The sequence below is a fragment of the Coregonus clupeaformis genome, unplaced genomic scaffold (assembly GCF_020615455.1).
Source record: "Coregonus clupeaformis isolate EN_2021a unplaced genomic scaffold, ASM2061545v1 scaf0758, whole genome shotgun sequence".
Classification (NCBI taxonomy): Eukaryota; Metazoa; Chordata; class Actinopteri; order Salmoniformes; family Salmonidae; genus Coregonus; species Coregonus clupeaformis.
In genome coordinates this window covers 101,170-245,348 of record NW_025534213.1, presented here as the reverse complement: position 1 = coordinate 245,348, position 144,179 = coordinate 101,170, and the positions used below count along the sequence as shown (strand labels likewise).

At 43.9% G+C, this 144,179-nt stretch overlaps 3 protein-coding genes, 1 long non-coding RNA gene and 1 pseudogene across 4 annotated transcripts; 3 read left to right on the top strand and 2 right to left on the bottom strand.

Annotated features, from left to right (window-relative positions):
- Positions 1-3,044: 3,044 nt before the first annotated feature.
- On the bottom strand, positions 3,045-10,736 carry LOC121557534. The gene is made up of 3 exons (XR_006659078.1): positions 10,603-10,736; positions 9,889-10,082; positions 3,045-3,067 (listed from the first exon to the last, which is right to left on the bottom strand). It is a non-coding gene; the product is annotated as an uncharacterized LOC121557534 (long non-coding RNA).
- Positions 10,737-23,871: 13,135 nt separating this feature from the next.
- On the bottom strand, positions 23,872-95,074 carry LOC123485604 (gamma-crystallin N-A-like). The gene is made up of 4 exons (XM_045216629.1): positions 95,020-95,074; positions 84,807-84,885; positions 30,004-30,168; positions 23,872-24,030 (listed from the first exon to the last, which is right to left on the bottom strand). Exons 1-4 carry the CDS (start codon positions 95,072-95,074, stop codon positions 23,895-23,897), a joined length of 435 nt encoding a protein of 144 aa, XP_045072564.1. The 3' UTR covers positions 23,872-23,894.
- A 23,468-nt stretch (positions 95,075-118,542) lies between these two features.
- Positions 118,543-121,045, top strand: LOC121561856 (annotated as a pseudogene).
- A 4,764-nt stretch (positions 121,046-125,809) lies between these two features.
- Positions 125,810-129,661, top strand: LOC123485603. The gene is made up of 5 exons (XM_045216628.1): positions 125,810-125,971; positions 126,057-127,456; positions 127,706-127,815; positions 128,317-128,488; positions 128,759-129,661. The coding sequence occupies exons 1-5, from the start codon at positions 125,810-125,812 to the stop codon at positions 128,901-128,903; spliced, it is 1,989 nt and encodes a 662-aa protein (XP_045072563.1). The 3' UTR covers positions 128,904-129,661.
- Positions 129,662-131,824: 2,163 nt separating this feature from the next.
- LOC121561854 (forkhead box protein D1-like) lies at positions 131,825-132,909 on the top strand. The gene has a single exon (XM_041874293.2). It carries the CDS (start codon positions 131,905-131,907, stop codon positions 132,907-132,909), a length of 1,005 nt encoding a protein of 334 aa, XP_041730227.2. The 5' UTR covers positions 131,825-131,904.
- The last annotated feature ends 11,270 nt before the right edge of the window (positions 132,910-144,179 follow it).

The window sequence follows — 144,179 nt, the reverse complement described above, 5'->3', positions numbered from 1 at the left end:
AAAGAGGAAGCCAGTCAGACTCATTTGGGGCACCGTTCTGTTTAGCTCAATAACCACCCTGCCCTCTGGAAACACACACACACACACACACACACACACACACACCCACACACACACAGGGTACAGAGAAGATTCATACCTCAGCTTGAGTACCAGTACTACAACTTTGGCACAGAAAAACATAACATTTGGCACGAAAAAAACACATTTGGCACAAACAAACTTTGAAAAAACATTTGCTCTCTAAAAATTTGGCACAAAACACTTTTAAAGACACATTTGTACAAAGGACAGAGGGGAGGTTACATAGCACTCCTGTCTCATCATCATCATCTCCTTCCCTCTTCCTTGTTCTCTCCATTTGCCTTCGCCCGCCTCACTAACAGTGGTGAGCAAACAAACTCTACCAGCTACTTACTCTTAAACCACTTATCCTCCCAGGGGCAGTCGAATTCCCACCCTCACCCTGAACTGCTCTTTATTTATGATCCACTTACTGTTAAGTCTGATTAAGGGGGTTGGGGAGGGTTATCATCGGAATGCCTCACGTTGTTCAAGTTATTTTCTCACAAATGCACCCTATTCTTATATATACTATTCGCCCAGGGCCCATAATGGTCGAGAAGTAGTGCACTACATAGAAATGGGTGTAATTTGAGCGCAGCCTATCTTAATGGCTCTTTGTGGCGTTGTCCTGCTAGATGATCTTTGCTCTTGGCTCCGAGACCTGGCGTTCATCAGAGGCAGAGAGCTGGTGCTAGAACCATGATGGTACTGCTCCAGCTCAGAGACAAGATCGGTACTGGAAGGCTTTTGTTTGTGTTCCATCTACGACACTCTGGCGCCACACTGGCTATTCCTTCCTTGCTACTACAGTGACTATAATTCACCTGTACTGTATGCTGAGATTGTCAATATATAATGCAACACTAAATCATTTACCGTATAGTTGTTAAGGACAATTACGACTATCATATATTAAATGATCGCAATATTACCACACACTCACATAATAATAAGTTGCAGATTTCTCACACAGTAACACCCGGTATCTGTCACGTAAGTTCCCATCACCTGTCACGCATTATCCATCACCAAGTTACCTCTCCCTTCTGCTCTTGGTTATTGCAGAATTGACCCACTATGCTGTTTACTTTCTGCATCTTCTCCTATCGCTAAGTCCCTTTTAATCTTCTAACGTTTGTTTTGTCCACTTTTATTCATGCTCTTTTTCACATTTTGGGCATCATTCTTAACAAACATCAATTTCTCATCAAGCCTCCATTTTGGATTTCCTCCATATTTTTGTCTCAGTGTCAGGTAATTTATCCTTTCCATCCGTTTAGGACAAGAAATCGTTCCTGCCACCTGTGGTTGCGCCTCTCCGGAAGCCCGGGCTGGGAGTGGAGTTCAACTATTCAATTAACCATCTCCTGCGGTCAAATCCTGTCACGGTTGGGGTAGGGCCTGGGAGAAGACCAAATCATAGATAGAAAATAAGGAGACACGCACCAAAATATTCCTCTCCAAAAAGGTCCTTAGAAAGGAGGAATTGTACTTGGCTCCTGGGAACTTGACTACATTAGATGTTCCTCAACTTCTTCGAGGAAGACGTCAAATGGTGCATGATCTAATCCAGTAAGGATTCCTAGGGAAGACTGTTTGTGGCCCTTGTTTACAATTAACCTTTTTCATTCCCAACAGTAGTGCTTTGACATCTACTTCCTTGCAGAACGCATAACCCCGTCTCTGAAGTCAGAGTCCGACGGTTCCCCACCTGATCACGATCTTATCATGCGTCACCACCTATGAACTTAACTCTGTTCTCACCTGGTCCATCACAGCAGCATGGTTACTATCACGGATCTGGTCATATTCCACTGTCCTAAGTCTGTACACACAGGTCCACAAGCATGCGCAGGTAGCCTAAGCCGGGATTAGAGCTCAGCAAAATCAAAAAGGTTGCTGGTTCGAATCCCCGCTGACTAGGTGAAACTCTGCTGATGTGCCCTTGAGCAACACCTTAAGGCTAATTGCTCCTGTAAGTTGCTCTGGATAAGACGTCTGTCTAAATAACACAAATGTTTTAAAAATGTCAAGTGTGTTTTTATGTCTGTGCGTGTGTATTATTGTTGGCGTTCATTGTCCTCAGGAGCCTTATGATCCTTAAAGCTGTTCTCCATTGGTCTTGAATCCCCATGTCGTTCCCTTGTGTCTGTCTGTCTTTTGGTGCCTGTCACCTCCTCCATCTTAGGATCTCTACATGCAGAGCTTAATATTGAGTTGAAAACAGTGTCGCCCCTGGAGGATGGTCCAGGTTGTATTTGTTCGAGTCCCAGCCCATGCCCAGGTTCTGGTTGTCTAACCATAGAGCAGTAGCCCCTGGGGAAGAAACGACACCAGGAGTTGGGGTCCAATTCCATTTAAATTCCAGTCAAGTCAGAAAGCAACCAAATTCCATTCCCTTTTCCTCAGTGAATTAAGATAATTGAATTAATTTTCTGATTTTCTTTATCCCAACCCTACTAACACATTTATTTATTATTTTTAAGAGTATTTTAAGTATTATTGACAGATATTTTAAATTGGGGGAGGAAGAGGGATAAAAGTAACTGCACGGGGCTTGGAGGGTGAGGAAGGGCGGAAAGTCGAACTTACCCATCTTCAGTGTCCTCCTCTGATGACCGTGGTTGGCGGAGAAAGAGAGAGAGACGAGGGCGTGGAGCGCCGGACGGTCAGATACCCTGTAATCTCCTCCAACTGACCAAGAGTTAGCCTCCAGCTCTGCTGCTATGTTATCTACGCACGCACACAATCAAATCCCTTATTAACTCAGAAGGAACTTTGGTTACAAGCAGGGGTGACATAATGACACACACACACACACACACACACACACCATAGTAAACACTCCCAATACCTAACTTCCTCCTCTGAGGTTGATTTCTCATCTGCCGTTGAGCACGGTGCATCCTTTCAGAGCCTGTGCTGCTGTCACAGAGTCCACCATCTTCTAGCCCATACACACCTTAGGACACAGCCAGCAGCACATGGAGTACAGATTAACCTGCAGGAGGAGATGGAGAGTGCAAACTGATCTATCTGATGATACACACAGATCAGATAATATAGGGATGGGGGAGTATCTTCTAGGTAGTTAACGTTCGCTAGCGCTAAATCGCTGTACCAAAACTCAATTTCTCCATGGCTCTCTTTTTTGTTCCTCTGCAGCAGACATACAGTGAGCAATTTGTTCGAACATCGAATCGCTTAATACATATAGAACCGTAATACATATCATATCGGCACAGTATCGTGATAACTGTGGTCCTCTGTGCTCAATTGGTAGAGCATGGCCCTTGTAACGCCAGGGTAGTGGGTTCGATCCCCGGGACCACCCATATGTAAAAATGTATGCACACATGACTGTAAGTCGCTTTGGATAAAAGCGTCCTAAATGGCATATTATATTATTATTATTATAACCTCGTACTGGGAGGTCCCTGGCAAATTCCCAGCCCTAGGGTCATACGGTACAAACCCACACAAGTCAGATAATACACACTCTTGGGGTAGACACACTAACACAGACAGTCAGAGAGTTCACACAGTCACTGAGTTCGACTCACAGGAGGTGGGGAACCATAATCAGACTCTCACTCGAGTACACGCACGCACACACCGAGCAGTGTTTGCCCGGACAGCTACTCTATAACCTTTTACTCACCTCACAATGAATTGAAGGAAGTAGGCATACATCCTTTCATAAGAGCTAAGATGCCCTCATTTACCCCTCAACCTTCCCAGAGAGAGGGAGAGAAGATGAGAGAGAACTATTCTGTAACCTAACAATGGAGTTAAGTACAATCTTTCATAAGCGAGAAGTATGAAATGTGTGACACCCTGATCTAGCCCTTCAAACACAGAGCCAAACCAAACAAATGACGATGTGTCAAGGTAGTTTTTATGGTGACTGGTTTGAGAGGTGAGAGAATGACCTGGTGTAGTGAGTACACAACCGCACCCACACTCACTATGTTATCCCAGAGTGTGTGCTCTCTCTTCTCTCTCTCTCTCTCTCTCTCTCTCTCTGAAATGGATAAACAAAAAAGTGTCTATATACAGTATGTGCAAATAGTTAAAGTACAAAACAGAAAATAAATAAACGTGGCTTGTATTTACAATACTGTTTGTTCTTCACTGGTTGTCCCCTTTTCTTGTGGCAACAGGTCAAAATCTTGCTGTCTTCTCTTGAGAGCCAGGTCTCAACCTTTCTCAATAGCAATGCTCACTGAGTCTGTACATAGTCAAAGCTTTCCTTAATGTTGGGTCATCCAGTGGTCAGGTAACTCTCTGTTTATGGCCAAATAGCATTCCAGTCTTTTTTTGTTAATTCTTTCCAATGTGTCAAGTAATTATATTGTTTTCTCATGATTTGGTTGGGTCTAATTGTGTTGCTGTCCTGGGGCTCTGTGGGGGTCTGTTTGTGTTTGTGAACAGAGCTCCAGGACCAGCTTGCTTAGGGACTCTTCTCCAGGTTCATCTCGCTGTAGGTGATGGCTTTGTTATGGAAGGTTTGGGAATCGCTTCCTTTTAGGTGCTTGAAGAATTTAACAGCTCTTTTTCTGGATTTTGATCATTAGCGGGTATCGCCTAACTGATGGCGCTGGACGGAGATGGCGGCCTCGCGACTAGCTCTTAGGAAACTTTAGTATTTTGTTTTTTTATGTATTATTTTTTACTTTATTAGCTCAGGAAATTTTGTCAAATGATACAAACCCCCCAAAATCAATTTTAATTCCAGGTTGTAAGGGCAACAAAATAGGAAAAATGCCAAGGGGGGTGAATACTTTCGCAAGCCACTGTATATACTGTATTCTATACTATTCTACGGTATCTTAGTCCATGCAGCTCTAATGTCGCTCGTCCATATACAGTGAGGGAAAAAAAGTATTTGATCCCCTGCTGATTTTGTACGTTTGCCCACTGACAAAGACATGATCAGTCTATCATTTTAATGGTAGGTTTATTTGAAAGTAAGAGACAGAACAACAACAAAAAAATTATAAATTGATTTGCATTTTAATGAGGGAAATAAGTATTTGACCCCTCTGTAAACATGACTTAGTACTTGGTGGCAAAACCCTTGATGGCAATCACAGAGGTCAGACGTTTCTTGCAGTTGGCCACCAGGTTTGCACACTTCTCAGGAGGGATTTTGTACCACTCCTTTTTGCAGATCTTCTCCAAGTCATTAAGGTTTCGAGGCTGACGTTTGGCAACTCGAACCTTCAGCTCCCCTCCACAGACTTTCTATGGGATTAAGGTCTGGATACTGGCTAGGCCACTCCAGGACCTTAATGTGCTTCTTCTTGAGACACTGCTTTGTTGCCTTGGTCGTGTGTGTTTGGGTCATTGTCGTGCTGGAATACCCATCCACGACCCATTTTCAATGCCCTGGCTGAGGGAAGGAGGTTCATACCCAAGATTTGACGGTACATGGCCCGTTCATCGTCCCTTTGATGCGGTGAAGTTGTCCTGTCCCCTTAGCAGAAAAACACCCCAAAGCATAATGTTTCCACCTCCATGTTTGACGGTGGGGATGGTGTTCTTGGGGATCATAGGCAGCATTCCTCCTCCTCCAAACACGGAAGCGAGTTGAGTTGATGCCAAAGAGTTCCATTTTGGTCTCATCTGACCACAACACTTTCACCCAGTTCTCCTCTGAATCATTCAGATGTTCATTGGCAAACTTCAGACGCATGTATAAGTGCTTTCTTGAGCAGGGGGACCTTCTGCGGGCGCTGCAGGATTTCAGTCCTTCACCGCGTAGTGTGTTACCAATTGTTTTCTTGGTGAGTATGGTCCCAGCTGCCTTGAGATCATTGACAAGATCCTCCCGTGTAGTTCTGGGCTGATTCCTCACCGTTCTCATGATCATTGCAACTCCACAAGGTGAGATCTTGCATGGAGCCCCAGGCCGAGGGAGATTTACAGTTATTTTGTGTTTCTTTCCATTTGCGAATAATCGCACCAACTGTTGTCACCTTCTACCAAGCTGCTTGGCGAAGGTCTTGTAGCCATTCCAGCCTTGTGTAGGTCAACAATCTTGTCCCTGACATCCTTGGAGAGCTCTTTGGTCTTGGCCATGGTGGAGAGTTTGGAATCTGATTGATTGATTGCTTCTGTGGACAGGTGTCTTTTATACAGTACAGCTGAGATTAGGAGAACTCCCTTTAAGAGTGTGCTCCTAATCTCAGCTCGTTACCTGTATAAAAGACACCTGGGAGCCAGAAATCTTTCTGATTGATCAAATACTTATTTCCCTCATTAAAATGGGAAATCAATTTATAACATTTTTGACATGCGTTTTTCTGGATTTTTTTGTTGTTATTCTGTCTCTCACTGTTCAAATAAACCTACCATTAAAATTATAGACTGATAATTTCTTTGTCAGTGGGCAAACGTACAAAATCATCAGCAAACAGTAGACATTTGACTTCAGATTCTAGTAGGGTGAGGCTGGGTGCTGCAGACTGTTGTAGTGCCCTTGCCAATTCATTGATATATATGTTGAAGAGGGTGGGGCTTAAGCTGCATCCCTGTCTCACCCCACAGCCCTGTGGACAAATGTGTGTTTTTTTTGCCAATTTTAACCGCACACTTGTTGTTTGTGTACATGGATTTTATGATGTATGTTTTCCCCCAATACCATTTTCCATCAATTTGTATAGCAGACCCTCATGCCAAATTGAGTCAATGCTTTTTGAAGTCAACAAAGCATGAGAAGACTTTGCCTTTGTTTTGGTTTGTTAGTTTGTCAATTAGGGGTGTGCAGGGTAAATACGGTAATTTGGTAAAAGCCAATTTGACATTTGCTCAGTACATTGTTTTCACTGAGGAAATGTACAAAGCTGCTGTTAATGATAATGCAGAGGATTTTCCAAAGGTTGCTGTTGACGATATCCCACGGTAGTTATTGGGGTAAGAATTTTTTGGGTTATCAGTCCTTGGTTCCAAATATTAGGGAAGATGCCAGAGCTGAGGATGATGTTAAAGAGTGTAAGTATAGCCAATTGGAATTTGTGGTCTGTATATTTGATCATTTCATGTGCGATACCATCAACACCACAGGTCTTTTTTCGGTTGGAGGGTTTGTATTTTTGTCCTGTAGTTCATTCAATGTAATTGGAGAATCCAGTGGGTTCTGGTAGTCTTTAATAGCTGATTCTAAGATTTGTAATTGATAATTTATATGTTTTTGCTCTTTGTTATAGAGCCAAAAAGATTGGAGAAGTGGTTTATCCACACATCTCCATTTTGGATAGGCAACTCTTCATGTTGTTGTTTGTTTATTGTTCCAATCTTCCCGGAAGTGTTAGATTCTATGGATTATTCAATTACTGTAGTGTATTTCTGTATTGTTTTAGTGATTCACCATAGTGAAGGCTTAGACTCCAGGTTCTGGGTCTCTATGTTTTTGGTTGGATATGTTTCTCAATTTCATTCTTAGGTTTTTGCATCAAACCATTTGTCATTGTTGTTAATTTTCTTTGGTTGTCTGCTTGACATTTTTTAGATTTGATAGGGAAACTGAAAGGTAAAATATATTGTTTAGGCTTTCTACTGCCAAGTTTACACTGACTATTATAGTGAAAGTCTCCTCCCTCCCTCCCTCCCTCCCTCCCTCCCTCTCTCCCTCCCTCCTCCCTCCCTCCCTCCCTCCCTCCCTCCCTCCCTCCCCTCCCTCTCTCCCTCCCTCCCTCCCCTCCCTCCCTCTCTCCTCTCTCTCTCCCTCCCTCTCCCCCCTCTCCCCCCTCCTCCCCCTCCTCTCTCTCCCTCTCTCCCTCCCCATTTAGCAGAAGCTCTTATCCAGAGCCACTTACAGTTTAGTGAGTGCATACATTTGTTCATACTGGCTCCCCGTGGGAAACGAACCCACAACCTTGGCGTTGCAAGCGCCATGCTCTACCAACTGAGCTGTAGGCCCTCCTCATAGCAAAAGGGTCTGAATACTTATTTAATGGATTAGCCCACTGAGACAGGCGCAAATCAACCAGGTGTCTTGTGTGCCATAAAAAACATACATATTTGTTACTGCTCGATTAAAAATATATTGTTCGACCAACAGCATATCGACCAAACAATCGTCCAGTCGATTAAATGGGGGTCAGCCCTAGTTTCTGCAGCTATAGTAGCATATTTTCATGGCAACTCGTGTCCATGTGTGATTTGCTCAAACTAGTACGTGAGGAGTGGCGGTATGTGGTGTCGGATAGAAACACTGTTGTAGCACAGCGAATGACCCCAGTAACTACTGAGGTTTGACAAGAATGGCTGTATCTCAACGGCACTCTATTCCCTATATAGTGCACTATAGTCCCTATGGGCCCTGGTAAAAAGTAGTACACTAAATAAGGAAAAGGGTGCCAGTTGGGACACATTCAATAATGATAGGCAGGTGTGATGACTTACAACAGAACTTATTATGTATAGCGGGGAGAGAGGGAGAATGAGAGAGAGCGAGAGGGAAAAAGAGCGGGATAGGGGAGAGAGAGAGAGAGGAAAAGATGTGAGAGGAGAGAGAGAGGAGAAATAGAGAGCAGAAGGAGAGATTTGAGGAGAGGACAATGGGTGGCGGGTAGGGTGTTGAAATGCAAGCCATAACCTGTGCGGCCATCAGACTCCAGCCAGCAACCCTGGCCCACCCTCCAGCCTGCCGCTACCCAACCACACAACCAGCTCCTACCCAGTCTTCACCCAGCAAGCCACGCTGTAACAAAAGGCACCAAGGCACGAAGAGGCCAGACCCATCTCTGTCCAACTAATGATTAGTGTGTCTGGAGTCTAACACACACACACACGAGGAGTAGATGAAGGCCAGTGTGACACACACACCCAGCTCCTTCTCTCTAGTGGCGAGCCAGGATTAGAACGCACACAAGCACACACACACACACCCTTAAACATTGTTATTGGCAAATCAATGAGCACTGTAGCCTAGCCCTGAATGACAGACTGTCTCAGCTGGCGAAGTTCAGACTGGCTCAGCTACTCAGCTATGGAGTGGTGACAACAATCGCAAACAGAAATGAAATGCTATGAGGAATTTAGTCTGTAGGCCAACACAAAACACTGCCCACACACTACTGCCCTGTTTTCCCTGCCTGCCTGATTTGCTAGCTTCTCTGACCTGAACTAGCTGAACTGTCTGCATAGAGAACACACTGTGCCAACCAACGCCTCCACACTCACGCTGTAGTCACACGCACGCACACACAGTCGGAGTACAACGCGGGGGCCTTGCAGTACTGCATTGTCATGCTGTACTGCACAGCAGACAGTAGCAGGACGGGATGCAAAGAGCTTTTGCAGCGTTGTGTTCTAACTGGCACAACACCCTCTGAAACCACACTGAGACGACTGTATATGTACCTATTGAGATGACTGCAGATATGTGCATATTGAGATGACTGCAGATGTACAAGTTCCTTTCCCATACCCCATCTTGTGCAAATGCAAACGTTATGGTGTTCACTTTAGTATTAACACAGTAATAAGACTAAGGTAGTGGAGACTTTAAGTGGTGTATAGAGTAGACTTACCCTTCATTGTTGAGTTGACAAAATAATTAATACAGCATTGTACGTGTACAATGTGTATAGTATTTTGACATATATATAGTGGAGTTGACTATAGATACAGTAAACAGGTAGACTTACAAACGTAGTACTTAGGCTTACGTGCTGGAGTTGACGGTGGTGTATAGTACTGTATTATAGACTTACGTGCTGGAGTTGATGGTGGTGTATAGTACTGTATTATAGACTTACGCAGTGGAGTTGACCATGGTGTAAAGAGTTGAATATACAGTAAGTCGAAACTTACGTGGTGGAGTTGACAGTAGTATATCCGGAGGGGCACTCAGGTATACAGGCTCCATTGTGGATGACATACTCATGGCAGTCGCTGCTCTTGCTCTGCTTACACTTGTTGTGGAGGTCCTGGCAGAAGGAGAAGGGGACGCAGCGCCAGCCCCTATAGGTGTAGTATCCCTGGGGACAGCGGTCCACACAGGCCTCCTGGTATAAGGGAATAGGGATTAGGTGGATGAATTGTTTAGTTGATGGAGAACATCCATATCAATTCAAATATTTGGTAATATAACAATTTTAAGTGATATTTTCCATTGCTGGACAGACATATGAGTTTAAATAAACACAATTCTGTTTTGATTCAGCTTTCCCCCCCAGCAATAGTTTGCCGCACACATCTTACTATAAATCTATTTTATATTTAAAAAATACTAACTTCGTTTCATCGATTAATCATCTCTAGCACCCATCAAGAAATTGAATTCTTGAAGAATAAAAACTTGTTAAAATGTATTTCTCTTTGCGTTTTTTATTTATTTAACTAGGCAAGTCAGTTAAGAACAAATTCTTATTTACAATGACGGCCTACACCGCCAAACCCGGACGACGCTGGGCCAATTATGCACCGCCCTATAGTTGTATATAGAAGCATCCACATCAACCAAAAAAAACAACAACAACTATCAACTTATCAATTGTGAGAAACGTCTGTTGAACCTCTCAGTACCTGGTACTGGAGGTTCTTGCAGGCTACACAGCTGCTGCTGTTCTGGGGCTCAGAGCAGCCTCCCAGACATGACTCATGGCAACACTGGTTGTCCTTGGTACAGGCCCGGTGCTTACAGCTGGGGGGACACACTGTGGGAGCGCAGAAGGAGAGAGGGGGGGAATGGTTAGAGACAGGATTTACATAGAGAGAAAGAGTTCAGGTAATATCTTGTGGCCTGACCTGTGGCCTGACCTGTGGCCTGACCTGTGGCCTGACCTAAGCCCCTTGTTAGGCTGTTGGCCAATCTTAATCTGGCTCTATATGACTATATGGGATGAGCTAATCTGGTGGACAGGCCAGTCAGCAAGGTGTTTACCTCTCTCTGACACACACACTGCCAATGCCAACTGGCTCTGCACCTCAGCGATGGCACTGAACTTTACTGTGTGTGTACATGTGTGTGAGCACTCGACCACAGTGCATTCTTGCCAGCTTGGCACTAGATGAAGCGTGTGCGTGCGTGTTTGTGTGTGTGTAGCCTAGGTCACATTGTTAGAAAGAGGCCAAGGAATCAGTAGCATTCAGTGTCTTCACAGCAAACCTGTGTCAAACACACACACTGAGTGTACAAAGCATTAGGAACACCTTCCTAATATTGAGTTGAACCCCACTTTTGCCCTCAGAACAGCCTCAATTCGTCGGGGCATGGACTCTACAAGGTGTCGAAAGCGTTCCTCAGGGATGCTGGCCCATGTTGACTCCAATGCTTCCCATAGTTGTGTCAAGTTGGCTTGATGTCCTTTGGGTGGTGGACCATTCTTGATACACACGGGAAACTGTTGAGCGTGAAAAACCAGTGACACACTATAACCGGTGCGCCTGGCACCTACTACCATACTCCGTTCAAAGGCACTTAAATATTTTGTCTTGCCCATTCACCCTCTGAATGGCACACATACACAATCCATGTCTCAGTTGTCTCCTCCCATTCATCTACACTGATTTGAAGTGGATTTAACAGGTGACATCAATAAGGGATCATAGTTTTCACCTGGTCAGTCTGTCATGGAAAGAGCATGTTTTATACACTCATATATATCAAATACTGAGTGAGAAAGTTAGAAGCACAAATATCATCCCTCCCCCCCAAATTTTGTTTTTGTAACTTTCTCATTCATTATTATTCAGGATTCATTCAGGATTATCTGTAATCATGGTAGCATCCACATGAATGTAGAAGTGTTTAGAAACATATTGTATTCTTGTTTACAGTAAAAGTGACTCCAAAATGACACAATACATTATTTACCATTAATTTCTATTGGGCACAAAATAATCTGAAACGCAACCAAAACAAACAGCGAATGCATCTAACAAATTTGTAGAGTCACAAGCTTGATGTAGTCATTGCGTGCTATGAATATGGGACTAAATGCTTAACTTTTGACTTTTAGTAATACATACTAGTGAATTTGTCCCAATACTTTTGGTCTCCTAAAATGGGGGACTATGTGAAAAAAGTGCTGTAATTTCTAAACGGTTCACCCGATATGAATGAAAATACCCTCAAACTAAAGCTGACAGTCTGCACTTTAACCTCATACTCATTGTATCATTTGAAGTCCAAAGTGCTGGAGTACAAAGCCAAAACAACAACACATTTCACTGTCCCAATACTTTTGAAGCTCACTGTATCGCCCATCCCTAGGTGGAAACGTTTTGAAACCAAGTGAAACGTGGAGGCCTGTTTGGGTGTGTGTGCATTAACAACTGACTGAACAAGCAAACTGCGCGCACACACACTTACACACCTAAAGATATAGTTATATATGAAAATGCAGAGCAAAACCATTATGAGAGAAAGAAGTGACTGACGACATACTCCTGAGTGGCGCAGTGGTCTAAGGTGCCGCATCGCAGTGCTAACTGTGCCACTAGAGATCCTGGTTCGAATCCAGGCTCTGTCGCAGCCGGCCGCGACCGGGAGACTCATGGGCGGCGCACAATTGGCCCAGCGTCGTCCAGAGTAGGGGAGGGAATGGCCGGCAGGGATGTAGCTCAGTTGATGAGCATGGCGTTTGCAACGCCAGGGTTGTGGGTTCGATTCCCACGGGGGCCAGTATAAAAATATATATATATATATTCACTAACTGTAAGTCGCTCTGGATAAGAGCCTCTGCTAAATGAGAGTATCTTGTCAATGATCTCAAGGCAGCTGGGACCATAGTCACCAAAAAAATAAAAAATTGGTAACACACTAGGCCGTGAAGGACTGAAATCCTGCAGCGCCCGCAAGGTCCCCCTGCTCAAGAAAGCACATATACAGGCCCGTCTGAAGTTTGTCAATGAACATCTGAATGATTCAGAGGAGAACTGGGTGAAAGTGTTGTGGTCAGATGAGACCAAAATCGAGATCTTTGGCATCAACTCAACTCGCCGTGTTTGGAGGAGGAGGAATGCTGCCTATGACCCCAAGAACACCATCCCAACCGTCAAACATGGAGGTAGAAACATTATGCTTTGGGGGTCTTTTTCTGCTAAGGGGACAGGACATCTTCACTGCATCAAAGGGACGATGGACGGGGCCATGTACCGTCAAATCTTGGGTGAGGACCTCCTTCCCTCAGCCAGGGCATTGAAAATGGGTCGTGGATGGGTATTCCAGCATGACAATGACCCAAAACACACGGCCAAAGCAACAAAGTAGTGGTTCAAGAAGAAGTACATTAAGGTCCTGGAGTGGCCTAGCCAGTCTCCAGACCTTAATCCCATAGAAAATCTGTGGAGGGAGCTAAAGGTTCGAGTTGCCAAAACGTCCGCCTCGAAACCTTAATGACTTGGAGAAGATCTGCAAAGAGGAGTGGGACAAAATCCCTCCTGAGATGTGTGTGCAAACCTGGTGGCCAACTACAAGAAACGTCTGACCTCTGTGATTGCCAACAAGGGTTTTGCCACCAAGTACTAAATCATGTTTTGCAGAGGGGTCAAATACTTATTTCCCTCATTAAAATGCAAATCAATTTATAAAATTTTTGACATGCTTTTTCTGGATTTTTTGGTTGTTATTCTGTCTCTCACTGTTCAAATAAAACTACTATTAAAATTATAGACTGATCATTTCTTTGTCAGTGGGCAAACGTACAAAATTAGCAGGGGATCAAATACTTTTTCCCCCTCACTGTACATACATACGTGCACGCACACACAGTGAACTAGCCTTCACTGGGGGCCAGTGGTGTGTACACATCAATCAAATCAATCAAATGTATTTATGAAGCCCTTTTTACATCAGCAGATATCACAAAGTGCTATACAGAAACCCAGCCTAAAACCCCAAACAGCAAGCAATGCAGATGTAGAAGCACGGTGGCTAGGAAAAATGCCCACATCCACCCTTACACCACCATGCTACTCTGCTGTTATCTAGAAGCTAGAAAAAACAATGTATAATTCACACAAATACATCGTCAATCTATGGAAAACATGATGTTGGAAGATCACATCCAATTTGACAACAATATATTTAATGATTTAGGCTACAGCAAATAAAATAGCAAGACACATATCCCAGTGAAGGGAAATGTAACTTGACAAAGGGAAATGTAACTTGACAACACGTGCCCCGACAATAACAAAATAAAGGGGGATGGAACTACCAGTCATGCCAAATGATAAACATGATGATATTTGATCATAATAGGCTGCTACAGTTATCCAAAAAGAAAATAGTTTAATTCCCATGTCTTTCTTCGAGATGTTTGTTGATCCCGTGTCTTTCTTAGAAATGTTTGTTGAATAATGTTGCAACTGTTGCCATTTCATCAACGTCTACAATGGACGCGTCTACAATTTCTTACCTGCACACAAAGTTCCCAGGATTAGTGAACAAGTCAGCCAGGAAAAAGCCATGATGTTCTCTTTTCAGTATCAGGCAGGGAATAATTTCTCCTTCTTTTTCCGTCATTTAACCCGGAGATCGTCCCGACATCAGTCCACCATCACAATGACCACAGGCCGCCCTGGTCCATCCAACCAAAGCGTGTAGTTCGGCGCAACGCCGTAGCGTAGCAGGACGAGCTTAGAGACAAAAGCCGAAGCTCTAGTTACCCGTGTACTTTAATAAGTGCACCATTTCCGATCGAAATCTAATCTAGCAAATCGATAATCAAGATTTCCGCTCTTTCTAGAGTTTTAAAGAAAGGGATAGCTAGCAGGCTACGGGTGCACCGAGGGTCGAAGTTTACATGTTATTGATCTGTGTCCAAAATGGCTCCTGATGCGGGAATGGGTTGCGATCATAGAGAATGATAGAGGCCTCTAGTGGCCAAAAGGCTATTTTTAGCAAACAATAGCACAGATACAAATATGAGTCGTCTATCTATCTCTATGGTTGTGATCTGGGAACAGATGTATAAACACAAAGAGGGATGATGTCATTCAGCAAATGGGAGTAGGGGATGACGCTCTCAGACGGGGGAGAATGACTCACCCCTCACATTGAGGATTTAGGGGAAGACGCTCTCAGACGGGGGAGAATGACTCACCCCTCACATTGAGGATTTAGGGGATGACGCTCTCAGACGGGGGAGAATGACTCACCCCTCACATTGAGGATTTCAAGCAGTGGGGGCTGCTGAGAGGAGGATGGCTCATAATAATGTCTGGAACGGAATAAATGGAATGGCATCAAACACCTGGAAACCATGGAAACCAGGCATTCCACTAATCCCACTCCAGCCATTACCAGGAGCCCGTTCTCCCCAATGAAGGTGCCACCAACCTACTGTGATTTCAAGTTCATGGCCGACAGCAACATTGCAGGCAATATTTTTTATTTTTTATTTTTTTAATCACACAGTAGCTAGGTTTCCATCCAATTTGCTACGGATTTTCATGTGAATATTCTAAAATGTGCATGAAACAATATGCTCATTTTCCCACCGGAGATGTTGCGGTCAAATTAATTTATTGCGGATACAAAGACTGTGCGTGATGACATTATAAACATAAAAATAACTTTTGCGGTTAAATTTCCATTTCCAACTCTACGGATTATTTTATTTTTTTTGTCACAAAAACTGTTGCGTTATATACCAAGCTTGTCTTAGCATGCGCGCTCTAGCCGACAGCTGGCAGATACTGCGTGTGTAGCCTCGTGTCTGCTACACAAGCAGGACCAGGTAACACTGACATCATCCGTTAGGGAGCGTAATGAGGTGCCCAGTAATGGTTGCAATTGAGATCAGCTGTGTGGGTGAATTTAGCACATATCGATGGTTTAACTAGACATCAACTGGCGATAACTTAGTGCCATCGATGGTTGCAATAGGCCCCTTGTTATTGGATTATATCCAATGCATTCTGTAGGCTATCCGTTAGCCTATCCATTATCACACAATGAAAAGGTATGAAACCCTATACAGTGTCTTGCGAAAGTATTCACCCCCCTTAGCATTTTTCCTATTTTGTTGCCTTACATCCTGGAATTAAAATATATATTTTTGGGGGGTTTGTATCATTTGATTTACACAACATGCCTACCACTTTGAAGATGCAAAATATTTTTTCTTGTGAAACAAAGTCAATACTTTGTAAAGCCACCTTTTGCAGCAATTACAGCTGCAAGTCTCTTGGGGTATGTCTCTATAAGCTTGGCACATCTAGCCACTGGGATTTGAGGCCATTCTTTAAGGCAAAACTGCTCCAGCTCCTTCAAGTTGGATGGGTTCCGCTGGTGTGCAGCAATCTTTAAGTCATACCACAGATTCTCAATTGGATTTATGTCTGGGCTTTGACTAGGCCATTCCAAGACATTTAAATGTTTCCCGTTAAACCACTCAAGTGTTGCTTTAGCAGTATGCTTAAGGTCATTGTCCTGCTGGAAGGTGAACCTCCGTCCCAGTCTCAAATCTCTGGAAGACTGACACAGGTTTCCCTCAAGAATTTCCCTGTATTTAGCGCCATCCATCATTCCTTCAACTCTGACCAGTTTCCCAGTCCCTGCCGATGGCAAACATCTGTTTATACATCTGATGCTGCCACCACCATGCTTCACCGTTGGGATGGTGTTCTCAGGGTGATGAGAGGTGTTGGGTTTGCACCAGACATAGCGTTTTCCTTGATGGCCAAAAGCTCAATTTTAGTCTCATATGACCAGAGTACCTTCTTCCATATGTTTGGGGACTCTCCCACATGCCTTTTGGCGAACACCAAACGTGTTTCCTTATTTTTTTCTTTAAGCAATGGCTTTTTTTCTGGCCACTCTTCCGTAAAGCCCAGCTCTGTGGGGTGTACGGCTTAAAGTGGTCCCATGGACAGATACTCCAATCTCCGCTATGGAGCTTTGCAGCTCCTTCAGGGTTATCTTTGGTCTCTTTGTTGCCGCTCTGATTAATGCCCTCCTTGCCTGGTCCGTGAGTTTTGGTGGGCGGCCCTCTCTTGGTAGGTTTGTTGTGGTGCCATATTCTTTCCATTTTTAAATAATAATGGATTTAATGGTGCTCTGTATGATGTTCAAAGTTTGGGATATGATTTTATAACCCAACCCTGGTCTGTACTTCTCCACAACTTTGTCCCTGACTTGTTTGGAGAGCTCCTTGGTCTTCATGGTGCCACTTGCTTGGTGGTGCCCCTTACTTAATGGTGTTGCAGACTCTGGGTCCTTTCAGAACAGGTGTATATATACTGAGATCATGTGACAGATCATGTGACACTTAGATTGCACACAGGTGGACTTTATTTAACTAATTATGTGACTTCTAAAGGTACTTGGTTGCACCAGATCTTATTTAGGGGCTTCATATCAAAGGGGGTGAATGCATATGTTATTTTTTTCATTTCACTTCACCAATTTGGACTATTTTGTGTATGTCCATTACATGAAATCCAAATAAAAATCAATTTCAATTAGAGGTTGTAATCCAACAAAATAGGAATAACGCCAAGGGGGATGAATACTTTTGCAAGGCTCTGTAGTAGGCTATTGATTGTGTTTCCCTAGCTGAGTTAATGAGGCTTGTCACTAAATCGCTCAGCACTGGGCTCATGAGGCTCAGAGCCAGAGCGCACTGCTTAGACAATTGGACTACAGCAGTTCACAATGCCCTAGCAAGCACTAAGAATAATGATGATACAGTGGGGAAAAAAAGTATTTAGTCAGCCACCAATTGTGCAAGTTCTCCCACTTAAAAAGATGAGAGAGGCCTGTAATTTTCATCGTAGGTACACGTCAACTATGACAGACAAAATGAGAGAAAAAAAATCAAGAAAATCACATTGTAGGATTTTTAATGAATTTATTTGCAAATTATGGTGGAAAATAAGTATTTGGTCAATAACAAAAGTTTCTCAATACTTTGTTATATACCCTTTGTTGGCAATGACACAGGTCAAACGTTTTCTGTAAGTCTTCACAAGGTTTTCACACACTGTTGCTGGTATTTTGGCCCATTCCTCCATGCAGATCTCCTCTAGAGCAGTGATGTTTTGGGGCTGTCGCTGGGCAACACGGACTTTCAACCCCTTTTCTATGGGGTTGAGATCCGGAGACTGGCTAGGCCACTCCAGGACCTTGAAATGCTTCTTACGAAGCCACACCTTCGTTGCCCGGGCGGTGTGTTTGGGATCATTGTCATGCTGAAAGACCCAGCCACGTTTCATCTTCAATGCCCTTGCTGATGGAAGGAGGTTTTCACTCAAAATCTCACAATACATGGCCCCATTCTTTCTTTCCTTTACATGGATCAGTCGTCCTGGTCCCTTTGCAGAAAAACAGCCCCAAAGCATGATGTTTCCACCCCCATGCTTCACAGTAGGTATGGTGTTCTTTGGATGCAACTCAGCATTCTTTGTCCTCCAAACACGACGAGTTGAGTTTTTACCAAAAAGTTCTATTTTGGTTTCATCTGACCATATGACATTCTCCTAATCCTCTTCTGGATCATCCAAATGCACTCTAGCAAACTTCAGACGGGCCTGGACATGTACTGGCTTAAGCAGGGGGACACATCTGGCACTGCAGGATTTGAGTCCCTGGCGGCGTAGTGTGTTACTGATGGTAGGCTTTGTTACTTTGGTCCCAGCTCTCTGCAGGTCATTCACTATGTGGTTCTGGGATTTTTGCTCACCGTTCTTGTGATCATTTTGACCCCACGGGGTGAGATCTTGCGTGGAGCCCCAGATCGAGGGAGATTATCAGTGGTCTTGTATGTCTTCCATTTCCTAATAATTGCTCCCACAGTTGATTTCTTCAAACCAAGCTGCTTACCTATTGCAGATTCAGTCTTCCCAGCCTGGTGCAGGTCTACAATTTTGTTTCTGGTGTCCTTTGACAGCTCTTTGGTCTTGGCCATAGTGGAGTTTGGAGTCTGACTGTTTGAGGTTGTGGACAGGTGTCTTTTATACTGATAACAAGTTCAAACAGGTGCCATTAATACAGGTAACGAGTGGAGGACAGAGGAGCCTCTTAAAGAAGAAGTTACAGGTCTGTGAGAGCCAGAAATCTTGCTTGTTTGTAGGTGACCAAATACTTATTTTCCACCATAATTTGCTAATAAATTCATTAAAAATCCTACAATGTGATTTTCTGGAATTTATTTCCTCAATTTGTCTGTCATAGTTGACGTGTACCTATGATGAAAATTACAGGCCTCTCTCATCTTTTTAAGTGGGAGAACTTGCACAATTGGTGGCTGACTAAATACTTTTTTCCCCCACTGTATATATGTCTATCTCTGATAAGCTAATCAGGAAAGAGCTAGAAATAGCCCATATTAATATATGTATCCTTAGAAATAAGGTTCTTGAAATCAATAACTTGGCAACATCAGATAACATATATTAACCATCTCTGAGACTCACTTAGATAATTATTTTGATGATACAGCAGTAGGGATATAACATCTACAGAAGTGACTGGAATGCCTATGGGGGAGGTGTTGCTGTATATGTTCAGAGCCATATTCCTGGAAAGCTTAGAGAGGATTTCTTGTCTAATGTTGTTGAAGTGTTGTGGTTGCAGGTTTTCCTGCCTCATTGAAATCTTTTGGGGTGCTGCTATAGGCCACGAAGTGCTATCATTCATTATCTGGATAATATGTGTGCAATGTTTGATAAACTGTGTGATGTTAACAGAGAGGTCTATTTTCTGGGTGACCTGAATATAGACTGGTTTTCATCAAGCTGTCCGCTCAAGAGGAAGCTTCTCACTGTAACCAGTGCCTGTAATCTGGTTCAGGTTATTCATCAACCTACCAGGGTGTTTAGAAACACTACAGGAACTATATCATCCACGTGTATTGATCACAATGTTACTAATACTGTATTACTTTGTTCTGAAGCTGTATCCGTACCCATTGGATGCAGTGATCACAATATAGTGGCTATATCCAGGAAAGCCAATGTTCCAAAAGCTGGGCATAAAATAGTGTATAAGAGATCATACAAAAATATTTAGCTGTGACTCTTATGTGGATGATGTTAAAAATATTTGTTGGTCTGATGTGATTAATAAGGAGCCTCCAGATGCTGCACTTGATGAATTTATGAAATTGCTTCTTCCAATTTTTTGGAAAATTTGTTAAGAAACTGACTGTGGACCTCAGGCCTTATACCTCATACTTATTTCCCTCATTAAAATGCAAATCAATTTATAACATTTTTGACATGCATTTTTCTGGATTTTTTTGTTGTTATTCTGTCTCTCACTGTTCAAATAAACCTACCATTAAAATTATAGACTGATCATGTCTTTGTCAGTGGGCAAACGTACAAAATCAGCAGGGGATCAAATACTTTTTTCCCTCACTGTATATACACCTGTTCTGAAAGGCCCCAGAGTCTGCAACACCACTAAGCAAGGGGCACCACCAAGCAAGCGGCACCATGAAGACCAAGGAGCTCTCCAAACAGGTCAGGGACAAAGTTGTGGAGAAGTACAGATCAGGGCTGGGTTATAAAAAAATGTACGAAACTTTGAACATTCCACGGAGCACCATTAAATCCATTATTAAAAAATGGAAAGAATATGGCACCACAACAAACCTGCCAAGAGAGGGCCGCCCACCAAAACTCACGGACCAGGCAAAGAGGGCATTAATCAGAGCGGCAACAAAGAGACCAACGATAACCCTGAAGGAGCTGCAAAGCTTCACAGCAGAGATTGGAGTATCTGTCCTAGGACCACTTTAAGCTGTACACTCCACAGAGCTGGGCTTTACGGAAGAGTGGCCAGAAAAAAAGCGATTGCTTAAAGAAAAAAATAAGCAAACACGTTTGGTGTTCGCCAAAAGGCATGTGGGAGACTCCCCAAACATATGGAAGAAGGTACTCTGGTCAGATGAAACTAAAATTGAGCTTTTTGGCCATCAAGGAAAATGCTATGTCTGGAGCAAACCCAACACCTCTCATCACCCTGAGAACACCATCCCCACAGTGAAGCATGGTGGTGACAGCATCATGCTGTGGAGATGTTTATCATCGGCAGAGACTGGGAAGCTGGTCAGAGTTGAAGGAATGATGGATGGCGCTAAATTCTGGGAAATTCTTGAGAGAAACCTGTTTCAGTCTTCCAGAGATTTGAGACTGGGACGGAGGTTCACCTTCCAGCAGGACAATGACCCTAAGCATACTGCTAAAGCAACACGCAAGTGGTTTAAGGGGAAACATTTAAATGTCTTGGAATGGCCTAGTCAAAGCCCAGACCTCAATCCAATTGAGAATCAGTGGTATGACTTAAAGATTGCTGTACACCAGCGGAACCCATCCAACTTGAACGAGCTGGAGCAGCAAAATATCCCAGTGGCTAGATGTGCCAAGCTTATAGAGACATACCCCAAGAGACTTGCAGCTGTAATTGCTGCAAAAGGTGGCTCTACAAAGTATTGACTTTGGGGGGTGAATAGTTATGCATGCTCAAGTTTTCCGTTTTTTTGTCTTATTTGTTGTTTTGCATCTTCAAAGTGGTAGGCATGTTGTGTAAATCAAGTGATACAAACTCCTTAAAATCCATTTTAATTCCAGGTTGTACTTTTGCAAGCCACTGTAGTATTGTGGTACTATGATAGGTAGATCCAGTATGGTGGTACTATGATAGGTAGATCCGGTATGGTGCTACTATGATAGGTAGATCCAGTATGGTGGTACTATGATAGGTAGATCCGGTATGGTGGTACTATGATAGGTAGATCCAGTATGGTGGTACTATGATAGGTAGATCCGGTATGGTGCTACTATGATAGGTAGATCCAGTATGATGGTACTATGATAGGTAGATCCGGTATGGTGGTACTATGATAGGTAGATCTGGTATGGTGGTACTATGATAGGTAGATCCGGTATGGTGGTACTATGATAGGTAGATCCGGTATGGTGCTACTATGATAGGTAGATCCGGTATGGTGGTACTATGATAGGTAGATCCAGTATGGTGCTACTATGATAGGTAGATCCAGTATTGTGGTACTATGATAGGTAGATCCAGTATGGTGGTACTATGATAGGTAGATCCGGTATGGTGCTACTATGATAGGTAGATCCGGTATGGTGGTACTATGATAGGTAGATCCGGTATGGTGCTACTATGATAGGTAGATCCGGTATGGTGGTACTATGATAGGTAGATCCAGTATGGTGGTACTATGATAGGTAGATCTGGTATGGTGGTACTATGATAGGTAGATCCGGTATGGTGCTACTATGATAGGTAGATCCGGTATGGTGGTACTATGATAGGTAGATCTGGTATGGTGGTACTATGATAGGTAGATCCGGTATGGTGGTACTATGATAGGTAGATCCGGGTATGGTGCTACTATGATAGGTAGATCCGGTATGGTGCTACTATGATAGGTAGATCCGGTATGGTGGTACTATGATAGGTAGATCTGGTATGGTGGTACTATGATAGGTAGATCCAGTATGGTGGTACTATGATAGGTAGATCCAGTATGGTGGTACTATGATAGGTAGATCCGGTATGGTGGTACTATGATAGGTAGATCCGGTATGGTGGTACTATGATAGGTAGATCCAGTATGGTGCTACTATGATAGGTAGATCCGGTATGGTGCTACTATGATAGGTAGATCCGGTATGGTGGTACTATGATAGGTAGATCTGGTATGGTGGTACTATGATAGGTAGATCCAGTATGGTGGTACTATGATAGGTAGATCCAGTATGGTGGTACTATGATAGGTAGATCCAGTATGGTGGTACTATGATAGGTAGATCCAGTATGGTGGTACTATGATAGGTAGATCCAGTATGGTGCTACTATGATAGGTAGATCCAGTATTGTGGTACTATGATAGGTAGATCCAGTATGGTGCTACTATGATAGGTAGATCTGGTATGGTGCTACTATGATAGGTAGATCCGGTATGGTGGTACTAACATGTCATATTATATCTGTCTGTTATGTGTTTTCTGTACATCCACGATCAGCAAAGACTAACGGCCGGTTTCCCGAACACATATTAAGACTAAGCCTAGTCCTGGACTTTTTAGCATGATCATTGGAGAATCACCATTGATTAAATACTGTGTGTTGATTAAATACATCGCAGTGCTTGAGGCGTCATTACAGACCCGTGTTCAGTCCTCGGGCTGTGTCGCAGCCGGCCGCGACCGGGAGACCCATGGGGCGGCACACAGTTGGCCCAGCGAGCCGTGTGTCAAGAAGCAGTGCGGCTTGGCAGGGTCGTGTTTCGGAGGACGCATTGGCTCTCGACCTTCGCCTCTCCCGAGTCCGTATGGGAGTTGCAGCGATGGGACAAGACCGTAACTACCAATTGGATATCACGAAAAATTGGGGTGAAAAATTATTAAAATTAAATAATGATAATAATAATAACATATATATATATATAAGGATCTTTGTATCGTCATGGAAATAACGTTGAAGATGATGTTAGTGTATTCAGTAGAAAAATAAAGACAAGCATGTGACAAAATATTTTTGGTTCCTCTTTTTATTATTTTATAACTCAATTAAAAGATAAAAGAAACAGTTCCATGCCCTATAATGTAAACGTTGTTGACTATACCTCGCTAAGCCACCGAGTCATGTATGTAGGTATGTGTGTGTATGTATGCATTTTCTAACCAGGGGATGTATTCACATTCAGTGAGGTGACACGTTCAGAATGTTACAGATACAAATGTCATGAATAGAGCTGACCATGTCAGACAGTCATGTCTTTTCTACAGCATACATTTCTATCTGAATGTTTTCTGTAAAGTTGTGCCCCTACTGGTTGACACCCCAGGTTTGACCCCTTGGACTAAGGTCAGAGGTCAGGGTTGGTGGTTTAGAAGTAGTTGACAACCCTGCGGATGGACTGGATGTTGGGGTTCTGGGACTGCCACTCCATGTGACCACAGTAGTCTCCTCTCTCCACGATATACATACGGCCACGGAAGTTAGGTTCCTCATAAAGCACCCAGCTTTTGGAGGGAGAGGAGGAAGGGAGAGGAGGAGGAGGGGAGAGAGGAGGAGGAGAGGTGAGAAGAGGGGGTGGTGAGGAGAGGAGGGGGGAGAGAGGAGGAGGAGAGAGGAGGAGGGAGGGGGTGGTAGGGAGAGGAGGAGGGAGGGAGGAGGGGAGAGAGGAGAAGGAGAGGTGGAAGAGGGGTGGTAGGGAGAGGAGGAGGGAGTGGAGGAGGGGAGAGAGGAGAAGGAGAGGTGAGAAGAGGGGGTGGTAGGGAGAGGAGGAGGGAGTGGAGGAGGGGGAGAGAGGAGAAGGAGAGGTGAGAAGAGGGGGGTGGTGAGGAGAGGAGGGGGAGTGGAGGAGGAGGGGAGAGAGGAGAAGGAGAGGTGAGAAGAGGGGGTGGTAGGGAGAGGAGGAGGGAGTGGAGGAGGAGGGAGAGAGGAGGGGGAGAGGGGGTGGTAGGGAGAGGAGGAGAGAGTGGAGGAGGGGGAGAGAGGAGAAGGAGAGGTGAGAAGAGGGGGTGGTAGGGAGAGGAGGAGGGAGGGAGGAGGGGGAGAGAGGAAAGGAGAGGTGAGAAGAGGGGGTGGTAGGAGAGGAGAAGAGGAGGGAGAGGAGGAAAGGTGAGAGAGGGGGTGGTAAGGAGAGGATGAGGGGAGAGGAGGAGGAGGAGGGGAGAGAGGAGGAGGAGAGGTGAGAAGAGGGGGGTGGTGAGGAGAGGAGGGGGAGAGGAGGAGGGGAGAGAGGAGGAGGAGAGGTGAGAAGAGGGGGTGGTGAGGAGAGGAGGAGGGAGAGGAGGAGGAGGGGAGAGAGGAGGAGGAGAGGTGAGAAGAGGGGGTGGTGAGGAGAGGAGGAGGGAGAGGAGGAGGGGGAGAGAGGATTGCTTGTTAACAAACTATAGTTTTGGCAAGTCGGTTAGGACATCTACTTTGTGCATGACACAAGTCATTTTTCCAACAATTGTTTACAGACAGATTATTTCACTTTTCCAGTGGGTCAGTAGTTTACATACATTAAATTGACTGTGCCTTTCAACAGCTTGGAAAATTCCAGAAAATGATGTAATGGCTTTAGAAGCTTCTGATAGGCTAGTTGATATAATTTGAGTCAATTGGAGGTGTACCTGTGGATGTATTTCAAGGCCTACCTTCAAACTCAGTGCCTCTTTGCTTGACATCATGAGAAGATCTAAAGAAATCAGCCAAGACCTCAGAAAAAAGATTGCAGACCTCCACAAGTCTGGATCATCCTTGGGAGCAATTTCCAAACACCTGAAGGTACCACATTCATCTGTACAAACAATAGTATGCAAGTATAAACACCATGGGACCACGCAGCCGTCATACCGCTCAGGAAGGAGACGCGTTCTGTCTCCTAGAGATGAACGTACTTTGGTGCGAAAAGAGCAAATAAATCCCAGAACAACAGCAAAGGACCTAGTGAAAATGCTGGAGGAAACAGGTACAAAAGTATCTATATCCACAGTAAAACGAGTCCTATATCGACATAACCTGAAAGGCCGCTCAGCAAGGAAGAAGCCACTGCTCCAAAACCGCCATAAAAAAGCCAGACTACGGTTTGCAACTCTACATGGGGACAAGGATCGTACTTTTTGGAGAAATGTCCTCTGGTCTGATGAAACAAAAATAGAACTGTTTGGCCATAATGACCATCGTCCCGGGTAGCTCAATTGGTAGAGCATGGCGCTTGCAACGCCAGGGTTGTGGGTTCGATTCCCACGGGGAGCCAGTATGTGATTTTTATTTTTATTTTATTAAAAAATGTATGCACTCTGGATAAGAGCGTCTGCTAAATTACTAAAATGTAAATGTTATGTTTGGAGGAAAAAGGGGGTTACTTGCAAACCGAAGAACACCATCCCAACCGTGAAGCACAGGGGTGGCAGCATCATGCTGTGGGGGTGGTTTGCTGCAGGAGGGACTGGTGCACTTCACAAAATAGATGGCATCATGAGGAAGGAACATTATGTGGATATATTGAAGCAACATCTCAAGACATCAGTCAGGAAGTTAAAGCTTGGTCGCAAATGGGTCTTCCAAATGGACAATGACCCCAAGCATACTTCCAAAGTTGTGGCAAAATGGCTTAAGGACAACAAAGTCAAGGTATTGGAGTGGCCATCACAAAGCCCTGACCTCAATCCTATAGAACATTTGTGGGCAGAACTGAAAAAGCGTGTGCGAAGCAAGGAGGCCTACAAACATGACTCCGTTACACCAGCTCTGTCAGGAGAAATGGGCCAAAATTCACCCAACTTATTGTGGGAAGCTTGTGGAAGGCTACCCGAAACGTTTGACCCAAGTTAAACAATTGAAAGGCAATGCTACCAAATACTAATTGAGTGTATGTAAACGTCTGACCCACTGGGAATGTGATGAAATAAATAAAAGCTTAAATAAATAATTCTCTCTACTATTATTCTGACATTTCACATTCTTAAAATAAAGTGGTGATCCTAACTGACCTAAAACAGGGACTGTTTACTAGGATTAAATGTCAGGAATTGTGAAAAACTGAGTTTAAATGTATTTGGCTAAGGTGTATGTAAACTTCCGACTTCAACTGTACGTCTTTACAAATTCCAGTCACACTGTATGTTAGTGATTACTGTATAAAGTGTTTACTGTATAAAGTGTTTACTGTATAAAGTGTTTACTGTATGTTAGGGATTACTGCATAAAGTGTTTACTGTATGTTAGGGATTACTGTATAAAGTGTTTACTGTATGTTAGTGATTACTGTATAAAGTGTTTACTGTATGTTAGGGATTACTGTATAAAGTGTTTACTGTATGTTAGGGATTACTGTCTAAAGTGTTTACTGTATGTTAGGGATTACTGTATAAAGTGTTTACTGTATGTTAGGGATTACTGTCTAAAGTGTTTACTGTATGTTAGGGATTACTGTCTAAAGTGTGTACTGTATGTTAGGGATTACTGTTTAAAGTGTTTACTGTATGTTAGGGATTACTGTATAAAGTGTTTACTGTATGTTAGGGATTACTGTATAAAGTGTTTACTGTATGTTAGGGATTACTGTATAAAGTGTTTACTGTATGTTAGGGATTACTGTATAAAGTGTTTACTGTATGTTAGGGATTACTGTATAAAGTGTTTACTGTATGTTAGGGATTACTGTATAAAGTGTTTACTGTATGCTAGGGATTACTGTATAAAGTATTTACTGTATATTAGGGATTACTGTTTAAAGTGTTTGCTGTATGTTAGGGATTACTGTCTAAAGTGTGTACTGTATGTTAGGGATTACTGTATAAAGTGTTTACTGTATGTTAGGGATTACTGTATAAAGTGTTTACTGTATGTTAGGGATTACTGTTTAAAGTGTTTACTGTATGTTAGGGATTACTGTATAAAGTGTTTACTGTATGTTAGGGATTACTGTATAAAGTGTTTACTGTATGTTAGGGATTACTGTCTAAAGTGTGTACTGTATGTTAGGGATTACTGTTTAAAGTGTGTACTGTATGTTAGGGATTACTGTATAAAGTGTTTACTGTATGTTAGGGATTACTGTCTAAAGTGTTTACTGTATGTTAGGGATTACTGTATAAAGTGTTTACTGTATGTTAGGGATTACTGTATAAAGTGTTTACTGTATGTTAGGGATTACTGTATAAAGTGTTTACTGTATGTTAGGGATTACTGTCTAAAGTGTGTACTGTATGTTAGGGATTACTGTATAAAGTGTGTACTGTATGTTAGGGATTACTGTATAAAGTGTTTACTGTATGTTAGGGATTACTGTATAAAGTGTTTACTGTATGTTAGGGATTACTGTATAAAGTGTTTACTGTATGTTAGGGATTACTGTATAAAGTGTTTGCTGTATGTTAGGGATTACTGTATAAAGTGTTTACTGTATGTTAGGGATTACTGTCTAAAGTGTGTACTGTATGTTAGGGATTACTGTATAAAGTGTTTACTGTATGCTAGGGATTACTGTATAAAGTATTTACTGTATATTAGGGATTACTGTTTAAAGTGTGTACTGTATGTTAGGGATTACTGTATAAAGTGTTTACTGTAGGTTAGGGATTACTGTTTAAAGTGTTTACTGTATGTTAGGGATTACTGTATAAAGTGTTTACTGTATGTTAGGGATTACTGTTTAAAAGTGTTTACTGTATGTTAGGGATTACTGTATAAAGTGTTTACTGTATGCAGGTATTACTGTATAAAGTATTTACTGTATATTAGGGATTACTGTTTAAAAGTGTTTACTGTATGTTAGGGATTACTGTATAAAGTGTTTACTGTATATTAGGGATTACTGTTTAAAGTGTGTACAGTATGTTAGGGATTGCTGTATAAAAGTGTTTACTGAATGCTAAAGATTACTGTATAAAGTATTTACTGTATATTAGGGATTACTGTTTAAAGTGTGTACAGTATGTTAGGGATTACTGTATAAAGTGTTTACTGTATGCTAGGGATTACTGTTTAAAGTGTTTACTGTATGTTAGGGATTACTGTATAAAGTGTTTACTGTATGTTAGGGATTACTGTTTAAAGTATTTACTGTATGTTAGGGATTACTGTATAAAGTGTTTACTGTATGTTAGGGATTACTGTATAAAGTGTTTACTGTATGTTAGGGATTACTGTCTAAAGTGTGTACTGTATGTTAGGGATTACTGTATAAAGTGTTTACTGTATGTTAGGGATTACTGTTTAAAGTGTTTACTGTATGTTAGGGATTACTGTTTAAAGTGTTTACTGTATGTTAGGGATTACTGTCTAAAGTGTGTACTGTATGTTAGGGATTACTGTATAAAGTGTTTACTGTATGCTAGGTATTACTGTATAAAGTATTTACTGTATATTAGGGATTACTGTTTAAAGTGTTTACTGTATGTTAGGGATTACTGTATAAAGTGTTTACTGTATATTAGGGATTACTGTTTAAAGTGTGTACAGTATGTTAGGGATTACTGTATAAAGTGTTTACTGAATGCTAAAGATTACTGTATAAAGTATTTACTGTATATTAGGGATTACTGTTTAAAGTGTGTACAGTATGTTAGGGATTACTGTATAAAGTGTTTACTGTATGCTAGGGATTACTGTTTAAAGTGTTTACTGTATGTTAGGGATTACTGTATAAAGTGTTTACTGTATGTTAGGGATTACTGTATAAAGTGTTTATTGTATGTTAGGGATTACTGTATAAAGTGTTTACTGTATGTTAGGGATTACTGTCTAAAGTGTGTACTGTATGTTAGGGATTACTGTATAAAGTGTTTACTGTATGCTAGGTATTACTGTATAAAGTATTTACTGCATATTAGGATTACTGTTTAAAGTGTTTACTGTATGTTAGGGATTACTGTATAAAGTGTTTACTGTATATTAGGGATTACTGTTTAAAGTGTGTACAGTATGTTAGGGATTACTGTATAAAGTGTTTACTGAATGCTAAAGATTACTGTATAAAATATTTACTGTATATTAGGGATTACTGTTTAAAGTGTGTACAGTATGTTAGGGATTACTGTATAAAGTGTTTACTGTATGCTAGGGATTACTGTTTAAAGTGTTTACTGTATGTTAGGGATTACTGTATAAAGTGTTTACTGTATGTTAGGGATTGCGTTTACTGTATAAAGTGTTTACTGTATAAAGTGTTTACTGTATGTTAGGGTTTACTGTATAAAGTGTTTACTGTATAAAGTGTTTACTGTATAAAGTGTTTACTGTATAAAGTGTTTACTGTATGTTAGGGTTTACTGTATAAAGTGTTTACTGTATAAAGTGTTTACTGTATAAAGTTTTTCTGTATAAAGTGTTTACTGTATGCTTATAAAATGTTTATGGATGTGTTTATAAACAGCTAGCTACAAATCCCAGGAGCTCTAGAGATACATCGATTAATTGAATTGAATGGAGTTGAATTGAATTGAATGGAGTTGAATTGAATTGAACTGTCAGCAGCAGTAGATTGAGTAGATACGTACGCTCCGTCTCCGTAGACCTTCAGAGAGTTGATGCAGTTCTTGGTCAGACCACGTCCCTGCAGGAAGGGCACGTCATCACACACCTCAACACACTGGCCAGCAAAGTCAACTCCCTCAAACAACTCCATCCTGTAGTGTTCATGTGACGACACATCTGAGGCTATCCTGCGGGAATACAAATGATCAACATCATAACAATAATCCCCATTATAAGAAGCTTTATTATTGGTTTGCAAAGAAAGGTACCATACAATATTGGCACATCACTATCACCTCTGTATGGGTAGGAAATTAATCCCTTCATTGTGTGTGTGTGTGTGTGTGTGTGTGTGTGTGTGGGTGGGTGTGTGTGTGTGGGTGTGTGTGTGGGTGTGGGTGTGTGTGTAAAGGTACGCCACAGCTATAAGGTTTCTCTCCTGTGTGTATTCTCTTGTGTAAAGCCAGGCTTCCTGACTGAGTGAATCTCTTCCCACACTGATCACAACCAAAAGGCTTCTCTCCTGTGTGTGTTCTCTGGTGTACTAGAAGTCCTTATGAAGTGGTTAAGCTCATTCCACAGTCTGAGCAGTGGTAAGGCTTCTCTCCTGTGTGCATAATCTTGTGTTCAGCCAGGTTTCCTGACTGAGTGAATCTCTTCCCCACACTGATCACAGCTATAAGGTTTCTCTCCTGTGTGTATTCTCTTGTGTGTATTAAGATTTGTTGAAGAGGTGAAACTCTTTCCACAGTCAAAGCAGCGGTGAGGTTTCTTCCTGTAAGTCTCTGCTGGTGTTTCTTGAGGTGTTCTGATCTGGAGAGACTCTTCTCTGCCTCATCAGCAACATGATGTTGGTTAGCCTCCCCAGATGATAAGCCCCTTCTACTGAGAGCGACGGTTAGGGCTGTCCCCTGTGAAACAAAGACAGACAGTTAGGGTTCCTTCTTCATATCGAAGTTAGTTCAAGGCCCAGCTTTCCAAACTCTTGTGATCAGATTTGAGCATATTGGATGGGTTAAAATCATCAATGTAACCAATGGGGTAGAGTGCTTCTAATGATTCTACATTTGAAGAAGGTTAGTGATTGTATTTAATGGTAATTAAGGACATCTAGGGAATGTCCTAAAATAAATGTATGTAAGAGCATAAACCCACTCCGTCCCGGTGTTTTCCTGCAGTCGACCAGCAGCACAGACACCCTCCTCAGACCCAGCAGTAAGTTACCAGGAGAGGCACGACCTGGGGACCCCAAGATAAGGTAGGACAGCAGTTGGATTAGGTAAGAGCGAGGAATTCGACCCGAGGTCAGATCCCCATTTCACACACACCACACAAACCCAGTGAGATTAACCAATTAAATGATTGTCTAGCAACAGCGATGTACCCATGTTTAACCCTGGCTCCGTGTTCGTCATGTTTGTGATTAACTTTGTTTATCTCATAGTTTACTGAAAGATCCTCAGACACAGGAGGTTGGTGGCACCTTAATTGGGGAGGACTGGCTCGTTGTAATGGCTGGAGCGGAATGGTATCAAATACATCAAACACATGCCTCCCTGGTACCACGATGATGTGTCAACTGAAAAATATATTGAACAGAAATAATCAGTCATCACTACCTGTCTTTTCAGTTCCTTTTGAAAATTATTTGTCGCTTGTTTTTTTGACTGAAAGTCATTCACCATTAAAGAGAAACAAATGAGTACAACGGGACTTTTTTCCACAGGACTTCACAGGACTTCCACAGGGGACGTGAGAACACAGTAATTGCTAATGATGGGGACTCTGTGTAATTAAGATTAGATTTTGTTTTATCTGCCACTTCAAGGATCCTTTAGTCCCAGTTTGAATGCAATCTCAATACATGGTGGATCAACCGTGGTCATTTAAAATGCATGTGTATCAGTTAACCACTGTAATTCCTTTGGTATGAACGTGTCAGTGGGAAGAAATCGAATATTTTGTTTTGCCCTGTGATGATGTCCCTTGAAGAAGGGAGGAAACCCAAAAGTTGTTTGTATCTGTACAGGCAAATAAACTAAACAAATATAAATCAACATACAGTGCCTTGCAAATGTATTCATCCCCCCTTGGTGTTTTTCTTATTTTGTTGCATTACAACCTGTAATTTAAATTGATTTCATGTAACGGACATACACAAAATAGACCAAATTGATGAAGTGAAATGAAAAAAATAACTTGTTTCTAAAAATTCTAAAAAATTAATCATGGAAAAGTGGTGCGTGCATATGTATTCACCCCCTTTACTGTTGGACCCAGACCTTTGGTCGTCTGTTTACTTTTCACTCGTTCTGGAAGTGGTCTTCTGAGGACGGCTAATCAGCCGTGTCGATGATCCCCCTGTGGGGTGATGAGAGCAGTGTAGTAGACGATGGTTTGAAGAGAGTAACATGATGGTCCCACTTAAATTCACCTTCTTAGATACAGTACTTAGAACAGCTACTCAGCCGTAACATTGATTGTTAGTGGAGGCAACTTTGTCGTCTTCACCTCGTGTTGATTTTCAGGGTCGGGACCAATATGGACAACAGTTGCAGCTTGAGGTCCATCTAGTCTGATCTGATCATTCTTATCTCAGTCTTTTATGTACTCTGGTAAGAGGGGCGTTTCCGTCATACTGACACGCTCTCTGAGCTCCCTCGGGCGTGGCTAGTTACGAGGGAAAAGTATTATTATCACTATGATTTTGATAGAAAGCTAAAAACACATTCCCTGTCTTCACGAAAACATTGTCTTCCTCCTTGATATTTTCTACACAAGGTAAAGGATGTATCCCTGATATACACAGTGTAAAAAGCTCTTCAAGTCACAATGGTTTCGTTATAACGCCTTTATATAATTTGTAATGATAATTAATTAAATATTCAATTTCTCATCATTGCTAACGTTTGGATGTTGAAATATATTGTCCCAATGTTCATTGTTGGATGTTGAAGTTTTTGGGTGGGAAAAAAACTCTGAAACAAAGGACATTCCTTTCCACCATACTAGAGGGCCAGAGATGTGGCCCCGTGTAGCTCAGTTGGTAGAGCATGGCGTTTGCAATGCCAGGGTTGTGGGTTCGTTTCCCACAGGGGGCCAGTATGAAAAAATGAATGCACTCAGTAACTGTAAGTCGCTCTGGATAAGAGTGTCTGCTAAATGACTAAAATGTAAATGCATAGCTTCTCCTATCTCTAATTTATGGCAGTATTAATGTGTCAAGACTGGCACAGCCCCAGGAGAGTCATGACAATCCCTACGGTGAAACATGGTGGTGGCAGCATCATGCTGTGGGAATGTTTTTCAGTGGCATGGAGTGGGTGACTAGTCAGGATCGAGGGAAAGATGAACGGAGCAAAGTACAGAAAGATCTTTGATGAAAACCTGCTCCAGAGTGCTAATGTGTTAAGGCAAGAAGGGGGGTGGTGGGGTGTTTGGTATTTTATTAGGATCCCCATTAGCTGTTGCAAAAGCAGCAGCTACTCTTCCTGGGGTCCACACAAAACATGAAACATGACATAATACAGAACATTAATAGACAAGAACAGCTCAAGGACAGAACTACATAAAAATGTTTTAAAGGCACACATAGCCTACATATCAATACATTTACATTTAAGTCATTTAGCAGACACTCTTATCCAGAGCATTTTTCATACTGGCCCCCCCGTTAGAATCGAAACCCACAACCCTGGCGTTGCAAGCGCCATGCTCTACCAACTGCGCTACAGGAGGGCCTATATAATATATACACACAAACTATGTAGGTCAAATAGGGGAGAGGCGTTGCTCCGTGAGGTGTTGCTTTATCTGTTTTTGAAACCAGGTTTGCTGTATATTTGAGTAATATGAGATGGAACAGAGTTCCATGCAATAATGGCTCTATATAATACTGTACGCTTTCTTGAATTTGTTCTGGATTTGGGGACTGTGAAAAGGACCCCTGGTGGCATGTCTGGTGGGGTAAGTGTGTGTTCAGAGCTGTGTGTAAGTTGACTATGCAAACAATTTGGGATTTTCAACACAATGTTTCTTATGAAAAGAAGAAGTGATGCAGTCAGTCTCTCCTCAACTCTTAGCCAAGAGAGACTGGCATGCATAGTATTTATATCAGCCCTCTGATTACAATGAAGAGCAAGACGTGCCGCTCTGTTTTGGGCCAGCTGCAGCTTAACTAGGTATTTTCTTGCAGCACTGGACCACTAGACTGGACAATAATCATTAGACAAAACTAGAGCCTGCAGAACTTACTTTTTGGAGTGTGCTGTCAAAAAAGCAGAGAATCTCTTTATTATGGACAGACCTCTCCCCATCTTTACAACCATTGAATCTATATGTTTTGACCATGATAGTTAACAATCTAAGGTAACGCCAAGTAATTTGTTCAACAGCCACACCATTCATTACCAGATTCAGCTGAGGTCTAGAACTTAGGAATGATTTGTACCAAAAACAATGCTCTTAGTTTTAGAGATGTTCAGAACCAATTTATTTGTGTCAACCCATTCCAAAACAGACTGCAACTCTTTGTTAAGGGTTTTGGTGACTTTCATTAGCTGTAGTTGCTGATGTGTATATGGTTGAATTATCAGCATACATGGACACACATGCTTTGTTTGATGCCAGTGGGAGGTCATTGGTTAAAATGAAAAGAGTAGAGGGCCTAGAGACTGCCCTGTGGTACACCACATTTGACATTAGAGAAGCTTGCATTAAAGAAACTCTTCTATTAGATAGATAGCTCTGAATCCACGATATGGCAGAGGTTGAAAAGCAATAACACATAAGTTTTTTCAACAACAGGTTATGGTCAATAATATCAAAGGCTGCACTGAAATCTAACAGTACAACTCCCATAATCTTCTTATTATCAATTTATTTCAACCAATCATCAGTCATTTGTGTCAGTGCAGTACATTTGAGTGCCCTTCCCTATAAGCATGTTGAAAGTCCGTTGTTAATTTGTTTACAGAGAAATAGTATTGTATTTGGTCAAACACCATTTTTTCCAACAGTTTGCTAAGAGCTGGCAGCAAGCTTATAGGTTTACTGTTAGAACCAGTAAAGGCCGCTTTACCATTCTTGGGTTGCAGAATTACTTTGGCTTTCCTCTAGGCTCAGATTAAAGATATGATAGATAGGGTTGGCTATAGAGTCAGCTACCATCCTCAGTAGCTTTCCATCTAAGTTGTCAATGCCAGGAGGTTTGTCATTATTGATCGATAACAATACTTTTTCCACCTCTCCCACATTAACTTTTACAAAATTCAAACTTGCAATGCTTGTCTTTCATTATTTGTTTTTTTATGCATGAGTACGATGGCTCACTGTTCATTGTTGGCATTTCCTGCCTAAGTTTGCCTACTTTGCCAATGAAGTAATCATTAAAATAATTGGCAACATCAAATGGTTTTGTGATGAATAAGCCATCTGATTCGATGAAAGACGGAGTTAAATTAGTCTTTCTACCCATAATTTCATTTAAAGTATTCCAAAGCTTTTTTCTTTATATCATTGATCTTGGCTTCAGAATACAGTTTCTTCTTCTTTTTGTTCAGTTTAGTCACATCATTTCTCAATTTGCAGTAAGTCAACCAGTCAGATGTGTAGCCAGACTTATTAGCCACTCCTTTTGCCCCATCTCTTTCAACCATACAGTTTTTAAATTCCTCATCAATCCATGTAGCCTTAACAGTTCTAGCAGACAGTGTCCTAACAGGTGCATGTTTATCAATAATTGGAAGAAGTAATTTCATAAATTCATCAAGTGCAGCATCTGGATGCTCCTTATTAATCACATCAGACCAACAAATATTTTTTTACATCATCCACAAATGAGTCAAAGCAAACTCTTTTGTATGATCTCTTATACACTATTTTAGGTCCAGCTGTTGGAACTTTGGCTTTCCTGGATATAGCCACTATATTGTGATCACTGCATCCAGTGGGTACGGATACAGCTTTAGAACAAAGTTCTACAGTATTAGTAAAAATGTGATCGATACATGTGGATGATCTTGTTCCTCTAGTGTTTGTCAACACCCTAGTAGGTTGATTAATAACCTGAACCAGATTACAGGCCCAGGTTACAGTAAGAAGCTTCCTCTTGAGGGGACAGCTTGATGAAAACCAGTCAATATTCAGGTGCCCAAGAAAGTAGACCTCTCTGTTTTACATCACGTACACTATCAAGCATTTCACACATATTATTTAAATACTGACTGTTCACACTTGGTTAGCAACACCCTAAAAGAAAAAGCTTTAGATGTGCCAAGTGAACTTGCAACCACAACACTTCACTAACACTTGACATAAGATCTTCTCTAAGCATTACAGGTATATGGCTCTGAATATATACAGCAACTCCTCCCCCATAAGCATTTCTGTCTCTTCTATAGATGTTATATTCTTGTGTATTGCTACTGCTGTATCATCAAATGAATTATCTAGGTGAGTCTCAGAAATGGCTAATATTTGAATGTTATCTGATGTTAGCAAGTTATTGATTTCATGAACCTTATTTCTAAGGCTACATATATTAATATGGGCTATTTTCAGAACTTTCCTGGGTAGCTTATTAGAGATAGACATAATACTGGAAAGAGCAAACAAAGCAAGATAAATAAATATACATTCAGCAGTCCATTAATCAATTGGTGTGGGGGAAGATATGTGTGTGGGGGTAAGAGCTGATGCGGGATTGGGTTGATCCAATGTCTGGGTCTGTCTCTGTTTCTGCTCCTCTTCACTCTCAGTGGCTCTGTTCCTTCATTGGACGAGTCGAGTCTGTTCACGCCCATGAGCTCCACAGTCATTGGTCCTATTCAATTAAAATTAAATCAGGAAATGACACTTAACATTCTTCAGTACAAAACAGCAAACAGACTTTCTCTCCTCTATCAGAGCGTAGTTACAGTATTACTGAGAACCTTGTTCTAACTGACAAACATTCTGTCCTGCCAAGTTTTAGCTGTGAACCATTTGGGTGTCAGTTCATAATAATAATAATTATTTAGTAAAATATAGTTTTAGCAAAGAACATTGTAACACAGGATCAAATGTTTTACACACACTAGATAGTTTAAGTGTGTGTGTGTATGTGTGTCAAGAATGTCCTAATGAGGGATGGATGGCGGGAGAGAGGGGGTGGAGAGAGAGAGAGGGAGGGGAGGGCTCAGGGAGCGATTGACTGGAAGAAAACAGTTTACACAACAGGGAGAAATGGGGGATCAAATCAAATCAAATCAAATGTTATTTGCCACATGTGCCGAATACAACAGGTGTAGACATTACAGTCAAATGCTTACTTACAAGCCCTTAACCAACAATGCATTTTTTAAAGAATTAAAATAAAATAAAGTCTTAAGTAAAAAAAATAAAGCAAATAACTAAAGAGCAGCAGTAAAATAAAAGAACAGTAGGGAGGCTATATACAGGGGGTACCGGTGCAGAGTCAATGCGCGGGGGCACCGACTAGTCGAGGTAATTGAGGTAATATATACAGTGAGGGAAAAAAGTATTTGATCCCCTGCTGATTCAGTTTTCCCACTGACAAAGAAATTATCAGTCTATAATTTTAATGGTAGGTTTATTTGAACAGTGAGACAAAGAATAACAACAAAAAAATCCAGAAAAACGCATGTCAAAATTTTTATAAATTGATTTGCATTTTAATGAGGGAAATAAGTATTTGACCCCCTCTCAATCAGAAAGATTTCTGGCTCCCAGGTGTCTTTCACACAGGTAACGAAGCTGAGATTAGGAGCACACTCTTAAAGGGAGTGCTCCTAATCTCAGCTTGTTACCTGTATAAAAGACACCTGTCCACAGAAGCAATCAATCAATCAGATTCCAAACTCTCCACCATGGCCAAGACCAAAGAGCTCTCCAAGGATGTCAGGGACAAGATTGTAGACCTACACAAGGCTGGAATAGGCTACAAGACCATCGCCAAGCAGCTTGGTGAGAAGGTGACAACAGTTGGTGCGATTATTCGTAAATGGAAGAAACACAGAATTCCTGTCAATCTCCCTCGACCTGGGGCTCCATGCAAGATCTCCCCTCGTGGAGTTGCAATGATCATGAGAACGGTGAGGAATCAGCCCAGAACTACACAGGAGGATCTTGTCAATGATCTCAAGGCAGCTGGGACCATAGTCACCAAGAAAACAATTGGTAACACACTACGCCGTGAAGGACTGAAATCCTGCAGCGCCCCGAAGGGTCCCCCTGCTCAAGAAAGCACATTTACAGGCCCGTCTGAAGTTTGCCAATGAACATCTGAATGATTCAGAGGAGAACTGGGTGAAAGTGTTGTGGTCAGATGACACGAAAATCGAGCTCTTTGGCATCAACTCAACTCGCTGTGTTTGGAGGAGGAGGACGCTGCCTATGACCCCAAGAACACCATCCCCACCGTCAAACATGGATGTGGAAACATTATGCTTTGGGGGGTGTTTTTCTGCTAAGGGGACAGGACAACTTCACCGTATCAAAGGGACGATGGACGGGGCCATGTACCGTCAAATCTTGGGTGAGAACCTCCTTCCCTCAGCCAGGGCATTGAAAATGGGTCGTGGATGGGTATTCCAGCATGACAATGACCCAATGACCTAGCCAGTCTCCAGACCTTAATCCCATGAAAATCTGTGGAGGGGAGCTGAAGGTTCGAGTTGCCAAACGTCAGCTTGAAACCTTAATGACTTGGAGAAGATCTGCAAAGAGGAGTGGGACAAAATCCCTCCTGAGATGTGTGCAAACCTGGTGGCCAACTACAGAAACGTCTGACCTCTGTGATTGCCAACAAGGGTTTTGCCACCAAGTACTAAGTCATGTTTTGCAGAGGGGTCAAATACTTATTTCCCTCATTAAAATGCAAATCAATTGATAACATTTTTTACATGCGTTTTTCTGGATTGTTTGTTGTTGTTATTCTGTCTTTCACTGTTCAAATAAACCTAACATTAAAATTATAGACTGATCATTTCTTTGTCAGTCGGCAAACGTACAAAATCAGCAGGGGATCAAATACTTTATGCCCTCACTGTATATAGGTCTAAGGCCGAGACAATAAGAATACACAGTGGCAGAATCAATTCAACCACACTGTTTCGTCACAAAACCAGAGAGCAACATCTGTCTGGTGAAGTCCACAAAGCATATTGCATGTAACAAACAGTTGCATAACCTACAGCATGGTCAAGCAAGTTTCAGTTTCAGACATTTTCGGATCACTAAACAACTAGATTATTGATTTAGAACCCCAGAGAGTTACCGCAAGTCACAAAGAAATCAGGAGCTGCCTCCACTACTCCTGCACCATTTCTAACTTCAACATTTCAACATCATCAAATCACCTCTGCTTAGTCTAATACAGTGACAACTAAAAGATACCAAAAACAATTTAGTCCAATCAATGTAAGCTAAATATGATATGGCTGTCCATGGTTCTGATTTCTGTGTGCGTGTGTTGTGTGTGTGTGTGTGTGTGTGTGTGTGTGTGTGTGTGTGTGTGTGTGTGTGTGTGTGTGTGTGTGTGTGTGTGTGTGTGTGTGCGTGAGCAATCATGCTAGTAGAAAAATATGTTGACTCAACCTACTTGTAGAGAAATGCCAATGCCATCCTCCTCTCTTTCATGTTGACACTTTTATTTTTTTGTTGTCCTAGGCTACCTGGCTAAAATACTTGCTCGCTAGCCTAACTTCCATTCATGGGCAACATTAGCTAGTTAACATTAGCCTTCTACATCTAGCTACATATTGAACATACTCTCAGGCCAGTGGCACAACAAGGTATGAATTAATGGTTGGATCAGAATCGCCATTATAATCTTGGCCAGTACGTATAATTAAGTAAAACCATGTGTCCCTATCTCCATCCATGGTTAATGTAGGAAAGGGACAATTTTAGCTAGCTAGCTAGCCACCGGAGGACAACAACACAACGAGATGCAACAATTCAAGTTGTTTCTGTCAATGACGTATGATCTCAATGCAATGTGATAGGAGTGACGCCAAAATCCAACCTGACTTCCCTTGACACTTTTATTTGGTGAGCCGGGAGGACCATTCACAGTTGAGCTCACTCAGTTTAGCTCAACCGCTGATTGGCACATTTTCTTATACTTTTTTTAATCAAGGAGGCCAAATGCTCGCTGGCTTCCCTTGCATTCCATTCAATCTACGGGTGTCAACAATGTCATACTCGTTTGGACCAGACAGCATCAGATAGATGGCCTACATAGTAGAGATAGAGAGGCAATGTTTCGCTCGCTCAGATGCTTTCTCTGGTGAGATACATTCAGCCTCTTGAAAAAAAGATATTGGTCATTTTTTGGGGAAGTCTGGCTTCCCTTGGCATCCATGAATACACGCCACTGATCTCTACCTCTAGTCAGTAACTGGACAGATAGACGACAGATAGACAGGTATGTACAGTGACTTCAGTATTCACACCCCTTGACTTTTTCACATTTTTGTTGTGTTACAGCCTAAATAAATAAAACATTTAATTTAGATTTTGTGTCACTGGCCTACAAACAATGCACCCCCATAATGTCAAAGTGGAATTATGTTTTTAGAAATCTTTACAAATTAATAAAATATTAAAAGCTCGTCATTAAGTATTCAACCCCCTTTGTTATGGCAAGCCTAAAGTTCAGGAGTAAAAATGTGTCCACAGGTGGACTCCAATCAAGTTGTAGAAACATCTTAAGGATTATCATGGAAACAGGATGCACCTGAGCTCTATTTGAGTCTCATAGCAAAGGGTCTGAATACTCATGTAAATGTGATATATATATATATATTTAGTTTTTTTTTATCAATTTGCAAAAAATTCTAAAAACCTGTTTTTGCTTTTTTCATTATGGGTTTTGTGTGTAGATTGATGAGGAAAAAACTATTTAATCCATTTTAGAATAAGGCTGTAACATAACAAAATGTGGAGAATCAAGGGGTCTAAATACTTTCGAATGCACTGTAGGTGACCATTACATTTAATCCTTTCTGAAACATAAACAGTGAGAAACATCTTATCAAAAGTGGCTAAATTAAAAGTCATTTTGGCAGAGTTGAAATCGCCTAGACATGTTTTCTTAAGGTATTTCTATATCACAAGGTACATTGCCGAGCCAATGTAAAGGTTTCTCTTTTGGAGTTCAATATTTACCATGTTTACTAAAAGGGCAAGTTTGACCGACTTGAACGTCTGATAGTGTCTGCGTTGCAGGTGGATTACATTGCAGACGACTGGCAGATCTCACAACGCTTGGATAGGTTTTTAACATATTATCTTACCACATCATGTGATATATCAATCCCAACTGCGCTGTTGATGATGTGGCACTCAACCATTGGTTAATGCAAATGCAATGTCTGCAATGTAGTCTGTCTGGAACAAGGCCAGTCAGTTTTAGATGTGCCCTGACTAACTCCTCACTCCCAACTCCTTGCCAAGCTACCAGAAAGTGCCTTTTAGTGCAGTTACTTTTTTCTTTACATCAATTAGCAATGCAATTAAGTCTCAGTGTGATGGATTGTGTGGTAGAGGAACGGGGGAGCTACTGATCTCTCTAATAATGACGTGTCAGATTACACACATCAGTCGGGGCTCAGGAGATAGACACACCAAGATTATTATTTTGTGAAGACTGAGCCTCCTCATTTGGATGAAATCACAATTTGAGGATGTTTTAGTATTCTGTGCCATACACTACCGTTCAAAAGTTTGGGGTCACTTAGAAATGTCCTTGTTTTCGAAAGAAAAGCCATTAAAATAACATAGAATTGATCAGAAATACAGTGTAGACATTGTTAATGTTGTAAATGGCTGTTGTAGCTGGAAACGGCTGATTTTTAATGGAATATCTACATAGGCGTACAGAGGCCCATTATCAGCAACCATCACAATGGCACGTTGTGTTTGCTAATCCAAGTTTATCATTTTAAAAGGCTAATTGATCATTAGAAAACCCTTTTGCAATTATGTTAGCACAGCTGAAAACTGTTGTGCTTATTAAAGAAGCAATAAAACTGGCCTTCTTGAGACTAGTTGAGTATCTGGAGCATCAGCAATTGTGGGTTCGATTACAGGCTCAAAATGGCCAGAAACAAAGAACTTTCTTCTGAAACTTCGTCAGTCTATTCTTGTTCTGAGAAATGAATGCTATTCCACGCGAGAAGTTGCCAAGAAACTGAAGATCTCGTACAACGCTGTGTACTACCCCCTTCACAGAACAGCGCAAACTGGCTCTAACCAGAATAGAAAGAGGAGTAGGAGGCCCCGGTGCACAACTGAGCAAGAGGACAAATACATTAGAGTGTCTAGTTTGAGAAACAGACGCCTCACAGGTCCCCAACTGGCAGCTTCATGAAATAGTACCCGCAAAACATCAGTCTCAACGTCAACAGTGAAGAGGCGACTCCGGGATGCTGACCTAGGCAGAGTTGCAAAGAAAAAGCCATATCTCAGACTGGCCAATAAATATAAAAGATTAAGAATGCAAAAGAACACAGACACTGGACTTTTTCTTTGCAACTCTGCCTAGGTCTGAACCACCGCATGAATCTTCACTCAATACAGAGGGATCAATGAATAGTCAAATAGAAAGTTAATTGGAACACAGGACCGATGGTTGATGATAATGGGCCTCTGTACGCCTGTGTAGATATTCCAATAAAAATCAGCCGTTTCCAGTTACAATAGCCATTTACAACATTAAAAATGTCTACACAGTTTTTCTGATCAATTTGATCTTATTTTAATGAACAAAAAAATTGCTTTTCTTTCGAAAACAAGGATATTTTTAAGTGACCCAAACTTTTGAACGGTATTGTATATATCTTGATGTCAAGTTTTATTCGGAACCCTCTTGTATGGTGTCCACATTAGGACATCCTCAATCTCAGCAAGATTTTCTCCTGTGTATATATTGATGTAGGAGCTGATGGAATTGTATTTTATTATTAATGGTTGGATATGTAAATAAATAAATTACTGACAATTAATTGATCCCTCATGTGTGTTGAGTGAAGATTTATGCGGTGGTCTAGACTCATATACTATTACTTACGATGTATAACACTGTTTGATTATATGCCTCTAAGACTGCGTTTAGACAGGCAGCACAATTCTGGGGGCATATTCATTACGCCCGATTCTCTTGTAAACGTTTCTTAAATGGAAGCAAGTGTAATGAAATGGGGAGGGACCTACCTGAATTTGTCAAATAGAAACTCTTGTTTTAGTTGCAAAAGCGTTCCGTTTGGACTAATGATTACACCCCTGATCTTATTTTTACTAATTGGTCTTTTGACCAATCACATCTTGTCACATCAGATTTCTTTTTTTTTATCTGATTGGTCAAAGACCAATTAGTGAGAAGAATATCAGAATTGGGATGACTGACTATTGGTTCTCTGTTGGCAGTATTTATTTGTTTCATCTTGTAAAATCATGTCTTAAGTTTACTTCATAGTCATAGTAAGTAAACAGTATCCTTTGATTAATGAACTGAAGCACAGTGATGCTGTCTACCTTTCTCCTCATTTATTGCAGTATGAACCTTGCAAATATTTGAAGGTTCACGCATACTTGGTTACTCTGGGACAGTGGTTAATTTATTTGGGTCAGTGACTTTAATGAATTACCTCTTAGGTTATTTTGGGCCGACACTGCCAAGCTCTGATTAGATTTTTAAGGACTAGCAATATGATCTCCTTGTAGTAAGTTTGTTGAAAGCCATTTTTTCAAGGGTATGGTTGGTTACAATCTTATTACCATTAAATATCTATATGACCATTATCAAAGTAACGTTTACTCCCACATTGCAATCAAGTAATCCAGTATGGATAAGCATGAATTTGACTGTCTGATTTGTGCCAGTGCATACCAGCAATTGCTCTAGCATATTGCTGTAACAACCGTTTGTATCACTTAACTGGGCGCCTGATATATAGAGTGGCTTGCGGAAGTATTCACCCCCCTTGTGTGATGTGGTGGTGTTGAAGGAGTCAGGCACAGGAGGGTAAATCACAGAAAAACAGGCTTTAATCCGCAAAATACAGGTTTACGCAGAACTGCGTCAAACACACTCCAGTGCACAAAACAGGTGCACTGGAAAATACAAGGCACACAGGAAAATACTCCAGTCGAACAAAATACACAAGCTCCACCGAGCTTCACTAACCTTCACAATAAACAATCACCCACAAGGACAAGGGGGCAGAGGGAACAATTATACACTGACTAATTAGGGGATTAGAACCAGGTGTGTGTGATAACGAGACAAGACAATTGTGATGATGATTGGGGCGGCGTGGTTAGTACTCCCGTGACGACGAACGCGCAAAGCCTGCCCCGAACAAGGAGGGAGGCAGCCTCGGCCGAAGTCGTGACAGTACCCCCCTCGATGTCCAGAAGATCCAAGGAAGGAGACAGACTGCTGGAAAAACATACACTTCTCTGCCTTAGCATAAAGGTCATTTTCCAACAGTCGGGCCAGCACCTTGCGAACCAGGTACACATACTCGGCGCGTGTGGCGGAATACACTGGGATGTCATCGATGTAGAGCCACTACACTGCGACCAAGCATGTCCCCGAAACACCTCGTTCACAAAGGACTGGAACACTGAGGAGCATTCATCAAACCATAGTGCATCACCAGGTATTCATAATGCCCCGTGGTTGTGCTGAATGCTGTCTTCCACTCAACTCCCCCTCTCGGATACGCACCAGGTTGTACGCACTCCTGAGATCTAATTTGGTGAAGAAGTGCCCCATGCATTGATTCAATCACCGACGGAATGAGGGGGAGAGGATAACTAAATCTTATCGTCTCCCTGTTCAGTGGTGCAATCGATAATCAATGCACAGGCGCGGACCTCCGTCCTTCTTCTTCACAAAGAAGAAACTCAAGAGGCGGGTGAAGTGGAGGGACGTATATACCCCTGACGCAGGGACTCGGTGACATAGGTTTCCATAGCCACCGTTTCAGCCTGTGACAGGGGGTATATATGACTCCTGGGAGGTACAGCATCTACCCGGAGGTTTATCGCGCAATCCCCGCCTCGATGAGGTGGTAATTTAATCACCTGCGTTTTAGAGAAGCGTTTGCGCCAGATCAAGGTATTCAGGGGAATGTGCACGGTGGCGGTACTGTCTGGACTTTCCACCGTGGTTGCACCAACGGAACATCTAGACACCTACCTGACACTCTCGCGACCACCCCGTGAGAGCCCTCTGCGAACCATGAGAAGGTGGGGTTGTGGAGTGCTAGCCAAGGGATACCTAATACCACAGGGAAAGCAGGAGATTCAATAATCAAAAAAATTACCTGCTCAAAATGAGTCTCCTGGGTGATCATGGTGACTGGTATCGTGACTTCCGTAACAAACCCCGGACCCTATTGGTCGACTATCGCAGTGCTCTCGATGGGGAGTGGAATGGATAGGGGAACCAATGTTATGCCTTGACGGCGTGCAAATGCCCTGTCCATAAAGTTCCCTGCTGTCCCTGAGATCAACTAGCACCTTACACTGGGGAACTACCATGAGATCGGGAAAGTGGATAGGTAGGTACAGTGCGGCAGGGAGGGCTCTGAACAAGTGTGGGTGTTCGATACCTGGGGTGTTGCGTGAGTGCCCCTGCCTGCCACCTCCTGGCCCAAAAGAACGTTGACTACCTGACGTGTGGTGGATGATCCCTTCGTGCCACCAGAGTGGCACTGTCGCCTGTCCTCCTCCGCTCTCTCAGCCGGCGCTCCGCCCAGCTCCATCAGCTCGGGATCCAGTCGTCCAGAGTGGAAACGGGCAGACCCCTACCAGACGTTCTCTGGCTGCCAGCAGGTTGTCCAAACGAATAGCCATGTCCACCAGTTTGTTGAAGGACAACATGGTGTCTCGGCAGCTGCTCCCACAAATGGCACGGAAATGGTCGATCAGGGCCCGCTCGTTCCACCCCGGACCCGCTGCCAGCGTCCGGAACTCCAACGCGAAGTCCTGCGTCCTCGTCCCCTGCCTTAGATGAACCAGTCGCTCACCCGCCTCTCTACCCCTCGGGTGGGTGATCGAAGACCGCCCGGAAGATGTGAGCGAACTCCTGTAGTCCTCCAACGCGGCTCCTCCCTCATTCCACACCGTTGGCCCACTCCAGGCTTTCCCACAGAGGCAGGAAAACGAGGACGGACACCTTCTCCCTCCCATGGTTCCGGCCTGATGCTGGCTAAAGCTCCAATTGAAGAGGAATCCCTGGCACGCGCCATCGTCCCATCAAACGCCCCCGTGGTTGGGATATCTGGATCCCTCCGGGTGCTGGGGTGTAGGTGGCTGGATCCGGTTGGCCAGCTGGTCTCTCCTCTCCAGCGTTGGACGACCTGAAGAACCCGATCCATCGCTTCCCCCATCCACGGTCCAGGAGCATCGTGGAATGCTCCTGGACCCATCCCTACTCCAGGCATGCGCTCTTCTCCCGCTGACTCCATATTTCGGGTGGGTGATTCTGTGATGTGGTGGTGTTGAAGGAGTCAGGCGCAGGAGGGTAAATCCAGAAAAACAGGCTTTAATCTGCAAAAATGCGGTTTACGAGAACTGCGTCAAACACACTACAGGGCACAAAACAGGTGCTGGAAAATGCAAGAGCACAGTGAGAAAATACTCCCGTCTAACAAAATACACAAGCTCCACCGAGCTTCACTAACCTTCACAATAAACAATCACCCACAAGGACAAGGGGGCAGAGGGAACACTTATGCACAGACTAATTATGGTTTAGATACAGGTGTGTGATACTGAGACAAGACAATTGTGATGATGATTGGGGCGGCAGTGGTTAGTACTCCCGTGCGCAAGCAAGCCTGCCCAAACAAGGAGGAGGCAGCCTCGGCCAAGTCGAGACACCTTGGCATTTTCCTATTTTGTTGCCTTACAACCTGGAAATAAAATAGATTTTTTTGGGGGGTTGAATTATTTGATTTACATTATGCCTACCACTTTGAAAGATGCAACTTATATTTTATTGTGAAACAAACAAGAAATAAGACAAAAAAACTGAAAACTTGAGCGTGCGGAACTATTCACACCCCAAGTCAATACTTTTAGAGCCACCTTTTACAGGCAATTACAGCCAAGTCTTTGGTGTATGTCTCCATGCGTTCGCACATCTAGCCACTGGGATTTTTTGCCCATTCTTCAAGGCAAAAACTGCTCCTGCTCCAGCTCCTTCAAGTTGGATGGGTTCCACTGGTGTACAAGCGAATCTTTGAGTCATACCACAGATTCTCAATTGGATTGAGGTCTTGCTGACTAGGCCATTCAATATGTAAATGTTTTCCTTAAACCACTCATGTTGCTTCTTAGCAGTATGCTTAGGGTCGTTGTCCTGCTGGAAGGTGAACTGCCATCCCAGTCTCAAATCTCTGGAAGACTGAAACAGGTTTCCCTCAAGAATTTCCCTGTATTTAGTGCCATCAATCATTCCTTCAATTCTGACCAGTTTCCCAGTCCCATACCATGAAAAACATCGCGACGCATTATGCTACCACCATGCTTCACTTTGGGGATGGTGTTCTTGGGTAAAGAGAGGTGTTGGGTTTTGCCCAGACATAAGCGTTTTCCTTGATGGCCAAAAAGCTCAATTTTAGTCTCATCTGACAGTGTACCTTCTTCCATATGTTTGGGGAGTCTCCCACATGCCCTGTCTGTTTGCTTATTTATTTCTTTAAGCAATGGCTTTTTTTCTGGCCACTCTTCTGTAAAGCCCAAGCTCTGTGGAGTCCTTGCTTAAAGTGGTCCTATGGACAATCTGCCTCTCCCTGTGGAGCTTTTCAGCTCCTTCAGGGTTGTCTTTGGTCTCTTTGTTTGCCTCTCTGATTAATGCCCTCCTTGCCTGGTCCGAATGCGTTTTCGGTGGGCGGCCCTCTCTTGGCAGGGTTGTTGTGGTAGCCTATTATTTCCAATTTTACTAATAAAGAATTGATGGTGTTCCGTGGATGTTCAAAGTTTCAGATCTTTTTTATAACCCAACCCTGATCTGTACTTCTCACAACTTTGTCCCTGACCTGTTTGGAAGCTCCTTGGTCTTCATGGTGCCGCTTGCTTGACGATGCCCCTTGCTTAGTGGTGTTGCAGACTCTGGGGCCTTTCAGAACAGGTGTATATATACTGAGATCATGTGACAGATCATGTGACACTTAAATTGCACACAGGTGGACTTTATTTAACTAATTATGTGACTTCTGAAGGTAATTGAGTTGCCCAGATCTTATTTAGGGCTTCATAGTAAAGGAAGTGAATACATACGCACGCACCACTTTTCCGTGATGTATTTTTATTTTTTTTTTTAAACAAGTTATTTTTTTCATTTCACTTTACCAATTTGGACTATTTTATGTATGTCCATTACATGAAATCCAAATAAATCCCTTGAAATTACAGGTTGTAATGCAACAAAATAGGAAAAATGCCAAGGGCTTGATGAATACTTTTGCAAGGCACTGTAGCATACATAACACTGTCATAAGAATGACATTGTCTCCATCACAGCAAAAACACAAGCAATAGGAAACTAATGTGATTTCTAAATTACACTAAAAGAGTCACTTGAGCAACACTTAAGAGATAGCACTGAACCATTAATTTCCCCCAAGGTCTCTATCTACATATAAATAAGTTATGCTGCTTATTTTAAACTGCATAATTCACCTCTTCTGATGTACAATTTGAGTCTCCTGACATTTGGATTTTCATTTCCCCTTGCAGTCAAGTCGACTAGCTCAGCCTCAGCTATTAGGATAAGGCTGTTTTGCCGTCCTCTCAGACACTTACAGTGTTTGAATTAAAAATATATAAATCTCCTTAACACACACAATATAGGAACAACTTAAATGCTTGGTTGCATACAACCTGAACATAAAAAGCCATGACAATTCACAACACCAACTAAAAAGTAAGAAACCCTAATTTAAATGATATGAAAACAGATATAAAAACTGCTATATAATTAGTCCCTCCAGGATTTCACGGGGATTTTTTTAGATGTTTGTGGGCAAAAATGCTTGATTTTACTCACGTCAGTTGTGAGTTTGCAATATGCAATATTTTTGTCCTATTTGTCACGAAATGCGCTGACGAGGGAAAGGTTTGTTGATGAGTGGCTTGATTTAACCATATATTATACTATAAATGTCGTATAATATGCGGGGAATTGTTGATTTGCAAAACATTTTGCGATCTCTCTGTGTTTCATTTTTTCCCTTAAATTCACAAGAGGCAGTATCTCACCGAAGAAAGCATCAGAGTGAGGGAAACAGCGCACCTCTGTCTCATTATGTGTTGCCCATCTATCTGATGCTGTCTGGTCAAAAAAGAAGTATGACATTGTTGCCGCCTGTAGCGTTGGAATGCAAGGGAAGCCAGCGAGCATTTAGCCTCCCTTGAACAAAAACATTTATAAAATAAAAGCCATTCAGCATTGAGCTAAACTGATTGAGCTCAACTGTGAATGGTCCTGGCACACCAAAAAATAAAGTGTCAAGGGAAGCCAACTTGGGATTTGGCTTCACACCAATCGCATCACATCAAAAGCAGAACAAAATTTACAGAAAAAACTTGAATTGTTGCATCTCGTTGTGTTGTTGTCCTCGGATGGAGATAGGATTTTAGCCAGGTTGCATAGGACAACAAAAAATAAAAGTGTGCACTGTACGACAGAGTCATAGACTGTTTTCGGCAACATGAAAGAGAGGAGGATGTCATTGACATTTCTTTTACAAGTCGGGTGAGTCAACATGTTTTTTCTACTTGCACGCACGCATGCACACACACACACACACACACACACACACACACACACACAAATCATTACCATGTACAGGCACATCATATTTAGCTTTGTTTGATTGGATTAAATAGTTTTGGTATCTTTTTAGTTGTCACTGTATTAAACTAAGCATAGGTGATTTGATGATGTTGAAGTTGAAATGGTTTTGGAATAGTGGAGACAGCTCTTGTTTTCTTTTCCACTTGCGGAAACTCTTCGTGGTTCTAAATCAATGGTTCTTTAGTACTCCGAAAATGTCGTAAAACATGAACTTGCTGGACCATACTGTAGGTTATGTAACTGTTTGTTACATGCAAAATGCTTTGTGGACATCACCGGACAGATGTTGCTCTCCAGTTTTGTGATGAAACAAAGGTGTGGTTGAATTCATTCTGCCACTGTGTCTTCTTATTGGCTCGGCCTTAGGCCTATGTATCATGGTGTCAAGGCATATTAACTAAAAGGTTATAGAGCAAACAACGCAATTATCACAACAAATAGATTGTAATATGGCTTTTTTTCCTCTGGTTTGGCTTCCCCAGTGATTTTACCCACGCACCCCTACTGTTCCCTACTGGTGCAGTAAAAGCAGCCTTGCCCTCAAAAGCCACATGTATGGTGTCCATATTAGGAAAGTCCATGAAAGCGGACGTCCATAGAAGAGTAGAACTTGTGACTGTCCTAAAATGGACATGTTTTGTATCTCAGATAATATCTATATTTTACATTTATGTAATTTAGCAGACGCTCTTATCCAGAGCAACTTACAGTAGTGAGTGCATACATTTTTATACCTTTTTCATACTGGTCCCCCGTGGGAATCGAACCCAGAACCCTGGCGTTGCAAGCACCATGCTCTAACAACCGAGTCATACAGTGTAACTTTAACTAGTGTAAAATTATTGATCATTTACTGTACCTTTCAAACTCAATTCAAACAAATCCACATTGAAGTTATATTGTGTTACATGATAGTTATTTTTCCAACTGTGAAATAATATTACATAATCGTTTTGGATACTGTAAATACCTGCTTCTACTGGATAGACTCCCCTTACAGGTGGGAGTGCGTGCGTGTGCAGGCAGCATTAGTTTTATAATGAATTCCTAATGCCTTTGTAAGTTATCCATCCAGCTAAAACGTCAACTCTGTAACTATTATGTGAGAGTGTGCAGCAGGGGGGAATCCTTTCCGTTTGTAGTTTAGTATCCAGGAGCATATAGGGAATTAGATAGGGGTTAGCCAAATTTGCATCTCAATCTTCACTGCTTCACTAATATTAATGGGGAAAAGCACAGAGTGAGATTGGGTTGAAGGAAAGTATATTTTTCATATAATAACATTCTACCTCTTACTTGATTTGCAACACCTTCCATTGCCTGCACTCTAATACAGATCTATCACAACCGCAATATTATTACACTCTACTGAATACTTTTAGAAGAAGGTTAGTCCGTGAACAAGGTGAGCAAATGTTATTATTTCGACATCAAATACAGAACTTCTTCTTCTTCTTCTTCTTCTTCTTCTTCTTCTTCTTCTTCTTCTTCTTCTTCTTCTTCTTCTTCTTCTTCTTCTTCTTCTTCTTCTTCTTCTTCTTCTTCTTCTTCTTCTTCTTCTGTGCATTGACCACAGGACAAAAAGTATGGAAAGGATGACCAGACTGTTTTTGTTCATGCATATTCAGTGCAGATAACGGTATGAATGTTTTCTTTCTCTTCCCTTATTTGCGTAGACTTTCAGACAGCAAAGTTATCTGAGACGAGAGCATCAGGAGGAATATCCTCGGGCTTCGTAATGTATCTAGAATATATAGCATATCTACTGTATGTTGCTTCCTGATACAAATACAACAACGATGACTTCATACAGTACCACACCATTTTTGTTATTGACTGTCTTCATCACTTAGTGTTGTCTGGGCTAGTCCATACGTATTCATTGATTGGTTCACGGACAGAACTGGGAAAATAATGTCTGTCTGCGCTCTTTCATGCAAATAAACAAAGAAGATAAAAACAAGAACATAGGGTAAAACCTTTTTCCATGTGGAATCAGCTCACTGACTGTAAGTAATGTGTGATGTGGCTGTCATCAAAGTGAGACCATGACCCGTCCCCAGTCCCCCATCCTTTTGGTGTGAAACTGTGCACAGCCTAACAAGGGAAAATGTGTTCCTGAGCTCTCTACTTGGGAAGTAAGTGAGAAATTGGTTCCAATGGGGAAGGAAGACCCCCTGCAAGAAAGTCTGGGCTTTTCCCTCGCCATAGATATTGCATCAAACCCACTGGAACCTGATCCAGTTTCTGCTTTAGGTTCAGTCCTTGGGTACTACTGTATGTTGGGGAAACACATTAAAACACTATGAAGCGGTAGAGCTGTAAAGCACACTGGTGGTGGCACCTGGTAACTCATCAATCAGGGAGACTGGTGATCCCCAAGGCTGCCTTGCATTGTGCCTGGCCCTTCTGCTATGGCCCCATAGCCTGTGTGTAAAGCTAGACAGACACTATCACGCTGCTTCTCTGGTCCCATCGGGACCACTTAGCTTGCATGCCTACGTCCCTGAGGGTACCAAGGATTTGGCTGAACGCAACCCCACCTGGGTTGTTGATACCTGTTTAATGCGATCACCTGTGCTTCTTTTGAACAGAATCCGGCACCTCTCCATTTTGGACTGTTTCGTTCGGAACCTACTGTATTTGGCCGGATCCGATACCTCTCGTGGTATGAAAAGCGAATTGTCACTATTTGCAATGTAATAATTTGAATAAACGCGATCAAAAGTTCATTCGAGTTGCCTCTTCATTAACACAGGTTGGAAAGCAAATGGCTCCTGCTGAAAATAGAAGACTCTAATCTGTCAGCAGTAGGCTACCCAAATATTTGATGAACTTCCAAATATTGTTTTACAAAGTAAAACGAGAGAGAGAGAGAGAGAGAGAGGCTTTTGACACGAGCGCATTTGCCATCACCAGCGAGTGAGCTGCGCATCATTGGGTGAGTCAGTGAAACTGGAAATCATTTTTAGGACTATAATTTCCTCTTCATATTGTAGCATACAATAGGTCTACACACACCTAGGCCTAGGCTATTGAAGGATTCAAGACAAGGTATTTTTCATTGATCTCAGATTCTCAGTTTTTCAGTGTCAAAGTAGCCTGTCATTTAGATCATTTGTGTGGTATTATGGTGCTTTCAAGACAACTGGGGTCGGAGCTCTAGAAAGAGGCCAGAGTTCCCCACTTGGAATTCCGAATTGGATGACCGTTCAAAATGAATTTTCCCAGTCGGAACTAGTTTTTTCCCGATTTCCCAGTTGTCTTGAACGCATTGAAGCAATGTGCGCAACTTCTGTAAGTGCCTCTACTCTACTGCTCTATGCCACTACACAAATGTAATGATATGCATGCAATGCTTTATTATAAAGGTGATTTTCTTTCTCATGCGTTCCGTACCTCAGAGCTCCCCAGGTCACCCCTTCTCGTGCTCACTTTTTGTTCCGGCACCTCCCGATTTACAAATTAAGCACTGGCGACCACTATACCAGTGGCTCAACCAGAATGTCATTTCACCTTTAAAGATGTACTTCATGCTAAATTGAATCAGTCCTTTTGCTGTTAGTACCGCATTTACTTAGCTGTAGATGTAACAATACTGTCCTTGGAAGTACACTGATCAGAATTCTGCCCTATGCCCTCGGAAACTCAATTTAAATGTGGTTGATTTAACGCTGCTTTCATGTGCAGTGAGCCATAGCGCCACTGTCCCATATTTCAATAACCGTTCAAAGCAAAGCCTCAAACATGTCTCAAATTTGCATATCACAGGAATTGATCTATACTGTCAAAGACGGTTCAAAAGAGCAGCTTTCACAAACTGTGTTTGTTTTCGTACATCTGTCGCGGTGCAAGATGGGGGAAAAGCCTCCATATCAAACTCCAATCAAACACACTAGGGGCTTCAGGATCCTGATTCGTTTTGATATTTTCTAAAGGCTCCTGCGATACAGAGCACACACACGTGCTGTTGACCTGGCGAAGGCTCATATATATCTTTCTTGTTAAGAGCTTATGCATGTTCCCTTATTCAACAGCGTGTTGAATTATTGATGTGAGGTGATCTCTGCTGTGTATAGGTCCTATGCATACACAATAGAGGGTTTTTTCATTCATGTTCTGGGTGAACGAGGTATCCAACAGAGAGGTACAAATAGGGGGGCTGTTATACTGACATACAGTCTGGCACCAGTTTTTATGCCTTAATATATACTATATATACAAAAGTATGTGGACACCCCTTCAAATTAGTGGATTCAAGCTATTTCCGCCACACCCGTTGCTGACAGGTGTATAAAATCGAGCACATGGCCATGCAATCTCCATAGCCAAACATTGATAGGAGAATGGCCTTACTGAAGGGCTCAGTGACTTTCAAGGTGGCACCGTCATAGGATGCCACCTTTCCAACAAGTCAGTTTGTCAAATTTCTCACCCTGTTAGAGCTGCCCCGGTCAACTGTAAGTGCTGTTATTGTGAAGTGGAAACGTCTAAGAGCAACAACGTCTCAGCCGCGAAGTGGTAGGCCACACAAGTTCACAGAACGGGACCGGCAAGTTCTGAAACGCATAGCGCGTAAAACCGTCTGTCCTCGGTTGCAACATTCACTACCGAGTTCCAGACTGCCTCTGGAAGCAACGTCAGCACAATAACTGTTTGTTGGGAGCTTAATGAAATGGGTTTTCATGGCCGAGCAGCCGCACAAGCCTAAGATCACCATACGCAATGCCAAGAGTCGGCTGGAGTGGTGTTAAGCTCGCCGCCATTGGACTCTGGAGCAGTGGGAAAACGCTTTCTCAGGAGTGATGAATCCCGCTTCACCATCTGGCAGTCAGACGGACAATTCTGGGTTGGCGGATGCCAGGAGAACGCTACCTGCCCGAATGCATAGTGCCAACTGTCATGTTTGGTGGAGGAGGAATAATGGTATGCGGCTGTTTTTTCATGGTTTGGGCTAGGCCCCTTAGTTTCAGTGAAGGGAAATCTTAAGGCTACAGCATACACTTACATTCTAGACGATTCTGTGCTTCCAACTTTGTGGCAACAGTTTGGGGAAGGCCCTTTCCTGTTTCAGCATGACAATGCCCCCGTGCACAAAGCGAGGTCCATACAGAAATTATTTGTCAATATCAGTGTGGAAGAACTTGACTGGCCTACACAGAGCCCTGACCTCAACCTGATCAAACACCTTGAGATAAATTGGAACGACTACTGCGAGCCAGTCCTAATCTCCCAACATCAGTGCCTGACCTCACTAATGCTCTTGTGACTGAATGGAAGCAAGTCCCCGCAGCAATGTTCCAACATCTAGTGGAAAGCCTTCCCAGAAGAGTGGAGGCTGTTATAGCAGCAAAGGGGGACCAACTCCATATTAATGCCCATGATTTTGGAATGAGATGTTTGACGAGCCGGTGTCCACATACTTTTGGTCATTTAGTGTATCTATTGATGTCACTGAAAAGGAGTGTCCAAGATATGCTTGCTTGAGATATTACACTATTATTTGGCAGTTCATGCTCAATCTGAAGAAATAATGGCATGGCACATTTCATTTTCTTTTTATTCCACTGAAGCTGATCGTGCCTCCTCCTTCTCCTATCTCTCTCCCTCTCCTTCTCCACATCCTCGTGAATATTTCACAAAGTACCTAAAGAGACTACTGGTCGTATCCACTTCGATTATCTTTTTTAAAATGTCCTGGTAATATGTCCCCATCCAAAATGGAGTCTAATCCTTCTCCAAATGATCCCTATTACTGTGAGGCAAGGCGGAGAGTGCGATGATCATTATTCACCTAGCCAGGCCATCTACACTGTCACAAAGACTGGCACAAAGTCAGTCAGGTACCAGACTGTTTCAACAGGATGCCCCCTCGTCTAGGAAACCCAGACCTAGGAGCCAGATCACTAGGTCTGGGGAGGATGTCAAAAATCAAAAGGGTAAACATATTGTTCCGGGAGGGTCCTCTTCAGGCAGACAACCCATTTCAGACTCGTCCTCTCTGTCCCAACTGACGGTGTAACTTCTACAGATGTGTAAGCTGGAACATTGGTACGTTGTCGGTGGCAACCCGTCTGTCTAGAGAGCTAGTTTCCCCCACCCAGATTTAACCTATTCCAGGACTAAAAAGCGTGCTCAAAGGAGAATCTCAAAGGAGAATCTCCATAGACTATCAAAGGAGAATCTCCATAGACTATCAAAGGAGAATCACCATAGACTATCAAAGGAGAATCTCCATTGAAAGTGCTTTTTAGTCCAAGACTTAGTCTATGTCCAGGAAACCTTCCCTTTATGTTTTTTTTGATATTTTAATATTTCATCTCGTTACAGAGAGATGAGTCATTGTTAGGATTTTCTAATCAATTTGTTCCATTCACTAACGTATCAAGCTTTGAAGTGTTTTAAACAAACCATACATTGAAATCCATTAATTACAGTATAATCAGGAATTTGGCAGGTCACATTAATTAAAACACAACAATTGTGACAAAATCATCAAGACTAACTTCACAAATTGACTGCTCCACGCCATACGCTGTAGGCTTTTTCATTTAGCTGTCAAGATTAGCTTCTATATGCTACCTCTGAGCCAAATTTTACAGAACAACAACATTAACTACCACAGCTATGCTGATGATACTCAAATATACAGTGGGGAAAAAAGTATTTAGTCAGCCACCAATTGTGCAAGTTCTCCCACTTAAAAAAGATGAGAGAGGCCTGTCATTTTCATCATAGGTACACGTCAACTATGACAGACAAAATGAGATTTTTTTTCTCCAGAAAATCACATTGTAGGATTTCTTGTGAATTTATTTGCAAATTATGGTGGAAAATAAGTATTTGGTCAATAACAAAAGTTTCTCAATACTTTGTTATATACCCTTTGTTGGCAATGACACAGGTCAAACGTTTTCTGTAAGTCTTCACAAGGTTTTCACACACTGTTGCTGGTATTTTGGCTTATTCCTCCATGCAGATCTCCTCTAGAGCAGTGATGTTTTGGGGCTGTCGCTGGGCAACACTGACTTTCAACTCCCTCCAAAGATTTTCTATGGGGTTGAGATCTGGACTGGCTAGGCCACTCCAGGACCTTGAAATGCTTCTTACGAAGCCACTCCTTCGTTGCCCGGGCGGTGTGTTTGGGATCATTGTCATGCTGAAAGACCCAGCCATGTTTAATCTTCAATGCCCTTGCTGATGGAAGGAGGTTTTCACTCAAAATCTCACGATACATGGCCCCATTCATTCTTTCCTTTACACGGATCAGTCGTCCTAGTCCCTTTGCAGAAAAACAGCCCCAAAGCATGATGTTTCCACCCCCATGCTTCACAGTAGGTATGGTGTTCTTTGGATGCAACTCAGCATTCTTTGTCCTCCAAACACGACGGTTACAGAATTGATTTCAAAGTGGTGCTTTTAGTTTATAAATCTTTGAATGGTTTAGGACCCGAGTACATGTCTGATATGTTTGAAGAATATAAACCGAGCAGGGCTCTTAGATCCATGAACACAGGTCAGCTAGTAGAGCCCAGAGACCAAACTAAACATGGAGAAGCTGCGTTTAGCACTTATGCTGTACACAACTGGAATAAACTACCAGAAGATCTTAGATGTGCCCCAAACGTATCCATTTTTTAAATCCAGGTTAAAAACACTTCTCTTTTCACGTGCCTACGACTGAGCACTTAAACTAAACCACACTGTTTAGCCTTATAGCTTCCTATGGTTTTATCCCATTTTTAATTTTTAATTTGTAATCTTTATGTTTATTTTTTATTTTTTTATTATTATGATGTTTTCATTCTTTTTGATAATCATCTTTGTAAAGCACATTGAATTGCTTCGATATAGGAATTGTGCTATATAAATAAACTTGCTTTCTTGCTATATAAGTCACGTCCTATTATTTTATATTATATGATTTTATAGTAAGAATAATACACTGAGTGTACAAAACATTAGGAACACCTTCCTAATATTCAGTTGCACCCCCTTTTGCCCTCAGAACAACCTCAATTAGTCTGTGCATAGAGTCGAAAGCATTCCACAGGGATGCTGGCCCATGTTGACTCCAATGCTTCCGCAGGGATGCTGACCCATGTTGACTCCAATGCTTCCCACAGTTGTGTCAAGTTGGCTGGATGTCCTTTGGGTGGAGGACCATTCTTGATACATGGGAAACTGTTGAGAGTGAAAAACCCAGCAGCGTTGCAGTTCTTGACACACTCAAACCAGTGCGCCTGGCACCTACTACCAAGGCACTTAAATATGTTTTCTTGCCCATTCACCACCTGTGATGCGTGATTTGAAGGAGTCAGGCGCAGGAGGGTAAATCACAGAATCCAGAGTTTATTCCGTAATCCAGAGTTACGCAGAATAGCGTAATAGTGTGCACAACAGGCGCACTGGAACAAAACAGGGAAAATATACCCCGGCAATACAAAATACACGGAGCTCAACCTGAGCTACTCTCTCCTCACAATAAACAACCACCCACAAGGACAAGGGGGCAGAGGGAACACTTACAGTTGTGGTCAAAAGTTTTGAGAATGACACAAATATTAATTTTCACAAAGTCTGCTGCCTCAGTTTTTATGATGGCAATTTGCATATACTCCAGAATGTCATGAAGAGTGATCAGATGAATTGCAATTAATTGCAAAGTCCCTCTTTGCCATGAAAATGAACTTAATCCCCAAAAACATTTCCACTGCATTTCAGCCCTGCCACAAAGGACCAGCTGACATCATGTCAGTGATTCTCTCGTTAACACAGGTGAGAGTGTTGGACGAGGACAAGGCTGGAGATCACTCTGTCATGCTGATTGAGTTAGAATAACAGACTGGAAGCTTTAAAAGGAGGGTGGTGCTTGAAATCATTGTTCTTCCTCTGTTAACCATGGTTACCTGCAAGTGTAACAGGGTTGGTTATGTTTCCACTTGCCTCTAAAGAAATGTGTATTTAATGTTCAAGCATTCTTATTGGTTGGTTCAACTCTGATGACAATAAGGCGTGTTGTGATTGGCCCCGCTTGCGGCTAGGGGGAGATCGCGAACGTCAGGTCTCCCCAGTATGATAATGTGATGCAAGGGGTAGGTCACGTTCTGAATACTGTTTTATAGTTTACAATGTGTACAAGGTTGCTGTACGTTACTGATTCATACATGTGTGGGTATATGGTACCTGTTAGGGATTGAGGGGCTTTCTGGGATGTGCTTTGGCATATGATTGCTGTAGATAAGTGTGTTAGCTAGCATACACCGACGTAATGGTCACATAAGCCCACTGCTAACACAGTTGCCTTCATGTTACAGATTTTGCCATCGACAGCCATCCATATCGTTAAGCTCTGCACAACTAACGTGCTGTTTCCCATTTAACAACAGAAATAAATAATGCTCAACTGGGACCACTGGCTGATGTGATTTATTAGGAGAAAACACAACGCAAGGAGAGTAGGATATACATCTGTTACACGAGGAAGACTTTTGGAGGATGGCCTGGTGTCAAGAAGGGCAGCAAAGAAGTCATTTCTCCAGGAAAAACATCAGGGACAGACTGTCATGCTGATTGAATATGAAGTGGCTATGTGGAGCTTAAAAGTAATAATTTGAAACACGTAGATAAGACAATAAGATTTTGAGTTATTTGACAACTTTAGTTGTGAATGATGCAAACCTTCGAAATGTCTTAGAAATCAAAACATATACAGTTGAAGTCGGAAGTTTACATACACCTTAGCCAAATACATTGAAACTCAGTTTTACAATTCCTGACATTTAATCCTAGTAAAAATTCCCTGTCTTAGGTCAGTTAGGATCACCACTTTATTTTAAGAATGTGAAATGTCAGAATAATAGTAGAGAGAATTATTTATTTCATATTTTATTTATTTCATCACATTCCCAGTGGGTCAGAAGTTGACATACACTCAATTAGTATTTGGTAGCATTGCCTTTAAATTGTTTAACTTGGGTCAAACGTTTCGGGTAGCCTTCCACAAGCTTCCCACAATAAGTTGGGTGAATTTTGGCCCATTCCTCCTGACAGAGCTGGTGTAACTGAGTCAGGTTTGTAGGCCTCCTTGCTCACACATGCTTTTTCAGTTCTGCCCACAAATGTTCTATAGGATTGAGGTCAGGGCTTTGTGATGGCCACTCCAATACCTTGACTTCGTTGTCCTTAAGCTATTTTGCCACAACTTTGGAAGTATGCTTGGGGTCATTGTCCATTTGGAAAACCCAATTGCGACCAAGCTTTAACTTCCTGACTGATGTCTTGCGATGTTGCTTCAGTATATCCACATAATTTTCCTTCCTCATGATGCCATCTATTTTGTGAAGTGCACCAGTCCCTCCTGCAGCAAAGCACCCCCACAGCATGATGCTGCCACCCCGTGCTTCACGGTTGGGATGGTGTTCTTCGCTTGCAAGCAACCTCCTTTTTCCTCCAAACATAACGATGGTCATTATGGCCAAACAGTTCTATTTTTGTTTCATCAGACCAGAGGACATTTCTTCAAAAAGTCGATCTTTGTCCCCATGTGCAGTTGCAAAGCATAGTCTGTTTTTTTATGGCAGTTTTGGAGCAGTTGCTTTTCAGGTTATGTTGATATAGGACTTGTTTTACTGTGGATATAGATACTTTTGTACCTGTTTCCTCCAGCATCTTCACAAGGTCCTTTGCCGTTGTTCTGGGATTGATTTGCACTTTTCGCACGAAAGTACGTTCATCTCTAGGAGACAGAACGCGTCTCCTTCCTGAGCGGTATGACGGCTGCTTGGTCCCATGGTGTTTATACTTGTGTACTATTGTTTGTACAGATGAACGTGGTACCTTCAGGCATTTGGAAATTGCTCCCAAGGATGAACCAGACTTGTGGAGGTCTACCATTTTTTTTCTGAGGTCTTGGCTGATTTATTTTGATTTTCCCATGATGTCAAGCAAAGAGGCACTGAGTTTGAAGGTAGGCCTTGAAATACATCCACAGGTACACCTCCAATTGACTCAAATGATGTCAATTAGCCTATCAGAAGCTTCTAAAGCCATGCCATCATTTTATGAAATTTTCCAAGCTGTTTAAAGGCACAGTCAACTTAGTGTATGTAAACTTCTGACCCACTGGAATTGTGCTACAGTGAATTATAAGTGAAATAATCTGTCTGTAAACAATTGTTGGGAAAATTACTTGTGTCATGCACAAAGTAGATGTCCTAACCGACTTGCCAAAACTATAGTTTGTTAACAAGAAATTTGTGGAGTGGTTGAAAAACGAGTTTGAATGACTCCAACCTAAGTGTATGTAAACTTCCGACTTCAACTGTACACTGTATGGGCTGCATGATGCTATTGATGATTTTGAGAAAGTCAACAAAAAAAAACCTGCGCTCTGTTCCTTGATGCACACGCTGTTCTCTTATCAAGTGATCATATTTTCACCCATCAGACGATTGTCAATTGAATCTTGTCTTTACTAATATGTCAAATTATTTTGGATTTTGAATGACCCATTATTAAATGGGGCAGGAACAAGGGCAGGAAAAAAAAGACCGTATGCACTGGAATAGCAGCTGCTTCCCGCCGGTAGGCTACTCTGGTTATTTCACCATGCATCGACCACTGTTAGAGGAGCATGCAGCCTCTCGCTGCATGATAGGTGATATTCCACCCAAACTCTGTATGCCATGGGCTCTCCAACCCTGTTCCGGCAGCTACCCAGTACTCTGTATGCCATGGGCTCTCCAACCCTGTTCCTCCAGCTACCCAGTACTCTGTATGCCATGGGCTCTCCAACCCTGTTCCTCCAGCTACCCAGTACTCTGTATGCCATGGGCTCTCCAACCCTGTTCCTCCAGCTACCCAGTACTCTGTATGCCATGGGCTCTCCAACCCTGTTCCTCCAGCTACCCAGTACTCTGTATGCCATGGGCTCTCCAACCCTGTCCCTCCAGCTACCCAGTACTCTGTATGCCATGGGCTCTCCAACCCTGTTCCTCCAGCTACCCAGTACTCTGTATGCCATGGGCTCTCCAACCCTGTTCCTCCAGATACCCAGTACTCTGTATGCCATGGGCTCTCCAACCCTGTTCCTCCAGCTACCCAGTACTCTGTATGCCATGGGCTCTCAACCCTGTTCCTCCAGCTACCCAGTACTCTGTATGCCATGGGCTCTCCAACCCTGCTCCTCCAGCTACCCAGTACTCTGTATGCCATGGGCTCTCCAACCCTGTTCCTCCAGCTACCCAGTACTCTGTATGCCATGGGCTCTCCAACCCTGTTCCTCCAGCTACCCAGTACTCTGTATGCCATGGGCTCTCCAACCCTGTTCCTCCAGCTACCCAGTACTCTGTATGCCATGGGCTCTCCAACCCTGTTCCTGCAGCTACCCAGTACTCTGTATACCATGGGCTCTCCAACCCCTGTTCCTGCAGCTACCCAGTACTCTGTATACCATGGGCTCTCCAACCCTGTTCCTGCAGCTACCCAGTACTCTGTATACCATGGGCTCTCCAACCCTGTCCCTCCAGCTACCCAGTACTCTGTATGCCATGGGCTCTCCAACCCTGTTCCTCCAGCTACCCAGTACTCTGTATGCCATGGGCTCTCCAACCCTGTTCCTCCAGCTACCCAGTACTCTGTATGCCATAGGGCTCTCCAACCCTGCTCCTCCAGCTACCCAGTACTCTGTATGCCATGGGCTCTCCAACCCTGTTCCTCCAGCTACCCAGTACTCTGTATGCCATGGGCTCTCCAACCCTGTTCCTCCAGCTACCCAGTACTCTGTATGCCATGGGCTCTCCAACCCTGTTCCTCCAGCTACCCAGTACTCTGTATGCCATGGGCTCTCCAACCCTGTTCCTGCAGCTACCCAGTACTCTGTATACCATGGGCTCTCCAACCCTGTTCCTGCAGCTACCCAGTACTCTGTATACCATGGGCTCTCCAACCCTGTTCCTGCAGCTACCCAGTACTCTGTATACCATGGGCTCTCCAACCCTGTTCCTGCAGCTACCCAGTACTCTGTATACCATGGGCTCTCCAACCCTGTCCCTCCAGCTACCCAGTACTCTGTATGCCATGGGCTCTCCAACCCTGTTCCTCCAGCTACCCAGTACTCTGTATGCCATGGGCTCTCCAACCCTGTTCCTCCAGCTACCCAGTACTCTGTATGCCATAGGGCTCTCCAACCCTGTTCCTCCAGCTACCCAGTACTCTGTATGCCATGGGCTCTCCAACCCTGTTCCTCCAGCTACCCAGTACTCTGTATGCCATGGGCTCTCCAACCCCTGTTCCTCCAGCTACCCAGTACTCTGTATGCCATGGGCTCTCCAACCCTGTTCCGGCAGCTACCCAGTACTCTGTATACCATGGGCTCTCCAACCCTGTTCCTGCAGCTACCCAGTACTCTGTATGCCATGGGCTCTCCAACCCTGTTCCTCCAGCTACCCATTACTCTGTATGCCATGGGCTCTCCAACCCTGTTCCTCCAGCTACCCAGTACTCTGTATGCCATGGGCTCTCCAACCCTGTTCCTGCAGCTACCCAGTACTCTGTATACCATGGGCTCTCCAACCCTGTTCCTGCAGCTACCCAGTACTCTGTATACCATGGGCTCTCCAACCCTGTTCCTGCAGCTACCCAGTACTCTGTATACCATGGGCTCTCCAACCCTGTCCCTCCAGCTACCCAGTACTCTGTATGCCATGGGCTCTCCAACCCTGTTCCTCCAGCTACCCAGTACTCTGTATGCCATGGGCTCTCCAACCCTGTTCCTCCAGCTACCCAGTACTCTGTATGCCATAGGGCTCTCCAACCCCTGCTCCTCCAGCTACCCAGTACTCTGTATGCCATGGGCTCTCCAACCCTGTTCCTCCAGCTACCCAGTACTCTGTATGCCATGGGCTCTCCAACCCTGTTCCTCCAGCTACCCAGTACTCTGTATGCCATGGGCTCTCCAACCCTGTTCCTCCAGCTACCCAGTACTCTGTATGCCATGGGCTCTCCAACCCTGTTCCTGCAGCTACCCAGTACTCTGTATACCATGGGCTCTCCAACCCTGTTCCTGCAGCTACCCAGTACTCTGTATACCATGGGCTCTCCAACCCTGTTCCTGCAGCTACCCAGTACTCTGTATACCATGGGCTCTCCAACCCTGTTCCTGCAGCTACCCAGTACTCTGTATACCATGGGCTCTCCAACCCTGTCCCTCCAGCTACCCAGTACTCTGTATGCCATGGGCTCTCCAACCCTGTTCCTCCAGCTACCCAGTACTCTGTATGCCATGGGCTCTCCAACCCTGTTCCTCCAGCTACCCAGTACTCTGTATGCCATAGGGCTCTCCAACCCTGTTCCTCCAGCTACCCGGTACTCTGTATGCCATGGGCTCTCCAACCCTGTTCCTCCAGCTACCCAGTACTCTGTATGCCATGGGCTCTCCAACCCTGTTCCTCCAGCTACCCAGTACTCTGTATGCCATGGGCTCTCCAACCCTGTTCCGGCAGCTACCCAGTACTCTGTATACCATGGGCTCTCCAACCCTGTTCCTGCAGCTACCCAGTACTCTGTATGCCATGGGCTCTCCAACCCTGTTCCTCCAGCTACCCAGTACTCTGTATGCCATGGGCTCTCCAACCCTGTTCCCCCAGCTACCCAGTACTCTGTATGCCATGGGCTCTCCAACCCTGTTCCTCCAGCTACCCAGTACTCTGTATACCATGGGCTCTCCAACCCCTGTTCCTCCAGCTACCCAGTACTCTGTATGCCATGGGCTCTCCAACCCTGTTCCTCCAGCTACCCAGTACTCTGTATACCATGGGCTCTCCAACCCTGTTCCTGCAGCTACCCAGTACTCTGTATGCCATGGGCTCTCCAACCCTGTTCCTCCAGCTACCCAGTACTCTGTATGCCATGGGCTCTCCAACCCTGTTCCGGCAGCTACCCAGTACTCTGTATACCATGGGCTCTCCAACCCTGTTCCTCCAGCTACCCAGTACTCTGTATGCCATGGGCTCTCCAACCCTGTTCCTCCAGCTACCCAGTACTCTGTATACCATGGGCTCTCCAACCCTGTTCCTCCAGCTACCCAGTACTCTGTATGCCATGGGCTCTCCAACCCTGTTCCTCCAGCTACCCAGTACTCTGTATGCCATGGGCTCTCCAACCCTGTTCCTCCAGCTACCCAGTACTCTGTATGCCATGGGCTCTCCAACCCTGTTCCGGCAGCTACCCAGTACTCTGTATACCATGGGCTCTCCAACCCTGTTCCTGCAGCTACCCAGTACTCTGTATGCCATGGGCTCTCCAACCCTGTTCCTCCAGCTACCCAGTACTCTGTATGCCATGGGCTCTCCAACCCTGTTCCCCCAGCTACCCAGTACTCTGTATGCCATGGGCTCTCCAACCCCTGTTCCTCCAGCTACCCAGTACTCTGTATGCCATGGGCTCTCCAACCCTGTTCCTCCAGCTACCCAGTACTCTGTATGCCATGGGCTCTCCAACCCTGTTCCTCCAGCTACCCAGTACTCTGTATGCCATGGGCTCTCCAACCCCTGTTCCCCCAGCTACCCAGTACTCTGTATGCCATGGGCTCTCCAACCCTGTTCCGGCAGCTACCCAGTACTCTGTATACCATGGGCTCTCCAACCCTGTTCCTCCAGCTACCCAGTACTCTGTATGCCATGGGCTCTCCAACCCTGTTCCTCCAGCTACCCAGTACTCTGTATGCCATGGGCTCTCCAACCCTGTTCCGGCAGCTACCCAGTACTCTGTATGCCATGGGCTCTCCAACCCTGTTCCTGCAGCTACCCAGTACTCTGTATGCCATGGGCTCTCCAACCCTGTTCCTCCAGCTACCCAGTACTCTGTATGCCATGGGCTCTCCAACCCTGTTCCTGCAGCTACCCAGTACTCTGTATGCCATGGGCTCTCCAACCCTGTTCCCCCAGCTACCCAGTACTCTGTATACCATGGGCTCTCCAACCCTGCACCTGCAGCTACCCAGTGCTTAATTTGGGAAACCAAGTGAAATCTGTTCGGGAACATTGATAGTAGGCCTAACATGTTTTCACAAGGAAACAAATGTAATTAAACTGTTGACAGCACCTCTCCTCTGCGCTCTCGACAAAGGAATGAAGGAGAGAGAGGAGGAGATGGAAACAAGTGGTGAGATATTCTGTAGCTAAAGGTAATCTGTCTGGCTAATAATTATGAAAATATAAAAATGGCTACTAAAAATCAAACACAAATTCACTATAACTGTAAGCCGCCTGTCAAGACTTCCTCCGTAGCTGCCTCCTCTCCTTCCTCCGTAGCTGCCTCCTCTCCTTCCTCCGTAGCTGCCTCCTCTCCTTCCTCCGTAGCTGCCTCCTCTCCTTCCTCCGTAGCTGCCTCCTCTCCTTCCTCCGTAGCTGCCTCCTCTCCTTCCTCCGTAGCTTCCTCCTCTCCTGGTTCGGGCTTCGGCGTTCGTCGTCACCGGCCTTCTAGCCACTGCTAATATGATGACACACCTGGTTCATATCCCCTCATCAGTACCTGTATAAGTGTTCCCTCTGCCCCCCTTGTCTTTGTGTGTGATTGTTTATTGTGGAGGTATATTGTATTGTGGATAGGGTTAGGGTTAGGGTTTGTAATATCTCCTGGATATTCATCTGTGTTGTTTGTTTTCTCCAGTGCGCCGTTTTACTGCACTGTAGAGTTTTACACATTGCTGCGTACCGCTGTATTGTTGAATAAACCATTTATTCTGTGATTTACCCTCCTGCGCCTGACTCCGTCCAAATCACCCGCTACACCGCCTTGCACAATCAATGAACCAACAGCGTCACCTAGGGCTATACGTTCTCTCCCAGACTCATGGATAGCTATTCTAGAGCGTAGCAAAAGGTAACCAGTCCATCCAGTATGCATAATAATACAGTCCACACTCAAAGGTAATTACTATAATTTGTTTAATTTTGGAATATAGGTTAGACCAATTATGAACCAAAGACATCTTACATCCGTTGAAAAATAATAATATTCTGTCTTGTGTAATATGTGGTAGGCTATGTATTGTATAACGGCACAATCATTCTTTTAAGTCAGGTTTTTTATTCGGGCTCATACATTATATAGGCTTCTCTCCATCTCTCTCTCTCATTGGTTCATTTCCATATAGGCCTATGCATAAGCATCAGCTCTAACATGCGTATGGGTGTTTGAATTAATCATCACCTTAGAAAGCGCTGTCCGGGGGCACACTGCCTGCCCTCCAGGACATCTACAGAACCCGGTGTCACAGGAAGGCCAAGAAGATCATCAGGGACCTCAGCCACCCGAGCCACGGCCTGTTCACCCCGCTACCATCTAGAAGGTGGAGATAGTACAGGTGCATCAAAACTGGGACCGAGAGACTGAAAAACTGCTTCTATCTCCAGGCCATCAGACTGTTATATAGTCACCACCCAGTACCCTGCTCTGAACTTCAGTCACTGTCACTAGCCCGCTACCACCCGGTACTCTACCCTGCACCTTAGAGGCTGCTTTCCTATGTACATAGAGTCATTGAACACTGGTCACTTCAATAATGTTTACATACTGTTTACCCACTTCATATATATACTGTATTCTAGTCGAGGCTCATCCTATATAACTACTGCTGTCCACACCTTTCTATTCATATACTGTCCATAATGTCTATACACACCATCATATGCATATATATTTATGTTTCCGGACTATAACATTGCTCGTTCTAATATATCTATATTTCTTAATTACTTTATTTAATTTTTTTGATTTGTGTGTCTATTTTTGTATTGTTAGGTATTACTGCACTGTTGGAGCTAGAAACACAAGTTATTTCACGGCACCTGCGATAACATCTGCAAAATATGTGTACGTGACTAGTCACATTTGATTTGACACAGTGGATACAACACAAAGGAGTTACTGAGAGCCACACAATGGACACAACCACAAAACAAAGACAGGTAGGGGCCTTGATTACTGAAGGGATGGAAATGAATGGGAACTGTACAGTAGTAAGCTAGACTGTTCTTCCATTCTTCCACGTTGCTGTTGATGATGAGGATGAGTGATGATGCCTTTAAGAACATCAAACATATCCATAATTGGTGATGATGTCAATCTGAAATAATAACCTTAGCTAACCTTTTTTTCATTAGATGGAAAGTTCAATGTACATTCTTACCTTGGGAAAGCAGCACTGTGTCGTTGTCTTGTTTGTGCTCCTGTTGGTCGGGATTCAGATTGTCTCCCTAGCCTCTTGGGGACGTTTTACAATTTGTGAGCTTGTTTCCCAAATTATGAGCACGTTTTATATCAAGCACACGTTTTAGTAATTCGTGAGCAGTTTTATAATTTGTGTGCTCGTTTTATAAATAATGAGCACGTTTTGTCATTTGTGAGTTTGTTTTCAAAAATTATCTCAGTCAATGTCACCTCTAGAGATTTGTAGAGGACATACAGGGAGTAAATTATCAAGTTGAAGCTGACTTTTGCGAATGCAGAGAGCAGCATGGTAGGGTGTGGAGGGTCTTTTCAAAGGGTGACACATTATTTTTGCTAGGCTTAAGGCCTAATGTTGTTGTTAAAAAGAAATCTAAGTCAATGTCACTTACAGGGCTCTGTTGTTCCCATTCCAGCTACACTGTCAGTCCATTGTTGATTACAGAGGACATTGTAGCTTACAAAGTGTGCTGTATGTGCTACCCATAGAGATAGAGGACTCATCTTTATCTCTGTGCCATTATAGCGTCTGTGACAGCATGGGCCTGCCTCTCTCTCTCTCTCTCTCTCTCTCTCTCTCTCTCTCACCTACAATACCTACCTACAATCTAAATACATGGTTTAAGCTTTACTCAACACCATATAAGCCAAGCTTACCTCCCGCCAGAGAGAGACACAACCTCACCCGACGACTCCAACTATAACTTTGAAGAGACCTAGCTAACACAACGCCTCCTCTTCCAGCTGTTGCTGTGAAATTCCATAACAGCGTGCAGCAAATACTACTAGATGAAGAGCTGAAATGTGTATGACATCCGGGCATTTGCAGCATACACGATTTTCAAAAATGCACATACTATAAAACGTTATATTTTCGCATACTAAGAATGCATCATGTGCGATTGCGTTGTTTCCCCGCCATTGGTTCATTTCCATATAGGCCTATGCATATGCATAAGCTCTAACATGCATATGGGTGTTTGAATTAATCATCACCTTAGAAAGCGCTGTCCGGGGGCACACTGCCTTCCTTCCAGGACATCTACAGAGCCAGGTGTCACAGGAAGGCCAAGAAGATCATCAAGGACCTCAGCCACCCGAGCCACGGCCTGTTCTCTTAATTACTTAAAAATCATACAGTGGGATTTTCTGGATTTTTGTTTTAGATTCCGTCTCTCACAGTTGAAGTGTACCTATGATATAAATTACAGACCTCTACATGCTTTGTAAGTAGGAAAACCTGCAAAATCGGCAGTGTATCAAATACTTGTTCTCCCCACTGTACATGCTAACCCCAACCCTAGGAACATGCTAACCTAACCCTAGGTACATGCTAACCCCCAACCCTAGGAACATGCTAACCTAACCCTAGGTACATGCTAACCCCAACCCTAGGAACATGCTAACCTAACCCTAGGAACATGCTAACCTAACCCTAGGTACATGCTAACCCCAACCCTAGGAACATGCTAACCTAACCCTAGGAACATGCTAACCTAACCCTAGGAACATGCTAACCTAACCCTAGGTACATGCTAACCCCAACCCTAGGAACATGCTAACCCCAACCCTAGGAACATGCTAACCCCAACCCTAGGAACACCACTGTATCCCCACTGTATCAGTACTTTTCTAACAGCCTAAACCTTAAAAAGCGAAAAAGCGGTCACTTAGGGCCTTTCTATAATACGTTCCTTGAATGTGTTCTGGATTTGGGGACTGTGAAAAGACCCCTGGTGGCATGTCTGGTGGGGTAAGTGTGTGTGTCAGGACTGTGAAAAGACCCCTGGTGGCATGTCTGGTGGGGTAAGTGTGTGTGTCAGGACTGTGAAAAGACCCCTGGTGGCATGTCTGGTGGAGTAAGTGTGTGTGTCAGTGCTGTGAAAAGACCCCTGGTGGCATGTCTGGTGGGGTAAGTGTGTGTGTCAGGACTGTGAAAAGACCCCTGGTGGCATGTCTGGTGGGGTAAGTGTGTGTGTCAGTGCTGTGTGTAAGTTGACTATGCAAACAATTTGGGATTTCCAACAAATCAATGTTTCTTATAAAAACAAGAAGTTATGCAGTCCCGAGTGGCGAAGCCGTCTAAGGTAGAGGCGCTACTACAGATCCTGATTCGATCCTGGGCTGTGTCGCAGCCGGCTGTGTCGGGAGACCCATGAGGCGGCGCAAATTGGCCCAGCGTCGTCCGGGTTAGGGAGGGTTTGGCTGGCAGGGATGTCCTTGGCCGGGTGCATGCACGCTGACTTCGGTCGCCAACTGTACGGTGTTTCCTCCGACATATTGGTGCGGCTGGCTTCCGGGTTAAGCGAGCAGTATGTCAAGAAGTAGTGCGGCTTGGCGGGGTCGTGTTTCGGAGGACGCATGGCTCTCGACCTTCGCCTCTCCCAAGTCTATATGGGAGTTGCAGCGACTGGACAAGACTGTAACTACCAATTGGATATCACGAAATTGGAAAAAAAAGGGGACAAAAGTAAAAAAAAAAAGTACAATCAAAATAAGTGATGCAGTCAGTCTTTCCTCAACTCTTAGCCAAGAGAGACTGGATGCATAGTATTTATATTAGCCTTCTGATTACAATGAAGAGCAAGACGTGCTGCTCTGTTCTGGGCCAGCTGCAGCTTAACTAGGTCTTTCTTTGCAGCACTCGACCACACGACTGAACAATAATCAAGATAAGATAAGATAAAACTAGAGCCTGCAGAACTTGCTTTGTGGAGTGTGGTGTCAAAAAAGCAGAGCATCTCTTTATTATGGACAGACCTCTCCCCATCTTTACAACCATTTAATCTATATGTTTTGACCATGACAGTTTACAATCTAAGGTAACGCCAAGTAATTTAGTCTCCTCAACTTGTTCAACAGCCACACCATTCATTACCAGATTCAGCTGAGGTGTAGAACTTAGGGAATGATTTGTACCAAATCCAATGCTCTTAGTTTTAGAGATGTTCAGGACCAGTTTATTAGTGGCCACCAGTTCCAAAACAGACTGCAACTCTTTGTTAAGGGTTTCAGCGACTTCATTAGCTGTGTTGCTGATGCGTATATGGTTGAATCATCAGCATACATGGACACAGGTCATTGGTAAAAACAGAAACGAGTAGAGGGCCTAGAGAGCTGCCCTGTGGTACACCACACTGTACATGTTTGACATTAGAGAAGCTTCCATTAAAGAAAACCCTTTCAGTTATATTAGATAGATAGCTCTGAATCCACGATATGGCAGAGGTTGAAAAGCCATAACACATAAGTTTTTCAACAACAGGTTATGGTCAATAATATCAAAGGCTGCACTGAAATCTAACAGTACAGCTCCCACAATCTTCTTATTATCGATTTCTTTCAACCAATCATCAGTCATTTGTGTCAGTGCAGTACATGTTGAGTGCCCTTCTCTATAAGCATGCTGAAAGTCTGTTGTTAATTTGTTTACAGAGAAGTAGCATTGTATTTGGTCAAACACCATTTTTTCCAACCGTTTGCTAAGAGCTGGCAGCAAGCTGATAGGTCTGCTGTTAGAACCAGTAAAGGCCGCTTTACCATTCTTGGGGAGTGGAATTACATTGGCTCCAGGCCTGAGGACAAACACTTTCCTCTAGGCTCAGATTAAAGTTATGACAGATAGGAGTGGCTATAGAGTCAGCTACCATCCTCCGTAGCTTTCCATCTAAGTTGTCAATGCCAGGAGGTTTGTCATTATTGATCGATAACGATACATCTCCCACACTAATTTGACAAAATTCAAACGTACAATGCTTTTCTTTCATTTTATTTTTATTTTTATGCATGAATACGATGGCTCACTGTTCATTGTTGGCATTTTCTTCCTAAGTTTTCCCACTTTGCCAATGAAGTAATCATTAAAATAATTGGCATGAATAAGCCATCTGATTTGATGAAAGATTCTTCTGATTCTTCTTCTTTTTGTTGAGTTTAGTCACATAATTTCTCAATTTGCAGTAAGTCAGCCAGTCAGATGTGCAGCCAGACTTATTAGCCACTCCTTTTGCCCCGTCTCTTTCAACCATACAGTTGTTCAATTCCTCATCAATCCATGGAGCCTTAACAGTTCTAACAGTCAGTTTCCTAACAGGTGCATGTTGATCAATAATTGGAAGAAGCAATTTCATAAATTCATCAAGTGCAGCGTCTGGATGCTCCTTATTAATCACATCACACCAACATCTGTAACATCATCCACATAAGAGTGTTTTGTATATTTTGTATGATCTCTTATACACTATTTTAGGCCCAGCTTTTGGAACTTTGGCTTTCCTGGATATAGCCACTATATTATGATCACTTCATCCAATGGGTACGGATACAGCTTTAGAACAAAGTTCTACAGCATTAGTAAAAATGTGATCAATACATGTGGATGATCTTGTTCCTGTAGTGTTTGTAAACACCCTGGTAGATTAACTAATAACCTGAACCAGATTACAGGCACTGGTTACAGTGAGAAGCTTCCTCTTGAGCGGACAGCTTGAAGAAAACCAGTCAATATTCAGGTCCCCAAGAAAGTAGACTTCTCTGTTTACATCACATACACAATCAAGCATTTCACACATAGCACTTGGTGGCCTGTAACAACAACCCAAAATAATAGGCTTTAGATGTGCCAAGTGAACCTGCAACCACAGCACTTCAATAACACTTGACATAAGATCTTCTCTAAGCATTACAGGGATATGGCTCTGGATATATACAGCAACACCTCCCCCCATAAGCATTCATGTCTCTTCTATAGATGTTATATCCTTGTATTGCTACTGATGTATCATCAAATGAATTATCAGCATAGCTCAAGCAATGGCAACACGTCATCAGAGTGCGCAGCTGAACACTGTATGCTGGAAACACTTGGTCTACTGACCAACCTACCAAGCATCTGGGTGAACTAAAACCACATGGAGAATGTTAACCTCACTTGTCTTCCAAGCTGCCAGAGGACTGTAGCCAGGTATTAGTCTATAATGATGAGATGCTAGTGTCTCCTCCCTGATAATGGGATCTGTTGTCCACAGAGCAGACCGGCAGGCTGTCAAGCTCCCCCATATTCCTCTCTTTGGATTGGTGGATACATCTCATTATTTGAATAATTTTTTGAATATTTGACGAGGAGTGTTGACGTCAACCACCTGTATTCATGGAGAGTGAGACGCTATGCTAGCCTCATTCATATTTATATACCGTCTTGAATTGCAACAGGGACAACTCTGATAAAGTGTTTTTTCTAAACATTGCAGGGATGTGATGTGCATCACACATATATCAGTACAATCGTAACAACCTCAGCATTACGGAACTTCTATTAGATTAAAAAGGCCTCACATCAAAATAGCAATTCATTTATATCTTGACTAAATTCAAAACTCTCTCATTACCCCCATACAAAAACTCATCACTTGCTTAATAATTCATGATCTGCTTGACGTGGACAAATTTGGGGCGGAGTAAACCCTTACGCTTCGCCTCTTCTTCTCTGCTGTATCTCATGTGTTCCCAAATCTACCGAATTATTACTGATGAGGGAGACAGTGAGATCACCACTAACATACTATTTGTAATTTGCAAAATGCCAACATCAGAATTGACTCAGTAAACATCAACAACAGGATTAAAACAGGGACTATATTGAAGAGGAGACCAAGATGTTCTCTATTAAAGTAATGACATTTCAATTAGCCTGAGGTGTAATAATAATAATATCATATAATATTCAGTGCTCAGCACAGCAGTCCTCTCTCCCCCAGACAGCAGTCCTCTCTCCCCCCAGACAGACAGCAGTCCTCTCTCCCCCCAGACAGACAGCAGTCCTCTCCCACCAGACAGACAGCAGTCCTCTCTCCCCCCAGAAAGACAGCAGTCCTCTCTCCCCCAGACAGACAGCAGTCCTCTCTACCCCCAGACAGCAGTCCTCTCTACCCCCAGACAGCAGTCCTCTCTCCCCCCAGACAGCAGTCCTCTCCCCCCCAGACAGCAGTCCTCTCTCCCCCAGACAGCAGTCCTCTCTCCCCCAGACAGCAGTCCTCTCTCCCCCAGACATCAGTCCTCTCTCCCCTCAGACAGCAGTCCTCTCTCCCCACAGACAGACAGCACTCTCCCCCCCAGACAGACAGCAGTCCTCTCTCTCCCACCAGACGGACAGCAGTCCTCTCTCCCCCACAGACAGCAGTCCTCTCTCCCACCAGACAGACAGCAGTCCTCTCTCACCCCAGACAGACAGCAGTCCTCTCTCCCCCAGACAGCAGTCCTCTCTCCCCCAGACAGACAGCAGTCCTCTCTCCCCCCAGATAGACAGCAGTCCTCTCTCCTTCCAGACAGCAGTCCTCTCTCCCCTCAGACAGACAGCAGTCCTTTCCCCCCAGACAGCAGTCCTCTCTCCCCCAGACAGACAGCAGTCCTCTCCCCCCATGCCGTCCCACTCTCAGTCATGGTTCAGTAGCACCACTGTAATCACACAGTAATCACACCCATCCACATTAGAACCAGATGCACTGAACCTGACGCCGGTTCATTTGGCTCAGCTGAAACCCTGGGACACTACATTTGCCCTTGGAGGCCCGGAGGTAGGAGGGACAGGGGTAGAGGGATGGAGGGAGAGGCAGGGGGGACAGGGGTAGAGGGATGGAGGGAGGAGGGAGACGAGGGGGAAGAGGGGTAGAGATGGAGGGAGGAGGGAGACGCAGGGGGAACAGGGGTAGAGGGATGGAGGGAGGAGGGAGACGCAGGGGGAAGAGGGGGTAGAATGATGGAGGGAGGAGGGAGACGAGGGGGACAGGGGTAGAGGGATGGAGGGAGAGGCAGGGGGACAGGGGTAGAGGGAGAAGGGTGAAGGGGTAGAGGGAGAAGGGTGAAGGGGTAGAGGGAGAGGGTGAAGGGGGTAGAGGGAGAGGGGTGGAGGGAGAAGGGTGAAGGGGTAGAGGGAGAGGGGTGGAGGGAGAAGGGTGAAGGGGTAGAGGGAGAGGGGTGGAGGGAGAAGGGTGAAAGGGTAGAGGGAGAGGGGTAGAGGGAGAAGGGTGAAGGGGTAGAGGGAGAGGGGTGGAGGGAGAAGGGTGAAGGGGTAGAGGGAGAGGGGTGGAGGGAGAAGGGTGAAGGGGTAGAGGGAGAGGGGTGGAGGGAGAAGGGTGAAAGGGTAGAGGGAGAGGGGTAGAGGGAGAAGGGGTGAAGGGGTAGAGGGAGAGGGGTGGAGGGAGAAGGGTGAAGGGGTAGAGGGAGAGGGGTGGAGGGAGAAGGGTGAAGGGGTAGAGGGAGAAGGGTGAAGGGGTAGAGGGAGAGGGGTGGAGGGAGAAGGGGTGAAGGGGGTAGAGGGAGAAGGGTGAAGGGGTAGAGGGAGAGGGGTGGAGGAGAAGGGTGAAGGGGTAGAGGGAAAGGGAGAGGGGTGAAGGGGTAGAGGGAGAAGGGTAGAGGGAGAAGGGTAGAGGGAGAAGGGTGAAGGGGTAGAGGGAGAGGGGTGAAGGGGGTAGAGGGAGAAGGGTAGAGGGAGAAGGGTGAAGGGTAGAGGGAGAAGGGTGAAGGGGTAGAGGGAGAGGGGGTGGAGGGAGAAGGGTAGAGGGAGAAGGGTAGAGGGAGAAGGGTGAAGGGGTAGAGGAGAAGGGTGAAGGGGTAGAGGGAGAGGGGTGAAGGGGTAGAGGGAGAGGGGTGAAGGGGTAGGGGAGAGGGGTGAAGGGGTAGAGGGAGAAGGGTAGAGGGAGAGGGGTGAAGGGGTAGAGGGAGAAGGGTGAAGGGGTAGGGGAGAGGGGGTGAAGGGGTAGAGGGAGAAGGGTAGAGGGAGAGGGGGTGAAGGGTAGAGGGAGAAGGGTGAAGGGGTAGAGGGAGAGGGGTGGATGGAGAAGGGTGAAGGGGTAGAGGGAGAGGGGTAGAGGGAGAGGGGTGAAGGGGTAGAGGGAGAAGGGTGAAGGGGTAGAGGGAGAGGGGTGGAGGAGAAGGGAGAAGGGTAGAGGGAGAAGGGTGAAGGGGTAGAGGAAGAGGGGTGAAGGGGTAGAGGGAGAAGGGTAGAGGGAGAGGGGTGAAGGGTAGAGTGAGAAGGGTAGAGGGAGAGGGTGAAGGGTAGAGGGAGAAGGGTAGAGGGAGAAGGGTGAAGGGGTAGAGGGAGAGGGGTAGAGGGAGAGGGGTGAAGGGGTAGAGGGAGAAGGGTGAAGGGGTAGAGGGGTGAAGGGTAGAGGGAGAGGGGTGGAGGGAGAAGGGTGAAGGGGTAGAGGGAGAGGGGTGAAGGGGTAGAGGGAGAGGGGTGAAGGGGGTAGAGGGAGAAGGGTAGAGGGAGAGGGGTGAAGGGGTAGAGGGAGAAGGGTGAAGGGGTAGAGGGAGAAGGGTATAGGGAGAGGGGTGAAGGGTAGAGGGAGAAGGGTGAAGGGTAGAGGGAGAGGGTAGAGGGAGAGGGGTGAAGGTGTAGAGGGAGAAGGGTGAAGGGGTAGAGGGAGAAGGGTGAAGGGGTAGAGGGGTGAAGGGGTAGAGGGAGAGGGTGGAGGGAGAAGGGTGAAGGGGTAGAGGGAGAGGGTGAAGGGTAGAGGGAGAAGGGTAGAGGGAGAGGGGTGAAGGGGTGAGGGAGAAGGGTGAAGGGGTAGAGGGGTGAAGGGGTAGAGGGAGAGGGGTGGAGGGAGAAGGGTGAAGGGGTAGAGGGAGAGGGGTAGAGGAGAGGGGTGAAGGGGTAGAGGGAGAAGGGTAGAGGGAGAAGGGTAGAGGGAGAAGGGTGAGGGGGTAGAGGGATGGAGGAGAGGCAGTGGGTACAGGGGTAGAGGGATGGAGGGAGGAGGGGAGACGCAGGGGGAAGAGGGGTAGAGATGGAGGGAGAGGCAGGAGGGACAGGGGTAGAGATGGAGGGAGACGCAGGGGGGACAGGGGTAGAGATGGAGGGAGAGGCAGGGGGGACAGGGGTAGAGGGATGGAGGGAGGAGGGAGACGCAGGGGGAAGAAAGTAGAATGATGGAGGGAGAGGCAGGAGGGACAGGGGTAGAGATGGAGGGAGAGGCAGGGGGGACAGGGGTAGAGGGAGAAGGGGTGAAGGGGTAGAGGAGAAGGGTGAAGGGGTAGAGGGAGAGGGGTGGAGGGAGAAGGGTGAAGGGGTAGAGGAGAGGGGTGGAGGGAGAAGGGTGAAGGGGTAGAGGGAGAGGGTGGAGGGAGAAGGGTGAAGGGGTAGAGGGAGAGGGGGTGGAGGGAGAAGGGTGAAGGGGTAGAGGGAGAAGGGTGAAGGGGTAGAGGGAGAGGGGTGGAGGGAGAAGGGTGAAGGGGTAGAGAGAGAAAGGTGAAGGGGTAGAGGGAGAGGGGTGGAGGGAGAAGGGTGAAGGGGTAGAGGGAGAGGGAGAGGGGGTGAAGGGGTAGAGGGAGAAGGGTAGAGGGAGAAGGGTAGAGGGAGAAGGGTGAAGGGGTAGAGGGAGAGGGGTGAAGGGGTAGAGGGAGAAGGGTAGAGGGAGAAGGGTGAAGGGTAGAGGGAGAAGGGTGAAGGGGTAGAGGGAGAGGGGTGGAGGGAGAAGGGTAGAGGGAGAAGGGTAGAGGGAGAAGGGTGAAGGGGTAGAGGGAGAAGGGTGAAGGGGTAGAGGGAGAAGTAAGGGGTAGAGGGAGAGGGGGTGAAGGAGAGGGAGAGGGGTGAAGGGGGTAGGGAGAGGGGTGAAGGGGTAGAGGGAGAAGGGTAGAGGGAGAGGGGTGAAGGGGTAGAGGAGAAGGGTGAAGGGGTAGGGGAGAGGGGTGAAGGGGTAGAGGGAGAAGGGTAGAGGGAGAGGGTGAAGGGTAGAGGGAGAAGGGTGAAGGGGTAGAGGGAGAGGGGTGGAGGGAGAAGGGTGAAGGGGTAGAGGGAGAGGGGTAGAGGAGAGGGGGTGAAGGGGTAGAGGGAGAAGGGTGAAGGGGTAGAGGGAGAGGGGTGGAGGGAGAAAGGAGAAGGGTAGAGGGAGAAGGGTGAAGGGGTAGAGGAAGAGGGGTGAAGGGGTAGAGGGAGAAGGGTAGAGGGAGAGGGGTGAAGGGTAGAGGGAGAAGGGTAGAGGGAGAGGGGTGAAGGGTAGAGGGAGAAGGGTAGAGGGAGAAGGGTGAAGGGGTAGAGGGAGAGGGGTAGAGGAGAGGGGTGAAGGGGTAGAGGAGAAGGGTGAAGGGGTAGAGGAGAAGGGTGAAGGGTAGAGGGGTGAAGGGGTAGAGGGGAGAGGGGTGGAGGGAGAAGGGTGAAGGGGTAGAGGGAGAGGGGTGAAGGGGTAGAGGAGAGGGGTGAAGGGGTAGAGGGAGAAGGGTAGAGGGAGAGGGTGAAGGGGTAGAGGGAGAAGGGTGAAGGGGTAGAGGGAGAAGGGTAGAGGGAGAGGGGTGAAGGGTAGAGGGAGAAGGGTGAAGGGGTAGAGGGAGAGGGGTAGAGGGAGAGGGGTGAAGGGGTAGAGGGAGAAGGGTGAAGGGGTAGAGGGAGAAGGGTGAAGGGGTAGAGGGGTGAAGGGGTAGAGGGAGAGGGGGTGAAGGGGTAGAGGGAGAAGGGTAGAGGGAGAGGGGTGAAGGGGTAGAGGGAGAAGGGTGAAGGGGTAGAGGGAGAAGGGTAGAGGGAGAGGGGTGAAGGGTAGAGGAGAAGGGTGAAGGGGTAGAGGGAGAGGGGTAGAGGGAGAGGGGTGAAGGGGTAGAGGGAGAAGGGTGAAGGGGTAGAGGGAGAAGGGTGAAGGGGTAGAGGGGGTGAAGGGGTAGAGGGAGAGGGTGGAGGGAGAAGGGTGAAGGGGTAGAGGGAGAGGGGTGAAGGGGTAGAGGGAGAAGGGTAGAGGGAGAGGGTGAAGGGTAGAGGGAGAAGGGTGAAGGGGTAGAGGGGTGAAGGGGTAGAGGAGAGGGGTGGAGGGAGAAGGGTGAAGGGGTAGAGGGGAGAGGGTAGAGGGAGGGGGTGAAGGGGTAGAGGGAGAAGGGTAGAGGGAGAAGGTAGAGGGAGAAGGGTGAAGGGGTAGAGGGAGAGGGGTGAAGGGGTAGAGGGAGAAGGGTAGAGGGAGAAGGGGTAGAGGGAGAAGGGTGAAGGGTAGAGGGAGAAGGGGTGAAGGGTAGAGGGAGAGGGGTGGAGGGAGAAGGGTAGAGGGAGAAGGGTGAAGGGTAGAGGGAGAAGGGTGAAGGGGTAGAGGGAGAAGGGTGAAGGGGTAGAGGGAGAGGGGTAGAGGGAGAAGGGTGAAGGGGTAGAGGGAGAAGGGTGAAGGGGTAGAGGGAGAAGGGTGAAGGGGTAGAGGGAGAGGGGTGAAGGGGTAAAGGGAGAGGGGTGAAGGGGTAGAGGGAGAAGGGTAGAGGAGAGAGGGTGAAGGGGTAGAGGGAGAAGGGTAGAGGGAGAAGGGTGAAGGGGTAGAGGAGAGGGGTAGAGGGAGAGGGGTGAAGGGGTAGAGGGAGAAGGGTGAAGGGGTGGAGGGAGAAGGGTGAAGGGTAGAGGAAGAGGGGTAGAGGGAGAAGGGTGAAGGGGTAGAGGGAGAAGGGTGAAGGGGTAGAGGGAGAGGGGTGGAGGGAGAAGGGGTGAAGGGTAGAGGGAGAGGGAGAGGGGTGAAGGGGTAGAGTGAGAAGGGTAGAGGGAGAAGGGTAGAGGGAGAAGGGTGAAGGGGTAGAGGAGAGGGTGAAGGGGTAGAGGGAGAAGGGTAGAGGGAGAAGGGTGAAGGGTAGAGGGAGAAGGGTGAAGGGGTAGAGGGAGAGGGGTGGAGGAGAAGGGTAGAGGGAGAAGGGTAGAGGGAGAAGGGTGAAGGGGTAGAGGGAGAAGGGTGAAGGGGGTAGAGGGAGAAGGGTGAAGGGGTAGAGGGAGAGGGGTGAAGGGGTAGAGGGAGAGGGGTGGAGGGAGAAGGGTAGAGGGAGAAGGGTGAAGGGGTAGAGGGAGAAGGGTGAAGGGGTAGAGGGAGAAGGGTGAAGGGGTAGAGGGTGAGGGGTAGAGGGAGAAGGGTGAAGGGGTAGAGGGAGAAGGGTGAAGGGGTAGAGGGAGAAGGGTGAAGGGGTAGAGGGAGAGGGGTGAAGGGTAGAGGGAGAGGGGTGAAGGGGTAGAGGGAGAAGGGTAGAGGGAGAGGGGTGAAGGGGTAGAGGGAGAAGGGTAGAGGGAGAAGGGTGAAGGGGTAGAGGGAGAGGGGTAGAGGGAGAGGGGTGAAGGGGGTAGAGGGAGAAGGGTGAAGGGGTGGAGGAGAAGGGTGAAGGGGTAGAGGAAGAGGGGTAGAGGGAGAAGGGTGAAGGGGTAGAGGGAGAAGGGTGAAGGGGTAGAGGGAGAGGGGTGGAGGGAGAAGGGTGAAGGGGTAGAGGGAGAGGGAGAGGGTGAAGGGGTAGAGGGAGAAGGGTAGAGGAGAAGGGTAGAGGGAGAAGGGTGAAGGGGTAGAGGGAGAGGGGTGAAGGGGTAGAGGGAGAAGGGTAGAGGGAGAAGGGTGAAGGGTAGAGGGAGAAGGGTGAAGGGGTAGAGGGAGAGGGGTGGAGGGAGAAGGGTAGAGGGAGAAGGGTAGAGGGAGAAGGGTGAAGGGGTAGAGGGAGAAGGGTGAAGGGGTAGAGGGAGAAGGGTGAAGGGGTAGAGTGAGAGGGGTGAAGGGGTAGAGGGAGATGGGTGAAGGGGTAGGGGAGAGGGGTGAAGGGGTAGAGGGAGAAGGGTAGAGGGAGAGGGGTGAAGGGGTAGAGGGAGAAGGGTGAAGGGGTAGGGGAGAGGGTGAAGGGGTAGAGGGAGAAGGGTAGAGGGAGAGGGGAGAAGGGTAGAGGAGAGGGTGAAGGGTAGAGGAGAAGGGTGGAGGGAGAAGGGTGAAGGAGTAGAGGGAGAAGAGTAGAGGGAGAGGGGGTGAAGGGGTAGAGGAGAAGGGTGAAGGGGTAGAGGGAGAGGGGTGGAGGGAGAAGGGAGAAGGGTAGAGGAGAAGGGTGAAGGGGTAGAGGAAGAGGGGTGAAGGGTAGAGGGAGAAGGGTAGTGGGAGAGGGGTGAAGGTAGAGGGAGAAGGGTAGAGGAGAGAGGGTGAAGGGTAGAGGGAGAAGGGTAGAGGGAGAAGGGTGAAGGGGTAGAGGGAGAGGGGTAGAGGGAGAGGGGTGAAGGGGTAGAGGGAGAAGGGTGAAGGGGTAGAGGGTGAAGGGGTAGAGGGAGAGGGGTGGAGGGAGAAGGGTGAAGGGGTAGAGGGAGAGGGGTGAAGGGGTAGAGGAGAGGTGAAGGGGTAGAGGGAGAAGGGTAGAGGGAGAGGGGTGAAGGGGTAGAGGGAGAAGGGTGAAGGGGTAGAGGGAGAAGGGTAGAGGAGAGGGGTGAAGGGTAGAGGGAGAAGGGTGAAGGGTAGAGGGAGAGGGTAGAGGGAGAGGGGTGAAGGGGTAGAGGGAGAAGGGTGAAGGGGTAGAGGGAGAAGGGTGAAGGGGTAGAGGGGTGAAGGGTAGAGGGAGAGGGGTGGAGGGAGAAGGGTGAAGGGTAGAGGGAGAGGGGTGAAGGGGTAGAGGGAGAAGGGTAGAGGGAGAGGGGTGAAGGGTAGAGGGAGAAGGGTGAAGGGGTAGAGGGGTGAAGGGGTAGAGGGAGAGGGGTGGAGGAGAAGGGTGAAGGGGTAGAGGGAGAGGGGTAGAGGGAGAGGGGTGAAGGGGTAGAGGGAGAAGGGTAGAGGGAGAAGGGTAGAGGGAGAAGGGTGAAGGGGGTAGAGGGAGAGGGGTGAAGGGGTAGAGGGAGAAGGGTAGAGGGAGAAGGGTAGAGGGAGAAGGGTGAAGGGTAGAGGGAGAAGGGTGAAGGGGTAGAGGGAGAGGGGTGGAGGGAGAAGGGTAGAGGAGAAGGGTGAAGGGGTAGAGGGAGAAGGGTGAAGGGGTAGAGGAGAAGGGTGAAGGGGTAGAGGGAGAGGGGTAGAGGGAGAAGGGTGAAGGGGTAGAGGGAGAAGGGTGAAGGGGTAGAGGGAGAAGGGTGAAGGGGTAGTTGGAGAGGGGTGAAGGGGTAGAGGGAGAGGGGTGAAGGGGTAGAGGGAGAAGGGTAGAGGGAGAGGGGTGAAGGGGTAGAGGGAGAGGGGTAGAGGGAGAGGGGTGAAGGGGTAGAGGGAGAAGGGTGAAGGGGTAGAGGGAGAAGGGTGAAGGGGTAGAGGGGTGAAGGGGTAGAGGGAGAGGGGTGGAGGGAGAAGGGTGAAGGGGTAGAGGGAGAGGGGTGAAGGGGTAGAGGGAGAAGGGTGAAGGGGTGGAGGGAGAGGGGTGGAGGGAGAAGGGAGAAGGGTAGAGGGAGAAGGGTGAAGGGGTAGAGGAAGAGGGGTGAAGGGGTAGAGGGAGAAGGGTGGAGGGAGCGGGGTGAAGGGGTAGAGGGAGAGGGTAGAGGGAGAGGGGTGAAGGGGTAGAGGGAGAAGGGTGAAGGGTTAGAGGGAGAGGGTGGAGGGAGAAGGGAGAAGGGAGAAGGGTAGAGGGAGAGGGGTGGAGGGAGAAGGGTGAAGGGGTAGAGGAAGGGGTGAAGGGGTAGAGGGAGAGGGGTAGAGGGAGAAGGGTGAAGGGTAGAGGGAGAGGGGTAGAGGGAGAGGGGTGAAGGGGTAGAGGGAGAGGGGTAGAGGGAGAGAGGTAGAGGGAGAGGGGTGAAGGGGTAGAGGGAGAGGGGTGAAGGGGTAGAGGGAGAAGGGTAGAGGGAGAAGGGTGAAGGGGTAGAGGGAGAAGGGTAGAGGGAGAAGGGTGAAGGGGTAGAGGGAGAAGGGTAGAGGGAGAGGGGTAGAGGAGAGGGGTGAAGGTGTAGAGGGAGAGGGGTAGAGGGAGAGGGGTGGAGGGAGAAGGGTGAAGGGGTAGAGGGAGAAGGGTGAAGGGGTAGAGGGAGAGGGGTAGAGGGAGAAGGGTGAAGGGGTAGAGGGAGAAGGGTAGAGGGAGAGGGGTAGAGGGAGAGGGGGTGAAGGGGTAGAGGGAGAGGGGTAGAGGGAGAAGGGTGAAGGGGTAGAGGGAGAAGGGTGAAGGGGTAGAGGGGTAGAGGGAGAGGGGTGAAGGGGTAGAGGGAGAGGGGTAGAGGGAGAGGGGTGAAGGGGTAGAGGGAGAGGGGTAGAGGAGAGGGGTGAAGGGGTAGAGGGAGAGGGGTAGAGGGAGAAGGGTGAAGGGGTAGAGGGAGAAGGGGTAGACGGAGAGGTAACTGTTGTAAAGCAGCCGACAATAAAACTCAATCTCCTGTAAAATCCAATTAAGTCATTATCTGACTGTGTCTTTAATTGAAAACAGAAATGACAGTAAATTTCAGTGATATATCAGGAAGGATCAATCGATAGCGCCGTAAGATCGGGCCGGAGAGGTGATTTATAATGTCAAAGCCATATAGGTAACGCCACATTATTCTCTGTAAAAACCACTGGTGGATGAAATTAAGAGTACGTGTATTTAATAAAATATGTTGTTGTTATTGATAACGACAGACGGGGCCAGAATCAAATGAATGTTTTCATAGCGGCTAAAGAAATTACAAGTCATTTAATTTTTCTGTTTTATATCTTGGTCCCCTACACACAATCACATTTCAACTCTGTCATCAATAACCGTTGGTCCCCTACACACAATCACATTTCAACTCTGTCATCAATAACCGTTGGTCCCCTACACACAATCACATTTCAACTCTGTCATCAATAACCGTTGGTCCCCTACACACAATCACATTTCAACTCTGTCATCAATAACCGTTGGTCCCCTACACACAATCACATTTCAACTCTGTCATCAATAACCGTTTTATTTCTTTAGAACGTGTAGCTACATAAACTCCAAGGTTCCAAATGACATTTGTTGCTGTTTTATTAAAACATAACTACGAATAAACAGTTTTGTAATGTGTCATTCAAAATGAACGGCCATAAAACACACAAACAGAAACACAGTGCATTAGTATTAAACTCAACAATCTTAGGCTTATTGCTGATATATTTTCAGAGATTTTAAACAACACAATCTACCTAATGAATACAACCATTAAGCTGCTGTGCACTATGAAAGTCAACAAAACAGGACATGTATGGAAGCTTAGATGCTATTTTTAAAGCAAAATAACAAAAGTGAATATTCTGTTAAAGGGTCTTGCTGTTCTGGGAATGAATATTCTGAAATACTGTTTATTAAATATCATTTGAAAATCATCTGTGTATATCAACCAGCAGGTTAAATGATGTGGTTGGATGGGGGACAGAAACATGGAGGACACTCCATAGTGCTGAGATAGAACTCAGAACAGTATCAATACAAGACTGGTAGACTGGTAGATAGATATAGACTGGTAAAGACTGATACAAACTAGTATACTCTGTTATAGACTGATATAACCCATATAGACTGGTACAGACAGGTAAATACTGACTGGTAGAGACTGACTGCTATAGACAGATATAGGCTGCTATAGGCTGCTATAGACTGGTATATACCGATATAGACTGATATTGACTGGTATTGACTGATATTGACTGGTATTGACTGATATTGACTGGTATTGACTGATATTGACTGGCATAGACTGGTATAGACTGGTATAGACTGGTATAGACTGGTATAGACTGGTATAGACTGGTATAGACTGGCATAGAGCTAGGGAGGCAACATAACTACCTGTCTGTTCACCTTCCCCATGGCCTCACCAGAACCATTTCTATAGAGCCTCTCATATAACTGGAAAGATAACGACACTTCCGATATCTTCATAATGACAACATTGGAAGAAGGTTTACAGAAACAAAACCTTTATTTCAACAATTATATTATATTTCAAAAGAGGGTGTGATTTTAGATTGTTTCCCTCCTCCTCTTCCTCCTCCTCTTCCTCTTCCTCGCTCTGGTTATTTGTTGTTTCCCTCTATGATGGAGTCGACAGTAAAACCCTGTCCCTGGTCACACTCAGTCTTCCCCTCAGAGCTGATGGACAGACAGGACAGACCGTCATGGCCGTTCCCACCTCCGCTGACCGGGGAGAAGGCTGCAGGAAGACACAGAGAGACAGGTGGGTTAGACAGACAGACAGACAGACAGACAGACAGACAGACGGACGGACGGGCGGGCGGGCGGACGGACGGACGGACGGGCGGGCGGACGGACGGACGGACGGACGGACGGACGGACCGACCGACCGACCGACCGTCATGGCCATTACACCTCCACCACCACCCAGGGAGAAATCTGTGGAGGGAGCTGAAGGTTCGAGTTGCCAAACGTCAGCCTCGAAACCTTAATGACTTGGAGAAGATCTGCAAAGAGGAGTGGGACAAAATCCCTCCTGAGATGTGTGCAAACCTGGTGGCCAACTACAAGAAACGTCTGACCTCTGTGATTGCCAACAAGGGTTTTGCCACCAAGTACTAAGTCATGTTTTGCAGAGGGGTCAAATACTTATTTCCCTCATTAAAATGCAAATCAATTTATAACATTTTTGACATGCGTTTTTCTGGATTTTTTTGTTATTATTCTGTCTCTCACTGTTCAAATAAACCTACCATTAAAATGATAGACTGATCATGTCTTTGTCAGTGGGCAAACGTACAAAATCAGCAGGGGATCAAATCCTTTTTCCCCTCACTGTAAGTGGCTATATAATAGGTAGCTATATTTTAAAGACTAGCTAGTTACTGTATAATATTAAATTTCTCTCCATCCTATGGCATAATGTGTAGAATTACAGCAAACTTCTGTGGTATCGTGGTCGAATGCTGGTGGGTATTGCTGTCGATCAAAGAATCCCTTAGGCTATATCGTGTTCTAGAGACTTTTATTAATACCACGAGTTACAGCGTAAGTACGGACCCGGAGATCCGGAGAAACAGTCCCCAAATAAATCTTCCTGTATTCTAACTCTTCGTCACCGCTCCCCCCTTTATATAGCCTTCCAAGAGTTGAATAGCTCCCTCTACTGTTCAATCCCCGTATCTTACCACCCACTTCCTGTTTGTCATATGTGACGTCACGCTAAAACCTTCCCTCTGGATAGCAATAATCAACCTTCCATTTCTTCATGAAAAACCTTTAACAAAGACATAATTTTAATATACTACATATTCCCCCTTCGAGACAAAACTAAAAAGTCTCGACAACGATAGGATTATGACCAGTAACAATTTATCTTATTGAGTATCTTTAACCTTAAACCAAAAACATTCTGCTCTAGAGTGTAAATACCTTTCTATGAAATAACTGTTTATGAAGTATGAATACATTACTATGACATATGAAGAAATCTCTATGGAGTGTAAGAGCGAAAAAACTGTCTGGCAGCCATCTTTTCAGAGATCCATCCATCAATCAAGACAGTAAAATTCTCTTACGGTCCCTCTGCCCCAGGCAACCACCTCGGTACTCCAGATAACCTCATAAACCATGTAAATACATTTGAAACTATAATACAATTAACTACACATGTAAGCCCCTGTAAACAAAATCCTATCCAAAAACATCCACTCTCAGGCTGGTCAACCCATAGGACCTGAAAGGGAATCTCTCCCTGCCTAAACGTCCTTTCCCTAACCCCATCGAAATAAACAAAAGCATCTAAGATCCTCATCTGCATTCAATAACATCAAACATCATTCTACTAAAATCAATACCTAAGAATATGACACAATTATGTATTACACATCAAATATGTCTATATTTCATTGCAGACACTGGAATGTAGTCCACTACACTTCATCTCCTCCGTAGTCTCGACTTCCAATGGACTTGTTAATGATGAAATCGGCCACACCCTCCTTGTTTCATCTCCTCCAGTCATATTGTCCCTTCATATTGTCTTTGTTTGAGTATTCCAATCTCCACATGTTCTCCCAAATGCCTCTGGAAGAAAAAAGAAAAAGACCAAACAGTATCTTTTCCAAAAACACTTTCAAATTAAACATCACTATCCACTAAGACTATAAAACTGATATATAAATGATGCATGAATCACATAAACCCATTCCCCCCTTGATTCATAAATCATACTACAAATCACACTAATATTGAAAAAAAAAAATTTGTCAAATGATCAAATAATCAAAAAGGATATTTATCCATCAGCAGTCCATCTAGACCCCCTCGTCCATCTTCGTCCAGATCATGAACAATCAACAACGGCATCTGAGTGTTGTCTCCAGGCATCACAACACCAACCCATCTTAATATCATAGCTTTGCAAAGGTCAGTAACAAAGTACAAAAGCAAAACATCACACACAGCGCTATCAGAGCTGCGATTAAAATCTGAACCATCACTGCCCCTATTGGGCCTAACTGATCTTGCAACCAAGACTTCGCTGACCATCCAGCTTTCTCAGATCTTCCAAATGCATCCCTGATATTCTTCAAGGCATCGATAACACTCGTGATATTATCGGTACTATCTGGGATCAAAGTATAACAATCATCCCCCCGTCAGATTCATAGCCAAACATAAGCCACCTTGTCTTGCCAAAATATAATCAAGAGCCATGTCATGTTTCAACAACGTCAGTCTGTGACTTCTTTGAGCATTTGACAGAAGGTGAAACCCTCTTATTGTTTCATTTGCAAAGCCCTGCAACGTATATGTAATATTATCAATATGATCTGCTAAGAATGTTACACCATACCATGGAAAAAGACCAAGTCCCCACTTCTCTCCCAGACTTATTCTCCAATGGTAGGCTTCAAGATTAGTAAATTTAGCCATGTCTCGTTTAACCCTATTTTCAACAGTAGTTTCAGATTGATCTGGGGTCGGTGCTACTCCTCTTCTTATTGTAAAACCTCATATGGAAGCTTCAACGTGGACATGTAACAACACCCTTTCCATCCATAGGGTAAAAATATATATGCTTTATCACCACAAACCCACCAAATATCTCTAAAATTCCCAATAGTTGCATTGATAGGGAAAAAATTGATCCATCACCATCAAAGTCCTGCCCTTCTTACTACCTGGTGCATAAAAAGTTACATTATATTTGTCACCTTTACCCTTTCGTCCGTGTTTACCCAAAGTCAACATATACCCATCACAATCTGATATTCCCATGAACATACCATTTACCTCATCTGTATTATTAGAACAAATACAAGTTTTAGCTCTCACTGCTCTCACCTCAAATGCTTCAGGGATCACTGTCACCTGACTTTCTTTACCACCCACCATATTCACATAGGGAAATTCATTTTAACCAAGAACACTTATAACTAGGCTTATACAAATGGTGTGACAACGACATGTCTTTATCTGTCAATACTCGTTGATGATACAACAGCCATCTCAACGCATAGGCCTGACACCCACCCGCCAATGGTTGAGCGATCGTCTGTAAAATTGAACCCCACGTCTCTGGTGCTGGAATTCTCAACAGACATGGACCCTCAAGATTCCTCACTGATCTTACAGCATGAGTTAATTGCTGAAACCAAAGATTTCTCCCTGCCCATTGATCTTTAATTTTCAAAACCGCCGAATCAAATCCATATGCTTTCCATTTAGCGTCTCTTTTCCCTACCGAGCGGGATTGATCAGATGTATCTTCTGATGTTAAGTTGAACCCAAAAAACCCATCCTGTTCTTCCATGATATTAGGCTGTACTATTTCAGATGAACCTATATTGTTTTCAATGACTACTTGCTGAGTCATTTCGGTTACATCGTTTACTTTTAGAAAAGTTGTTGTTGGTGTCGGTATCATACCTCCTACATTTGTTATTGCCGTCGTACCCCCAAATCTTTTCAAAGTTAACCTTAAAGTAGTTGATTTAGTTGATGTTTTTTGTTCTAAAATTGGTGCTGGCACTATCGGTTCCCTTGTAATCGAATGCGATATATTTATGGCTTTACCAACTGTCAATGTTGAAAGAGTTAAATTGCTTCCCATTGTTGTTCTAACAGACTGACGTGTTGGTGTTATTGTTGTTACTTCATTCCTAGTTTTCGTAACGTTTTGGTCTGACTTTTCTCCTAACTGGTCTAGGCCTATTTTGTCCAACCGAATCACTAGCTTCTCCTTTACCAGAGTTGCCCTTGGTGGCCTCTGCTGCTTCACATCCCACTGAAATATTCCCTGTTGCTTCTGGGACGTATTGGAAATCAATTTCTCCAAATCCTCCTTCCTTTCCATCCCCTGCATAGTCATCTCTGGCATAATCAGAAGTGTCATCATTATCAACGTTAATCCCAACATTGACAATCTCTCCCTCTTCCTGTTCTCCCCTATCTCCATCTTCCCTCTCTCTACGCGTGGCACCTCTTCTGTAGGCGCTTTAACACAATGTGACAAATGATACCACGTAGGAGACCCCTTAACCTGGACAGCTGTTCCAGTACTACGAACCACTTCAAATGGTCCTTCACGACGTTCGTTATACCACTTCCTTCTGAATACCTTACGAATACTTTGTCTCCCGGTTGTACTGTATTCCTCTTATCCTCCTCAGGCGCCTTCTGCACCTCTTCTTGTCTTTGCCTGTCAGAAACATATGTGGACAACTTTTTATGAAAATTGGCCATATATGTAACGTACGCTCTCATTTCATCTTCCAACAGGGCCAAGCTTGGACCCTTTCTGCTTGTTCGCAAACAAGGCGTTGGCATCCTTCTTCCTGTTACCAACTCATGGGGTGTCATACGTAGATCACGTAACTCACTTGAGCGACACACCATTAGTGCTAAAGGAAGCGCCGCTATCCAGTTTAGACCTGTATGTTGACAAATCTTCACAATGCGGTTCTTCAAGACACCGTTCATTCTTTCACACATCCCCTGACTTTGTGGGTGATAAACTGCTCCAAGACGTTGCTTAATTCCCAATTTTTGCAACATCAATTTTACTGATTTATCCACAAATTCTCTTCCATTGTCTGAGGATATTCGATCGGGTAATCCCCCACCTGCTTATGACCTCTTTACATAAGAACTTGGCAACCGACTGAGCATCCTTACGCTTGGTTGGACAAGCTTCTGTCCATCGTGAAAATCTATCTACAACCACCAACATGTATCTTTTCCCATCAACTGGTTGTATCATATCAACAAAGTCAATGACCAACTCACGCATAGGACCCTGGGTGTAGGAATGTAACCTGGATGAACAGGTATCCCTCTTCGAACATTATTTTTAAGACAGATGGTGCATCTTCCTATCAAATAATCAATTTGTTCAAACAAATATGGAGCCCAAACACCATATTCCTTTGTGATCTTTCTGTGAACCTCCCCCCTCGCAACATGAGCTAAACCATGTGCTTCTTGAATCATCAGACCTATAAGGTCTAGAGGCGCTACTATCAACCCCTCATGGTTTCTCCACAGACCAGTAGCATCTTTGACCGCTCCTCGGTCTAGCCATGCTGTTGGTCGATCATAGAAGCGGCTTCTTGCATCAAAATTACATCTCGAAGCGTAATTTTGTCTTCCAAGTCCACTACATGAGTGACCAGAAAAACTTTCCCCAATTTATCCGCTCCTGCGACGGCTTTTGCAGCTTCATCAGCAGCTTTGTTCCCTTGTGTCACTCTTGACATATCTGTCTTGTGAGCTGCACACTTAGCTATCGCTATCTCTGTAGGCTTCATCATAGCATGCAACAATTTCATGATTTGTGCATGATGTTGTATCGGAGAACCATCCGATTTCTTGAACCCTCGACCTTTCCATACCGCCCCAAACAAATGACATACACTATGTGCATATGCTGAATCAGTGTATATGGTTACTCGCTTACCTTCCGCTAACAAACATGCTTCTGTTAGCCCCACAAGTTCAGCAAGTTGTGCAGATGCAGGCTGTGGTATTACTTCAGCCTTTTCAACAACAAATCCCGTCCCTCTGCCTCTAACTACTGCATAACCAGCACATAACTTATCTCCCACCCGATAGCAAGCCCCATCAGTCCAATACTCCAGGTCTGCCTCACGTAACGGAAAGGCTTGTAAATCAGATCGAAGCCTCGAATATCTCTCTGCTTCTTGGACACAATCATGTGGCTCACCATCCTCGGAAGTTGGTAAACTCTCGGCTGGATTTACTGTATCACATCTCACAAGGGTGACATCCTCCTGCTCTAAGAGTCTATGATAGTCTCTGAGCCTAGGCATTGTCAATGTATACTTCCCATAGTTCAAAAAGATTTCTGAGACTATGATGGGTAAGAATTGTCACGGGGTAGCCCATCGTGACCGATGATGCTTTGTCATACATGGAATACACTCCCACCATTGCTCTGTAGCATAGTGGTAACCCTAGTTCTACCTCTGAATAAGCAGTAGAGTAGTAGGAAATAGGCTGAGGATTCGTCCCCATGCCTGTCGGTTGACAAAGAACCGCGCATGCATATCTACCTCTAGTAGAAGTAGACACATATAGCAAAAAGTTCCTTGAATAATCTGGTAGTGCAAGTGCAGGTGCCTCCTGCAACCTCTGTTTGATAGTTTCAAATGCCACATGGCCTTCCTGTGTCCAGGAAAGATTGCTATGGAGTTGACCACTCTCAGTACCCCTCACCATAGCCCTCAATGGGGCCATCAAACTAGTATAATCCTCTACCCAAGCGGAGGAATAACCAGCAATACCCAGAAATGTCATCATTTCTCTGACTGTTCTAGGTTTTGGAGCCTTACGAATAGTTTCCACCTGCTTGTCCGAAATGTTTCTGTGGCCATGAGTTATGTTTTGACCTAAATATACAACTTTCTCCTGACAATATTGCAACTTTTTCTGTGACACCTTGTGTCCCTTTTCTGCCAATACCTGTAGTAATTTAATTGAGTCCCTATGACATGTTTCCTTATTTTGTGAGCAAACCATTATATCATCCACGTACTGAATGACAGTGCTCTGCAATATCTGATCTATCCCTACCAAATCTTCCTTCAGTACTTTATTGAAGATATGCGGCGAATGCCGTACCCCTGTGGCATTCTATTGTACTCATAGAACTGTCCCTTATAGGTGAACCCAAATAAATCCTGACTCTCTACACTAAGTGGAACACTGAAAAATGCTCCACATAAGTCCAGTACTGTAAAATGTGTCGCATCTGGAGGAACTTGAGCTAACAAGGTATGAGGATCTGGCACGTCTGCTGGAAAGTCAATCACTATTTCATTCACTGCTCTCAAATCATGAGCTACACGATAACTTCCATCTGGTTTTTTACAGGCCACAAAGGCGTGTTACTCCGAGGGTGTTTTGTTGTCTTTAAAACCCCTGCTGTCGAAAGTCCATCAATTTGTGATTCAATTCCTTTGATTGCTTCCTCTTTCAATGGATACTGATTTTTCCATGGAGGTTTGGCTCCTGGTCGAAGTTCAACCTTCACAGGTTGGGCTGATTTACAAGTCCAATATCAGTACTATGTTGAGACCACAATCCTTCTGGAACTTGTTGCAACATCTCCTCTTTCATAGGATCTGAATCAATCTTCATATTGCAAATAGATTCATGTGTCATTCCTACAGCCTGTGGCTCTCCTTGTCCTTGAGCCGAAATCATTATTTTGAGAAATCGTTGATCTTCACTTCTCCAAATCGCCAAATTTTCTTTCGTTGGTCTGAAAGTAAGTTTCTCTACTTCTGTCATCATTTCTCCTATTTGCTTTTGCTCATAGCCTTCTGAAACCAACAAGGTAACATGTGGCACACTCTTCTCAATCTCAAATTCCTCTATTCAGATAATCATCGGGTGTTTATCTTCATAGCTGCTCCCTTGTGGTCCTAAAATAATGCAACTTGAGCTAAGTTGAACATTCTTCGGGTTGATGACTCAACCATTCCTCTGAGTGTGGTTGAGCAGCCTTCTTGAAATACTTAAGCGTACAATGGAATGGATATTCCGGAAGCTTTGCATCAGGCATATTTGCAACAATAAATTTTTCCCATATCTTAGCCTGCTTCATAAAATCTTCACTGAGATTTCCAATCCAGAATACTGAAGACGAATCCATCTCCGTCATCATCGACAATTGGTAAACCTTTTCCTTTGGCATTTCTATCAGACAGCCGTCTGGTGTACATCTGATTGTACAGTTCAACTTACACAAGGCATCTCTTCCCAATAATGCAACAGGTGTATGTTCTGATACCAGTATGGGTATTTTAATTTTGTGATCTTTATAGCAGAGCTCAATTGGTTCCGTAAGAGGAATCAGCTGTTTTACTCCCTCAAATCCGATTGTCCTAACGAGTTGATTGGACATAGGAGATGTGTAGCATCTTCAGGTCGAACACAGGTGAACGCTGCTCCGCTATCCGCCATTACTTCCAATGGCCGGTTGTTTATTTTCACCTCAATTGTTGGATCTCTTTCCGATCCTGACGCTACCAGCTGACACCCCCCTTTCGAATCATCTAGGCACCTCTAGAATCCTGGCTCCGGACCCCTGTAGGGGTTCACCGGTCCTCCAGATGATTTTGACTGGCCCCTGTATCTTCCTCTGAAATTCCCTCTGATGTTTCCTCCTGACCACTTGCAGTCCCTGGCATAGTGACCATCCTGTCCACAATTATAACACACATCTTGAAATTGCTGGAAGGGTTGCTGAACCCTTCCTCTTTCTTCGAAGGCTTCTCGTCCTCTTCCTCTCCAATTTTGTGTCTGTCCAGAAATTGGCTGTGAATATGAATCAACTGGTGCCGTCCTTGGTGGCTGATACACTTGCGAGTTGGAACTGTTCTGGTTGAAGCTGTGGCAGTGATTGTTGGTTTGGTACATACTGACTCTGCATCACCACAGCTTGTTTCTTATCCTTTTATTCTCCCCCAGTTGTAGTTGATTGAGTTTCCTGAGAGTTTCTTCGTCCTGCTCTTTCTGGTTGAGTTCCTTCTTCCTGTACAGATCCACTTGATGAGCTATGTGATCTGTATAGACACCTTTTGTCATGCTTCCAAGTCCAACCACTTCTGCCAGTTTGTTTCTTACTGGAGTGGGCAGTCCCATTTGCAGTTTAGCTCTCAAAATTGACTGCTCAATTTGACTCACATCTGGATCATTTCCAGTAATATTTCTCCACACTTGATGAACTCTTGACACATAGGCTCTCGGATTTTCTTGTTGTCCTAGTGGGTCAATTAGAATATTATCAGGATGCACATTTGTTGGAAATGTATCTTTCAATGCTCTCCACAGACGATTCCTACTTGCAGCCAACAATTCAGGATCATTCACTGCCGTCCCAACATATCTCATGAGTCCAGCCCTCTGGAAGACTTCTTCCATATCTGGAATCCCAATGAGATTAGCCAACAGTCTCTTAACGTCTCCTATGGCAGACTGTGTTCCCACCGTAATTTCCTCCAATTTCGAAATCCAAGGATAGGCCCCATTCTGAAGAATAGGCAGCTTCTCAAGTATGTTCGACATATCGGTATTTTGCAACGGCTTATATTCAAAGTTTTGACCTCGAATGATAACTGGTACCATTTTGCTCGGGGTATCTTTCCTTGACCTTAATGCATATTTTGTCTCATCTTTTTCAGATTCTCTTCTCAGCTGTCTCTCCTTCCGTATAGTCAGCGTCTGAAGTTCTTCCTGTAACTCTCTTACTTCTCCTGCAGTCCTTGCACTCTTCAGTTCTGATAAGCATTGGTCTATATCTCCATCTATTTCTTCTGCAACAGTCTTTGCCGGAGAAACTCCTTTCGAATACGCAGCACCTTCAGTCTTCTCTTTATCGCTGTCTTCATCTTTGCTTCCCTCAGCACTTTTCCGAATATATTGTATCCTTCTTCTTCGAATCTTCCTCAGCACTGTAATATCTTGTATCCTTCTTTTTCAAACCTTCCTTACCCCTTCTCTCCGTTCTGGCCAACCTCCGTTTGATGACCGGATCATATCCACCCATGATCCCCTCTAAATCACTCTGATCATCATCGTCCTTCTCCAATTCCATCCTACTTAACCTCATACCACCCTTAGTTTTCAGACTTCTCGTTTTCTTTCCACCTTTGGTGCTTGGATGCATTTTTACGGTCGTTTCTGCTTGTCCTCTCTCTATAATTTGGTCATCTTCATCTCTGATGTAATAATCCCCCCTGTTGGAGGATTACTGGAAGCTGAGGATAAGCATCCCTAAGCTCAACTTCCTTCTCATACGGTGGGGGTCTTCTCGCCGAATCCGTATGTGAGAAAGGTATACCGACCTCTACCCTCAGTTTCTCTGTCGACGTCTCTTCCTTTAGCTTTTTCTCCATACCTTTGCTTCCCTTGTCTTTGGTATCTTTCCTCAGTTTTTGTCCTTCGTCTTCAAACAATTTAAGCACACCCAGCTCCCTTTGTCTCTTCTCTTTACGTCGTTCCTTTTGTTTTCCCTTCTTCTGATCTGCCTTGTAAATTGACAGAAGTACTTTCATGATGTTGATAACATCCGGATTAAGAGTCCCTTCCTCTGGCCAGGGTTGTTCAATGTCAGGCCAACGTTTGTTCCATTTGCCAGATAATCTCGCAATACCCTTAACTAAAGGATTACTATGTTCGACTATATTAACTGGTGTAATAACTTTCATAGCCTTGCTATCCTTTCTCCCCCATTGTAAGTCCTCTTTTATTTTCCTTTATTGTGAACTATTTATTTTAACCTATGGCTTCCCCCCTTTAATTATTAATATAACCTAAACAACCAGAGAGCAAACCAAAAAATTACTAAATAAAAATAAAAATTAAAAAATATGACTATTAAAAAATTTTAAAAATCTGAATTCAAACTTTTTGAAAAAAATATGAATATTATTTTTTTTTTTTGAAAAATATGAATAATTAAAAAAATTAAAATATGAATATTAAAACTTTATGACAAATATGAATAATTAATTAAAAAAATTAAAATATGAATATTAAAACTTTTGGAAAAAATATGAATAATTAAAAAAATTAAAATATGAATATTAAAATTTTAATCAAAAATAAACCCCCCAAAAAAAATCCATTAAATTATTCAATTAAAATCTTAATTAACAACTATGAACAATTATGAATAATCAAGACCAATTTTTATTTCTACACCTATTTTACCAATTTAGGACCCACTTACCTTAACCCCTCCGGAAAGTGAATACCAGTAGTCAACTTCCACAGCAATCCAAACATGGAATTCCAATCTGATTTTGAATGATCCTCTGCCTGCGTCACACCTTGTCACGTCACGCACACGTTAGCCCCCCTCTCTCTCCTTTGCTCCGTTCTATAGCCTCATATATCAAGGGAAGAAAACGGTACAGACCAGCATTTAAAGTTTATACACTTAACCAAGTTATTACATTCAATATTCCCCACTCATATTTGCTACAAAACTGAACCCAGGAACAAATAAATCGCTCAGAACATTTTAAAACCTGAATTCAAGAAGAAACAGATCGCCCAAAACATGTTAATTTCATTTTTAATCCGTCATTCAATTCAATGCATTATACTTCGTCAACATATATTTAATTTATACATTTACTACATCTCCACAAATAGTTTAACGTTCAAATAACAGTTACTTTAACGATTTTAAAAGATTCGTGTCCATCTTTCCTTCTCAGTAGCTATTAAACCCCTGCAAGGAACCCCAAAGCCACCATTTTGTTTTGTAGGCTCAGCACGGCCACATGTCGTAGTTTTAGCCCTGTAAAATCACGCGCATGCGCACATCAAAATCAAGCCCATGCTTACTACACAATAGAACGCCCCAATAGAACGCCAGCATCCTACCTCAGTTTCTCTATTTTACACTTACAATCAGACAATTACACAACAGACCTTACATTTGCGTAGAACTCTGAATTCCACCCAAATGCAAACAAATTTAAGAGGCTTGAACCCATCGCAATGGCCCTCCAAGGATACGTTAGCATGTAGCACACAACACAATTAGCATTAGCATTTACCTCAGCCACCATGTAGAATGTAGCATGATTCCCACTTTAGCATTGAAACAATCAAGCATTAGCCACGAGGTACCACGTTGCCCAAACCAATCCAGCATCAGCCTTAGCTTCTAGCTAACTGCGGCTTACTACACAATCCCCCACCCTGCACTGGCCTAATTATTTTAAACCTATTTCTCCTACCGTTTTTGTTGCCGAGAATTAATGACAATTACACCGAGAAATCAGACCTAATCAAACACCCCGTCGAATGAGAGTCAAATCCGGATCACAATCAGATAAATTCCACTAACCCGAGTTCTCTTCAAAAACTCACCGAGTATACCTTCTATCGTACACACCGGGTTTGCCAGCCCATTATCTAAAATGGCCCCTCGGGGTCTTAAGCGGTCCAGTGCCCTAAATATGAATGCATATCGCCTTCTCTAAATCCTCATTGTCACCCGTTACCAATGAAAGATACACTTTAAATACTTAAATCCTACCGTTTAATGCTCTAAATTTCCAATTACCTGCCGTTTACCAATGGAATTATATTTTAGAATATTTTTTAAAGACCAGAATCGACCGCAACACCCCATCAACAACGATCCAAGTATTTTTAATCTGTACACCTTCACTGCCCTCTCCCCAATCAACGAAATCACTAATGCCCAAAGTTTGTGAGTAATCTCACCTTAGCCGGCTTAGACAGTAGTCACCTCGCGTCTCAGGCAGGAAACAGCACAATGCAATCAGAATCTCGGTAGGACCTCCATTTGTGGTATCGTGTCGAATGCTGGTGGGTATTGCTGTCGATCAAAGAATCCCTTAGGCTATATCGTGTTCTAGAGACTTTTATTAATACCACGAAGTTACAGCGTAAGTACGGACCCGCGGAGATCCGGAGAAACAGTCCCCAAATAAATCTTCCTGTATTCTAACTCTTCGTCACCGCTCCCCCCTTTATATAGCCTTCCAAGAGTTGAATAGCTCCCTCTACTGTTCAATCCCCGTATCTTACCACCCACTTCCTGTTTGTCATATGTGACGTCACGCTAAAACCTTCCCTCTGGATAGCAATAATCAACCTTCCATTTCTTCATGAAAAACCTTTAACAAAGACATAATTTTAATATACTACACTTCCTTTAAAACTGCAACATTTTCTCTACGTCCAATGGCAAAATCTGTAGTATTACACAAAATTAACTCTAAAACGTAAAAATGTTCTCTCTGCTGTCAAGTGGCGAGAGGGCGGCTGCTAAAATGTTTTGCTCGCAATGGTGGATGAATACCAAGGCAGCTAGGAAGAAACAAGAGGAGTTAATGAGTTAATACAACTACAGTAAACGACCAAACTGAGTGTGGAAACCAAAAGGGAGCACAGACTCCACACAGATGTTTTACTTTTTCTGCTGGCTTTGAGCTAAGCTAGACCTAGCTAGCACCAGCAGCAGAGACAGGTTCCCCCACAAACAAAGATGGTTGCCATGTCCCCCCTCCCCCTCATCACTGGCACCATGTCCCCCCTCCCCACAGTACTGGCACCATGTCCCCCCTCATCACTGGCACCATGTCCCCCCTCCCCACAGTACTGGCACCATGTCCCCCCTCATCACTGGCACCATGTCCCCCTCCCCCTCATCACTGGCACCATGTCCCCCCTCCCCACAGTACTGGCACCATGTCCCCCCTCCCCCTATGCACTGGCACCATGTCCCCCCTCACACTGGCACCATGTCCCCCTTTCCCCTCATCACTGGCACCATGTCCCCCCTCCCCCTATGCACTGGCACCATGTCCCCCTTTCCCCTCAGTACTGGCACCATGTCCGCCTTTTCCCCTCAACTGGCACCATGTCCCCCCTCCCCCTCAGCACTGGCACCATGTCCCCCTCATCACTGGCACCATGTCCCCCCTCCCCCTCAGCACTGGCACCATGTCCCCCCTCATCACTGGCACCATGTCCCCCCTCCCCCTCATCACTGGCACCATGTCCCCCCTCCCCACAGTACTGGCACCATGTCCCCCCTCATCACTGGCACCATGTCCCCCCTCCCCCTCATCACTGGCACCATGTCCCCCCTCCCCCTCATCACTGGCACCATGTCCCCCCTCCCCACAGTACTGGCACCATGTCCCCCTCCCCTATGCACTGGCACCATGTCCCCCTCACACTGGCACCATGTCCCCCTTTCCCCTCATCACTGGCACCATGTCCCCCTCCCCCTATGCACTGGCACCATGTCCCCCTTTCCCCTCAGTACTGGCACCATGTCCGCCTTTCCCCTCAACTGGCACCATGTCCCCCCTCCCTCAGCACTGGCACCATGTCCCCCCTCATCACTGGCACCATGTCCCCCCTCCCCCTCAGCACTGGCACCATGTCCGCCTTTCCCCTCAACTGGCACCATGTCCCCCCTCCCCCTCAGCACTGGCACCATGTCCCCCCTCATCACTGGCACCATGTCCCCCCTCCCCCTCAGCACTGGCACCATGTCCCCCCTCATCACTGGCACCATGTCCCCCCTCCCCCTCATCACTGGCACCATGTCCCCCCTCCCCACAGTACTGGCACCATGTCCCCCCTCCCCCTCATCACTGGCACCATGTCCCCCCTCCCCCTCAGCACTGGCACCATGTCCCCCCTCCCCATCAGCACTGGCACCATGTCCCCCCTCCCCTCAGTACTGGCACCATGTCCCCCCTCCCCCTATGCACTGGCACCATGTCCCCCTTTCCCCTCAGTACTGGCACCATGTCCGCCTTTCCCCTCAACTGGCACCATGTCCCCCCTCCCCCTCAGCACTGGCACCATGTCCCCCCCTCATCACTGGCACCATGTCCCCCCTCCCCCTCAGCACTGGCACCATGTCCCCCCTCATCACTGGCACCATGTCCCCCTCCCTCAGCACTGGCACCATGTCCCCCCTCCCCCTCATCACTGACACCATGTCGCCCCTCCCCCTCAGCACTGGCACCATGTCCCCCCTCATCACTGGCACCATGTCCCCCCCCCCCCTCAGCACTGGCACCATGTCCCCCCCTCACCACTGGCACCATGTCCCCCCTCCCCCTCAGCACTGGCACCATGTCCTCCCTCCCCTCATTACTGGCACCATGTCCCCCCTCCCCCTCAGCACACAGTACAGGCACCATGTCCCCCTCCCCCTCAGCACTGGCACCATGTCCCCCCTCCCCATCATCACTGACACCATGTCGCCCCTCCCCCTCAGCACAGGCACCATGTCCCCCCTCCCCCTCAGCACTGGCACCATGTCCCCCCTCATCACTGGCACCATGTCCCCCCTCCCCCTATGCACTGGCACCATGTCCCCCCTCGCCCTCAGCACTGGCACCATGTCCCCCCTCACACTGGCACCATGTCCCCCTTTCCCCTCATCACTGGCACCATGTCCCCCGTCCCCCTCATCACTGGCACCATGTCCCCCCTCCCCCTATGCACTGGCACCATGTCCCCCTTTCCCCTCAGTACTGGCACCATGTCCGCCTTTCCCCTCAACTGGCACCATGTCCCCCCTCCCCCCTCAGCACTGGCACCATGTCCCCCCTCATCACTGGCACCATGTCCCCCCTCCCCCTCAGTACTGGCACCATGTCCCCCCTCATCACTGGCACCATGTCCCCCTCCCCCTCATCACTGGCACCATGTCCCCCTTTCCCCTCATCACTGGCACCATGTCCCCCCTCCCCCTCATCACTGGCACCATGTCCCCCCTCCCCCTATGCACTGGCACCATGTCCCCCTCCCCCTCAGTACTGGCACCATGTCCCCCCTCCCCCTATGCACTGGCACCATGTCCCCCCTCATCACTGGCACCATGTCCCCCCTCCCCCTATGCACTGGCACCATGTCCCCCCTCATCACTGGCACCATGTCCCCCCTCCCCCTCAGTACTGGCACCATGTCCCCCCTCCCCTCAGTACTGGCACCATGTCCCCCCTCCCCCTCCTCACTGGCACCATGTGGACACCTGCTACATGACCAGCAGTATGTGGACACCTGCTACATGACCAGCAGTATGTGGACACCTGCTACATGACCAGCAGTATGTGGACACCTGCTACATGACCAGCAGTATGTGGACACCTGCTACATGACCAGCAGTATGTGGACACCTGCTACATGACCAGCAGTATGTGGACACCTGCTACATGACCAGCAGTATGTGGACACCTGCTACATGACCAGCAGTATGTGGACACCTGCTACATGACCAGCAGTATGTGGACACCTGCTACATGTGGACACCTGCTCGTTGAACATCTCATTCCAAAATCATGGGCATTAATATGGAGTTGGTCCCCCTTTGCTGCTATAACAGCCTCCACTCTTCTGGGAAGGCTTTCCACTAGATGTTGGAACATTGCTGCGGGGACTTGCTTCCATTCAGCCACAAGAGCATTAGTGAGGATGGGCACTGATGTTGGGCGATTAGGCCTGGCACGCAGTTGGCGTTCCAATGCATCCCAAAGGTGTTCAATGGGGTTGAGGTCAGGGCTCTGTGCAGGCCAGTCAAGTTCTTCCACACCGAACTTGACAAACCATTTCTGTATGGACCTCACTTTGTGCACGGGGGCATTGTCATGCTGAAACAGGAACGGGCTTTCACCAAACAGTTACCACAAAGTTGGAAGCACAGAATCGTCTAGAATGTCAGTGTATGCTGTAGCATTAAGATTTCCCTTCACTGGAACTATGGGGCCTAGCCTGAACCGTGAAAAACAGCCCCAGACCATTATTCCTCCTCCACCAAACTTTTCAGTTGGCACTATGCATTGGGGCAGGTAGCGTTCTCCTGGCATCCTGGCAAACCCAGATTTGTCCGTCGGACTGCCAGATGGTGAAGCGTGATTCATCACTCCAGAGAAGGCGTTTCCACTGCTCCAGAGTCCAATGGCGGCGAGCTTTACACCACTCCAGCCAACGCTTGGCGTTGCACATGGTGACCTTAGGCTTGTGTGCGGCAGCTCGGCCATGGAACCCCGTTTCATGACGCTCCTGGCGAACACTTCTTGTGCTGACATTGCTTCCAGAGGCAGTTTGGAACTCGGTAGTGAGTGTTGCAACCGAGGACAGACAATGTATTGCGCGCTATGAGCTTCAGCACTCGGCAGCCCCGTTCTGTGAGCTTGTGTGGCCTTCCACTTCGCGACTGAGCCGTTGTTGCTCCTAGACGTTTCCACTTCACAATAACAGCACTTACAGTTGACCGGGGCAGCTCTAGCAGGGCAGAAATCTGACGAACTGACTTGTTGGATATTTGGCATCCTATGGCGGTGCCACGTTGAAAGTCACTGAACTCTTCAATAAGGCCATTCTACTGCCAATGTTTGTCTATGGAGATTGCATGGCTGTGTGCTCAATTATATTCACCTGTCAGCAACAGGTGTGGCTGAAATGGACAAATCCACAAATTTGAAGGGTTGTCCACATTCTGTTGTATATATAGTGTATATTTTGATATCAAATTACAACAACATGACATTGTAAAAAGACTGTCTGGAACACAGAGGTGTCTTTCTTCAACTGAAAATAATTCTCACATAACAAGACTAGCATCTTCATTCTAATACAGACCCAGTCTCTCTCTCCCAGTGACAGTCCCTTGGCCAGCTAGGTGGAATGTCAAGGCCAGGGTCAGAGGAGTGCCGGCCCGGTGGAGGCATTATGTTCATGGTGTTCTGGGGGTTAGGTACGGCACAGAACACCGCCAACGGCACAGTGCCCGCCTGGGAACCGGCAGAAGGGAGGCAAGAATCTGGCACTAGTTGTGCCGCCGGTATCACTGGTAGTGACAGACATAGTGACCTGTTGGTGTGGTGCCACAGAGGAGAGAGGAGGAGGAGGAGGAGGAGGAGGGAGGAGGAGGAGGAGGAGGAGGAGGAGGAGGAGGAGGGGAGAGGAGGAGAGGAGGAGGAGGAGGAGGAGGGAGGAGGAGGAGGAGGAGAGAGAGGAGGAGGAGGAGGAGGAGGAGGAGGAGGAGGAGGAGGAGGAGGAGGAGGAGGAGGAGGAGGAGGAGGAGGAGGAGGAGGAGGAGGAGGAGGAGGAGGAGAGGAGAAGAGAAGGAAGAGGCAAGAGGAAGAGGAGAGAGGAAGAGGAGGGGGACACTACTCTGATAACCAGTTCTCTAACCCTGTTTAGATAACCAGGCTGACTGACTGTGCAGGACTGTCCAAGGTCAATGTGCCAAACTTTCCCTCCTTTCAGTAAACAGACCAGCTCCGAAACAACTGGAAGGTCTGGTGATTATTACCACTTCCAAATATGCTGGAAATACAACACAACTAAGAACTACCATATCCATGTCCAACACACAGAGGACCACTCTAATGAATATAGCGGAGCTGTCCTGGTCTCTGGCAGCGCTTGGAACTGCCCATCTGCGGTCAAGAACGCAGAGTTCCTTTCAGCCTATGTTGCCCTTTTTTGCCCTGACAGAGATATGGATCACCCCAGAGAACACTGCTACTCCAGCTGCTCTGTCTTCATCTGACTACGTTTTCTCTCATAGTCCGAGAGCATCTGGTCGTCGTGGTGATGGCACAGGGCTTCTCATTTCTCCTAAATGGAGGTTTTCTCTTTTCTCCCTCTCCATCACCTCATTTGAATTCCATGCTGTCCACTCAAGCTTAACATTATTGTAATCTATCGCCCACCAGGTGCCCTTAGATATCTCCTCAATGAGGTTGACTGTCTGACTGGCTGTCTGGCTGGCTGACTGACTGGCTGGATGTCTGGCTCTCTGACTGGCTGGCTGGCTGACTGACTGGCTGGATGTCTGGCTCTCTGACTGGCTGTCTGTCTGGCTGGCTGGCTGACTGACTGGCTGGATGTCTGGCTCTCTGACTGGCTGTCTGGCTGGCTGGCTGACTGACTGGCTGGATGTCTGGCTCTCTGACTGGCTGTCTGGCTGGCTGGCTGGCTGACTGACTGGCTGGATGTCTGGCTCTCTGACTGGCTGTCTGGCTGGCTGGCTGGCTGACTGATTGGCTGTCAGACTGGCTCTCTGACTGGCTGGATGTCTGGCTGTCAGACTGGCTGTCTGGCTGGCTGTCTAACTGGATGTCTGGCTGATTAACTGGCTGTCTGGCTGTCTGATTGACTGGCTGTCTGACTGTTTGACTGGCTGGTTCTCTGGCTGTCCGACTGACTGACTGACTGACTGACTGGCTGACTGTCTGGCTGTCTGACTGTCTGGCTGTCTGATTGGCTGTCTGACTGTTTGACTGGCTGGTTCTCTGGCTGTCAGACTGACTGACTGACTGACTGACTGGCTGACTGTCTGGCTGTCTGACTGTCTGGCTGTCTGATTGGCTGTCTGACTGTTTGACTGGCTGGTTCTCTGGCTGTCCGACTGACTGACTGACTGACTGGCTGACTGTCTGGCTGTCTGACTGTCTGATTGGCTGTCTGACTGTCTGGCTGTCTGATTGATTGGCTGTCTGACTGTTTGACTGGCTGGTTCTCTGGCTGTCTGACTGACTGACTGACTGGCTGACTGTCTGGCTGTCTGGCTGTCTGACTGTCTGGCTGTCTGATTGGCTGACTGTCTGGCTGTCTGATTGGCTGACTGTCTGGCTGTCTGATTGGCTGTCTGACTGTTTGACTGGCTGGTTCTCTGGCTGTCTGACTGTCTGACTGTCTGGCTGTCTGATTGGCTGTCTGACTGACTATTGCCATGTTACTGCCTGTCAGGTAAACATTTGTCATACAGGGCTTTTACTAGGATATATCTGACTATATCTGGCTATATCTGGCTATATCTGGCTATATCTGACTATATCTGACTATATCTGACTATATCTGGCTATATCTGGCTATATCTGGCTATATCTGGCTATATCTGGCTATATCTGCATGGCTATATCTGGCTATATCTGGCTATATCTGGCTATATCTGACTATATCTGACTATATCTGACTATATCTGGCTATATCTGGCTATATCTGGCTATATCTGGCTATATCTGGCTATATCTGGCTATATCTGGCTATATCTGGCTATATCTGGCTATATCTGCATGGCTATATCTGGCTATATCTGACTATATCTGGCTATATCTGGCTATATCTGGCTATATCTGGCTATATCTGGCTATATCTGACTATATCTGACTATATCTGGCTATATCTGGCTATATCTGGCTATATCTGGCTATATCTGGCTATATCTGGCTATATATGGCTATATCTGGCTATATCTGGCTATATCTGACTATATCTGACTATATCTGGCTATATCTGGCTATATCTGGCTATATCTGGCTATATCTGGCTATATCTGACTATATCTGGCTATATCTGGCTATATCTGGCTATATCTGGCTATATCTGGCTATATCTGGCTATATCTGGCTATATCTGGCTATATCTGCATAGCTATATCTGGCTATATCTGGCTATATCTGGCTATATCTGGCTATATCTGGCTATATCTGACTATATCTGGCTATATCTGGCTATATCTGGCTATATGTGGCTATATCTGGCTATATCTGGCTATATCTGGCTATATCTGGCTATATCTGGCTATATCTGCATGGCTATATCTGGCTATATCTGACTATATCTGGCTATATCTGGCTATATCTGGCTATATCTGGCTATATCTGGCTAAATCTGGCTATTTCTGGCTATATCTGCATGACTATATCTGGCTATATCTGGCTATATCTGGCTATATCTGGCTATATCTGGCTATATCTGGCTATATCTGCATGACTATATCTGGCTATATCTGGCTATATCTGCATAGCTATATCTGGCTATATCTGACTATATCTGGCTATATCTGGCTATATCTGGCTATATCTGGCTATATCTGGCTATATCTGGCTATATCTGGCTATATCTGGCTATATCTGGCTATATCTGCATGGCTATATCTGGCTATATCTGGCTATATCTGGCTATATCTGGCTATATCTGCATGGCTATATCTGGCTATATCTGGCTATATCTGGCTATATCTGGCTATATCTGGCTATATCTGGCTATATCTGCATGGCTATATCTGGCTATATCTGGCTATATCTGGCTATATCTGGCTATATCTGGCTATATCTGGCTATATCTGACTATATCTGGCTATATCTGGCTATATCTGGCTATATCTGGCTATATCTGGCTATATCTGCATGGCTATATCTGGCTATATCTGCATGGCTATATCTGGCTATATCTGGCTATATCTGGCTATATCTGACTATATCTGGCTATATCTGGCTATATCTGCATGGCTATATCTGGCTATATCTGCATGGCTATATCTGGCTATATCTGCATGGCTATATCTGGCTATATCTGGCTATATCTGGCTATATCTGGCTATATCTGGCTATATCTGGCTATATCTGCATGGCTATATCTGGCTATATCTGGCTATATCTGGCTATATCTGGCTATATCTGACTATATCTGGCTATATCTGGCTATATCTGGCTATATCTGGCTATATCTGGCTATATCTGGCTATATCTGGCTATATCTGGCTATATCTGCATGGCTATATCTGGCTATATCTGGCTATATCTGGCTATATCTGGCTATCTCTGGCTATATCTGGCTATATCTGGCTATATCTGCATGGCTATATCTGGCTATATCTGCATGGCTATATCTGGCTATATCTGGCTATATCTGACTATATCTGGCTATATCTGGCTATATCTGCATGGCTATATCTGCATGGCTATATCTGGCTATATCTGGCTATATCTGGCTATATCTGGCTATATCTGGCTATATCTGGCTATATCTGGCTATATCTGGCTATATCTGCATGGCTATATCTGGCTATATCTGGCTATATCTGGCTATATCTGACTATATCTGGCTATATCTGGCTATATCTGGCTATATCTGGCTATATCTGGCTATATCTGGCTATATCTGGCTATATCTGGCTATATCTGCATGGCTATATCTGGCTATATCTGGCTATATCTGGCTATATCTGGCTATATCTGGCTATATCTGGCTATATCTGGCTATATCTGGCTATATCTGGCTATATCTGCATGGCTATATCTGCATGGCTATATCTGGCTATATCTGGCTATATCTGGCTATATCTGGCTATATCTGGCTATATCTGGCTATATCTGACTATATCTGGCTATATCTGACTATATCTGGCTATATCTGGCTATATCTGGCTATATCTGGCTATATCTGGCTATATCTGGCTATCTCTGGCTATATCTGACTATATCTGGCTATATCTGGCTATATCTGGCTATATCTGGCTATATCTGGCTATATCTGCATGGCTATATCTGGCTATATCTGGCTATATCTGGCTATATCTGGCTATATCTGACTATATCTGACTATATCTGACTATATCTGGCTATATCTGGCTATATCTGGCTATATCTGGCTATATCTGGCTATATCTGGCTATATCTGGCTATATCTGGCTATATCTGCATGGCTATATCTGGCTATATCTGGCTATATCTGGCTATATCTGGCTATATCTGGCTATATCTGGCTATATCTGGCTATATCTGGCTATATCTGGCTATATCTGACTATATCTGACTATATCTGGCTATATCTGGCTATATCTGGCTATATCTGGCTATATCTGGCTATATCTGACTATATCTGGCTATATCTGGCTATATCTGGCTATATCTGGCTATATCTGGCTATATCTGGCTATATCTGGCTATATCTGGCTATATCTGCATAGCTATATCTGGCTATATCTGGCTATATCTGGCTATATCTGGCTATATCGGACTATATCTGGCTATATCTGGCTATATCTGGCTATATGTGGCTATATCTGGCTATATCTGGCTATATCTGGCTATATCTGGCTATATCTGGCTATATCTGCATGGCTATATCTGGCTATATCTGACTATATCTGGCTATATCTGGCTATATCTGGCTATATCTGGCTATATCTGGCTATATCTGACTATATCTGGCTATATCTGGCTATATCTGGCTATATCTGGCTATATCTGGCTATATCTGGCTATATCTGGCTATATCTGGCTATATCTGCATAGCTATATCTGGCTATATCTGGCTATATCTGGCTATATCTGGCTATATCTGGCTATATCTGACTATATCTGGCTATATCTGGCTATATCTGGCTATATCTGGCTATATCTGGCTATATCTGGCTATATCTGGCTATATCTGGCTATATCTGGCTATATCTGCATGGCTATATCTGGCTATATCTGACTATATCTGGCTATATCTGGCTATATCTGGCTATATCTGGCTATATCTGGCTATATCTGGCTATATCTGCATGACTATATCTGGCTATATCTGGCTATATCTGGCTATATCTGGCTATATCTGGCTATATCTGGCTATATCTGGCTATATCTGCATGACTATATCTGGCTATATCTGGCTATATCTGCATAGCTATATCTGGCTATATCTGACTATATCTGGCTATATCTGGCTATATCTGGCTATATCTGGCTATATCTGGCTATATCTGGCTATATCTGGCTATATCTGGCTATATCTGGCTATATCTGGCTATATCTGGCTATATCTGCATGGCTATATCTGGCTATATCTGGCTATATCTGGCTATATCTGGCTATATCTGGCTATATCTGGCTATATCTGCATGGCTATATCTGGCTATATCTGGCTATATCTGGCTATATCTGGCTATATCTGGCTATATCTGGCTATATCTGGCTATATCTGGCTATATCTGGCTATATCTGGCTATATCTGGCTATATCTGGCTATATCTGACTATATCTGGCTATATCTGGCTATATCTGGCTATATCTGGCTATATCTGGCTATATCTGCATGGCTATATCTGGCTATATCTGCATGGCTATATCTGGCTATATCTGGCTATATCTGGCTATATCTGACTATATCTGGCTATATCTGGCTATATCTGCATGGCTATATCTGGCTATATCTGCATGGCTATATCTGGCTATATCTGCATGGCTATATCTGGCTATATCTGGCTATATCTGGCTATATCTGGCTATATCTGGCTATATCTGGCTATATCTGCATGGCTATATCTGGCTATATCTGGCTATATCTGGCTATATCTGACTATATCTGGCTATATCTGGCTATATCTGGCTATATCTGGCTATATCTGGCTATATCTGGCTATATCTGGCTATATCTGGCTATATCTGCATGGCTATATCTGGCTATATCTGGCTATATCTGGCTATATCTGGCTATCTCTGGCTATATCTGGCTATATCTGGCTATATCTGCATGGCTATATCTGGCTATATCTGCATGGCTATATCTGGCTATATCTGGCTATATCTGACTATATCTGGCTATATCTGGCTATATCTGCATGGCTATATCTGCATGGCTATATCTGGCTATATCTGGCTATATCTGGCTATATCTGGCTATATCTGGCTATATCTGGCTATATCTGCATGGCTATATCTGGCTATATCTGGCTATATCTGACTATATCTGGCTATATCTGGCTATATCTGGCTATATCTGGCTATATAATATAATAATAATAATAATATGCCATTTAGCAGACGCTTTTATCCAAAGCGACTTACAGTCATGCGTGCATACATTTTTGTGTATGGGTGGTCCCGGGGATCGAACCCACTACCTTGGCGTTACAAGCGCCGTGCTCTACCAGCTGAGCTACAGAGGACCAGATATATCTGCATGGCTATATCTGCATGGCTATATCTGGCTATATCTGGCTATATCTGGCTATATCTGGCTATATCTGGCTATATCTGGCTATATCTGACTATATCTGGCTATATCTGACTATATCTGGCTATATCTGGCTATATCTGGCTATATCTGGCTATATCTGGCTATATCTGGCTATCTCTGGCTATATCTGACTATATCTGGCTATATCTGGCTATATCTGGCTATATCTGGCTATATCTGCATGGCTATATCTGGCTATATCTGGCTATATCTGGCTATATCTGGCTATATCTGGCTATATCTGGCTATATCTGGCTATATCTGGCTATATCTGACTATATCTGGCTATATCTGGCTATATCTGCATGGCTATATCTGGCTATATCTGACTATATCTGGCTATATCTGGCTATATCTGGCTATATCTGGCTATATCTGGCTATATCTGACTATATCTGGCTATATCTGCATGGCTATATCTGGCTGTATCTGGCTATATCTGGCTATATCTGGCTATATCTGGCTATATCTGCATGGCTATATCTGGCTATATCTGGCTATATCTGGCTATATCTGGCTATATCTGGCTATATCTGCATGGCTATATCTGGCTATATCTGGCTATATCTGGCTATATCTGGCTATATCTGGCTATATCTGGCTATATCTGACTATATCTGGCTATATCTGGCTATATCTGGCTATATCTGACTATATCTGGCTATATCTGGCTATATCTGGGTATATCTGGCTATATCTGGCTATATCTGGCTATATCTGGCTATATCTGCATGGCTATATCTGGCTATATCTGGCTATATCTGGCTATATCTGGCTATATCTGGCTATATCTGGCTATATCTGACTATATCTGGCTATATCTGGCTATATCTGGCTATATCTGACTATATCTGGCTATATCTGGCTATATCTGGCTATATCTGGCTATATCTGGCTATATCTGGCTATATCTGGCTATATCTGGCTATATCTGGCTATATCTGACTATATCTGGCTATATCTGGCTATATCTGGCTATATCTGGCTATATCTGGCTATATCTGACTATATCTGGCTATATCTGCATGGCTATATCTGGCTATATCTGGCTATATCTGGCTATATCTGGCTATATCTGGCTATATCTGACTATATCTGGCTATATCTGGCTATATCTGGCTATATCTGGCTATATCTGGCTATATCTGGCTATATCTGGCTATATCTGACTATATCTGCATGGCTATATCTGGCTATATCTGGCTATATCTGGCTATATCTGGCTATATCTGGCTATATCTGGCTATATCTGGCTATATCTGGCTATATCTGGCTATATCTGCATGGCTATATCTGGCTATATCTGGCTATATCTGGCTATATCTGGCTATATCTGGCTATATCTGGCTATATCTGGCTATATCTGGCTATATCTGACTATATCTGGCTATATCTGCATGGCTATATCTGGCTATATCTGGCTATATCTGGCTATATCTGGCTATATCTGGCTATATCTGGCTATATCTGGCTATATCTGGCTATATATGGCTATATCTGGCTATATCTGGCTATATCTGCATGGCTATATCTGGCTATATCTGGCTATATCTGGCTATATCTGGCTATATCTGGCTATATCTGGCTATATCTGGCAATATCTGGCTATATCTGGCTATATCTGGCAATATCTGGCTATATCTGGCTATATCTGGCTATATCTGGCTATATCTGGCTATATCTGGCTATATCTGCATGGCTATATCTGGCTATATCTGGCTATATCTGGCTATATCTGGCTATATCTGGCAATATCTGGCTATATCTGGCTATATCTGGCTATATCTGGCTATATCTGGCTATATCTGCATGGCTATATCTGACTATATCTGGCTATATCTGGCTATATCTGGCTATATCTGGCTATATCTGGCTATATCTGGCTATATCTGGCTATATCTGGCTATATCTGCATGGCTATATCTGGCTATATCTGGCTATATCTGGCTATATCTGGCTATATCTGGCTATATCTGGCTATATCTGGCAATATCTGGCTATATCTGGCTATATCTGGCTATATCTGGCTATATCTGGCTATATCTGCATGGCTATATCTGACTATATCTGGCTATATCTGGCTATATCTGGCTATATCTGGCTATATCTGGCTATATCTGGCTATATCTGGCAATATCTGGCTATATCTGGCTATATCTGGCTATATCTGGCTATATCTGGCTATATCTGCATGGCTATATCTGACTATATCTGGCTATATCTGGCTATATCTGGCTATATCTGGCTATATCTGGCTATATTGCATGGCTATATCTGGCTATATCTGGCTATATCTGGCTATATCTGGCTATATCTGGCTATATCTGGCTGTATCTGGCTATATCTGCATGGCTATATCTGCATGGCTATATCTGGCTATATCTGGCTATATCTGGCTATATCTGGCTATATCTGGCTATATCTGGCTATATCTGGCTATATCTGGCTATATCTGGCTATATCTGCATGGCTATATCTGGCTATATCTGGCTATATCTGCATGGCTATATCTGGCTATATCTGGCTATATCTGGCTATATCTGGCTATATCTGGCTATATCTGGCTATATCTGGCAATATCTGGCTATATCTGGCTATATCTGGCTATATCTGGCTATATCTGGCTATATCTGGCTATATCTGCATGGCTATATCTGACTATATCTGGCTATATCTGGCTATATCTGGCTATATCTGGCTATATCTGGCTATATCTGGCTATATCTGGCAATATCTGGCTATATCTGGCTATATCTGGCTATATCTGGCTATATCTGGCTATATCTGGCTATATCGCGGCTATATCTGACTATATCTGGCTATATCTGGCTATATCTGGCTATATCTGGCTATATCTGCATGGCTATATCTGGCTATATCTGGCTATATCTGGCTATATCTGGCTATATCTGGCTATATCTGGCTATATCTGGCTATATCTGGCTATATCTGGCTATATCTGGCTGTATCTGGCTATATATGCATGGCTATATCTGCATGGCTATATCTGGCTATATCTGGCTATATCTGGCTATATCTGGCTATCTCTGGCTATATCTGGCTATATCTGGCTATATCTGGCTATATCTGCATGGCTATATCTGGCTATATCTGGCTATATCTGGCTATATCTGCATGGCTATATCTGGCTATATCTGGCTATATCTGGCTATATCTGGCTATATCTGGCTATATCTGGCTATATCTGCATGGCTATATCTGGCTATATCTGGCTATATCTGGCTATATCTGCATGGCTATATCTGGCTATATCTGGCTATATCTGGCTATATCTGGCTATATCTGGCTATAACTGGCTATATCTGACTATATCTGGCTATATCTGGCTATATCTGGCTATATCTGGCTATATCTGGCTATATCTGTCTATATCTGGCTATATCTGACTATATCTGGCTATATCTGGCTATATCTGGCTATATCTGCATGGCTATATCTGGCTATATCTGGCCATATCTGGCTATATCTGGCTATATCTGACTATATCTGGCTATATCTGGCTATATCTGGCTATATCTGGCTATATCTGGCTATATCTGGCTATATCTGGCTATATCTGGCTATATCTGGCTATATCTGGCTATATCTGGCTATATCTGACTATATCTGGCTATATCTGGCTATATCTGCATGGCTATATCTGGCTATATCTGGCTATATCTGGCTATATCTGGCTATATCTGACTATATCTGGCTATCTGGCTATATCTGGCTATATCTGGCTATATCTGCATGGCTATATCTGGCTATATCTGGCTATATCTGGCTATATCTGGCTATATCTGGCTATATCTGACTATATCTGGCTATATCTGGCTATATCTGCATGGCTATATCTGGCTATATCTGGCTATATCTGGCTATATCTGGCTATATCTGCATGGCTATATCTGGCTATATCTGGCTATATCTGGCTATATCTGGCTATATCTGGCTATATCTGGCTATATCTGGCTATATCTGGCTATATCTGCATGGCTATATCTGGCTATATCTGACTATATCTGGCTATATCTGGCTATATCTGGCTATATCTGGCTATATCTGACTATATCTGGCTATATCTGGCTATATCTGGCTATATCTGGCTATATCTGGCTATATCTGGCTATATCTGGCAATATCTGGCTATATCTGGCTATATCTGGCTATATCTGGCTATATCTGGCTATATCTGGCTATATCTGACTATATCTGGCTATATCTGGCTATATCTGGCTATATCTGCATGGCTATATCTGGCTATATCTGGCTATATCTGGCTATATCTGCATGGCTATATCTGGCTATATCTGACTATATCTGGCTATATCTGGCTATATCTGGCTATATCTGGCTATATCTGCATGGCTATATCTGGCTATATCTGGCTATATCTGGCTATATCTGGCTATATCTGGCTATATCTGCATGGCTATATCTGGCTATATCTGGCTATATCTGGCTATATCTGGCTATATCTGGCTATATCTGGCTATATCTGGCTATATCTGGCTATATCTGGCTATATCTGCATGGCTATATCTGGCTATATCTGACTATATCTGGCTATATCTGGCTATATCTGGCTATATCTGGCTATATCTGACTATATCTGGCTATATCTGGCTATATCTGGCTATATCTGGCTATATCTGGCTATATCTGGCTATATCTGGCTATATCTGGCAATATCTGGCTATATCTGGCTATATCTGGCTATATCTGGCTATATCTGGCTATATCTGACTATATCTGGCTATATCTGGCTATATCTGCATGGCTATATCTGGCTATATCTGGCTATATCTGGCTATATCTGGCTATATCTGCATGGCTATATCTGGCTATATCTGACTATATCTGGCTATATCTGGCTATATCTGGCTATATCTGGCTATATCTGCATGGCTATATCTGACTATATCTGGCTATATCTGGCTATATCTGGCTATATCTGCATGGCTATATCTGGCTATATCTGACTATATCTGGCTATATCTGGCTATATCTGGCAATATCTGACTATATCTGGCTATATCTGGCTATATCTGGCTATATCTGGCTATATCTGCATGGCTATATCTGGCTATATCTGACTATATCTGGCTATATCTGGCTATATCTGGCTATATCTGGCTATATCTGCATGGCTATATCTGACTATATCTGGCTATATCTGGCTATATCTGGCTATATCTGGCTATATCTGGCTATATCTGGCTATATCTGACTATATCTGGCTATATCTGGCTATATCTGGCTATATCTGGCTATATCTGGCTATATCTGGCTATATCTGGCTATATCTGACTATATCTGGCTATATCTGGCTATATCTGGCTATATCTGCATGGCTATATCTGGCTATATCTGGCTATATCTGGCTATATCTGCATGGCTATATCTGGCTATATCTGACTATATCTGGCTATATCTGGCTATATCTGGCTATATCTGGCTATATCTGGCTATATCTGGCTATATCTGGCTATATCTGGCAATATCTGGCTATATCTGGCTATATCTGGCTATATCTGGCTATATCTGGCTATATCTGGCTATATCTGACTATATCTGGCTATATCTGGCTATATCTGGCTATATCTGCATGGCTATATCTGGCTATATCTGGCTATATCTGGCTATATCTGCATGGCTATATCTGGCTATATCTGACTATATCTGGCTATATCTGGCTATATCTGGCTATATCTGGCTATATCTGCATGGCTATATCTGGCTATATCTGGCTATATCTGGCTATATCTGGCTATATCTGGCTATATCTGGCTATATCTGGCTTATCTGGCTATATCTGGCTATATCTGGCTATATCTGGCTATATCTGGCTATATCTGGCTATATCTGGCTATATCTGGCTATATCTGGCTATATCTGGCTATATCTGCATGGCTATATCTGGCTATATCTGACTATATCTGGCTATATCTGGCTATATCTGGCTATATCTGGCTATATCTGACTATATCTGGCTATATCTGGCTATATCTGGCTATATCTGGCTATATCTGGCTATATCTGGCTATATCTGGCTATATCTGGCAATATCTGGCTATATCTGGCTATATCTGGCTATATCTGGCTATATCTGGCTATATCTGGCTATATCTGACTATATCTGGCTATATCTGGCTATATCTGGCTATATCTGCATGGCTATATCTGGCTATATCTGGCTATATCTGGCTATATCTGCATGGCTATATCTGGCTATATCTGACTATATCTGGCTATATCTGGCTATATCTGGCTATATCTGGCTATATCTGGCTATATCTGACTATATCTGGCTATATCTGGCTATATCTGGCTATATCTGGCTATATCTGGCTATATCTGGCTATATCTGCATGGCTATATCTGGCTATATCTGCATGGCTATATCTGGCTATATCTGGCTATATCTGGCTATATCTGGCTATATCTGGCTATATCTGCATGGCTATATCTGGCTATATCTGGCTATATCTGGCTATATCTGGCTATATCTGGCTATATCTGGCTATATCTGACTATATCTGCATGGCTATATCTGGCTATATCTGGCTATATCTGGCTATATCTGGCTATATCTGGCTATATCTGGCTATATCTGGCTATATCTGCATGGCTATATCTGACTATATCTGGCTATATCTGGCTATATCTGGCTATATCTGGCTATATCTGGCTATATCTGGCTATATCTGACTATATCTGGCTATATCTGACTATATCTGGCTATATCTGGCTATATCTGGCTATATCTGGCTATATCTGCATGGCTATATCTGGCTATATCTGGCTATATCTGGCTATATCTGGCTATATCTGGCTATATCTGGCTATATCTGACTATATCTGGCTATATCTGGCTATATCTGGCTATATCTGGCTATATCTGGCTATATCTGCATGGCTATATCTGGCTATATCTGGCTATATCTGGCTATAAATGCATGGCTATATCTGGCTATATCTGGCTATATCTGACTATATCTGGCTATATCTGGCTATATCTGACTATATCTGCATGGCTATATCTGGCTATATCTGGCTATATCTGGCTATATCTGGCTATATCTGGCTATATCTGGCTATATCTGGCTATATCTGGCTATATCTGCATGGCTATATCTGACTATATCTGGCTATATCTGGCTATATCTGGCTATATCTGGCTATATCTGGCTATATCTGGCTATATCTGACTATATCTGGCTATATCTGACTATATCTGGCTATATCTGGCTATATCTGGCTATATCTGGCTATATCTGCATGGCTATATCTGGCTATATCTGGCTATATCTGGCTATATCTGGCTATATCTGGCTATATCTGGCTATATCTGGCTATATCTGGCTATATCTGACTATATCTGGCTATATCTGGCTATATCTGGCTATATCTGGCTATATCTGCATGGCTATATCTGGCTATATCTGGCTATATCTGGCTATATCTGGCTATATCTGTCTATATCTGGCTATATCTGACTATATCTGACTATATCTGGCTATATCTGGCTATATCTGGCTATATCTGCATGGCTATATCTGACTATATCTGGCTATATCTGGCTATATCTGGCTATATCTGGCTATATCTGGCTATATCTGCATGATTATATCTGGCTATATCTGGCTATATCTGGCTATATCTGTCTATATCTGGCTATATCTGGCTATATCTGGCTATATCTGGCTATATCTGGCTATATCTGCATGACTATATCTGGCTATATCTGGCTATATCTGGCTATATCTGGCTATATCTGTCTATATCTGTCTATATCTGGCTATGTCTGGCTATATCTGGCTATATCTGACTATATCTGGCTATATCTGACTATATCTGGCTATATCTGGCTATATCTGGCTATATCTGGCTATATCTGGCTATATCTGGCTATATCTGGCTATATCTGCATGTATACAGGTCTGGAAGTGTTTGAACACAGCTATTAGGATACTGCTGAGTAGGACTCATGCCGCACCTTCATCCGCTGTACTGCTTGCAGAACACGCACTGATGGCCTTTCTCCAATACCCACCTTCTGTTCCTTAGCCCAATTTACTAGTCTGGCTATCTCTGGCCTCTCCATGCTACCAAAACGTGCCACAGTCGTCAGCCAGGTCTCCTTCTTATCATCCATTTTAGCAAACAATCCCTCTTCACGAACGAGTTTCAGTCGCCGGTTGACAGCCTCCCATTCACTCATTGAAGGAGAGGTCACCTTGTCCCATAATCGCCCAGAATGCACTGCACGGCCCATTGAAGATGCATGGACAACGTCCACAGTGGGCATTAATACAATCGCAATGGAGTTTCCCATCTCCTCAAAAATATTTCTGCCCTTGCTCTATCTTGCTGCACTCTGAAAACAAAGATCGCCTCCTCTAACCTACACAGGGTTGTCACTAGTTACCACAGCCACAAAGTCTAAATATCGTACAAATCCATGGTCTTAATTTAAGGTTAGGGTTAGGCATAATATTAGCAGTGTGGTTAAGGTTAGGGTTAGGTTTAAATTTTGATTTTAAGAAGATAAATTGTAGAAATAGGCGGGGTTTAGCCATGTGTGGCTGTGGTAACTAGTGACCACCCATACACACACATGGCTAGGCCCAATGTATGTTTTATTTGGGACTAGATCCTTTTTTTCTTCAACCTGAACTGAAAAGACAAAGGATAATGTTCTTTGTACCCTTAAAACCCCAACTACATAAAACAATAGAGCTCAAGTTTGACGCTTGCAGTAATCCATATTTCACTCGTTAACACTAATTAAAGTATCAGTACGCGCACAACTAGTTAGCGGCAACGGGGGGTACACCCACATAAGGATAAAGTAGCCTAGTTCTTCTTTGATATACAGACGTTACAGACGAGACAAGATCAAATGTTTATTGGTTGGTAGAATTGTTGGTACACAAAGATTGAGATTTTAAAAAGTTATGCGAGCACCAGAATCACATTTTATCTTTAGAATTTATAATAAAGGCATTTACAAGTCAGACTCTAAAAGTATTTCTAGTTCGAAATATTTTTGTTGCAACAGCACTCTCTGCCGTTCAAATAACTGAAGACAGTCGAAACATGCCTATGTCATTTCTCATTTTCTATTGGCTGCTTTCATTCACGTGATCAAAACATAATCATGGCGGCCTCTGCTGCAGTCCGGTCGAGCGTGGGGCTGACTTTGAGACTTTCTAGAGTTATACCAGATTGTAGCACATGTCCTTTCAACAGGTTGAATAGTTATTTGAATGGTATAGCTAGTTCTTCGAATGGTGATCGTTTTCGGACGTTGAACCGACACTTGCAGACATCCAGAGGTGAGTTGGTCTGTTAGCTAATTTACGCAGCTACACTTGGATAGCTATGTAGATAATTGTTCAGCTTCCATCAAACCAATTAATGTCTATCAATTTAGTGCTAGCCAGCTAGCTAGCTATGTCTAAGCAAATCGTAACTAGCTACTATTAGTAAGGCTTGCACCCACATTGTGAAAAATATAGCAAGACAATCATGGCATCTGTTGCTAAGAATATGTTATAAGTTGCGTAACTGATCTCCAAAGCTGCTACTGCTCCTACAGTAACTCAAACAATCCGTAAGAGGATCTGGAACTGAATGTCAACTATTTCTCTATTTTATTTTTGAAGGTCTGTACCACAGTGAGGAGGGTGCAAGTGCAGAAGTCCCCCAAGAAGATGTGTAAGTAGCTACTCTGCCAATGCATCATTTAGCTAGCTAATGGAGTAACGTTAGCTAGTTATGTCTTTTCCCTTTTGACTCCGTTACATAACTGGGCAAGTTAGTTCTTCATCTGATGTAGTTATGCAGACAAAGTCAAGGGGATATTCATACTTTGTAACTGATTTGCGTTAATGCCATTCATTTTGAGTGCAGCATGCATTCATCACTTACATTGTCATTTGTGAACTACCAAGTTTTTAATATTGTTGTTTTTGGTCTGCTCTTAGGGTGAATGTGGTGTACATAGATAGATCAGGAAAGAGGATTCCAGTGAAGGCTAAAGTGGGATAGGCACAACATTGAATAGGCACAACATTGAACTGGAAGGTGAGTGCTAATAGGCTCGGGATGACGTCCTGAGAGAATTCAGGTCACAAGTTGGTGATTGATTTCTCGATTATTGTATTCATGAACACTTACATCTTGTTTCTTGTTCCCTTCCCATGCGTGATTTAAGGAGCTTGCGAGGCGTCACTAGCTTGCTCAACGTGCCACGTGTATGTGAACAGAGACCACGTCGACAAGCTACCAGAGCCTGACGAAAGGTATGAAATTGTTTTATTGTAAGATATGCCATAGTCCATGAGAGCTCATATCATTGCACATCTTATAGTTGTCCCTGTCAAATAAACACATACAATGAAAATACGAAACATTCTTCAGTGTCAACAAGATTGACTCGTATAATGCAATGCAAATCAATGGTTTCAATTTAATTATTCTCATCGCAGAGAGGATGATATGCTGGACATGGCCCCGGCTACAGGAGAACTCCAGGCTTGGCTGTCAGATCATCCTCACCCAGGAGCTGGAGGGCATCGAGCTGACCTTGCCTAAGGTCACCAGGAACTTCTACGTGGACGGCCATGTTCCCAAACCACACTGAGGACACTACACTCAACACTAGCACCCTATTTAGTGTGAAGCAACGTATTGGACATGCATTCTAAGTAGTATGCTATTATGGATGTTGGAAGACAGCCCTCAGGACTGAGTCGTAAAAGAGAGAGGTGCACTCTTTGGACTGTCGGCAGGTATAAAGAGGTGAGCTGGGATAAAGGAGGCTTGAAGGATCCTTCAAGTCAAGAAGCTCTTATATACCCACATTACTGTGTGCCAGAAGACAAAAGCTATGTACCAGTCACTGGCTGCGTTTAGAAGGGCAGCCCAATTATATTTTTTTCAATAATTGGTCTCAAAAGAGCAATTAGTGGAAAACATCAAAATTGGGCTGCCTGTGTGAATGCAGCCCCTGAAGTGTTGTATTTGGCTCACACTGAAAATAATGCTGATTGTGGAAGAGTTGGATGGTTTTCAGCATTCATGTATAAATATGTCACGTGTATTGAAGAGTTCTCAGGCCAAGATTGAGATTTCTATCAAACCATTCAATGTCACAAACAGTTGTTCTTTGTTTCATAGTAACGTGAGTCAGCATTTCAGAAAGGCCCCTTGTCATTGCTACGCATCCAATCAAAACATGTTGTAAAGAACAACTTTGCATCCTTGAATGGAACATTCCATGTTACAACTCATTTACAAAGAACATCATACGCACAAACCTCCTCAAATGGAGCTTCCAAGTAGTCATTAGTCTCTACATTAACAGCACTCACAGACAGCTAACTAACAGTATGTTATGTGTATGTATATGTAGCTTTCACCATCATATCTACTCATGGCCAGTTTCTATGAATTTTATTGGGTGGTGAATAGTCCCGTGTAGCTCAGTTGGTAGAGCATGGCGCTTGCAACGCCAGGGTTGTGGGTTTGATTCCCACGGGGGACCAGTATGGAAGAATAAAACATGTATGCACTCACTAACTGTAAGTCGCTCTGGATAAGAGCGTCTGCAAATTGACAAAAATGTAGTCAAGACCTTGACAAGCCCCTCCACAACACTGAAAGCCCCCTTCCCTACATCAAGCCTGTCAGGAATCATTAACTGTCTCTGATGTAACACTTTTCCAGTATGTTTTGTAAGCGAAGGGCAGCTTGAGATCGATTGGAACGGAAAGGGTTGAATCCGTTAGATAACTGATGACGCCAAGGAGTTACTTGGGCTGCGTTGACACAGGCAGCCTAATTCTGATTTTTTTCCCCACTAATTGGTCTTTTGACCAATCACATCAAATCTTTTCAAAGCTGAACTGATTGGTTAAAATACCAATTAGTGAAAAAAAAGATCAGGATTGGGCTGCCTATATAAACACAGCCTAATCCATTTCACACTGACAGGTGCGTTTTGTTCAATTCCCAGGTCATTTCTGTTCCTGCCCATCCATACCCAGTAATGATTTGCCTTGTAATTTCACCATTAGTAGTCCCATTACTGTCCATCAAAAACCACCTGTATCCAGTATTAGTTGGCTCCTTTACAAACCTGGAATGCTTTCACTTGTACTGTAATGAAGTTGTCTAACATGTGCACAAAACATGTAAGTGTATTATGTATATATGGTATATCTCAAATTAGCAAGTTTATTTTAATTTGTACAATAAAAATACAAAAAGTTTGTACTAGTTTGTCTTAAACCCTATGCTTTTTAAAAACCACACTGAAGGCAATTGAACACAAGTGCAGTATTCAACGCCAGTCCTTGAGAGCAGTTTTAAACCTCAACACCCAGGAAAGGGAAACCAATTGTATAATCGACCAATTAATATCATACTAGGTCAAAACCACCTCTGGCCCTTTGAGGACTGAAGTTGAATACCACTGATAAAATGGTTGCGTTTAGGCAGCCCAATTCAGATATTTTCCGAACTAACTGGGCTTTTGACCCATCACATCTGATCATTTTCCGAGCTGATCTCACTGAACAGTTCAGTTGAGTTAATTTCCAATCCAAAACATCCCTATTAACATTGTCTACATGACAAATCATTATGTTTCACATTCTCCCTTGAATTCTTCCAAACTATATAACCCAATTGTTTTATTGTAACATTCCTATATTTTAGCTCATACTCTATTTGACATTACTCTGGTGTTTCCCTTTCCTTGTTCCTATTCTAACAATTGCTTACACTTCTCTCTTCTAATAACACTCTCCCCTGGAAATCTAACACCAAATACTACATCAAATTGTTTATCTAAGTCTTGGACTGTTTTCCTTATGTCTATGATTCACCTGTCTCTTTCTTTCATTACCTTAAGGTCACACTACCCCATGTGACTTCCCCATACTCTTTGTGCTGGTTTCTCACACACATATAATATTTTAACCCTTGTATTTTAATAGTGATCCCTTCCTGTATTTTTAGTTATGGTTCCTGCCTGTGCAAGAATCTACATTCTACTCCTGTCTATATCCCTTCTATGTCTTGTTCTTCTGCTCTTTATTATTATTATCAGTACTCCATTCCCCTTATTCTCAGGTAACTAGTCAAGTACATAGAAATCAATGATAAGGATATCTGGTGCGTCTTGGAGATCTGGAATCTCTCAATCATCAGTTCCCTCACTCTGGTACAATGGTTAAGACGATACCCGATACTCCCCTCTATCAGTACCATCGTCGGTATAACCTGTATAACAATATGTAGGTCACTTCTGTTGTTAACCTTCCCCCGTCACTAGGATCTCCGGATCAGCCAAAGTCCCTCTCAATCTATTGACATCGGTCTGTGAAAAGTGTCCTTCTATCAGCCTTCCCATAGGGAAGCTCAGAGTTACTGCTGCAAAAACACAAGCACAGACACACACAAAAAACAACAATACTACCCAATGGCTGAGGTTGGAACACTCCTATAGTGGAAAACCTTAATCTTAGTATCTGTCTCCACCAGTTTTACCATCATTAAGGCAGCCAACAACACCTGGTACAAGCCCCTCCACATAGGGTCTTTCCAGCTCTTTCTTCTGTAGTCTTTTGCCATCACATAGTCTCCAGGGCACAGAAAATACTCAGATTATCCTACTCAGTTGGGCATAGTTATCTTCCCCCATGAAAATAAAATCTTAAGAACATTGTTATGTTAAGTGAGACACAGTATGCTACTCATGTCCTCTCATCCGTCAAGAGAAGCCTTGAGATTATGAAGCACACCTGCTTCCAGCTTGTTGTAGTCCACTTATCTCATAGACAGACCACCTCTACACCATGCCTCCTATCACAAAAACAAAAATGATTTAACCTAACCCATAACACATTATTACTACTGCTCACATCCTTAATACACCTTGCATATTTCCCCACAAAACCATAATAAACCATTAAAACCTCTGTAATCCCAACTTCCCCCCTTGGACACATACATCACATCGTGATTCATGTGTACAAAAAACAAAACAAAACAATATTGCCTATCAAACCTAAAATAATAACTAACCTTAAAAGGACAACCCTTGAGCATATCTTTACTTAACTGTATTCCATAACACTATTCAATGAATACTTCTCATTCAGGACTAACTCTCTCACTTCATCCTTGTCCTGTTTAGACTCATTTATATATAGGATTTTTCCAATTTGTAAACTTCTTCACAATTATCCTTATTTTATCTAACCCCTTAATTCAGCATGCTTCTAGAATTCATAGTGCGGGTGATCAGGTCAGGACAGATTTCAGAGGTCATTGAAATCATTCAATGAATTGTTTCATCCTATAGTATACTACTTCTAACAACCATCAAAACCTTTCATAAATGTTGTAATTCCTTAGTACAGCTCTTTTCAAAATAAATCACACATATTTACTTATCCCTCAGTAAATAAAACCCAAATTACATGTGTATGCCCCTTTAAGATATTTCACTTCCATCCCATCAAAAAACAAAACAAATAGAAATAAAAATCCTATACAACTAACATTTCATACTAAGTAGTTTGTTTGTGGTTATTTGAACACCATATAGTAAAACAATAAACAAACAAAAATGGCCAGGCCTTATTTATTTTTGTAACTCCCTATGACAACCTAAGAATAAAACTACTTAATTTTACTAACTAGTTCCACCCTAGCCTACAGACTTTTTCCAACCTCCCAATAAAGAAATCCCCATGTTCCTGGAAGAGAAAGTATACATGTCGTTAACATATAATCATCAATCCAAAGATAGTAATTACACACAAAACATCATACATATATCCCCAGTCCTATCTCATCAACAATCATTAACCCCAGCATCGATTTTAAAATTGTTTGATACGTCGTGTCCTACTTTACCTTTAACCTAATATTATAGGAGACTCCCATCAATTCTTAAAAGAAAACTCCCATTTAGAAGACACTATATAATAACCCATTTTATTAAGTTAACTCCACCTTCCACTATAAACCTATAACCCCTTTTTAGTAATTTAAACGTCGCAAACTGTTGCATTGATGTTTTTTTTTTTTTCCCCAAATATAAACTTATTGTTCCACCTTCCACGACCTCCCACAAACCACGCGATCCCCGTACACCTAACGTAACCCACAACGTCCATTATAGCGCTCTCACGTTTCAGCAAGTTTAACATCCACAGAGAAAAATTGAGCTCGAGCAAGATATTTCATCCTCATTCAGGACATCTATCAAATACTAGAACGCAGATGGTTACATTTTGAGGAGAAATTGATACAATTTGACAAAGTAAGTGTGTATCAATAGGCTATATCGTATACGTTAGTTAGAATGTCATTGTAGGCTTACTCATTATTTGCTAAAGACTTTCAAGTTTTGTTGGGCCATTAATTCTAGCTCTGCTCACGAAGGTAGTTTGATTTTAACAGCTAATTCCGACTGTTCTAGAAGTTAGTAGGCTACTAACAGGCTACGTAACAATCTTTTTAACTTGAATTATGACAGTATAATCAGTGGTTTTAAAGTACTACTTAAGTAGTTTTTTGGGGTATCTGTACTTTACTATTTATATTTTTGACTACTTTTACTTTTACTTCACTACATTCCTAAAGAAAATAATGTACTTTTTACTCCATACAGTTTCCCTGACACCCAAAAATATTAGTTACATTTTTTATGCTTAGCAGGACAGGAAAATGGTCAAATTCACGCACTTATCCCTGGTCATGCCTACTGCATCTGATCTGACAGACTCACTAAACCCAAATGCTTCGTTTGTAAATTATGTCCGAGTATTGGAGTGGGCCCCTGGCCATCCGCAAGCAATTTACAAAAATACAATTGTGCCGTCTGGTTTGCTTAATATAAGCAATTTGAAATTATGTATACTTTTACTTTTGATACTTAAATATATTTAAAACCACATATCTTTAAGACTTTTACGCAAGTAGTATTTTACTGTGTGACTTTCACTTTTACTTGAGTAATTTTCTATTAAGGTATCTTTACTTTTACTCAAGTATGACAGTTGGGTACTTTTCCACCACAGAGTATAATGAAATCAAGTATAATGTTTAATCACTTATTGTAATTTGTAAGTATTTGTTTTTATTTAGGAAGTGTATATATATTCAGGTGATAACTATAATTCTACTTTAACAATAAAACATACAGTATTTACATTCAAACCTATATTGTCACTTAATAGTATAGTAAACACTGTCCAATTGTTTCCTTTCCACAAGATGGGCAAATCGACATGAGCACAGCAGCCACCTACAGACCAGGCAGCCACCTACAGACCAGGCAGTCACCTACAGACCAGGCAGCCACCTACAGACCAGGCAGCCACCTACAGACCAGGCAGCCACCTACAGACCAGGCAGCCAAGGGACCATGGAAGATCCGGACACCCAGGAGGGTCTGCAGGTGTGTGTGTTGTGTGAGTGGGTCAATATTATCTCAGTGTGTGGTTGAGTCTTCTTCTTCCTTTTCTTCTTCTTCAGGTGACCCAGTCCACCATCCTCTACCTCATCCAAGAAGCCACCAAGTTAGCAACTCCCACCCCTGTCCACAACCACTCCATAGACTTAAAGCCTAGTACACCTCTATCAAATGAAAGGTCTAAAAAGGATCAAGTGTCTGATCATAGGCCTTATCCTCCTCAGCACAATTCCTCTCTTACGAGCCTTCATAACCAGCAAAAAGATGACTTAAAACAACATAGGAGCCATACAAACTCAGTCCTGCCCAGCCGTCATAGTAGCAGCAGTCCATGGGAGTTGATGAGTCTGATCAACATGCAGTGTGAGAGACTCCTCCATTCAGACGACCAAGAGGAGGGGGCCTCAGCTAGGGCTCAGTTGGTTCCTATAGACTCTGACGATCATCCTACTGAAGGTGTGGGGTGCAGTAAGAACACAGTCCCTGTCTGCCCCACTCTAGTCAGTACCAGGGGGGATTTTCCCCATCCTCATGACAGGTCCAGGGGAGAGATTGGTGAGTTGGGTGGAGGTGGTGATTGCTCACCCACAAGTCCAGGTACCAATTCTCAGACATCACCGGATGTCAATGGCAGCTACAACACTAAACCTGGTGTGGGAGATTCAGAATCTGAGGTTGTGATGAACAAAGACACAGGAGTCACGTTTTGTCTTGGCGGTGATGGATTGTCTGTGAGTGAAGAAAGCAGAAAGGTCCTCTGTGCCTTAGTCAAAGAAGACAACACACTGAAGGAGGCCCGTCCTGAGGCAAAATACAAAGTATCAGTTAAACATCCATCTGTATCATATATAAACCTATTTGGTCAACCGCTTGACCACAAAGTAGCTACAATTAAGGATGCAGCAAGTCTATCATCTCCCTCCATAGACGCCAGGACATGCATACATCCAGGCCCAGAAGAGCTGAACCTTGACATGACCGTGGACTTCAACTCAAACATATGTTTCACCTTTGACCCCAAGGAAGACATGCCACCACCCCCAAACTCCCCTCGTACTATGTTGCTCATATTGAACAGTGAAGCAGGGTCTGTGAGTGTGAACGCAAAGTCAGTTCGAGATGCCATTTTTCCAGGCAGCAAAGCAGAGCTCAATGAACGCTGCATGGAAGAGGACACAGACATAATACAAGATGCCAGTCTTATTACAGACTATCCATTGGACCTCACCCAAAGCTGCATGGACATGGAGGATGACATGGACACTCTCCCCCCAGCCCCCCAGTCTCCCTCTCCATCTAACCCCATGTGGAGGACCACCAAGGCCCCGAGGAAGCAGCCCAATCCCAGCCGGAGTGTGGATGTTGGGGACCCAGACTTCCAGGGAGTGACGTTCCGGATGCAGACAGAGCTGGACGACAGCAGGGAGCAATATCGCCTTCTCATCACCTCCAGGAAGTACAGGTATGGTTGATGTCAAAGTATGCATGGCTCTTTCTCCCCATAACTGAAAGTGCTTAAAAAATATATTAATATGTACAAATACATTTATTATATTATTTAGAGCTGCCTTAGGTAATAAAGTATTATATGAAATTCAATTTGTATGTTACACATTTCCCTATGCAATATATTGTTGTAAAATATCTCACAATGTTCTCTACAAATGAACTGCTTTATAAAGCTGTGTGTGTATGCCTGCGTGTCTTCTAGTGAAGAGCCCTCTAGTGGTCCGACCCGGAGGTCACCGAGGGCAGGCAGGTCCCGTTCATCCCAGAGTTCCATGAGGACCAGCAGCTCTGAAGAGAGCAACCCCTCCTCCAGTGACTAACAATATATACCACTCTTCACCAGGAGGGGGCGCCACTACTGCACAAAAGAATACCAGATCCATAGAAATAGGCCGAACACTACACTCTTAGAAAAAAGGGTTCATGAGAGGTTATTTGCAGGGACTGGATGTTCTATGTAGAAATATTTATACTCAAGTAATCCAGGAGGGGGTACCATTACAACACAAATCAAACACTTGAACTAGAACCATAGACAGGTGGAATACATTTGATGAGGGGGAGTTTTAGAGGAGGTATTTTGGGAAACTGCTGTGTAAACATCCTAAGACTTTATTATAATAATAATATGCCATTTAGCAGACGCTTTTATCCAAAGCGACTTACAGTCATACTTTAATGAGTAACATAGTGTACAGTGTTAAAGGCAGCAAGATCAGGTTGTGATTTTGCACTCGCACTCGCTGTGCACCTAAAAGGAAATAAAATGAAAGAGAAGCCATATACTGAGTCATTGAAACATATCATTTCATTATTCTACAACCTATTTAGGAGGATTATGGCACAAGGCCTATTTGTTTGTGCTGATAGTCACTCCTTTCTCCCCATCAGAGAATAAGATCTGTGCCTCCTGCTGCACCAGGAAGACACCCCTGTGGAGAGATGCTGAGGACGGGACCCCGTTGTGTAACGCCTGTGGAATAAGGTGAGTCCCATTAAATACAGTGCATTATCAAGCACATCGATACGGCCCAGAGTTTCTCCTGGTCAGGTCACGTGGCCATGAACTCTGACCCTGTAATTATAGTATATGGTGACCGTGACGTTGATGACATTGATGGCTTTGATGACCACAATATCACGCAACCCCGTATGTGAGCTGTGGACAGAATTAGGACTTGAAGGACATGTAAGGCCAACAGTCAGTGTAACCTATATCCCCTGTTATTCTCCTCCATGTCTGCTTACTCCTCAGGTATAAGAAGTACAAGGTACGCTGCCTGCAGTGTTGGCACATCCCTAGGAAGGAGGGAAACTCCAACTCATGCTGCTTCAAATGTGGAAACTTACTACGTCCCACCGCAAGCACTCCACCTGATAGGGGAAGGGAACACACTTAGGCCTTGGCATGAGGTCCTAGACACTGATACCACAGCCAATCCCCCTCCAGGTACAAGGTCATTGGCCCCACCTCCTGACTTTGAGACTCATTAAGTTATTTGATAATTATTACATGACATCATTTCATAGTGGGTCACAGTGTTGTTTGGCTGAGCCATGGTGGGTCACAGTGTTGGCTGAGCCATGGTGGGTCACAGTGTTGGCTGATCTGGCTCGGGTCTTGCTGCTTTTAGCACTGTAGCGTGCACTCGTCACTTTAGGAAGAAGGAGTCCAATAGGAGAAGAGTGTCTTTCTGCTTGGAGGCTGTGTCTGTTGACAATAGACTGTCTGTGTCCGAAACAACTCTGACAAAAGTAATGCACTATACAGGGAATTGGGAATCTCTGGCCAACAGTAGTGCACTATAGGGACGAAGGACCCATGGCTCTGGCCAAAGACGGTGCACTGCTATACTGGGAATAGGTAGCCATTTTGGATTGTTTACTCTCCTTGTTTACTAGACCTTGGTGCTATCCAGTTTATATGTTACATTAAGGTAAATGAAGTTGTGATATATTATCTGTTGTTCTTGTTGAGTTTGTATATATATATTTTTTTCTTTTCCTTTTCTTGTTGTTTCTGGACAGCCCTTAGCATTAACTGGCTGGATTAGGGATGAAGCAGTTCCATATATTTACTGTTTCCTGTCAGAAAGAAACGTTTGTGTTAGTGTGCTACACTTTTGGGTTTGGTGTGCATAAAGTTCTTGTTAAAATATCTTATCTGGTTTGTTTTCATTTTATCTCTCAATCCTCTGAATGTGTGCCTACAACTTGGTTTATAATGAGGAATCTGAAAAATGGATGCATTATTTTTATATAAATTGATATGGAACCATATTCAAACTGATTTGTGAGAATTACCTCAGGAATGTTCAAGTTTGTATGCTTAAATTAAATGCAATTAGTGGGACTTTAAAATGTATCAAAATAAGAAAGAGGCAAGTTTAACAGCAGACACTCCTGCAGCAGGAATAAACACAACCTGGGCTGTGCAATATTTTGTGCCTGTAGTGAAACGCTCTTTACTTTTGCCCAATGTGTCTGTTTCACATCAGAAAAGTGCATAATCAGAAATAATAGCCACACAGTATTTGCCATGTGTATGGCCACCCACTTCCCAAGCACAGTTATCGACTGATTTTGGGACCTGCTGGAAATATTGGAATTCTCATGAAGTATTTGGTATAGACCAGTTTAAAATTAAAATCTGGCCACAACACAGACCAGTTTAAAATTAAAATCTGGCCACTGCCAGCGTGTTGTCTTTCACATGTATAGATAAGTAGCCTATCATAACATTTTGTTAAATAATATAATATTCGTTATAGCTGGCCATAAACAACATGGAAAGAATGGCTAATACATTATGAATTGTAATTGATTTTACTATATCCAGTAAGCTAGTGGCTTTAAAACGGTTACAATGTTTATGCATTACTGCATAGAGACCACGCATAAAAGCGCAGCACGTGCGCACTGGCACCGAAGTCATTTTGTCCTAGCTCTCCAGTTCAGTGCTTCTTCATTTCATTTCTCCTTTCAGAAAACAATACAGTTTTGACCATATTCGACTCTCGAGTGAAATAAAATCCATCATAAAAGAATGCTATGAATAGAGAACTGGATAGGATTGGCATTTGTTGTGGTAGACAGATTCTATTAAAATAAAGGGCTGTAGGTATTCAATAATGGTTTTACAAATGGGAAAACGGGATATATTATTGAGTCCTGTTAACTGTTAAATGTATCGAAGAAAACTGACAATAGTTCCCCCATCACCCGTAACATATCAGAAAATAGTATACCTACTGTCATGGGCCTCTCACTCCACCGGGTTACCACCTTAATTGTCTTCCACTCTGCTCACCACTCTCTCTACTCAGCCTAACTAGCTCCACCTGTCCCTGCTCTGCTCTGCTCTAATTACTCTGCCAGCTGCGCTGCATTACCCACTACCTCTCCCAGTATTTAAGGCCCTGTCTTTCAGCTCTCCGGTGTCAGATCGTCTGCAAAGCTCACACCCGGAACCTGTTTGCTCGCGCTTCTGGCTCACCCTGGTTTTGTGACCCCCGGACCTGCCTGTTTTTTGGATACTCTTCTGCCTCAGGAGATCCAGACCTGCTTCTGCCATTACGACTCCTGACTACTCTTCAATCCCGGTAACTCTGACCAGCCTTCTGCCTTGCTACTACGTATTTTGGATTTCCCTTGAACTGTACTGCTGCCTTGTTTCATTCCCGCCCTGTTGTGTCTGTTCTCCCCCAGGACTTCTGGACCACCCACCACCGGCTTCATAGGGCGCTTTACCGCTGCCACTGGGGGGCACAGACCCAGCACATTGGACGGGATCCCTGTTACCCCTGGAGCCTTCATTCACTCCCCTACTTCCCTTTTCCCTTAAGTTTAATAAACTTTCTGGTGTGACGCAATTGTGGTCCTCTGGTCGTCTGTCTGAACCGTGACACCTACAGCCCTATCCAGTTACTTTATGCAAATTATTACAATCAGGCTTCTGATTTTAGTACAACAAAGTGCATTTTTATTGAGTGTATAATGACAACAAGCCCCAAATACTATTTATTTATTAAGTGTAGCCTATGTCCTAATGTGTCATTGTGTGTTGAACATCAACGTTGTCTAATGGCCTATTCTTTATTCCATAAGTTATTTCTCCCCAAGATCAAAAACACTTTTGTAGGCCTAATGATTGTTTTGACTTCTTGTGATGGATGTTTATTTTAGTAAGTATTTGTCGTAATTATTTTCAGGACTGAAGAGGAGAAGGAGCAGGGGGACGGAGGAGGGGAGGTGAAAAGTATTTTGGTGCAGCTGGGTTTTCTTTTTTTTTGTTAATGAAAAGCGAAAAGGCAGGAGGCAGGCCCGTAGCGTGTGTCCGACCCGAGGATCCTCATCTCGCCTGTTGGCGCATGCAGGTGGCACCGGACCCGCGAGAGGATTATGACGCTGGAAGGAGAGCTGGAGCTCATGGAGAGGGCCGATATCGACTTGGAGGGAAAAGGGAACAAAGCTACACGAAACCAGGAGTATGTATCCTTGACCAAAGAAGACGGGACCGATTTGGAGCAGCAAAGCGCTGCGTCCTTGTCTCCAAAACAGCCAGCGAAGGATACGGAGGATGACGGTGACTTTACGCCAAAGTGCACAGGGAGAAGCGCTGCCCCTGTGAAACCTCCGTACTCCTACATCGCTCTTATCACCATGGCAATTCTCCAGAGCCCGAAGAAGAGACTGACTCTGTCGGAGATATGTGACTTCATCAGTCAGCGCTTCGCGTATTACCGGGAGAAGTTCCCCGCGTGGCAGAACTCCATCCGTCACAACTTGTCCCTCAACGACTGCTTCGTCAAAATGCCCCGGGAGCCCGGTAACCCCGGGAAAGGGAACTACTGGACGTTAGACCCTATGTCGTCTCATATGTTCGAGAACGGGAGCTTCCTTCGGCGGAGGAAACGTTTCAAACGGCAGCATTTCCGATTTGGGATGATGGACACCCCGTGCCCGCTCGAGCGCAGCAGCGTGCTCCCTGGATTCTCCTTCTACGGGACGCACGGGATAGGGCCGTGTCATTTTCAGGTACCCGGTTTAGAATTGTACCATCACTTGGGCAGCGAACATCATTCGGTTTCTAACCAAAGCATCCCACCAGTGAGCAGCATCTTGCCCGCGCTCTCCTCACTTTTATCAAGGAATTCGAACGTTGTCCAAAATACGTTTATTCCACCTCAGTCTATTAGCTTTGAGAATTTCGATACAACACGCCGCTCAGCCTCCACAGTGGGCCAAGCTTTGGTCCCGGGATCTTCATTTCTGTCCCCGGCCTCGCTCCATTCGATGGGCGCTGCGCATCTCTTGAGCTTTCATCCGGAGTACCACAAACTGCGCTCTCTCCCCAACTCCAGCCTTATAGCAAATGAACTCTTGCAGCAACTTGGTGACAAATAGCTTAATCGATAGTGATTTCTGTATTGACGTGGATTCATCAGGGAAACCCACCTTTCATAGATTTGTATCTATTCAATGAAACAAATGCTTCAAATAGAACATTTTATGTTTTCAAGATGTCAATTGAGTCAAAATTTCTAACAAAAGGTTAGTGGCCAACGAAAAAAATGTTTTGCAATACAAATGTGGTTTGAGGCCTTTATTTTGTGTAAATAATGCCTTTATAATGAAATATTATCAGTTGATTTTTAACGACATTTGGCTAATTATCACACACCCTTGTGAGTAAGTTATATTTGCAACACACACAAGTCACACAAGGGTCATTGTCCTGTTGAAAAACAAATTATAGTCCCACTAAGTGCAAACCAGATGGGATTTTGTATCCGGCTATATCTGGCTATATCTGGCTATATCTGGCAATATCTGGCTATATCTGGCTATATCTGGCTATATCTGGCTATATCTGGCTATATCTGGCTATATCTGGCTATATCTGGCTATATCTGGCTATATCTGGCTATATCTGGCTATATCTGGCTATATCTGGCTATATCTGGCTATATCTGGCTATATCTGGCTATATCTGGCTATATCTGGCTATATCTGGCTATATCTGGCTATATCTGGCAATATCTGCATGGCTATATCTGGCTATATCTGGCTATATCTGGCAATATCTGGCTATATCTGCATGGCTATATCTGGCTATATCTGGCTATATCTGGCTATATCTGGCTATATCTGACTATATCTGGCTATATCTGGCTATATCTGGCTATATCTGGCTATATCTGGCTATATCTGGCTATATCTGCATGGCTATATCTGGCTATATCTGGCTATATCTGGCTATATCTGGCTATATCTGGCTATATCTGGCTATATCTGGCTATATCTGCATGGCTATATCTGGCTATATCTGGCTATATCTGGCTATATCTGGCTATATCTGGCTATATCTGCATGGCTATATCTGGCTATATCTGGCTATATCTGACTATATCTGGCTATATCTGGCTATATCTGGCAATATCTGGCTATATCTGACTATATCTGGCTATATCTGGCTATATCTGGCTATATCTGGCTATATCTGGCTATATCTGGCTATATCTGACTATATCTGGCTATATCTGGCTATATCTGGCTATATCTGGCTATATCTGGCTATATCTGGCTATATCTGCATGGCTATATCTGGCTATATCTGGCTATATCTGGCTATATCTGACTATATCTGGCTATATCTGGCTATATCTGGCTATATCTGGCTATATCTGACTATATCTGGCTATATCTGCATGGCTATATCTGGCTATATCTGGCTATATCTGGCTATATCTGACTATATCTGGCTATATCTGACTATATCTGGCTATATCTGCATGGCTATATCTGGCTATATCTGGCTATATCTGACTATATCTGGCTATATCTGGCTATATCTGGCTATATCTGGCTATATCTGGCTATATCTGGCTATATCTGGCTATATCTGGCTATATCTGCATGGCTATATCTGGCTATATCTGGCTATATCTGACTATATCTGACTATATCTGGCTATGTCTGGCTATATCTGGCTATATCTGGCTATATCTGGCTATATCTGCATGGCTATATCTGGCTATATCTGCATGGCTATATCTGGCTATATCTGGCTATATCTGGCTATATCTGGCTATATCTGACTATATCTGGCTATATCTGGCTATATCTGGCTATATCTGGCTATATCTGACTATATCTGACTATATCTGGCTATGTCTGGCTATATCTGGCTATATCTGGCTATATCTGGCTATATCTGGCTATATCTGACTATATCTGACTATATCTGGCTATATCTGGCTATATCTGGCTATATCTGGCTATATCTGACTATATCTGGCTTATCTTCTATATCTGGCTATATCTGGCTATATCTGGCTATATCTGGCTATATCTGGCTATATCTGGCTATATCTGGCTATATCTGTGCTATATCTGGCATATCGGCTATATCTGGCTATATCTGCATGGCTATATCTGGCTATATCTGGCTATATCTGGCTATATCTGGCTATATCTGGCTATATCTGACTATATCTGACTATATCTGGCTATGTCTGGCTATATCTGGCTATATCTGGCTATATCTGACTATATCTGGCTATATCTGCATGGCTATATCTGGCTATATCTGCATGGCTATATCTGGCTATATCTGGCTATATCTGGCTATATCTGACTATATCTGGCTATATCTGGCTATATCTGGCTATATCTGGCTATATCTGGCTATATCTGGCTATATCTGGCTATATCTGGCTATATCTGGCTATATCTGGCTATATCTGGCTATATCTGGCTATATCTGGCTATATCTGCATGCTATATCTGGCTATATCTGGCTATCTATATCTGGCTATATCTGGCTATATCTGGCTATATCTGGCTATATCTGGCTATATCTGCCGCTATATCTGGCTATATCTGGCTATATCTGGCTATATCTGGCTATATCTGGCTATATCTGGCTATATCTGGCTATATCTGGCTATATCTGACTATATCTGGCTATATCTGGCTATATCTGCATGGCTATATCTGGCTATATCTGGCTATATCTGCATGGCTATATCTGGCTATATCTGACTATATCTGGCTATATCTGGCTATATCTGGCTATATCTGGCTATATCTGACTATATCTGCATGGCTATATCTGGCTATATCTGGCTATATCTGCATGGCTATATCTGGCTATATCTGACTATATCTGGCTATATCTGACTATATCTGCATGGCTATATCTGGCTATATCTGGCTATATCTGACTATATCTGCATGGCTATATCTGGCTATATCTGACTATATCTGGCTATATCTGACTATATCTGCATGGCTATATCTGGCTATATCTGACTATATCTGGCTATATCTGACTATATCTGCATGGCTATATCTGGCTATATCTGACTATATCTGCATGGCTATATCTGGCTATATCTGACTATATCTGGCTATATCTGACTATATCTGACTATATCTGGCTATATCTGGCTATATCTGGCTATATCTGACTATATCTGGCTATATCTGGCTATATCTGGCTATATCTGCATGGCTATATCTGGCTATATCTGGCTATATCTGGCTATATCTGGCTATATCTGGCTATATCTGGCTATATCTGGCTATATCTGGCTATATCTGGCTATATCTGACTATATCTGGCTATATCTGCATGGCTATATCTGGCTATATCTGGCTATATCTGCATGGCTATATCTGGCTATATCTGGCTATATCTGACTATATCTGGCTATATCTGGCTATATCTGGCTATATCTGGCTATATCTGGCTATATCTGGCTATATCTGGCTATATCTCACTATATCTGGCTATATCTGGCTATATCTGGCTATATCTGGCTATATCTGGCTATATCTGGCTATATCTGGCTATATCTGGCTATATCTGGCTATATCTGGCTATATCTGGCTATATCTGGCTATATCTGGCTATATCTGCATGGCTATATCTGGCTATATCTGGCTATATCTGACTATATCTGACTATATCTGGCTATATCTGGCTATATCTGGCTATATCTGGCTATATCTGCATGGCTATATCTGGCTATATCTGACTATATCTGGCTATATCTGGCTATATCTGGCTATATCTGGCTATATCTGCATGGCTATATCTGGCTATATCTGACTATATCTGGCTATATCTGGCTATATCTGGCTATATCTGGCTATATCTGCATGGCTATATCTGACTATATCTGGCTATATCTGGCTATATCTGGCTATATCTGGCTATATCTGACTATATCTGGCTATATCTGCATGGCTATATCTGGCTATATCTGGCTATATCTGGCTATATCTGACTATATCTGGCTATATCTGCATGGCTATATCTGACTATATCTGGCTATATCTGGCTATATCTGGCTATATCTGGCTATATCTGGCTATATCTGGCTATATCTGGCTATATCTGGCTATATCTGCATGGCTATATCTGGCTATATCTGGCTATATCTGGCTATATCTGGCTATATCTGGCTATATCTGGCTATATCTGGCTATATCTGGCTATATCTGCTGGCTATATCTGGCTATATCTGGCTATATCTGGCTATATCTGGCTATATCTGGCTATATCTGGCTATATCTGGCTATATCTGACTATATCTGGCTATATCTGGCTATATCTGGCTATATCTGGCTATATCTGACTATATCTGGCTATATCTGGCTATATCTGGCTATATCTGGCTATATCTGGCTATATCTGGCTATATCTGCATGGCTATATCTGGCTATATCTGGCTATATCTGGCTATATCTGACTATATCTGGCTATATCTGGCTATATCTGGCTATATCTGGCTATATCTGACTATATCTGGCTATATCTGCATGGCTATATCTGGCTATATCTGGCTATATCTGGCTATATCTGGCTATATCTGGCTATATCTGACTATATCTGGCTATATCTGCATGGCTATATCTGGCTATATCTGGCTATATCTGACTATATCTGACTATATCTGGCTATGTCTGGCTATATCTGGCTATATCTGGCTATATCTGGCTATATCTGGCTATATCTGCATGGCTATATCTGGCTATATCTGCATGGCTATATCTGGCTATATCTGGCTATATCTGGCTATATCTGGCTATATCTGGCTATATCTGGCTATATCTGGCTATATCTGGCTATATCTGGCTATATCTGGCTATATCTGGCTATATCTGGCTATATCTGCATGGCTATATCTGGCTATATCTGGCTATATCTGCATGGCTATATCTGGCTATATCTGGCTATATCTGGCTATATCTGGCTATATCTGGCTATATCTGGCTATATCTGGCTATATCTGGCTATATCTGGCTATATCTGGCTATATCTGCATGGCTATATCTGGCTATATCTGGCTATATCTGGCTATATCTGGCTATATCTGGCTATATCTGGCTATATCTGGCTATATCTGGCTATATCTGGCTATATCTGGCTATATCTGGCTATATCTGCATGGCTATATCTGCATGGCTATATCTGGCTATATCTGGCTATATCTGGCTATATCTGGCTATATCTGCATGGCTATATCTGGCTATATCTGGCTATATCTGGCTATATCTGCATGGCTATATCTGGCTATATCTGGCTATATCTGGCTATATCTGGCTATATCTGGCTATATCTGGCTATATCTGCATGGCTATATCTGCATGGCTATATCTGGCTATATCTGGCTATATCTGGCTATATCTGGCTATATCTGGCTATATCTGGCTATATCTGGCTATATCTGGCTATATCTGGCTATATCTGGCTATATCTGGCTATATCTGCATGGCTATATCTGGCTATATCTGGCTATATCTGGCTATATCTGGCTATATCTGGCTATATCTGGCTATATCTGGCTATATCTGCATGGCTATATCTGGCTATATCTGGCTATATCTGGCTATATCTGGCTATATCTGGCTATATCTGGCTATATCTGGCTATATCTGGCTATATCTGGCTATATCTGGCTATATCTGGCTATATCTGGCTATATCTGGTTATATCTGGCTATATCTGGCTATATCTGGTTATATCTGGCTATATCTGGCTATATCTGGCTATATCTGCATGGCCATATCTGGCTATATCTGGCTATATCTGACTATATCTGACTATATCTGGCTATATCTGCATGGCTATATCTGGCTATATCTGGCTATATCTGGCTATATCTGGCTATATCTGGCTATATCTGGCTATATCTGACTATATCTGGCTATATCTGGCTATATCTGGCTATATCTGGCTATATCTGGCTATATCTGGCTATATCTGGCTATATCTGGCTATATCTGGCTATATCTGGCTATATCTGGCTATATCTGACTATATCTGGCTATATCTGGCTATATCTGGCTATATCTGGCTATATCTGGCTATATCTGGCTATATCTGGCTATATCTGGCTATATCTGGCTATATCTGGCTATATCTGGCTATATCTGGCTATATCTGGCTATATCTGCATGGCTATATCTGGCTATATCTGGCTATATCTGGCTATATCTGACTATATCTGACTATATCTGGCTATATCTGGCTATATCTGGCTATATCTGGCTATATCTGGCTATATCTGGCTATATCTGGCTATATCTGGCTATATCTGGCTATATCTGACTATATCTGGCTATATCTGGCTATATCTGGCTATATCTGGCTATATCTGGCTATATCTGGCTATATCTGGCTATATCTGGCTATATCTGGCTATATCTGGCTATATCTGGCTATATCTGACTATATCTGGCTATATCTGGCTATATCTGGCTATATCTGGCTATATCTGGCTATATCTGCATGGCTATATCTGGCTATATCTGGCTATATCTGGCTATATCTGGCTATATCTGGCTATATCTGGCTATATCTGACTATATCTGATGGCTATATCTGGCTATATCTGGCTATATCTGCATGGCTATATCTGACTATATCTGGCTATATCTGGCAATATCTGGCTATATCTGGCTATATCTGGCTATATCTGGCAATATCTGGCTATATCTGGCTATATCTGGCTATATCTGGCTATATCTGGCTATATCTGCATGGCTATATCTGGCTATATCTGCATGGCTATATCTGGCTATATCTGGCTATATCTGGCTATATCTGGCTATATCTGACTATATCTGGCTATATCTGGCTATATCTGGCTATATCTGGCTATATCTGACTATATCTGACTATATCTGGCTATGTCTGGCTATATCTGGCTATATCTGGCTATATCTGGCTATATCTGGCTATATCTGGCTATATCTGACTATATCTGGCTATATCTGCATGGCTATATCTGGCTATATCTGGCTATATCTGGGCTATATCTGGCTATATCTGGCTATATCTGGCTATATCTGGCTATATCTGGCTATATCTGGCTATATCTGGCTATATCTGCATGGCTATATCTGGCTATATCTGGCAATATCTGGCTATATCTGGCTATATCTGGCTATATCTGGCTATATCTGGCTATATCTGCATGGCTATATCTGACTATATCTGGCTATATCTGGCAATATCTGGCTATATCTGGCTATATCTGGCTATATCTGGCTATATCTGACTATATCTGGCTATATCTGCATGGCTATATCTGGCTATATCTGGCTATATCTGGCTATATCTGGCTATATCTGGCTATATCTGGCTATATCTGGCTATATCTGGCTATATCTGGCTATATCTGGCTATATCTGGCTATATCTGCTGGCTATATCTGGCTATATCTGGCTATATCTGGCTATATCTGGCTATATCTGGCTATATCTGGCTATATCTGGCTATATCTGGCTATATCTGGCTATATCTGGCTATATCTGGCTATATCTGTGGCTATATCTGGCTATATCTGGCTATATCTGGCTATATCTGGCTATATCTGGCTATATCTGGCTATATCTGGCTATATCTGGCTATATCTGGCTATATCTGCATGGCTATATCTGGCTATATCTGGCTATATCTGACTATATCTGGCTATATCTGCATGGCTATATCTGGCTATATCTGGCTATATCTGGCTATATCTGGCTATATCTGGCTATATCTGACTATATCTGGCTATATCTGGCTATATCTGGCTATATCTGCGCTATATCTGGCTATATCTGGCTATATCTGGCTATATCTGGCTATATCTGCATGGCTATATCTGGCTATATCTGGCTATATCTGGCTATATCTGGCTATATCTGGCTATATCTGGCTATATCTGGCTATATCTGGCTATATCTGGCTATATCTGGCTATATCTGGCTATATCTGGCTATATCTGGCTATATCTGGCTATATCTGGCTATATCTGGCTATATCTGGCTATATCTGCATGGCTATATCTGGCTATATCTGGCTATATCTGACTATATCTGGCTATATCTGGCTATATCTGGCTATATCTGGCTATATCTGGCTATATCTGGCTATATCTGGCTATATCTGGCTATATCTGGCTATATCTGACTATATCTGGCTATATCTGGCTATATCTGGCTATATCTGGCTATATCTGGCTATATCTGGCTATATCTGGCTATATCTGGCTATATCTGGCTATATCTGCATGGCTATATCTGGCTATATCTGGCTATATCTGGCTATATCTGGCTATATCTGGCTATATCTGGCTATATCTGGCTATATCTGGCTATATCTGGCTATATCTGGCTATATCTGGCTATATCTGGCTATATCTGGCTATATCTGACTATATCTGGCTATATCTGCATGGCTATATCTGGCTATATCTGGCTATATCTGGCTATATCTGACTATATCTGACTATATCTGGCTATATCTGGCTATATCTGGCTATATCTGGCTATATCTGGCTATATCTGGCTATATCTGGCTATATCTGGCTATATCTGGCTATATCTGGCTATATCTGACTATATCTGGCTATATCTGGCTATATCTGGCTATATCTGGCTATATCTGGCAATATCTGGCTATATCTGGCTATATCTGGCTATATCTGGCTATATCTGGCTATATCTGGCTATATCTGGCAATATCTGAGTATATCTGGCTATATCTGGCTATATCTGGCTATATCTGGCTATATCTGGCTATATCTGGCTATATCTGGCTATATCTGGCTATATCTGGCTATATCTGGCAATATCTGGCTATATCTGGCTATATCTGGCTATATCTGGCTATATCTGGCTATATCTGCATGGCTATATCTGACTATATCTGGCTATATCTGGCTATATCTGGCTATATCTGGCTATATCTGGCTATATCTGGCTATATCTGGCTATATCTGGCTATATCTGGCTATATCTGGCTATATCTGGCTATATCTGGCTATATCTGGCTATATCTGCATGGCTATATCTGGCTATATCTGGCTATATCTGGCTATATCTGGCTATATCTGACTATATCTGGCTATATCTGGCTATATCTGGCTATATCTGACTATATCTGACTATATCTGGCTATGTCTGGCTATATCTGGCTATATCTGGCTATATCTGGCTATATCTGGCTATATCTGACTATATCTGACTATATCTGGCTATATCTGGCTATATCTGGCTATATCTAGCTATATCTGACTATATCTGGCTATGTCTGGCTATATCTGGCTATATCTGGCTATATCTGGCTATATCTGGCTATATCTGCATGGCTATATCTGGCTATATCTGCATGGCTATATCTGGCTACATCTGGCAATATCTGGCTATATCTGGCTATATCTGGCTATATCTGACTATATCTGGCTATATCTGCATGGCTATATCTGGCTATATCTGGCTATATCTGGCTATATCTGGCTATATCTGGCTATATCTGGCTATATCTGGCAATATCTGAGTATATCTGGCTATATCTGGCAATATCTGGCTATATCTGGCTATATCTGGCTATAGCTGGCTATATCTGGCTATATCTGGCTATATCTGGCAATATCTGGCTATATCTGGCTATATCTGGCTATATCTGGCTATATCTGGCTATATCTGGCTATATCTGGCTATATCTGGCTATATCTGGCTATATCTGGCTATATCTGGCTATATCTGGCTATATCTGGCAATATCTGGCTATATCTGGCTATATCTGGCTATATCTGCATGGCTATATCTGGCTATATCTGGCTATATCTGGCTATATCTGGCTATATCTGACTATATCTGACTATATCTGACTATATCTGGCTATATCTGGCTATATCTGGCTATATCTGACTATATCTGGCTATATCTGAGTTATATCTGGCTATATCTGACATATCTGGCTATATCTGGCTATATCTGGCTATATCTGCATGACTATATCTGACTATATCTGGCTATATCTGGCTATATCTGGCTATATCTGACTATATCTGGCTATATCTGACTATATCTGGATGTCTGTATCTGGCTATATCTGGCTATATCTGGCTATATCTGGCTATATCTGGCTATATCTGACTATATCTGGCTATATCTGGCTATATCTGCATGGCTATATCTGGCTATATCTGGCTATATCTGGCTATATCTGGCTGTATCTGGCTATATCTGGCTATATCTGGCTATATCTGGCTATATCTGACTATATCTGGCTATATCTGACTATATCTGACTATATCTGGCTATATCTGGCTATATCTGGCTATATCTGACTATATCTGGCTATATCTGACTATATCTGGCTATATCTGGCTATATCTGGCTATATCTGCATGACTATATCTGGCTATATCTGGCTATATCTGGCTATATCTGGCTATATCTGCATGACTATATCTGCATGGCTATATCTGGCTATATCTGGCTATATCTGACTATATCTGGCTATATCTGGCTATATCTGGCTATATCTGACTATATCTGGCTATATCTGCATGGCTATATCTGGCTATATCTGGCTATATCTGGCTATATCTGACTATATCTGGCTATATCTGGCTATATCTGGCTATATCTGCATGACTATATCCGGCTATATCTGGCTATATCTGGCTATATCTGGCTATATCTGGCTATATCTGGCTGTATCTGGCTATATCTGGCTATATCTGGCTATATCTGGCTATATCTGCATGGCTATATCTGGCTATATCTGGCTATATCTGGCTATATCTGGCTATATCTGGCTATATCTGGCTATATCTGGCAATATCTGGCTATATCTGGCTATATCTGGCTATATCTGGCTATATCTGCATGGCTATATCTGGCTATATCTGGCTATATCTGGCTATATCTGGCTATATCTGGCTATATCTGGCTATATCTGGCTATATCTGGCTATATCTGGCTATATCTGGCTATATCTGGCTATATCTGACTATATCTGGCTATATCTGGCTATATCTGGCTATATCTGGCTATATCTGGCTATATCTGGCTATATCTGGCTATATCTGGCTATATCTGGCTATATCTGGCTATATCTGGCTATATCTGGCTATATCTGGCAATATCTGGCTATATCTGGCTATATCTGGCTATATCTGGCTATATCTGGCTATATCTGGCTATATCTGGCTGTATCTGGCTATATCTGGCTATATCTGGCTATATCTGACTATATCTGGCTATATCTGGCTATATCTGGCTATATCTGGCTATATCTGGCTATATCTGGCTATATCTGGCTATATCTGGCTATATCTGGCTATATCTGGCTATATCTGGCTATATCTGGCTATATCTGGCTA

Bases quoted from the DNA above. Each gene is read 5' to 3' on its own strand.
- LOC121561854 (XM_041874293.2), top strand. From the start codon at position 131,905: ATGACGCTGGAAGGAGAGCTGGAGCTCATGGAGAGGGCCGATATCGAC.
- LOC123485604 (XM_045216629.1), bottom strand. From the start codon at position 95,074: ATGGAGAAAAAGCTAAAGGAAGAGACGTCGACAGAGAAACTGAGGGTA. The intron at 84,886-95,019 runs GTATACCTTTCT...GTCTTCCTGCAG, and splicing joins GAAACTGAGGGTAGAGGTCG to CCTTCTCCCCGGTCAGCGGA. The intron at 24,031-30,003 runs GTACGTATCTAC...TCCCTCCAAAAG, and splicing joins AAGGTCTACGGAGACGGAGC to CTGGGTGCTTTATGAGGAAC.
- LOC123485603 (XM_045216628.1), top strand. From the start codon at position 125,810: ATGAGCACAGCAGCCACCTACAGACCAGGCAGCCACCTACAGACCAGG. The intron at 127,457-127,705 runs GTATGGTTGATG...CGTGTCTTCTAG, and splicing joins ATCACCTCCAGGAAGTACAG to TGAAGAGCCCTCTAGTGGTC. The intron at 128,489-128,758 runs GTGAGTCCCATT...CTTACTCCTCAG, and splicing joins TGTAACGCCTGTGGAATAAG to GTATAAGAAGTACAAGGTAC.